This window comes from Argiope bruennichi, chromosome X2 (assembly GCF_947563725.1).
Source record: "Argiope bruennichi chromosome X2, qqArgBrue1.1, whole genome shotgun sequence".
In the NCBI taxonomy this organism is placed as follows: Eukaryota; Metazoa; Arthropoda; class Arachnida; order Araneae; family Araneidae; genus Argiope; species Argiope bruennichi.
Window position 1 is genome coordinate 27809153 of NC_079163.1, and position 124279 is coordinate 27933431.

At 28.9% G+C, this 124279-nt stretch overlaps 1 protein-coding gene across 3 annotated transcripts; it reads right to left on the bottom strand.

The window, feature by feature from the left end:
* Positions 1–46723: 46723 nt before the first annotated feature.
* LOC129960433 (DNA damage-regulated autophagy modulator protein 1-like) lies at positions 46724–111689 on the bottom strand. 3 transcript variants are annotated; one of them, XM_056073858.1, is made up of 7 exons: positions 111521–111689; positions 63545–63710; positions 59136–59203; positions 57970–58148; positions 56042–56213; positions 50451–50548; positions 46724–47411 (listed from the first exon to the last, which is right to left on the bottom strand). In XM_056073858.1, the coding sequence occupies exons 1-7, from the start codon at positions 111579–111581 to the stop codon at positions 47226–47228; spliced, it is 930 nt and encodes a 309-aa protein (XP_055929833.1). In that variant the 5' UTR covers positions 111582–111689; the 3' UTR covers positions 46724–47225. The 3 variants fall into 3 exon arrangements, with proteins under 3 accessions (XP_055929833.1, XP_055929835.1, XP_055929834.1); XM_056073860.1 differs by lacking the exon at positions 111521–111689 and adding an exon at positions 74218–74350; XM_056073859.1 differs by lacking the exon at positions 111521–111689 and adding an exon at positions 85933–86050 and having other exon boundaries at positions 46726–47411.
* Between the last annotated feature and the right edge of the window lie 12590 nt (positions 111690–124279).

Sequence of the window (124279 nt, forward strand, 5' to 3'; positions counted from 1 at the left end):
ATTTGTATCTAAATGAAGACTGTGTCTCAACAAGCATTCATGGGATATGTCGTTTCGTATTTGACGACAATATAAAGGCACGATGAACTAGATGGATAAAATTCTTTGAATACTTCATCAAAAGTATTGTCAGACGAAAGGGCAGATATTCTGTCCTTTAAATATTCAAAGGACAATATTTATGAAAGAACAGACATTCTGTTGACATGTTTATTCGTTAGTATAAGGGACATGATAATTCAAACATACAATATGTTAGATTTTTCGCTATCTTAGCATGAGTAAATTCTTGAATGTTCTCAAAATCTCAGTCATAACTTGAATAAACATTTGATGGAAAAAAACTACAGCGTTCACGAAAAACATTTTGGCTGAAATGGTTGGGCTACGCACCATATTCTCCTTTCATTTTCAAGATATATATTCTATTTTTGTTTATATTTGCCTACTTCGTAAAGTTGCTAGGTGAATTTTGATTATTCTTCTGTGAATGCAATCAAGACGATGTACGGAAGATTGTATATAGTCATCATACTAAAATTGGAGATAAAAAAGCAGAAAATAGCAAGCTGAGGGAAGAGGAATCTAAAATGCTGAAATTAGCAGGCTGAGGGAAGGGGAATCTAAAAAGCAGAAATTAGCAGGCTGAGGGAATGGGAATCTAACAAGCAGAAATTAGCAGGCTGAAGGAAGGGGAATCTCAAAAGCAGAAAAAGCAGAAATTAGTAGGCTGTGGGAAAGAGAAGTAGAAATCAGAACAGATCACTAGAGTACCTCGGGCTTCTGAAGCCTGTCACATCTGAAGAAGATGTGCCCTTGAGGAGCGCAGAAATAGCAATGAAGGTATCAGTTAATACATCTATCTCACCTTATAAAATCAAATACATTTCGGAGATTTTATTATTAAATCGGTACACGCAATTTCTTGGTACCAAAGTCTAAACTAACAGAAAATTACATAGCAGGCCAATTTCCAGACAATTAATATTAATAAGATAAATATCTATCCTTTTTCTACCAAATATCTCCTCAGCTACAAACCTTATATTTTTGTGCACTTCTGCTTCTACCAATCACAGTGAGTCTTACCGGAAGCAAAAACACATGAACATTCGCATTATTCTCCAATTTTAAAGAGCATTTAATCAGCCACAAATCTTCTAAAACGCTACAAATCTTAATCTCTTAAGCTTAAAAAGACAAAATGCTCAATTACCAAATCGAATAGCGAGAATACTACATACTTATTATATTGTATTTTTCAATTTCGTTAACAGACGTTTTTTTTTTTTTTTTGAAGAAAATTATTAATTTTCGCACATCTCGTGTGTTGCTATTTTAAAAAATTTTTCGGAATTGGAAACATCCGAAGGATATGAAAATGCACATAGATTTGAGATTCTCAGTCGTTTCTTGAGTAATTGATGAACTGCAAATCTTCTGAAATGCTAGAAATCTGTATCTAAAAAGCCTGTAAATCCTTACAAGTTCAAATGCCAACTCGAATCACAAAAAGAATACTTACTTATTATTTTCCTCTTTTTCTATTTCTTAGACAGACGGTTCCTTTGATGAAAACTGTATATTTTCAGATACAAAGCATGTGATTGTTCAAGAAACGTTTTAAGAACCAGTCAAATGCCAAGTATCTGAAACTACACATTGGGCTACTTGCTTATTATATTGCTTGGTCTTATTTTTTTAACAGACGGTTTCTTTGAAGAAAACTATGTATGTTCGCACATCTCGGGTGATAATATTTTAAATAATTTTTTTCCGAATTGGCAACTTCAGAAGGATATGAAAATGCACATAGATCTGAGCTTCTCAGTCGTCTCTGGAACAGTTGATGAACAGCAAATTTTCTGAAATGCTAAAAATATGTATCTAAAAAGCCTGTAAATCCGTACAAGTTAAAATGCCAACTTGAATCACAAAAAGAATACTTACTTATTATTTTCCAATTTTTCAATTTCTTAGACAGAGGGTTCCTATGGTGAAAACTGTGCATTTCGAGATGCCATTTGCTCGGCCGTTCAAAAACGTTTTAAGAACCGGACAAACACGAAACATGGGAAACTACACATGGAACTCAATTTTCAAACACAGTCGATAAGCGGAAAATCTTGTGAAATGGGAAAATTCGTAAATACATTTTTATGAATGATTCCAAAGCGGCTCATGGTGAGTATAAACTTGTTTATCGATGTATTTCACAACAGAAATCGAAGATGTAGACTAAATGCATGAGAATGTACATGAATTGCAATTGTATGACAGTATACAAAGCGATTAAAAATTCAGCATATCAAGAATTAGGGAAGGTTAAAATCACAAGCACAAACTATGAGATCATAAGAGTGTGGGAATATGTATGAATGAGGAAATTCAAGAAAGGTATTAAATCAAAATTTCACAGCTACAATACTATTTAAAATGCCATATGTTTAATTTTATTCATGAAGCTAATATTTTTTGTTTCATTTAAATGAAAAGGCGTTTTAAACTTCAGCTTCACAAATGCATCAAGTTGCCAACACGTTTGGTAAGATTTAAAGAGCATTTCATCAGCCACAAATCTTCTAAAGCGGTACAAATATTAATATGTAAGGCTTGAAAATGCAAAATACTCAATTGCCAAATTGACAAGCGAGGATACTACTTACTTATTATATTATTTGGTCCAATTTCTTTAACAGACGGTTTCCCTGAAGAATACTATGTATGTTCGCACATCTCGGGTGATACTGTTTTAAATAATTTTTTTCCGAATTGGAAAATTCAGAAGGATATGAAAAACCACATACGTATATCTGAGATTCTCAGTCGTCTCTGGAGCAGGTGAAGAAGAGCGAATTTTCTGAAATACTGAAAATATGTATCTAAAAAGCCTGTAAATCCGTAAAAGTTAAAATGCCAACTCGAATCACAAAAAGAATACTTACTTATTATTTTAATCTTTTACAATTTCTTAGACAAAGGGATCCTTCGATGAAAGCTGTGCATTTCCAGATGCCTAGCGTTCGGTTGTTCAAGAAACGTTTTAAGAACCGAACCAAACACGAAGCATCTGAAACTACACATGGGACTCAATTTTCAAAAGCAGTCGATGAGAAGAAAATCTTTTAAAATGTGAAAATTCTTACATACATTTCTATGATGGATTCCAAAGCGTCTCATAGTGAGTATAAACTTGTTTATCGATGTATTTCACAAGACATATCGAAGATGTGATCTAAATGCTGAGAACGTATATGAATTACAATTGTATCACAGTACACAAAGTGATAAAAAATTGAGCATATCAAGAATTAGTGAAGGTTAAATTGACAAGCACAATCTATGAGATCATTAGAGAGTGGGAATATGTATTAATTAGGAGATTCAAGAAAGGTATTAAATCAAAATTTCACAGCTACAATACTATTTAAAATGCCATATGTTTAATTTTATTCATGAAGATAATATTTTTGTTTCATTTAAATGAAAAGGCGTTTTAAATTTCAGCTACAAAAATGCATCAAGTTGCCAACATGTTTGGTAGGTTCTAAAGAGCATTTCATCAGCCACAAATCTTCTGAATCGCTACAAATACTAATATGTAAAGCTTGAAAATGCAAAATGCTCAGTTGCCAAATCGAATAGCGAGAATACTACATACTTATTAAATTTTTTTTGTTTGTTTTTCTTTTCAATTTTTTTAACAGACGGTTTTTTTTTAAGAAAACTATTTATGTTCGCACATCTCGGGTGTTACTATTTTAAATACTTTTTTCGGAAATGGCAACATCCGAAGCATATGAAAATGCACATAGATTTGAGATTTTCAGTCCTCTCTGGAGTAGTTGATAAACTGCAAACTTTCTGAAATGCTAGAAATCAGTATCTAAAAATCCTATAATTCCTTACAAGTTACAATGCCAACTCGAATCACAAAAAGAATACTTACTTATTATTTTCCTCTTTTTCTATTTCTGAGACAGACGGTTCCTTTGATGAAAACTGTATATTTTCAGATACAAAGCATGTGAATGTTCAAGAAACGTTTTAAGAACCAGACAAATGCCAAGTATCTGAAACTACACATTGGGCTACTTGCTTATTATATTGCTTGGTCTTATTTTTTTAACAGACGGTTTCTTTGAAGAAAACTATGTATGTTCGCACATCTCATGTGATAATATTTTAAATAATTTTTTTTCCGAATTGGCAACTTCAGAAGGATATGAAAATGCACATATATCTGAGCTTCTGAGTCGTCTCTGGAACAGTTGATTAACAGCAAATTTTCTGAAATGCTAAAAATATGTATCTAAAAAGCCTGTAAATCCGTACAAGTTAAAATGCCAACTCGAATCACAAAAAGAATACTTACTTATTATTTTCCTCTTTTTCAATTTCTTAGACAGAGGGTTCCTTTGATGAAAAATGTATATTGTCAGATACCAAGGATATATCTGTTCAAGAAACGTTTTAAGAACCAGACAAATCCCAAGTATCTGATACTACACATTGCACTCTATTTTCAAAAGCTGTCGCTGACTCGAAAATCTTACGAAATATGAAAATTCGTCAATACATTTTTATGAATAATTTCAAAGAGTCTCATGATGAGAATAAACTAGTTTATCGGTGTAATTCACAAGAAAAATCGAGAGATGCAGACTAAATGCATAATATCGTGTATAAATTACAATTTCATAACAGTATAGAAAGCGATTAAAAATCCAGCATTTAAACAAATAAGTAACGTTAAATTCACTAACACAAACTATAAGATCATAAGAGTGGGGGAATGTGCATGAATAAGGAAATTCAAGAGAGGTATTTATTCAAACTTTGACAGCTACAATACTATTTAAAAATCCATATGTCTAATTTTATTCATGAAGATAATATTTTTTGTTTTATTTAAATGCAAAAGCATTTTAAACTTCAGTTTCACAAATGCATTAAGTTACTAACACGTTTGGTAGGTTTTAAAGAGCATTTAATCAACCACAAATCTTCTAAAACGCTATAAATCTTAATCTTTTAAGCTTGAAAATTCAAAATGCTCATTTACCAACACGAATAACGAGAATACTACATACTTATTATATTGTCTTTATCAATTTCGTTAACAGACGGGTTTTTTTGGAAGAAATCTATTTATTTTCGCATATATCGTCTTTTACTATTTTAAATAATTTTTTCGGAATTAGTAACATCCGAAGGATATGAAAATGCACATAGATTTTAGATTTTCACTCGTAACTGGAGCAGTTGATAAAATGCAAATCTTCTGAAAGGCTAGAAATATGTATCTAAAAATCCTGTTAATCCATACAATTTAAAATGCCAACTCGAATCACAAAAAGAATACTTACTTATTATGTTCCTATTTTTGAATTTCTTAGACAGAGGAATCTTCTGATGAAAACTGTACATTTTCAGATGTGAAACATATAAATGATCAATAAACGTTTTAAGAACCAGTTATATGCAACACATCTGAAACTGCACATTGGACTCTATTTTCAAAAGCTGTCGATGACTGGTAAATCTTACGAAATATGAAAATTCAATAATACATTTTTATGAATGATTTCAAAGAGTCTCATGTGAGAATAAACTAGTTTATCGGTTTAATTCACAAGAAAAATCGAGAAATGCAGACCAAATACGTAATAACGTGTATAAACTACAATTTCATAACAGTATACAAAGGGATTAAAAATCCAGCATATAAAGAAATAAGGAACGTTAAATTCACTAACACAAACTATAAGATTATAAGAGTGTGGGAATGTGTATGAATAAAGAAATTGAAGAGAGGTATTTATTCAAACTTGGACAGCTACAATACTATTTAAAAATCAATATGTTTAATTTTATTCATGAAATTAATATTTTTTGTTTTATTTAAATGCAAAAGAATTTTAAACTTCAGCTTCACAAATGCATTAAGTTACTAACACGTTTGGTAGGTTTTAAAGAGCATTTAATCAACCACAAATCTTATAAAACACTATAAATCTTAATCTTTTAAGTTTGAAAATTCAAAATTCTAATTTACCAAAAAGAATAACGAGAATACTACACACTTATTATATTGTCTTTATCAATTTCTTTAACAAACGGTTTTTTCGAAGAAATCTATTTATTTACGCACATTTCGGCTTTTACTATTTTAAGTAATTTTTTTCGGAATTGGTAACATCCGAAGGATATGAAAATGCACATAGATTTGAGATTTTCACTCGTCTCTGGAGCAGTTGATAAACTGATATCTTCTGAAATGCTAGAAATCAAATCTGTATCTAAAAATCCTGTAAATCCTTACAAGTTAAAATGCCAACTCGATTCACAAAAAGAATACTTACTCATTCTTATCTTCTTTTTCAATTTCTTAGACAGAGGGTTAATTTGATGAAAACTGTGCATTTCCAGATACCTATTGCTCGGCCGTTCAAGAAACGTTTTAAGAACCGGACAAACACAAGCATCTGAAATTACATATTGGGCTCTATTTTCAAAAGCAGTCGATGAGCGGAAAATCTTTTGAAATATGAAATTTCGTAAATACATTTTTATGAATCATTCCAATGCGGCTCATGGTGAGTATAAACTTGTTTATCAGTGTACTTCACAAGAGAAATCGAGGATGTAAATTATATGCATGAGAAAGTATATAAATTACAATTGTATGAGAGTATACAAAGCGATTAAAAATTCAGCATATAAAGAAATAGGGAAGATTAAAATCTCTAACACAGACTATAAGATCATAATAGTGTGGGAGTGTGTATGAATAAGAAAATTCAAAATGTATTAATTCAAAATTTGACAGCTACAATACTATTTAAAAATCCATAAGTTTTAATTTATTCATGAAGCTAATATTTTTTGTTTCATTTAAATGCAAAAGCGTTTTAAACTTCGAATACAGAAATGTATCAAGTTGCCAACATGTTTGGTAAGTTTTAAAGAGCATTTAATCAGCGGCAAACCTTCTAAAGCGCTACAAATCTTAATCTTTTAAGCTTGAAAATTCAAAATACTCATTTACCAAATCGAATAGCGAGAATACTACATACTTATTATAATGTGTGTTTTTTTTTTCAATTTCGTTAACAGACGGGGGTTTTTTTTGTAGAAAATAATTAATTTTTGCACGTTTCTCTACTATTTTAAATAATTTTTTCGGAATTGGCAACATCCGAAGGATATGAAAATGCACATAGTTTTGAGATTCTCTGTCGTTTCTGGAGTAGTTGATGAACTGCAAATCTTCTGAAATGCTAGAAATCTGTATCTAAAAATCCTGTAAATCCTTACAAGTTAAAATGCCAACTCGAATCACAAAAAGAATACTTACTTATTATTTTCCTCTTTTTCAATTTCTTAGACAGAAGGTTCCTTTGATGAAAAATGTATATTGTCAGATACCAAGGATATATCTGTTCAAAAAACGTTTTAAGAACCAGACAAATCCCAAGTATCTGATACTACACATTGCACTCTATTTTCAAAAGCTGTCGCTGACTAGAAAATCTTACGAAATATGAAAATTCGTCAATACATTTTTATGAATAATTTCAAAGAGTCTCATGATGAGAATAAACTAGTTTATCGGTGTAATTCACAAGAAAAATCGAGAGATGCAGACTAAATGCATAATATCGTGTATAAATTACAATTTCATAACAGTATAGAAAGCGATTAAAAATCCAGCATTTAAACAAATAAGTAACGTTAAATTCACTAACACAAACTATAAGATCATAAGAGTGGGGGAATGTGCATGAATAAGGAAATTCAAGAGAGGTATTTATTCAACCTTTGACAGCTACAATACTATTTAAAAATCCATATGTCTAATTTTATTCATGAAATTAATATTTTTTGTTTTATTTAAATGCAAAAGCATTTTAAACTTCAGTTTCACAAATGCATTAAGTTACTAACACGTTTGGTAGGTTTTAACGAGCATTTAATCAACCACAAATCTTCTAAAACGCTATAAATCTTAATATTTTAAGCTTGAAAATTCAAAATGCTCATTTACCAACACGAATAACGAGAATACTACATACTTATTATATTGTCTTTATCAATTTCGTTAACAGACGGGTTTTTTTGGAAGAAATCTATTTATTTTCGCATATATCGTCTTTTACTATTTTAAATAATTTTTTCGGAATTAGTAACATCCGAAGGATATGAAAATGCACATAGATTTTAGATTTTCACTCGTAACTGGAGCAGTTGATAAAATGCAAATCTTCTGAAAGGCTAGAAATATGTATCTAAAAATCCTGTTAATCCATACAATTTAAAATGCCAACTCGAATCACAAAAAGAATACTTACTTATTATGTTCCTATTTTTGAATTTCTTAGACAGAGGAATCTTCTGATGAAAACTGTACATTTTCAGATGTGAAACATATAAATGTTCAATAAACGTTTTAAGAACCAGTTATATGCAACACATCTGAAACTGCACATTGGACTCTATTTTCAAAAGCTGTCGATGACTGGTAAATCTTACGAAATATGAAAATTCGATAATACATTTTTATGAATGATTTCAAAGAGTCTCATGTGAGAATAAACTAGTTTATCGGTTTAATTCACAAGAAAAATCGAGAGATGCAGACCAAATACGTAATAACGTGTATAAACTACAATTTCATAACAGTATACAAAGGGATTAAAAATCCAGCATATAAAGAAATAAGGAACGTTAAATTCACTAACACAAACTATAAGATTATAAGAGTGTGGGAATGTGTATGAATAAAGAAATTGAAGAGAGGTATTTATTCAAACTTTGACAGCTACAATACTATTTAAAAATCAATATGTTTAATTTTATTCATGAAGATAATATTTTTTGTTTTATTTAAATGCAAAAGAATTTTAAACTTCAGCTTCACAAATGCATTAAGTTACTAACACGTTTGGTAGGTTTTAAAGAGCATTTAATCAACCACAAATCTTATAAAACACTATAAATCTTAATCTTTTAAGCTTGAAAATTCAAAATGCTAATTTACCAAAAGGAATAACGAGAATACTACACACTTATTATATTGTCTTTATCAATTTCTTTAACAAACGGTTTTTTCGAAGAAATCTATTTATTTACGCACATTTCGGCTTTTACTATTTTAAGTAATTTTTTTCGGAATTGGTAACATCCGAAGGATATGAAAATGCACATAGATTTGAGATTTTCACTCGTCTCTGGAGCAGTTGATAAACTGCAAATCTTCTGAAATGCTAGAAATCAAATCTGTATCTAAAAATCCTGTAAATCCTTACAAGTTAAAATGCCAACTCGATTCACAAAAAGAATACTTACTCATTCTTATCTTCTTTTTCAATTTCTTAGACAGAGGGTTAATTTGATGAAAACTGTGCATTTCCAGATACCTATTGCTCGGCCGTTCAAGAAACGTTTTAAGAACCGGACAAACACAAGCATCTGAAATTACATATTGGGCTCTATTTTCAAAAGCAGTCGATGAGCGGAAAATCTTTTGAAATATGAAATTTCGTAAATACATTTTTATGAATCATTCCAATGCGGCTCATGGTGAGTATAAACTTGTTTATCAGTGTACTTCACAAGAGAAATCGAGGATGTAAATTATATGCATGAGAAAGTATATAAATTACAATTGTATGAGAGTATACAAAGCGATTAAAAATTCAGCATATAAAGAAATAGGGAAGGTTAAAATCTCTAACACAGACTATAAGATCATAATAGTGTGGGAGTGTTTATGAATAAGAAAATTCAAAATGTATTAATTCAAAATTTGACAGCTACAATACTATTTAAAAATCCATAAGTTTTAATTTATTCATGAAGCTAATATTTTTTGTTTCATTTAAATGCAAAAGCGTTTTAAACTTCAAATTCAGAAATGTATCAAGTTGCCAACATGTTTGGTAAGTTTTAAAGAGCATTTAATCAGCGGCAAACCTTCTAAAGCGCTACAACTCTTAATCTTTTAAGCTTGAAAATTCAAAATACTCATTTACCAAATCGAATAGCGAGAATACTACATACTTATTATAATGTGTTTTTTTTTTCAATTTCGTTAACAGACGGGGGTTTTTTTTTGTAGAAAATAATTAATTTTTGCACGTTTCTCTACTATTTTAAATAATTTTTTCGGAATTGGCAACATCCGAAGGATATGAAAATGCACATAGTTTTGAGATTCTCTGTCGTTTCTGGAGTAGTTGATGAACTGCAAATCTTCTGAAATGCTAGAAATCTGTATCTAAAAATTCTGTAAATCCTTGCAAGTTGAAATGCCAACTCGAATCACAAAAAGAATACTTACTTATTATTTTCCTCTTTTTCAATTTCTTAGACAGAGGGTTCCTCTGATGAAAAATGTATATTGTCAGATACCAAGGATATATCTGTTCAAGAAACGTTTTAAGAACCAGACAAATCCCAAGTATCTGATACTACACATTGCACTCTATTTTCAAAAGCTGTCGCTGACTAGAAAATCTTACGAAATATGAAAATTCGTCAATACATTTTTATGAATCATTCCAAAGTGTCTTATTGTGAGAATAAACAAATTTATCAGTGTATTTCACAAAAGAATTCGAGGATGTGGATTATATGCATGAGAAAGTATATGAATTACAATTTTATGACAGTATACAAACCGATTAAGAATTCAGCATATAAAGAAATAGGGAAGGTTAAAATCACTAACACAGACTATAAGATCATAAGAGTGTGGGAGTGTGTAGGAATAAGGAAATTCAAGAAAGGTATTAATTCAAACTTTGACAGCTTCAATACTATTTAAAAATCCATATGTTTAATTTTATTCATGAAATTAATATTTTTTGTTTTATTTAAATGCAAAAGTATTTTAAACTTCAGCTTCAGAAATGCATCAAGTTACTAACACGTTTGGAAGGTTTTAAAGAGCATTTAATCAGCCACAAATCTTCTAAAACGCTATAAATCTTAATCTTTTAAGCTTGAAAATTCAAAATGCTCATTTACCAACACGAATAACGAGAATACTACATACTTATTATATTGTCTTTATCAATTTCGTTAACAGACGGGTTTTTTTGAAGAAATCTATTTATTTTCGCACATCTCGTCTTTTACTATTTTAAATAATTTTTTCGGAATTGGTAACATCCGAAGGATATGAAAATGCACATAGATTTGAGATTTTCACTCGTCACTGGAGCAGTTGATAAACTGCAAATCTTCTGAAAGGCTAGAAATATATATCTAAAAATCCTGTAAATCCATACAATTTAAAATGCCAACTCGAATCACAAAAAGAATACTTACTTATTATTTTCCTATTTTTGAATTTCTTAGACAGAGGAATCTTCTGATGAAAACTGTACATTTTCAGACGTAAAACATATAAATGTTCAATAAATGTTTTAAGAACCAGTTATATGCAACACATCTGAAACTGCACATTGGACTCTATTTTCAAAAGCTGTCGATGACTGGTAAATCTTACGAAATATGAAAATTCGATAATACATTTTTATGAATGATTTCAGAGTCTCATGTGAGAATAAACTAGTTTATCGGTTTAATTCACAAGAAAAATTGAGAGATGCAGACTAAATACGTAATAACGTGTATAAACTACAATTTCATAACTGTATAGAAAGCGATTAAAAATCCTGCATATAAAGAAATAAGGAACGTTAAATTCACTAACACAAACTATAAGATCATAAGAGTGTGGGAATGTGTATGAATAAAGAAATTGAAGAGAGGTATTTATTCAAACTTTGACAGCTACAATACTATTTAAAAATCAATATGTTTAATTTTATTCATGGAGATAATATTTTTTGTTTTATTTAAATGTAAAAGAATTTTAAACTTCAGCTTCACAAATGCATTAAGTTACTAACACGTTTGGTAGGTTTTAAAGAGCATTTAATCAACCACAAATCTTCTAAAACACTATAAATCTTAATCTTTTAAGCTTAAAAATTCAAAATGCTCATTTACCAAAAGGAATAACGAGAATACTACACACTTATTATATTGTCTTTATCAATTTCTTTAACAAACGGTTTTTTCGAAGAAATGTATTTATTTACGCACATTTCGGCTTTTACTATTTTAAGTAATTTTTTTCGGAATTGGTAACATCCGAAGGATATGAAAATGCACATAGATTTGAGATTTTCACTCGTCTCTGGAGCAGTTGATAAACTGCAAATCTTCTGAAATGCTAGAAATCAAATCTGTATCTAAAAATCCTGTAAATCCTTACAAGTTAAAATGCCAACTCGATTCACAAAAAGAATACTTACTCATTCTTATCTTCTTTTTCAATTTCTTAGACAGAGGGTTAATTTGATGAAAACTGTGCATTTCCAGATACCTATTGCTCGGCCGTTCAAGAAACGTTTTAAGAACCGGACAAACACAAGCATCTGAAATTACATATTGGGCTCTATTTTCAAAAGCAGTCGATGAGCGGAAAATCTTTTGAAATATGAAATTTCGTAAATACATTTTTATGAATCATTCCAATGCGGCTCATGGTGAGTATAAACTTGTTTATCAGTGTACTTCACAAGAGAAATCGAGGATGTAAATTATATGCATGAGAAAGTATATAAATTACAATTGTATGAGAGTATACAAAGCGATTAAAAATTCAGCATATAAAGAAATAGGGAAGGTTAAAATCTCTAACACAGACTATAAGATCATAATAGTGTGGGAGTGTTTATGAATAAGAAAATTCAAAATGTATTAATTCAAAATTTGACAGCTACAATACTATTTAAAAATCCATAAGTTTTAATTTATTCATGAAGCTAATATTTTTTGTTTCATTTAAATGCAAAAGCGTTTTAAACTTCAAATTCAGAAATGTATCAAGTTGCCAACATGTTTGGTAAGTTTTAAAGAGCATTTAATCAGCGGCAAACCTTCTAAAGCGCTACAACTCTTAATCTTTTAAGCTTGAAAATTCAAAATACTCATTTACCAAATCGAATAGCGAGAATACTACATACTTATTATAATGTGTTTTTTTTTTCAATTTCGTTAACAGACGGGGGTTTTTTTTTGTAGAAAATAATTAATTTTTGCACGTTTCTCTACTATTTTAAATAATTTTTTCGGAATTGGCAACATCCGAAGGATATGAAAATGCACATAGTTTTGAGATTCTCTGTCGTTTCTGGAGTAGTTGATGAACTGCAAATCTTCTGAAATGCTAGAAATCTGTATCTAAAAATTCTGTAAATCCTTGCAAGTTGAAATGCCAACTCGAATCACAAAAAGAATACTTACTTATTATTTTCCTCTTTTTCAATTTCTTAGACAGAGGGTTCCTCTGATGAAAAATGTATATTGTCAGATACCAAGGATATATCTGTTCAAGAAACGTTTTAAGAACCAGACAAATCCCAAGTATCTGATACTACACATTGCACTCTATTTTCAAAAGCTGTCGCTGACTAGAAAATCTTACGAAATATGAAAATTCGTCAATACATTTTTATGAATCATTCCAAAGTGTCTTATTGTGAGAATAAACAAATTTATCAGTGTATTTCACAAAAGAATTCGAGGATGTGGATTATATGCATGAGAAAGTATATGAATTACAATTTTATGACAGTATACAAACCGATTAAGAATTCAGCATATAAAGAAATAGGGAAGGTTAAAATCACTAACACAGACTATAAGATCATAAGAGTGTGGGAGTGTGTAGGAATAAGGAAATTCAAGAAAGGTATTAATTCAAACTTTGACAGCTTCAATACTATTTAAAAATCCATATGTTTAATTTTATTCATGAAATTAATATTTTTTGTTTTATTTAAATGCAAAAGTATTTTAAACTTCAGCTTCAGAAATGCATCAAGTTACTAACACGTTTGGAAGGTTTTAAAGAGCATTTAATCAGCCACAAATCTTCTAAAACGCTATAAATCTTAATCTTTTAAGCTTGAAAATTCAAAATGCTCATTTACCAACACGAATAACGAGAATACTACATACTTATTATATTGTCTTTATCAATTTCGTTAACAGACGGGTTTTTTTGAAGAAATCTATTTATTTTCGCACATCTCGTCTTTTACTATTTTAAATAATTTTTTCGGAATTGGTAACATCCGAAGGATATGAAAATGCACATAGATTTGAGATTTTCACTCGTCACTGGAGCAGTTGATAAACTGCAAATCTTCTGAAAGGCTAGAAATATATATCTAAAAATCCTGTAAATCCATACAATTTAAAATGCCAACTCGAATCACAAAAAGAATACTTACTTATTATTTTCCTATTTTTGAATTTCTTAGACAGAGGAATCTTCTGATGAAAACTGTACATTTTCAGACGTAAAACATATAAATGTTCAATAAATGTTTTAAGAACCAGTTATATGCAACACATCTGAAACTGCACATTGGACTCTATTTTCAAAAGCTGTCGATGACTGGTAAATCTTACGAAATATGAAAATTCGATAATACATTTTTATGAATGATTTCAGAGTCTCATGTGAGAATAAACTAGTTTATCGGTTTAATTCACAAGAAAAATTGAGAGATGCAGACTAAATACGTAATAACGTGTATAAACTACAATTTCATAACTGTATAGAAAGCGATTAAAAATCCTGCATATAAAGAAATAAGGAACGTTAAATTCACTAACACAAACTATAAGATCATAAGAGTGTGGGAATGTGTATGAATAAAGAAATTGAAGAGAGGTATTTATTCAAACTTTGACAGCTACAATACTATTTAAAAATCAATATGTTTAATTTTATTCATGGAGATAATATTTTTTGTTTTATTTAAATGTAAAAGAATTTTAAACTTCAGCTTCACAAATGCATTAAGTTACTAACACGTTTGGTAGGTTTTAAAGAGCATTTAATCAACCACAAATCTTCTAAAACACTATAAATCTTAATCTTTTAAGCTTAAAAAATCAAAATGCTCATTTACCAAAAGGAATAACGAGAATACTACACACTTATTATATTGTCTTTATCAATTTCTTTAACAAACGGTTTTTTCGAAGAAATGTATTTATTTACGCACATTTCGGCTTTTACTATTTTAAGTAATTTTTTTTGGAATTGGTAACATCCGAAGGATATGAAAATGCACATAGATTTGAGATTTTCAGTCGTCTTTCATTCAGTCGTCAGGAGCAGTTGATAAACTGCAAATCTTCTGAAATGCTAGAAATCAAATCTGTATCTAAAAATCCTGTAAATCCTTACAAGTTAAAATGCCAACTCGATTCACAAAAAGAATACTTACTGATTCTTATCTTCTTTTTCAATTTCTTAGACAGAGGGTTCCTTTGATGAAAACTGTGCATTTCCAGATACCTATTGCTCGGCCGTTCAAGAAACGTTTTAAGAACCGGACAAATACAAGCATCTGAAATTACATATTGGGCTCTATTTTCAAAAGCAGTCGATGAGCGGAAAATCTTTTGAAATATGAAATTTCGTAAATACATTTTTATGAATCATTCCAAAGCGTCTCATGGTGAGAATAAACTAGTTTATCCGTGTACTTCACAAGAGGAATCGAGGATGTAAATTATATGCATGATAAAGTATATAAATTACAATTGTATGAGAGTATACAAAGCGATTAAAAATTCAGCATATAAAGAAATAGGGAAGGTTAAAATCTATAACACAGACTATAAGATCATAATAGTGTGGGAGTGTGTATGAATAAGAAAATTCAAAATGTATTAATTCAAAATTTGACAGCTACAATACTATTTAAAAATCCATAAGTTTTAATTTATTCATGAAGGTAATATTTTTTGTTTCATTTAAATGCAAAAGCGTTTTAAACTTCAGCTTCAGAAATGTATCAAGATGCCAACATGTTTGGTAAGTTTTAAAGAGCATTTAATCAGCCACAAATCTTAATCTTTTAAGCTTGAAAATTCAAAATACTCATTTACCAAATCGAATAGCGAGAATACTACATACTTATTATATTGAATTTTTCAATTTCGTGAACAGATGTTTTTTTTTTATTTGAAGAAACTATTAATTTTCGTACATCTCGTGTGTTACTATTTTAAGTAATTTTTTTCGGAATTGGTAACATCCGAAGGATATGAAAATGCACATAGATTTGAGATTTTCAGTTGTCTCTTTAGCAGTTGATAAACTGCAAATCTTCTGAAATGCTAGAAATCAAATCTGTATCTAAAAATCCTGTAAATCCTTACAAGTTAAAATGCCAACTCGAATCACAAAAAGAATACTTACTTATTATTTTCCTATTTTTGAATTTCTTAGACAGAGGAATCTTCTGATGAAAACTGTACATTTTCAGACGTAAAACATATAAATGTTCAATAAACGTTTTAAGAACCAGTTATATGCAACACATCTGAAACTGCACATTGGACTCTATTTTCAAAAGCTGTCGATGACTGGTAAATCTTACGAAATATGAAAATTCGATAATACATTTTTATGAATGATTTCAGAGTCTCATGTGAGAATAAACTAGTTTATCGGTTTAATTCACAAGAAAAATTGAGAGATGCAGACTAAATACGTAATAACGTGTATAAACTACAATTTCATAACAGTATACAAAGCGATTAAAAATCCAGCATATAAAGAAATAAGGAACGTTAAATTCACTAACACAAACTATAAGATCATAAGAGTGTGGGAATGTGTATGAATAAAGAAATTGAAGAGAGGTATTTATTCAAACTTTGACAGCTACAATACTATTTAAAAATCAATATGTTTAATTTTATTCATGGAGATAATATTTTTTGTTTTATTTAAATGTAAAAGAATTTTAAACTTCAGCTTCACAAATGCATTAAGTTACTAACACGTTTGGTAGGTTTTAAAGAGCATTTAATCAACCACAAATCTTCTAAAACACTATAAATCTTAATCTTTTAAGCTTGAAAATTCAAAATGCTCATTTACCAAAAGGAATAACGAGAATACTACACACTTATTATATTGTCTTTATCAATTTCTTTAACAAACGGTTTTTTCGAAGAAATGTATTTATTTACGCACATTTCGGCTTTTACTATTTTAAGTAATTTTTTTCGGAATTGGTAACATCCGAAGGATATGAAAATGCACATAGATTTGAGATTTTCAGTCGTCTTTCATTCAGTCGTCAGGAGCAGTTGATAAACTGCAAATCTTCTGAAATGCTAGAAATCAAATCTGTATCTAAAATTCCTGTAAATCCTTACAAGTTAAAATGCCAACTCGATTCACAAAAAGAATACTTACTGATTCTTATCTTCTTTTTCAATTTCTTAGACAGAGGGTTCCTTTGATGAAAACTGTGCATTTCCAGATACCTATTGCTCGGCCGTTCAAGAAACGTTTTAAGAACCGGACAAATACAAGCATCTGAAATTACATATTGGGCTCTATTTTCAAAAGCAGTCGATGAGCGGAAAATCTTTTGAAATATGAAATTTCGTAAATACATTTTTATGAATCATTCCAAAGCGTCTCATGGTGAGAATAAACTAGTTTATCCGTTTACTTCACAAGAGGAATCGAGGATGTAAATTATATGCATGATAAAGTATATAAATTACAATTGTATGAGAGTATACAAAGCGATTAAAAATTCACCATATAAAGAAATAGGGAAGGTTAAAATCTATAACACAGACTATAAGATCATAATAGTGTGGGAGTGTGTATGAATAAGAAAATTCAAAATGTATTAATTCAAAATTTGACAGCTACAATACTATTTAAAAATCCATAAGTTTAAATTTATTCATGAAGGTAATATTTTTTGTTTCATTTAAATGCAAAAGCGTTTTAAACTTCAGCTTCAGAAATGTATCAAGATGCCAACATGTTTGGTAAGTTTTAAAGAGCATTTAATCAGCCACAAATCTTAATCTTTTAAGTTTGAAAATTCAAAATACTCATTTACCAAATCGAATAGCGAGAATACTACATACTTATTATATTGAATTTTTCAATTTCGTGAACAGATGTTTTTTTTTTTTATTTGAAGAAACTATTAATTTTCGTACATCTCGTGTGTTACTATTTTAAGTAATTTTTTTCGGAATTGGTAACATCCGAAGGATATGAAAATGCACATAGATTTGAGATTTTCAGTCGTCTCTTTAGCAGTTGATAAACTGCAAATCTTCTGAAATGCTAGAAATCAAATCTGTATCTAAAAATCCTGTAAATCCTTACAAGTTAAAATGCCAACTCGAATCACAAAAAGAATACTTACTTATTATTTTCCTCTTTTTCAATTTCTTAGACAGAAGGTTCCTTTGATGAAAACTGTATATTTTCAGATGCAAACTTATGTCTGTTCAAGAAACGTTTTAAGAACCAGACAAAAGCAAGTATCTGAAAATACACATTGGACTCAATTTTCAAAAGCAGTCGATGAGCGGAAAATCTTATGAAATATTAAAATTCGCCAATACATTTTTATGAACCGATTAAAAATCCAGCATATAAATAAATAAGAATGGTTAAAAGAAATACAGGGTATAAGATCATAAGAATGTGTTACTGGGTATGAACAAGGAAACACGAGAAAAGTTTTGTTTCAAAATTTGACAGCTACATTTTCATTTATAAGTCCATATAATAGTTTCATTCATGTAAATATTATTTTTTGTTTCATTTAATTTCACACTCTCATTAAGCATCAGCTTCCCAAATGCATCATTGCTGACATATTTGGTAGACATGATAGTAGAAACTGCGGCGGAAATCTTTTATAATGTGTATTCATAGCACTCGTCAAATCTTGATTTTCTGGACCTTTTATCCAATTTCGGGATTGGAATGATTTATATTAAATTATCAGAATATATAGGAATACTCAATCTGTTTCGTATAAAAATCTGCTTCAGGTTAAAAAAAAACCTAAAAAAGAAACCAGAGGAATATAGGAATAATTATCCGGGAATACTACATGTATCAATGAGCTTAATGAATATATATCAAACGAATGATGAAGGGTCGCGGTAATAATTCTGCAATAGCTGTACTTTTTCTTTCAATGGCGCATGATTACATTATTTATCTCCATAATTGTTCAAACATTTTACTATTCATAATTTTGTATTCTTACGACAATATCAGCTTTTTCGCAATCTTAGCTTGAGTAAATTGTTGCAATATCTCAGTCATAACTTGAACAATTATTTGATGAAAGAAACTATAAGGCTGCCTAAAAACATTTGGCTGAAATGGTTGGAACTCCTGACTATATTTTCCTTTCATTTTCAAGCTATCTTTTTGCTTTTATTTGCCTACTCCGTAAGGCTTCTCGGTGAATTTTGATTATTCTTTTATGGATGCAGTGAAGACGATGTATGAAAGATTGTATATAGTATTGTATATTGTATACCATAACTGGAAATTTGCACCAAATATTTACACCAATATATATATATAAGCGAAGACTATTTGTTTCTTTCTTCAGTTTCATGTGGTTTTTCACTTCATATTTGGCAATAGGAGACAAATGCAACACGATAGTCGAAATTTTCATGCAGTTTTATCACCAGTAATATGAAATATTGAATTAAAACCATAAAAGAGTTGACCCTCTATCACTTTATGAATTTGAGTACGTGATTGCGATAATTGAAATGGAACAAGATAGCTAATTGTAATATAGGATATGATCTTGACAACCAAATTCTAAATCTGTATCAAATTTTCGTAGTATCTTCAGAAGACTTTTATGAAAACTGTGCAGTTTCAAATATCCACTAGTGTTATCCGGCCCTCCCCCCTCCAAATTTTTTAACACATTATCACATTAGAAGGATATAAAAATGAACCAGAATCTCTGATTCTCTGTAGAAGAGATGAAAACACTTTTTCTGAGTTGATTACATTATGAATCTCTAACGCCAGAAAACCCAAAATACTAAAAAGCTAACTCGAATGAAGAAAATATTATTTACTTGTCATATTCCATTTCTTTCAATTTTTTTAAAAGAAATGACTCCTTTGATGGAAATTGTGTATTTTCACACACCCCGAGTTATTCCATTTCAAATAATATTTTCAGAACAGATCACATCTAAAGGATATGAAAACACAAAAGAATCTTTCATTATCAGCAGAAGTTAATAAACAACAATGTTTTTTGATGTACCAAAAATCTGAATCTGAAAAGTCTGAAACTACGAAATGCTAAAAGAACAATGGAATCAAGGAAAAGCTACTTACTTGCTATATCCCTTCTATTACCAGTTTCTCTGACAGACGGCTCCTTTGATGAATTCAGTGCATTTCCACGTCCTCCAAATTTTGCCAGCTCAAATAATTTCCTCAGAACAGGCAGCATTTGAAGGATATGCAAATGCACAATAAATCTGTGATTTTCATCAAAGCGAATCCGACGCTCTATCAACCAGGCTATCCCGGCCATAAATATGAAAGTGCACAGAAATATGTAAATATGTTAAACCATGTATGTATCAATTTATAAATAGTTTTTGTCCCTCATAATGAGTGCCAAATTTATATATCGAAATATCTTCCTCCGGAGAATTTTTCTGAACCGAAATTGAGTATTAATTGCAAAGTATGAAAGTGCACAGATCGATTCAAAGTTCATCGTATTATGTGTTATCGCAGGTAAAGGGACAAAGGAAAGCCGGAATATCTTAGGAATGTATGACCGCGTATGACTAGGGAAACCCTAGGACGAACTTGATCCAAGCTTTGACAGTGACAAATCTAGTAATTAAATATTACGTAGTTTCTTTCATGTATCTCGTAGTTTTTTTTTTTTTTTTTTTTGAGTTATTCTCATATGCAACTTTGATGAAAAGTATAAGTCTCATATTGGAAGGATTTCATTCATTATTTTATAATATTTGAATACTTTCATATAAAGTTTGGATATCAAATTTCGTGTGACTAGCTTGTTCCGCTATTTAGCTCTTTTGTTTACAGATAAACAAAAATATAATTCTGATAAAGAGGTGTTTTTTTTAAGTATTATTATTATTTCGGATTAAAAAGAAGTAGACTAAAAAAAAGACTAAAAATTGACTTTTTTGCCATTAATATAATTTCTCATTACATATACTTCAGATATAGGGAAACAAAAGCAGTCTGAAGTGGTTTAACGATTTTTAATATTTCAGGGCGTGATGTTGGAGGGATGATACTATATTGCATTATAGCATCTAATTAGCTGTTTATTTATTTGTACGAATTACATATAAAAATTCAGTCTTATTTTGAAAGGAGTTTGAAAACAGGCTTGGAAGATAATGTACGAATAAGAGGATAGACGATGGCAATGTTGTTGACAGCTAATAGAGATGACTGCAATGGTATTTCTTGAAGTCAGACAATTCGAGACACAAAAAGAATACTTGTTTGTTTGTTTCTTATGGCACTTGCCACTGACAAGCCCGCTGTTACGAAGACAGCGATTTAAGCCTGAGGGGGAGGTCTCTTATTTTTTATAGCAGCGCCAACTAGGGCCAAGAGTACGACTTTGCCACTCACGCATCATTCATTCGCTTGCACAACCCCTTTTTACAGGAGGGCACATTCACACATCTTACAGATAGAACAACAGAAGAACAACCATGCCCAAACCGGGACTCGAACCCGGGACGCCCAGATCACGGGGAAGACGCGCTACCCCTATGCCAGGCCGCCGGCAGAAAGAATACTAACTGATTGTTTTTCTGTTTGTCTTTATGCTTGATATACTTTTTTACCAAAAAGAATTGTGTCCTCGTTTCTTATGGATTTAATCAATCTTTTGAGAATCAGTAACAAATGAATATAGGAACAGGCACAAGGATCAAGAAGAACTTGAAATATGGAAGAGTGGTCGAAGACTAGAAAGTCTTTAATTGATATTTAAAATCTCAGATGGATTGATTTATGAATTTTTTAAAGTTTACAAAGAATTTAAGCAATGTATTGATTTTTAAATAGACAACTTTATCTGTAATGAAAATGTCTACCAGATACAAAAGTATTACAATTTTTATTACGATTAAGAAATTACAAGCTACTAACGGGAATTTTTATTTTCATTTGACGATAATTTATATTTGAAGGGTGCGTCCAAACTTCCAATTTCTTAAAAAAATGTTCACATTTTCCACAGTTTACTATCATATCAGCAAAAGAGCAAAATATTTCAGTTTATGGAAACAGGCAATAAATAAATTAAGATTTTTTATTCTATGTAAAATATTTAAAACTCTGTAATGAAAAGCGTGTTGAAAAATATAAATTCGACTAACGTACTTCAGGCGTATCAAATTTTTTTGGTATTTCAAGAAGAACTGGCTTTCATATGTTTTCGCAAGTACAGATTTTTTCAAAGTTGTACATTTGGATCAAAGAGGTGAAATCAATTTTTTAAAACTTTTCTCATTATATGTTGAACAGAATCAATAAAATGTATAACTGACAATTTAGTTTATCATGTCTGACCCTCATCTTCACAAATCCATCAATTTGTTGAAAGATCTGGGAGAATCAGCAACAAGAATCAAGGAGAAAATCCGTTTTCTAACAGGTAGGTATTAAAAGAACAAAAAATGAGTATTAAAAGTGTATAATGAGTATAAAAGTGTAAAATGAGTATAAAAGTGTAAAATGAGTATAAAAGTGTAAATGAGCATCTCTTTTCTCTTTTCAGGAGCTTAGATCTCTCCGAATATGGTATGGAAATGAATGCAAGTAAAAAAGTCTGAAGTGATATTTATAACGTCTCTAATATGATGTATCAAATAGATTTGTATTGTAATCACCGAAAAGTTCGAATCTAGATATTGATGAGTTTCCATGCTTTCGACCTTTTAGTGCTCCAGAATAGTTTTTCGAATATTGTCTGCAGCTCTGAGAATCCAATCTACAGCATGTATGATTTTTTCTTGAATACATTACAGAAAAACTGGGGAAGGGGGGGGGGAAGCTTCTAAAACAATAAGACATTTCTATCTGACCGAAGACTGCTTTTATTGCAGAAGGCATGCAGGTGATATACAAAAAACAGAAAAGTCTAAAAACCTGCATGCATAAATATAATTTGCCAACGTGAATCAAGAAAAGCTTACTTACCTAATATTTCTCTGATTTTTTCTATTTCTTTGTCATACTTCGCCTGTGATGAAAAGTGTGCATTTTCATAAATGCGTGCAAGCACTGATTCAATTGATCTTTTAAGAATCGGGGCATGTACGCACATATGAACATGCAATCTTATCTGCTGTTTTATAGAGCATTGGAAAAACTGAAAAAAATCTACAATATAATACATTAATATAAAGCATAAACATAACTATCACTTTATCTAAATATGGTTCGGAGAACAACAGGACAAGAGCTATAGAAAATCAAACTTCAACAGTCACTTGAATGACAGAAAATCAAAGCATAAAACAAAATGCACGAGAAAGCAAATACCTCGAAAGCTAAAATCTTGTCTTTGCTGGCTAACAGGATGGAGGCAATCTCAGATCAAAAATGATTATTAAAAATGAAAATTAGAAGTTTTAATTATCCGCAAACAAGTTACATATTTTTTAAATTTAAATTTGTGATAATTTTTTTCAAAAATTTGGCATATATTCTAAAAACTACTAGTTGAAGTTAAAAAGTATTTTGAAAAACTTCTTGCTAGGCATTTTAAGACCCGAAGTAGCGTTGCCAACCTCTCGATTTTAACATTATTTAAGAGTGTTTCATGTAGTGTGCTTCATAGTATATGGAAATAAGGCGATTATACAGTTTCGCGTTTTTCCTTTCACTGGTTATGATAGAATTTTTGGAACGGATATAGAACTTATGTGATAAAATTTTCGATATCTCTATCGAATGGATATCTCGAACTGTTAAATGAATTTAACAGTTTATGTTAAGAAAGTACGAGTCACAGTGATGAAGAATGCATGGTCGTACAACACTAAAGGAATGCTTATTTACTATCATTTGCTTTTATTGTTGGTTTGATAAGTGCCTCTTTTGAAGAATGTGCATTTTAAACACCTCATTTACTGCTCATTATCTCATTCTTCTCAGAATCAGTCATAAATCGAGTATACATTCATGAGTAAGAATCAGAAGCCATTTACAAACGGAGATTATTCAATTAAGGATATTTAATCTTCAAGTTCATATATGTACAAACTGCGAACAATTGTCTATCATTCTCACTCGCTGTCACGGTCAAAACTGATTTCGACTCACAAGTTTTTAATGTATTCATTTATTTACGCTAAATTGTACACTTCGAGATGTTAAAAAAATGTGTTAAAATTTTCCGAATAGATGTAAGAGATTATCAGCCAAATTTATGGATGATGATTTTGTTTCACCTATCTGAACATTCAACTTCTCAAATACATCAATTTGTGGAAACATCAGGGGGAAATGGTTCAGCCTATCTGAACACTCAGTTTCACAAAAACATCACTTGGGTGAAACGATGATAGGAATGTCAAAAAAATCTGTTTTTCAGTAAGTAAGTATTAAAACAACAAAAAAACTAGGATAAAAACTAAGCAGAATCTATTATATCCTTTCTGGAGCTTGTATCTCTTCAAGAATGGGACGGAAATGAGAAGAAGTGGAAAAGTCTAAGATGATATTTTTAGTCTCTTATGTGAAATATCAAAAGAATTTGTCATGTAATCACCGAAAATTTCTAATCTCGACATGAGGAGTTTCCTTTCATTAGACCTTTTAGTGTTTGACAATGTAGTTTTCGCATATTGCCTGCATTTCTATAAACACAATAAGATGTGAGAATTTTTGTTTGCATTTAATGCATAAAAACTGGAGACACCGAACAGAAAATAAGCTATTCCTACCTGACCACATACTGTTTTTGTCTCAGTAGCTCTGAGTTCTGCAATTTTGCAGATGCGTGCTCCAGCTGATTCAGTTAATCTTATCAGAAAAAGGGCAATTGCGCATGCAGTATTACCTTATATTTCTTGGAGCATTTCAAAAGCAGAAAAAATTCTAAAATATAAATATATGAATATGCAACAAAAAACATAATTATCACTCAATTAAATTAGAGAATTACATTAAATGTGTTAGGGGAAACCATAATTCAGCATTCATTGGGAAATCTGAATAGATGCAAAAAATACGTATAATTTGCTGACAATTATCAGAAAAAGCGAACTTATTATCTCCCTGATTTTCCTGTTTCTTTGATCTACACCTATTCTGATGAAAACTGTGCATTATTATACATGAGTGCTCTGGCTGATTCAATTTAAGAATATGATCGATTGCGCACCTTCAATAAGGCAATGTTACGTGGTGTTTCAAGGGGCATTGAAAAGCAGATAAAAAATCTAAAATTTAAATATATGAATATACAACTAGAAACACAATTATCACTTAATTTAAATGTGGTTTGCAGAATAACATTAAATCGGTTGGGGGAAATCATTCTTCAACACTTATTGGGAATTCTGAATAGAGGCAAAGAATACGTATAATTTGCTGACAATTATCAGATTGCGTATTATCTTAATAAGTACTTACTTATTACTATTAATAATAAGTATTTACTTATTACTATTAATAATAATTACTTACTTATTACTATTAATAATAACTACTTACTTATTATCTTCATGATTTTATTATTTCTGTGAGCTACATTGTCTTCAATGAAAACTCTTCATTTTTGCATGTGCGTACTTGCTCCTTATTCAATTAATCTTTTCCGAATCAAGTCAATTGCGCACAAACAATCATGCAGTATTATCTGATATTTTTTGGAACAGAGGTTTTTTGACATTTTGGTTTCGAGAATAACATGCAGCAGATTAGGGAAAATAAAATTTCAACATTTATTGGGAAGTCTGAATATATGTAAAGCATGCCTATAATTTTCCAATAAATATCAAAATAAGCGTACTTATTATCTTTCAGATTTTCTTGTTCGTTTAAGCTGCACCGGCTCTGATGAAAACTATGCATATTTATATGTGTGGATTTGAAGTGATACTGTTAATCTTTTCAGAATCACGTCAATACCGCTCATATAACCATGCAATATTATCGGTATGACTTGGGGCTCTGAAATTGCAGAAATGTGAATTTTGAAATGTTAGTATATGAATTCAAAATACAAACAATCATTACTCTGCTTAAATACTGTCTGGAGAATCACATCCAGAGGATTAGTGAAAATCATATTTGAACACTCATTGGGAAGTCAGAATATTTACAATGCATGCGTATAATTTGCTGACAGTTATCTGACAAAGTTTACTTATTTATTGTCTTCCTGAAAGTCCTGTTTCTTTTAGATACGTCTTCTCTGCTGAAAACTGTATGTTTTGATATGTGCTTGCTTGAGCTGATTTAATTATTCTTTGCAGAATTAGGTCAACAGCTCACATGCAGCCAAGCAATGTTAAGTCTAAATTATATATATAAACAAAAAAAACAAACATTATCATCAATCAATCTAAACACTGTTTGTAGAGTAACATGCAAAGGGTTAAGAAAAATTAAATTTGAACACTCATTCGGAAGTCAGAATATATGCAATACATACCTATAATTTGCAAGCAATTATCGGAAAACGTGTACGTACTATTTTCTCTCAGGTTTTCACATTCGGCTCATATGATGAAAACTTTGCATTTTTATATGTGCGCGCATGACCTGAATCAATTTATCTTTTCAGATACAGGTGAATAACGCACATACAACCATGCAATGTTACCTGATGGAGCTTTGGAAAAGCAGAAAACCGTCTGAAATGTAAATACATGAATATACAATATAAAAATATAATTATACCTCTATTTAATTAAGGTTTGGAGAATAACATTAAATATGTTAGAGTAAATCATACTTCAACACTCATTGATAAGTATGAATGTATGCAATGAATACGTATAATTTGGAGACAATCATCCGAAAATTCTTACTTACTTATCATATTCTTGATTTTCTGTTTCTTTGAGCTACGTCGATTCTAATGAAAACTTTGCATTTTTATATGTGCATGTTTGAGATGATTTAATTACTCTTTTCAGAATCAGGTGAATTGTGCGCCTACAATCATGTAGTATTGCCTGATATTTCTTAGAGCATTGGAAAAACAAATAATAAAAAAAGACTAAAATATCAACATATGAATATAAAAATACAAGTATAATCATCACCCTATTTAAATACTGTTTGGAGAATAACATGTAACAGGGGAGGAAAAAATCAAATTTCAGCATTCATTGGGAATTCTAAATATATGCAATGCATACCTATAATTTTCCAACAATTATCAAGAAAAGTGTATTTACTCATTATCTTCCAGATTTTCCTATTTCTTTGAGCTACGTACCCCAGATAAAAATTGTGCATTTTTATGTATGCATGCTTAATCTGATTCATTTAATCTTTTCAGAATCAGGTCAATTACGCACATGTAATAATGCAATTTTACCTGAAATTTCATGGAGCACTGTGAAAGCAGAAAAAGTCTGAATTATAACTATGACCCTAATTATCATATATCTATTTACATATGGTGTGGATAAAAACATTAAATGGGTTAAGGAAAACTAATCTTCAACAATCGTTTCAAAGAAAGAAAATCAAAGCATAAAGGAAAAATAAAAGAGAAAGCGAATAGCTGCTTACTACAAAACTCTTGTCTGCGCAGGCTATAAAGGTTCAAACAATCTACGTTCAAAAATGGCAAACATTTGAAACTTTAATTATCATTTCGCAGGTTATACATTTTTGTACGTAAATTAAATTGTGATATTTTTAAGAAAACTCTGAGGTATGATAAAAAAAAAAACTAACATTAAATTTAGAAAGTATTTTGTACACTTCTGATTTGACGTAGTAAGAACCGAGCATTGTCAGTCTCTCGATTTTGTCTTATACTTATCGAAAATTTCACGATCTGATCTTCATAATGTATTGAAATATGATGATCCCATAGTTTAGCATTTTCCATTTCACTGGTTGTGATTCGAATTGGGAACAGATAAGGAACTAAAGTGACAAAATTCCGATTGATATCTGCAATTGTTAAATGATCTTTAACAGTTTATGTTAAGACAAGACGAGTCACAGCATTCGAGTGAATGTGCTTGAATTCTGTGTTATCACCGGACTATAGAAGTACTTGTTCATTATTATTAACAATTTTTCTCTGTTTTGACAGACATCTCTGTTGAAGAAAGTGCATTTTCAAACACCTCATTTCATGATGACTATATCAGTATTTTCAAAATCCGTCGCAAGTGAAGTAGGTGATCATGCGGATGAATCAGAATCCATTAACAATGAGATTCATTTGACGATACTTAAATGGAATATCAAGATGGGCAGTAACTGTCTCTCATTCTCACTCCCGATCACTCTCGCAATTTTCTCCCAATTCTCACTCCCGATCACTCTCACAATTTTCTCCCAATTCTCACTCTTACATATGTGGTTATGCTTTACAGTCACAGCGCATGTATTGATGAGCAGTTGAAATGCTTGGTAATTCGTTTAAACAATTTCGGTGGATATAGAATTTACAAGTTATTAATATATCGTATTACTTTATTTGATATATTTAGCACTTTAATAACGGTTGCGTACATCTAGTTTTACTAAAAGGCTCATATTCTTGATGTACTTTCGCAACCACGGAAAAATTTAAATTCGGGGAACAAATAATAGATAAATTAAATTTCTGTGTTTTATATACAACTTCTGTAGTTTATTTAAATGAAAACAGGGTTGAAAATTATAAATTGGCGTAATTCTTGTAGTAGGATAAGAATTTTATTGTTTTTCTGGAAGGACATTGTTTTCCTTATTTATTTTTGCTAGAACATATTTTTTTCTAAATTATACACTTGGATCAAGAACTTGAAAAATATTTCTTCTTCCTTTTCTGATCGATTGAATCTACAGCTGGTCTCACCTTTTCGAATATAAGTCTATAATGCCGAGGCAGAAACAGGCTTGATGGTAAAATTCTCTATAATTACTGCTTAGTTTAAAGAGCAAAAGCTTCCATCAATGTTTATTGTCTTTTTTTTTTTTTTTTTCGCAATGTTTGTGACATTCGGTGCCTAAATTTTTTCTGTAGATTTAATAAAAGTAATTCCTTCCTAAATTTTAATGATGGATGTACCTCAAATTTCTCGGCTAAAACATACTCCTATTAAAATCTTCCAATACAATTCCAAAGTAAAATGAATTCAAAATAAATTATTTCTTTAATTTTTATATCACAAACAGCTTAATAGAATTTAATGAAAACTCTGTCTTTTGAAATGTATATATATTTAAATATGTTCTTGAAATGGATTTTTATAGTCTCCATTTCCATGTATTGATCAAATCAAGGAGTGATCTTTTCTAACTTGTTTAAAAATTGCTAACTTTTGACTTATTGCAAAGTTCCCTTGTTAACGTTTTGGCATGAAACTAAAGGTTTTCTATTTTTAAAATGTATCTAAAACTGCACAATAATATCAGGAATTTTCTTTTAGGAATGCTCCTTGATTTTAATTTGCAAATCATATATAAAAATATTATTTGTTATTTCTCTTTTGCATGGTTCCTTAATCTAAGTCATTAAAAAAATTAAGGCAAATTAGGTAAACAAAACGGCATAAATGCGTTCATGATTGTAAATGAAACCCATAATTGATAGTAAACGAATTTAAATAGTGACAACTTGCATCATTTAATTATTTGTCATTGATAATAGTGCGCGAGAAAATTTTTCATGTTGTGTTTTGGCCACAAGTAGAAAATCAATCCTTATAAAAATTTAGAAAATCGAAATATTTTTCTCATTTTTTTTAAGCAATTTGTTTAATCTATAAGAATCCAACTTAGATTAAGAATATAATAATTTTTTTAAAAGAAATGTTTCAAATTTATAAAGTGATATTCATAAATGTTAGATTCTGTTCTTTTTCTTTCCTTTCTTTTTCTGTATTTAGATTCTAATAATAATTAAAAAATTTTAATAATTACAATAATTTCTAAGCTATTAATTAACAAAAGAATTGTTATGCTTTATTTCTACTTATGACTACCAAAAATGAAGGGATAGAAATTAAAAGAATAAGCTAAACCTAAAGAATAGATTCAAAAGAATGCCATTCACAAGTTTTCAAATACTACACAAATATGAATTGTAAAATTCGAGAAGAAAATATATTTGAGGGAAGAAGCAGAAAATGATAAAAATGTACCAGGAACGAATGTCATAACTTCAGTAGAAGAATCAAATCAATTCCCATAATAATTTGCAGACAGCTATTAAATTAATTAACTAATTAAAATCAAACACGTACAGAATTAACAAGTGGAATTTTTACTAATAAAAAATAGTTACCTAATAATCAGGGATATGAAGTTATCTTATTTCAAAACAATAAAGCAAGTAAACCAAAATTTACATCTGTGACGCTTTCTGAGGGCCCTCTACATATTTGAACAAACTGGTAATATTTGGCGAATTTATTTGCTTTTTTTCACTGCTATATGAAATTATTTAGCAGTCTCAAATTTATGTATTATTTATTAATTTATAATTAATTTATTTAGCATGACTAACTTAAATTCAATATCATAATTTCTACGAAAATTTAAGTTCATATCAATATAATTATACATTTTAAATTGCAGTAAAAGTTTTAGCTTTTGTTAAATTATTCAAGGAAAACTTTTAATAAATGAAAAAATAAGAAATGCTAAATATAAATATTTCAAATAGCTGATATTTCATGTGTTTCATATATATGTTTTTTTCACAATCAATAAAATACCAATGATAGAAGTAAATTTAAAAGTAAATAGATTTATCCAATTTCAATTAAATTCTTTTAGTAAATTTATCGGACGGTTTCGCTGATTTTGAAAACTGAATAAGATATTTTCTGCTATGCGCATTTTTGATAAATTTTATAAATTCAAAATGCATTTAATTTTCTTGCTAAAGATCAGATAGTGTACAGCCTCAGAATTTTAGAGGAAAAAAATATATAATCTTTGATCGAATGTGATTAGTTTCCTGTTACAAATTATTGCATTGAAAAAATATATTTAATGCTTCATTCATAGTTTTATGTAATAAACCAGCAAAAAAAAAAGCTAATAAGGATTTTTTTAAAATTATATATAAAATGAATTATGGCAATTTTTACTATTCATAATGGATGATAAAAAAAATCATACCTGAAATATATAAAAATCTCAAAAATATTATTATATATTTCGATGTGAGAAAAGAATTAAAATAATATGGTACAATAATAGGTAGAAAGTTAAATAATCAAATCTTATTTATAGATCTAAAATCCTTGAAAAATTTTTAGAAAAATAATTCCGAAAAAATTTTTCTTAGGTTTTTGTTTTATATAGCATTCGTTTATAACCAATTTTAGTTTTTTCTTTTTTTTTTCTTTGTATTTTGTATTAATTTCATATATATATCATGATATAAACATGGAGTTTTTTCAAAAATTATAAAAGTAATTGTTATTTCTTTTTAGAATTTTAAAATAATCTAAATTATTCTTTCATTAGAGAAATATGCAGTTTTTAAACTCTAGACAAAATTACATTAAATTTAAATGTATCAAATTATGAAAATGATAATTATTCAAAAAATTTATTAAACTATGGCATTTATAATACGAAATAAATATTAATATATATGGAAATGAGAGTTTAGAAAATATGCAAGATTATGAGTATCGTTTCAAAATGTAATTAATGACTGAAATCTGGAAATGTAAACACACACCTGATACATATTTTTAGAAATTTGCACAGTCTTCAAAAGCATAAATCTAAAATACTGAGTATATTTTCTTCAAATTCTGCTCATAAGTAAGTCAAAAAAAATTTCAAATATTAATCACAGTTTCGTGATAATTAATTAAATATTCAATAATTTTTATTAATTGAAAACAATATATTCATATATTGAAAAGTTTACTTTATCTTTAATTATAACAAGCTCACAGAATAAAAACACTGCACTTATTGCCACCTTTTATCTCCCTAGAAAGCTATCAATATTATAACAGACGTAAATAATGAAATATTTATTGTCACTCATCTTCAAGTAACCACAGTAACTTCAAGTAACCATAAAAATATATAAAATTAAAATTTCACATTAATTTTAAAAAAGTACTAAAGTAATTTCAAAACGTTTCTAAGATTTCCAAAAATATCCTTTAATCATAATTTCGGATAGTTTTTAACTTAAAAACATCATATTTTTCTAAATTATAAAATATCGCACGATTCTGAAGAATACAATTTCTCTCTTTAATTTAACTTAGAAATGAATTATACAATCAACTTGAATAAACAGATAACTACATAGCTTGATACTGAAATAAAACTAAGCTTAATAATTTTTAATTAAATAAAAAATCACATTCCTAGATTCAGCGCTACAATCTAGTTATTTGTAATAATCTAGTGATAAAAAAGAAATCTGGTCGCGAAAATTTTCAAAACATATGTATCAAATGAGTGAGTGCAATTTGTTCAACTTATAAAAAAAGATTTTTAAAAATTTATGACACCTCTTCAAATTAGAAAAAACAATTATTATAATCGAATTAAATAATCAAATGAATTATTTAGAATGTCTTTAAAAATACCCAGCGAAATGTTATTACTCCCGAGAAAAGAGCAACAGGTTCGACCGTCGATCGACATTGAATATATGTTTCGTATCCTATCATAATAGAATAGTCATATGAAATTCTAATTCCTTTTTTCACAGATAAGAGCACTTCTGTTAGTAACTTTTTAAGCACCCAAGAGTATAAATCCTACTTTTTTTTAAAATTCTGAATAAAGGATTTGTGAAGAATCCAGTGACGGCAGCAGAAATTTCCAGAACGTAAGGCCAAACGTCTCAATGAAAGTAAATTTTCTCTAATATAGAGCCAAAATTCCACAATAATACATTTTATATTTAATTCAGTGCAATCAAATATTAATTATTTGATTAAGTTGTAAGAAATAATTATTTTGAATAAAGAACTATTTTTACGATATCGGAGCAGAAAGAATTGCCTGGTGAAACTACGTGTACTAATAAAAAATAAAAATATAATTTTCAAAGTAAATAAAATGTACCATAATGTTAAAAATACTCTTGAATCATTATTTCAGACAGTTTTGAATCCAAAAATTGGCATTTTTAAAATTATAAAATATCGCATAACTTACAAGAGTACAATTTCTCTCTTTAACTTAGTAATTAATTTTACAGTCAATCTGTGGTGAGCAAATAACTGCATGGCAAGATGCTGAAATAAAACTGAGTTAATTTTTTTAATATAAAAAAATTCATATGCTGAGATTCAGCGCTATAATCATAGTATTATATAATTATCTAGCGGAAAAGAGAAAGCTAGAGAGGAAAATTTTCAAAAAATATGTATCAAATGATTTAGAGCAATCTTTTTCTACTTATAATGGAAAATAAAAAATAAAAAAATGACTCCTCTTCAACTTTGAGAAAGCGAGTATTATAATCGAAAGATATTATTTAGAGTTTTCTTAAAAATATTCAACGAAACATTACGACTTCCAAGAAAAGAGCAACAGGTCCGGCAGTGGATCGATATTGAATATTTTGTTGCGTATCCTATCATAATAAAATAGTTATATCAAATTTTAATTCCCTTTTTCACAAACAAGAGTACTTCTGTTAGTATTTTTTTTTAAACACACAGAAATGTAAAACCTTCTGTAAGTGTTTTTTTTTTTTTTTTTAATTTTGAATACAGGATTTGTAAAGAATTCAGTGGCGGCATCAGACATTTCTCGAATGTCGGGTCAGATATCTAAATGAAACCAAAGTTTCTCTAATTAACACAATATACACTAAATAACACAATAATACATTTTATATTCAATTAAATGTAATTAACTATTAATTATTTGATTCAGTTATAATATATGAATATCGAACTGTTTGTTCCAAAGTCGTTTCAGAAAGAATTGCCTAACGAAACAATGTGTACTTATGAAAAATAAAAAAATGGCACAATATATCTGAAAGTAAATAAAATGTACCATATCGACGGTGGAAACAAATTAGTACATTAATTAATATTTAAACCTTATTAAAAAAAAAAAAAGATAACAGACGAAGCCATTTTTTTGTTTAAATTTCAGCAAGAACTTTTTCTCTGTTTTTTCTTTCTTTGTATGTTTATTTGAGTTGGATTCTATTGGACTTTTTGTCCAATCATTAAACTTTTTAAAGCGAATCTTCGAAGGAAATCTTTGATAACAAACAAAAGAAACTAATTCGTTTCTTTTTTGTAGAATAATCAGCTTATAGTAATGTAGATACTCTCGTGAATACCAATAATAGTGGCTTGAGTCGTCTACGAACTCAATTCCACCCCCTCACTACATTATTTAAATACATCACTATGATTTCCTTTCACTGGTTCTCCAGAGCTGCCGGCTGGGATACCATAGCCCTTTGTCTTCTCCTCCGAACACCCCTGCTGTACTATTTTCTGAAAGCGGAACATGAGGTTTATCTATACATTACAATAATTTATTTAAATTTTTACTCCTAAAGGAAGCGTAGAAAAAAAATTAAGAAGCCATCAGTCTCTAAAAAAAATTCAGAAAGAAAAATAAGTTATACTCACTATTTCTTTGTTTCTCTCTGCTCCATCTTTCATCAAAATATGTCCGTTCTCATCCGAAATCATCTTCTAGCATCATCTTCTAGCGGAGTTACCAACGTAATGGTTTCCATGGTTTCGGAATACCTCCCGGCATGACATCTATTGTTTGATAATAAAACTAAGGTGGTGCTACAATTCCTTCCCATCATGTGCTGCCATCTATGAGATACAACTGATAAAACCAAATAAATAATAATGATTTGGATATTTTTCAGGCGCAATAAAAATAAATAAGGAAAGAAATTTTTGATTTTATTAAAGCAATGGCGGTATGGTTCTGGAGATTTGACTTCCGTTCTTACTAATTTCTTAATACAGAATATGTTACAACATTGGAAACATTTCCAAAATTTATTGAGTTATTGATTGATTGAATTTAGTAGAAGTTAGTATGTATTTAAGGAATACAACTGAGAAGCGGCGGTTTTCAAGAAAATATATGAAATGAATTTTTAAAAAGCATATAATTTTATTCGTGTTTAAAAATGACAACGTTTCCTGAGTTATTTTGTATCTCTTTCAGAGAGTAAATAATTCGTATAACCATAATAGCAATAGATTATTGTAATATATTTTGGGCAATAATTATAAACTCTAAGAATACCAAATGTCGTTTAAACAGTATTATTAATATTGTCAATATTAAACAGTAATATTAACAATATTAAAAAAGCACAGAGCTTAAAATTATTGTAACTGTAAAATATTGGCACAAAATAATAGTTTTAGTTTAAGAATTCATTTTGCTTCAGATTTCATTTCAAACTTTCACTGAGACTATGTTTTAGTAAAAAGCTAACTACTGCGTAACGTTATTCAGCATTGTGTAAATATTATAATAAATTCTACGTTATAAGTAAGTATATAATAAATTATATCCGTTCTCACACTACAGATGACCATGACTTTATTTCTCTACCTTAAACCATCTAAACTGGTGTTTGGACCTCAGATTTTCCATGGGTTGGTTTAAGGACTTTCATAGTCACTGTTTTGTTGATTTTTTCCCGCACTTTATTTTCTATCCAAAATTAGTTACAAAATTTAACTGAGTTTGCTGTGTATGAAATCGTTTGACCTGTTCCGTTTCAAGCACCAATAAAACCTATTTATATGAAATGATCTGTAGTATTTTCCTAGACAAAAATAAAAATAAAAAAAATATTTAAAATTTGTATTTCAAATCTTTTTTTTTTTTAATGTTTCCAATTTGGGGAATGTTAAAATGTTGATACTGAATATTGTAAATTTTCAATTCAAAAGGTCATAATTGTATTGACCTTCATAAATTTCCATTTCAAAATGGTGTTGAAGGATCTCCATTAATAGTTATCGATTGCAAACATAAATGTACCCAAATTGTCTATTAACTAATTCTTAAATCTCATTGTTTAAAAACTAGTTGTATGTTTACATTTTTTTTTCTGATCTTTAATACGCTAGAAAATATCATCCATTTACAAATTTGTTTTAATTTGAGTCTTAAATTTAGTTAATTTCAACTAAGAATTATTTTAAATGATTTAGGCTTTGAATCGGAAACATTTTAAACTGCTAAATCTTTATGTATTCTTTTATTCAAAAAAATTTGGGGGCACATCTGATTGGCTTAGCTAGCAAGTCAATCGGGCCTCTTCCTGTGAATTTTTAAAAACTTGTTGATCGTCATGCCTGATTACCATGGTGAGAAGAAACGCGACTAGCTCTCATAGTTAGTAAAGATTCAGAAAAAAATTTAGTTGGAAATAAGTTTCTTTTACTAAAATAGAATTTCTTCATTTCTAAAGATATCAATCAGATGAGTGCGATAAATGAAAAACTGCTTCCATTGATTTTATTTTATATTAACCCTTTTGCGGCGGAGCGCTCAGAAATGAATTGCACTCTAGTCAACTAGCGTAAAGGTCCTGCTCATCAAAATCAAAAACTTTTGGGGCCAAATTTTGTGCACTCCAAAGAAATTGTCACGGGTTGGTGTCTGGTAATTCCTTAATGTTTTCAGATTCAGATTCAGATTCCGAGCTACTTGGTAGTATGCGTCTCTTTTTGTATGTATTTTGAATTTTACCTTTGTATCCAATTTCTCCAAACATATCAGACAGGTCAGAATCCGATGACAATTCCATACAGTCACAACTCATATTCATCGTCCATTTGTCCATGTTCGGGGCAAAATTTGTAGATAATTATATATGATTATGTAAAAAAGATCCTTCCATAAGAAACGTGTGCTACTAGGGCGTCGAAAACAAACAACTTAATGGACATTACTGGGCAATTACTGATAGCAAATTGTGGTGTCCCCACAAATTTCTAAAGGTAATTTATCATTGTTTTGGTCCTTTTTTTTTATTTACTTATTTTTTTTTACTTTAATTAAAAAAAACACTAAAACAAATGATAATTATTCCGTGAAAAGAAATCCAGAACAGGTAAATCGACACCGCAACACACTATAACGAAATAAAACCTATAAAAGCATTTTAGAAACCTATTTCAGGGTAGAATATGTCACAAATGAACGGCGCCAAAAAGCGTTGTTCGTTCGGAGAGTACAAGTCTGCTTGAGCGCCTATAGGTGCTGTTCGCTCAGTGAGCATCTATAACTGAGCGCCTAAATGCACTGTTGGCCGCGAAAGGGTTAATAGAACTAAAATGTTTCATATTTTAAAAGGAACAGAAATTTCCAATCTATATTACCTGCAAGAAAAATAAACAGCTTCTTCTAAAAGTGTATTTTTAACCATTTGAAAAAATGAATTTCAAGCAATTCCGCATTATGCCTAATATCTTATAAATACACTGTAAATATAAGCTCTTTATGATTAATATGATTATAAATATTTTATATAACTGTCTACAGCCATCTTTCTGAAATTTCTGCTTTCATTGTTAAATTTTGGTTTCATTCGGTCGAAAAAATGGCATCTAAAATGGCTGGATTCCCTAACTATGCTATTTTAGGAAGCACAGAATGCCGATTACTATAAATTTTATACTATATGCCGATTACTATAAATTACATCTGTCTCAGATTTTCTAGAAATAGGAGTTTCAGAAAGTCTGAAATGGAATGAAAGAGGAAAGTTTCTGAAAGGGGAGTTTCACTACCACTGGCGTAAACTTAATTTTTAACATATTTAAATTCCTTCGATTTGCTTTTATATATTTTGTAAAATATTCACAAAATCGTATTCCAAAAGACTTCATATTTACCAATACATTTCATAAGGTAAAGACTAATGTAATTAAAATAAAATGCATGTCTATACAAAAGTTCATTATAGATAATGCTTTAGATTCAGATAGATGCTTCAGAAATAGATAATGCTTTAGATTCAGATATAATAGTCATTTGAAACCACACTGCTGATTACACACTTAAATGTATAAGTTACCATAGAAGTTCTGTTAAATCAACAGGCGTAACATGAATTTTATAATGAAAGATATCGGTTATTTATATCATTATGCCCCAAAGAATTAAAAAAAGGGATATATCTTTGGTTGAAATAGAACAAGAACCCTGCATTTAACAGGTAAACTTAATTCAAGATAGGGGCGATTTTCCATTATTTATTCTTTGGGGCAAGTTGCCTTATAAACTGTCCCACTTTGCTTAGCTTTTTATGCAATGAAGAATATATTTCAATGCACCTCGATAAATTAAAGTTATTCATTAAGTTGGCAATGCGATGCACCGACGGTAGATACGAAAATAAGTGAAAAAAATGTAAACGAATCAAAACGCATCGGTTAAGATCGACGCATTATGTTATACAGTTATCGTTCATAAAATTATGTGTTGTTTTACTATGAGTGAATAAATTGATTAATAATTAAAAAAAAGTTATTTGATGGTTTATATTAATATTGAAGTTATGAAGGGGTGGGATTGTATGTCTCACTCCTGTAGGAAAGGACTTAATGGAATATTATTATTCTTCACTTATTTTGAGTGATTAGGTAAAATAAGTGAAACGAATGTTTTTTTTTTTTTTTTTTTTTTTTTTTCCTATTTTTTTATTATAAAAAATTCCATGCAACTAGGATTTTTATTTTTTTTTAAAAATCGTGTGCCTCAAAGAGTTAAATATGAAAGTAATTTGATGAAGATAATCTAGTCGGGGAGTTTTGAATACCAAATATCTTATCAATTTCCTTGAAATGTAAGGTTTCTTTATTCCTTTTTTAAATCTACATCAGCTCTGATGATACATAAAATAAATTTTAACCCATTTGTAATATTATTTTTAGATTTAAAATACTTTAAGGGAAGATGCAAAAAAAATCCTTATTATTTGACGTTATATATTCTATTGAAGGTTGATAAACGTTTAATTATTTGTGCATTTTTTTCCCTGTCCATCATACCTTCGAGAAGGTTTAGATTTACTGAATAATGCAGACTTTCAGCGGTAAATCCCAATAACAGAGTGATTTTAATAATAACCTTCCAGATCCATTAATGTAGCAACAGATGTCCATTTCTATGTACTTTTAGTTAACTTACTCTCTGTTTATACAAACGGAATTTTGTAATCTATTTTTCTGTCTCATGATATGCTTTCAAGTTTTATACACTTAAGCAGAATGTCCAAAAAGAATGAGACAAGTGTTTACTTTCTTAACCATTGCAATTAAACATATACTTCTAATTGGAAGCTTTCATCAAATAAAATACAAAAATGCATGGAAACATTTTGGTTTCTGTAGAGATTGAGAATAAAAAGTTACAAGAATTAAATTTTTGCACCTCTCCTATAGCGAAAAAAGTCAATGAGCAAAATGTTTTACTTAAACTCATCTTTAAGCAAACTAAGTTTTATTTTTCTGCCTATAAAATTTGATGAGATTATTGGAAAATTTATTAGAAAATTTGATGAGATTATTGGAAAATTTATTAGAAAATTTAATGAGATTATTGGAAAATTTATTAGAAAATTTGATGAGATTATTGGAAAATTTATTAGAAAATTTAATGAGATTATTGGAAAATTTATTAGAAAATTTGATGAGATTATTGGGAAATTTATTGATATATACCTTTTTAATATATCTCAGATTGGTAATTGAATGAATCTTTCATTGTATTTTCAGGAATAATATATGACGAAAGATTTTTAAAAGGATGGAATGCATAATGGTGCCTTTATCGTCTTTTATTAAATTTTGAAAAATGGTTAAATAAAACATTAAGTGAAATATTTTCGAAACCTTGCTCAAAATGAAAAACTTCGATATCTATGCAAAGTCGCGTTCTTCTTACAATATTTGTGTGCACGCAATTCATCACATGTGACATCAAGACAGCTTCTTAGAGCGTCGGTATAAATGTATTGCTTCTACAGGGTCCATTGAAGAACGCAAGCACCCTCAAAAATAAAAGTCAAAAATGAAATCAGGTGATATAGAAGAAGATTCAACTAGTGCTTCAAAGCCAATAGAACTATCTACGAATTGAGAATCCAGCTTACAAATTGTCTTACAGATGACAAACAGATCTAGTTGCGATTACATTTGTAAAAGTATTGTCGGATGCCAAAGAGTTCAGACATAACGTCATTCAAACTAATTATATGTATCAATTACCATTCAGCTTACTGTTGTACAAAATAGGATAAACAATAGAATTTCAAAAATTGCGTATATTTATAGAAAATTGTTATTGATGAGGGGCTTTTAGTAAGAAGAATGGTTTTTTTTTTCTTTTGAAAAATGATCGTTTTGATAATCGATTCTTCCATCTCGATTAAAGCGACGATAATTACAATTCTGATGAAAGAACGATTTAATTCTACATGAAGTGGGAGCCAACTGTAAGACTCAAATGGCCTGATGATAACTGTTTATGGAATCCAAAAATACTATACGGATGACAATAATTACGTTGAAGTACTCTATGCACTGTAATTTTGAAATGATATACACTGTACTGAATGTTTACATTAGCATGAAAGTAACTTGGAAAAATAAATTAGCCAAAATATCAATTCCTATATTGTATATTTTCATGTCCTCCAAAGGGAAGTAAGAATCCTGCAATTTGCAATCGCTATACCGTTTTGTAAATATATTTTCTAGAAGGATGCTGGAAACTTGGAAAACGACATTACTATTGCATTATAATATGAATCATGAACATTTTAAAAATATTCCTCGTTACTGAAATTTGACATTCTTTTGAAACATTAATAGCACATAAAACATTAATATCACACATATACTGGCATGCAAAATATTTTCTTTTTAAGTATTCCTCTACTTTTCTGAAATATCTTAACCAGTTAACTGTTTTTGACGAGTATAATCGTCATGGAAAAAATACATTTTGCGATATGACGAGTTTATTCAATGGCAATTGTTATATTTATATAATAAAGGTTTGATTATTATATTTATAATAAATTTTTTATTCTATTTATGTAATAATATATGGATGTTTTTGACAATTTAGATACACTTTTTCCGAAGAGGTCAAAACAGTTATTGGGTTAAATTTTTAATTTTTCAAATTTCGATATAGTGAATGTTTGTATGAAAAAATTGAATATGATAAATGTTTTCATCGAAATATGTACTTCAGCTAACAATATTAGGTATATATTTAGGTACCATCTAAATATATGCCTAATAGTATATGTATTTTTAAGCCTTGTAGGATTTAAAAACAAAATTTCTTTTTGCAGTATATAGTGGCAATATTTTTTATTTGATGATGTTATTCCTCTTGGAGTCCAAATAATTTTATGAATATCTCTGTTTATAGAAAATAATTCAGAAACGTGAGTATTTTTTCCTCAGACTCTTTGTTTTAACTGTGAATTAACCGAAAATAGTTTGAACTACAACCAGTATTTTATTAATATGTTGATAGAAAATTCCATGAATCATAGAAAAATTTGAATTATCTATGAATTTCAATTAGTTAAGTTTGTTAATTTTTTTTTCATTCTTTTAATTACAAACATACGGCAGATATTAGAATTCTCTGTAAGAATTGTTTTAAACGAAATATTCCATTTTTTTGTAGAGTGTATTCTAAATATTTGTTATTCGAAAATTCTTTCAAGCTATGTCACTCAAACCGAGATTTTAGTACATTTGTTAAAATCAGAAAAAAAAAAGAAAGAAAAAGAAAAAAAATGAAAAGCTCGAATTTAGTTTAAGTGAAGAATTGAAGTTTGAAAACAGCAAACGACGCAAATATCAAACGAATTCAAATATCTTCGTACACGTTAAAGTATCAAACGAACGATGTTTTATAAAATAGTAAAGTGTTCGAGAATGATCTAAGTAGTTCAAAAAGAAGATGTCAAGAAATCGATATTTTGAACTTTTAATCGATTTTCTAGCATTCGAGAACATAAAGAAATATAAAGCGAACTCGAGTGAACCCCTCTCCCTGTTTAAAACAACGAGGGGGGAGGGGGAGGAGTCAGCTGCAATGCGACGAAACAGGTGGTATATCGGCATCTACTTTTTTAAGCACACAGGGGAGGGTTTGGATTCGAGAGCATTTAATCAGTTGGATGGTAGGGAGGATAATTTGAATTGGATACATCGAAAGACATCAAGATCGTATGCGCCGGAGAGATTGCTAAGTAATGAGTAGTACTACGGGTAAGAAGCAAATTCTAGGAGGATAGAATTTCAACGAAACTGTAGCCGGAGTAGAATTTTCTGGGCTGAAAGCTTAGGATACTGTTGCAGTCAGAGATAGATGTAGACGTAGTTTCAAAGGATAACACCAATAAAAATTCACCTTCATCCAAGTCAAGGTAATTTCATCGAAAATAAGTTTTGGATTATATTTTAATTTCCATAATCAAGGATAAAGAATAGCTTATGGTAAATTATTGGGAACCCTCACTCACAGTAAGATTTATGAAAATAACCTATTATAAAATTACTACAGGCACAACTTTCACTAATTTTAGTCTTCACTTGTTTCCCCTGTATCGTAATTTAACCGAAACTATCGATACCAGTTTTGCATAAAATAAAATTTTCTCTTAGTGTAAAACAATTAAATTCATTAGACAATTTTGCCTTTCTGAATTTTGATACAGAAATTTTTTTACAAAATATATTTTTAAGCGATTTTTTCTATTTTACTAAATAAATGTGTTCTTTATAAAGCTACAATTTCGCTCACCAGTAAATAGAATTAAGTAATATCTGGAAATTCTGCGATAAGGAGACTGACGAAAGCATACAAGTTTCACTGTAACTTTGTTTATAAATATACCCGAGTTTTTACACATTATGTACCACTCATTTCCTTTGATTAGTGCTTCTGATTTGCTCCTATCTAATTAGATGACACCTTCTCTCATAAAGAGGAGATAGTAAAGAAAAGATCTTACAAAAACGTATGAGACGTAGGTTTGAGTTATTGTAGATCCAAATTCTAGACAGAATGTATTGGAAAAAAGTGTGGTTTTCATACATATAATTACAAAATGGCACATAATAAAAGTTTTCCGCAAACTGGAGCTACTTCGAAGACTTCTTAAAATGGAAGACACTGACTTGACGACTAAGACTTTTCTCAAGTAAATTTTTTTACCATTAGGCTAATACATTTTTTATATCTTGCCTTCTATAACTAGAGAATATACCTCAATGGAGCCTTCAAAATTCGTAATTTTTTTCAAGTGAGCCAAAAACTACGAAACTTGTAATTATTCGCATTTCAGCTGGATCTGCATCTGAGAGCTCTGGGAAGCAAGCACCTCTATAATCTCATCGACATTCAGCTGTTTGTATGAGAGTCTAACAGGGTGCGCATACACACACGAAAGAATAATGAGACTACATTAATCAATAAATAAATTTGACAAAATATTCTAAATTTGGAAAAAGATTCAATTTTCTGAAATATAAACGAAACTTGATTTTAATTTTGAATCGGTTTTGATTAGACATTCTTTCTAAATCAAAAGTGCAAAATTAGTTAACCTTTAAAATATTGCAAGTATATGTTTGTATATCGAGGGTTCGTCTTCCTCCTCCCCTAATAAAAACCCCATATTTTGCTTATTCGACTGCATTCTTGCATTGACGGCCTTACTATCATTATCTGTTTGTCTGGAAACATTGATAACTTCACCCATTACCCCAAAGACGTCGTGTTGCTTGGTGAATTTTTTTTTTCTGTTCCTGTGAGTAATATTGCAATATCGAGAAATATTTGAAGCGATAAAAAATCTTGTGACTTCGCTTTTTAAAATAGGTGCATAAAGGTAAAAAAAAAAATTCATTTAGTTTCCTTTAAAAAAATTCAATTCAAAAGGTCACAAAATTAGTGATAAATTTTTTCAACCGAAAGAATTTTATTGCTAGAAGGTATTTTTATTAGGGAATATATTTTCAATGTGATTAAGTAAGATTATCATCAAATTCATACAAGCAAAACACCTTATCTTATGGTTACTTCCATAATAAATATAGAAGATCGATTTCTACGACTCCATAGAATAAGGAAAATATATGTTACCCTAGACAAAAAGTATTAAGAAGTCTTCATTAAGAAATGGTAATGAAAAGGAAGTTGAATCAGAAAGCACAAACCGAATATTAAACATTTCGTGCAAAGTAATTGAAAATTAATTCCATTTAATACAATAGACAGAATAAAGCTATTCATCCTTTTCCTGCTCCCGAAAATTTCTACAAGGTAATTACTGAGAAGGCACGAGGATTAAAAAATTATAAGACTTGGCATTCGGATTCGAATCCAGAAGAAGCATATGCCAACGGACTAAAAGATCCTGAACTTGTTCAATAAACATAGGAACTATCGGAGGAAAGTTGGGAAAAAGAGGAACAAATAATTGGCCATTCTTTCGGAATCCATACTGGAATGGTAGTAAAGTGTCGATCTTAGTACTACAGAGAGTCCAAGCCCTAAAACCGTTTCATTCTTCTCTATATTTACTCAGTTGAAGCTTCAAGTATAGTATAGACAGACAGATTAATACATAGCCAATAATTGGATTTGATGCAAAATATTATACAGATATACAATTATGTTGATAAAGTCATATGTTAAAATTAATGTTTCAAACTCTTTTCGTTTTTGAGTTCCATGTCAACTCGCACAAGAATGATAGAAAGATTTCATTCAAAATTTGATTGAAATCGGTGGTTTGGATGCTATGACCACACATCTTTCTTTCACCTTTTTCTTTTGAGTTAAGATATTAATCCGACATAAATCCAAACTGTGTGTGGTTTGGTGCTCTACAGGACAGAGCCTTAGGCTTAGATCTGCCACATTTGGCATATATATTTTGAAATTTGTAATTGTTCATCTTGGAGCGAATTTTTCGAAATTTTTATTGGAATTTACATTAACTAAATATTATGCGAATTTCTTCTATTTTTCCACCATAATATTCAAAAATATCACAACACAAAATTCAGTTTTACGCCATCTTTAAATTCAAAACATTATCTTTTGAATGATGTCAGACAAAAAAAAATTGTAAGGCAAGTAAACTAATTATTTTAAAGTTTATTTTGCAAAAACATTAAATTGTTGTAATGAAACGGAAATATTTCATCCTGGGCTTTTCTTTCTTACTAGAGGACATAGTTATGAAGATGCACCCTACTTTTTTAAAAAATTAGTTTCTTTATAAAGATGTCAATAATAAAATGTAAGATTTTTAAAAAAATGTATTTACGATTAAGATTTAAGCTTACAATTAAGCAAAGATGAAAAACTTTTAAACGTCGTTGATTTTCAAACACGCTGCTTTTTCCTGTGATACAACTGGATGTAAATAAATATTATCCTACTTTTATACTAAAAATTGCTTCGTATTTTAATACATTGATTTTTCTTTTGGTGGAATCAGAAAAACTTTTATTGAATAATGAGATGTTGCATCAATTATAATATTATAACATACAAGACTTTATTGTCGAACAATTCTATTTTCTATCCTTATGTTTTTAATTAATAAGTTCGATTTCGAAAAGACAATTTTTGGATTATATGAAATCAGAACAATTCTATCTCCCATTAAAGTGCAGATTTTATCTGAGATGACAGAAAATTTGGAATATGCATAGAACAAACAGTAGATACAAAAGCAAAAGTATTTTTAAAATAGCGCAAGTCACATTCCTATCAAAATTTGTAGATCAAAAATACTTTGTTGGCGCAAAGATTTCGACTAGGCTACAAAAAATATTAAACTTAAATTTTTTTCAACCGTTAGTCGTCTATGACAAACCAACTGGTTGCCAAAGGTGGCTAGTATTTCCATTGAAAATGTCTTTCAGTGCGCATGGCCTGTCTAACGAATTCTAGTTACACGATTGAAATGAACCGAGAACAGACAGAATGCGAGGCCCATTAAATATAAGATCCAACAGAGAGCAATCGGCCCAATCGGCTCAAGACCGGTGCCACTTCCAACATGTTAAAAGGGAGTCAAAGACAAACAAAAGAATAATTTTAAAAAAAGATTTTTTTTTATTATTTTTACATAAAAAATACATCAAAACATTGCATCATCAGATAAAGGATTGTGAAAATTTTCATACCGAGGTATGATATGAATGAATGATAATGAAATAAGCACATCATTAAAATGAGAAAATATCATATACATCAGTTTATTTTTTCAAAAGTATAACCTGTGTTTGCAACAATAATATGAAAATGATTTGCCTACATATATCTAGTTTGATTTCAAAAAAACACATTGAAATCTTAACTTTGCTACAATTTCATTCAAATTTTTAACAAAGAAAAGAAAAGTCTGATCATTCCAAAAATATACAAAATATCTGTTACTAACTACATACATCTAAGCAAACAATAATAAAATACGCTTGATTCCGAAAAAAAAACCAATGTTAAAAATTACGGGAAGTAGTTTTTTTCAAGTTGTTTTAATTTTTGTTTTCACTACAGATGATAAAAATAAATTTCAAACTTAAAGCTAAATACCGATAACATTTATAAATTTATATACTTTTAAGTGAAAGCTTGAAAAACTTATAAAAAATTGTGTATTTTTTCTAGGAATTCAGAATAATATTCATTGTTGAAACAAATTCGTATAATTTCTGCAAGTGATACATTTGAGGAGAAAATCTTTTATTTGAAACGATAACTTCAATTAATATCTGGTAACGCAATTCTATATTGAAAAACAAAACAGAGTACAGATTAATATTTACCAGGAATGTTTCTTGCAAACAGAATAATATTTTTTTCTATAATTTAATATTCTTTTACTTTTCCTTGAACCAGAACAAGGCAATAAAAATGAAATCTTATTGACTACAGTCTTAGTAAATATGGAAGATATCACACGATATCACAAATCGTTATGGAGTAACTTTTTCTGCATCATAAACCTTTGTAAAGACTATTTGAGATATGCTGCTGCAGGTTTGTGCTTTTGCATGACTGAAATTATATACAATAGCTTTCTTCAAGAGATAGTTTTGAGTTTGATGCTGGGTGCAGGCTCCTCAGCTTCTGTCGTACAAGATTTGTGCCGGAGAACAACTCGGAGAGAAACTTTCTGTAGATCTTTGTACAACAGCGCTATATTGATGAGAGACAAAATGCAAACAGCATATTCACAGATGGAGCAAATCATATGGCTTACAGAGTACTGAAAAACAAAAATAAAATTGTTAGAAAAACAGATTCAAAAATTAAAATTAATATATTCTAACTAAAAAATGAATATTGAAGATGGAAATCTTTAACAATGATATTTTAGAATAGTAAATTATTGTTGAACAATAAATAGGATGTTTTAAAACACCATGCGCAAAATTATTTGTTGGTTCTTTGCACAAGAAATTGTGTCTGAAAAAGTTGGCATTTGCATTGTTCACTAGTTTGTGGATTTGTGTAAGTCAAAATCTTTTCTGGCGAATATGTTGCAAGCTTTACAAAAGAAGACAATACCGAATTTCGAGATAAGTATGACATGTATGAAGCATGAATTAAAATGAACGAGTAAGCAAGTATTGAGAAGTTTATTCAAAGATACACTTTATCTTCTTTAGAAGATGCTTGAAGTCCATGGTATACAAATCAATTGTGGTTTCAACGTTGATCTCATCTCCATGATCAATTAAACAATACATGTGTTGGTGATCCAATTTAAAGGCATCCCAGAATCCATACGTTGAATTTGCGAAGCGTACGTTCAGTAGTATGAAAAATGGATTTAAACATTTGGTTAAACAATCCAGTAAATAAACAGTTTAACGATATAAATTGATTTTCATCAATATTTTTGTTGGTAGCAAGACGAAATTTACAATGCTAAAGCATTTATATCCCTTTAATTATCACGTAACACTGGTCGAAGAGCATCGCGCTTTAGTTGAGAAACGTTTTTAAACACAGCGATTTCGCTATTGTAATAAATCCGGTGTCAAGTTTTCGATAATATTTTGAGGTTTGAAGAAATAGAAAGGTTCCGACATGCCAAAAAGTGTTCAATCGAATTACAGATTTCAAGTTTAGTGAAATCATTATAAACTAGAAACCTCTTGATCACCATCAAGTTATAGGAACGTCGGGAAATATACGCAGAGTAAGTAGTAAAAGCTTTAACATAATCAGGAGTTTTCCTGGGAAATATTATTTTACAAAAAGTGATTTGAAAACGAAATGCCATTTTCTTTGCAATTCTTTGCCTTTTTATCATTTAGTTTTCAATTAAAGCTTTTGCTTTCAATTAGAAGCAGTTAGATTACTTATCTAATTGTTTTAGTAATTTCCATCTTGTATACAAGTGATTTCTAATGTTCATCGTCATTTGGTCCGTTACATTTTTAAACACCGCTTACTGCTTTCTTTCTCTTAACTTACATTGGTGTAACACTGTCCGGATATGATTTTCTATGCTTTGATGGAACAACAAGTTTACGCAACCTATTGCATACACAAATTAACTGTCAAAGAATTCAGCTGAAAGCAATTTATAGAAATAAATTTACCTTACATTAATTTTATACTGGATATTAAATATTTTACAGTATTGTGTCGTGGATTAAAATTATCATCATACGACTGAAATAGTAATGAGTAAAAATTGGAAAGTATATCACACATAAATTGTTTAAACTTCAGCTACTAAAATAGATAGGTACTTTTTGTAAATTTTTTTACAAATTAAATGAATTTTTAAATTACTAGCAAACCGAATGTGAAATCTGTCTAAGAATTAAATAGTTTCTTATTTTTCTATGGTAGCTCAAATGAGTAAGATTAAGTTTCTAGAATCATTGAATGGAATAAAGACTAAAAATTTTTCTTTATAAAGAAAAAGAATATTTAAATCATCAACAGTCGGGAATTTGAGACTATTAATGAATTTTTGTAACATCATTCCTCCTCATTTAAATTTTTACTAATGTGACTGAACAAGTGACACTAATTATCAATATTTTCTAAATTTCCCATTTTAACATAATTTTACATTATTTTAAAACTTTTTGTTACGTTACTTTTTAAAAAACGTAATTCTGATTCGGAGAAAATTAGCATTTCCTAATCTCGTATATTCTATGTGTGGATGGATTTGCATTTAAATGGAATTTATTACAAAAATATACATAATTATGCGTATGCTATGGAAGACACTAGCTAATCAACAATATCTTACGTGTAGCATACTGATGTAACTAAATTTACATCAAAAACTCTGGAAAGTAAATATTACTTCATGTTCTCTGAAAATTCTATGAAAGGTTACGTATGAGATTTTTTACTTTTATATAATAAAAAAGTCATGCTATTATCTATCATGACTTAATAACGATATCATAATATTTTTTCACTAAACAATATTTAAAAAAAATTATTCTTTACCCATAAACATCCGACATTCTGCTAATATTTATTATTCACTTTTTTACAAGTAATGATCTTTTTTCTGTAAGTTTAAACACTTAAGAAATTTCATTTCTTCTTTTACAAGGGAAAATTCTTGTAATTCACAGTTTATTCAGTTTCAATAGGTACCATTTTGGCAATAATAATAATAATAATAATATGTGACAATTATTTTTCCGAATATATTGAAAAAAATTTAGGCGTGAAAGCAAGTTTTTCCTTGATTTTATTTAACTTTTCTTTATTTTTATGAAATTTATTTAACTTCTTTGATTTGTATGAGTGAGTGACAAATCGAATTTGTAATTGATTTGTTCTTGATTTCCTGATGTACTAGAGTTGTAAAATTCTATTCAGTTCTCCATTCACTTTGACAGCATAATATTTTCAACATTTTCAAAATTTAATTATTAATTAATTTCAATTTTAGTTTCATAGACAAATATCATATTGGATAAACCGTAAAGAAATTTATTACAGTAGTTTCATAATAATCATTGTAATAGAGTATATTCCTATAAAAAATCTACAAAAAATTATAATTACTTTTAACATTTAAATAATGATACCGCCTTTAATAGTTCCTTTTTTTAACAAAAAGAGGTTAAAATTAGGTGTTTTATGTCAGTTAATAATATTTTTTAAATACTTGCATTCGCCTTTAAATTTTCTATAAAAATTTATTTTTAAATATTCTAAAAAAATATGCTTTCAAAAACTTTTGTATTTTTAAAATTTAATAAACATTCGATATTTTTCAATACAAATAATTTAAAAATATGTCAATTTTACTTACTACACGTGGTAAATCATATGAAACCTTTTTCATTCGAGCGAAGTCAAAAGGGTGAGGTCCGAGTTCTTCTAGAACCATGGCGGGTAAAGGATAGACAGCTATTTAACGTTAAGAAAAAAATTGATAAAAAAAAGAATATAGACTCATATAGAATTCTAAAGAATATAGACTGAAATAAAATAATGAATATTATCAGAATAATCACAAGTAAACATATAAGAACATATGTATAATCTATATGTGTATAAAAATTTATTAAATATATAAAAAGAAACGATAAGTAACAATATTATTTTGTAATTTGGTCTAATAAGGTAACAGATACTAAATTTTCAAAGGTTAGTAAAAATCATTTAAGAATTCAGAATTGTCATTGAATTCTTTGTTCTCATGTTACATTGAGAGGCTTCTGTATCATTATTACTTACATCTATAAAATTGAATTATATCCTACTTTAATAAAATCTTAAATTTAACTCGAATATTCTAATAAAACAAAAGAAAGCCAAAAAAGGCAAGAAAAAACTTCGTCTGGCCATTTCAAGTGCGCAATGGATAAGGAGATAAATGACCATTTTTGTAGTTGCAATTTAAGACAGTTATTATCATTGCTGACTTTACTGAAAGTTGTATTTTTTAAACGGTTGTTGAAGAAATAAGGCATAGGAAACGAGGAAAAAATATCCACAAAAATCTTTTCTCAAAGCATTTAACCCTTTCTAGGGCCATGGGAAGTATGCTTCCCACCAAATTTATCAATCTTTGTATGAAATTATGTAGGTTGTCATAAGTTCTGACAATTTTTTTTAGTAAGTCAGAAACTTAGATGCTTCAGTTCTTTATCTCAGACAAAATGATGTGTCTTGATTTGTTACTTAATTATTAATTAACCAAATTAATTAATTTATCAAATTAAATTTATCTATTAAGCTAAATGAATCCCTTTTCTTATTCTAATTTCAAGCCTAAAATTATTTTAACATAATATGACTAGAAAAAAATGTCCCTTTAAAGGGTTAAAGCACGCGGTTGCAAGATGAGAAATAGATGTTATAGCAAATAATAACATCAATAACAGTAAATATATCAATAACAGTAAATGTTATTTTAGTTGTTTTGTAGTTTTATTTTTAAACAAAAATAACAGTCTCCTCATAAATCGAATAGAAAAGAGATAAAACTTTAAATAAATATTTCAATGCTATTTCAATAATATTAAGGTACCCTCTTGAAGCATTGAGGTAATAAAGGTTTTTTTAAAAAAAGCTTATATTCTTTAACCGCTGACAAATTATGGGCATGATACCTGCAATATCAATCCCCCTCCCGCTTTCCAAATTTTGATTCCACAGAATTCGGAAAAAGTTTGACCCTAGTTATTATACACTTCGATCCATAATTTACCTTCTTTACTTTCCAAACATATATTGTCAGCCAAACAGCATCTTTCCAATCACTTGCTTCATTTATTTTCCAATAATTAAATATTATTGATTGAGATTTCTGAACAATTTTCTATCTTGGTGAATTTCTCCCTTAAAGTTCAAACTCTTTTATTGTCTATTTTTGAGTTCAGCATTGACAGTGACCCGAGTATGAATTTAATTATGATCTTCCATATTAGCATGTTGTTTCTAAAGATGTATACGTGAAATTAAAAAAAAAGGATCAATGCAGCAACATTCCTGTCTTCGATTATATGTGGATTTCTAAATATTTTCCGAACAGGAATTTATTATATTTAAAACTATAACTCTACATTAAAAACTCGGATTGTTGAATCATTTTATAAAATATTCTCCTCTGTATAAATTATAAAAAGATAGAGGTATTCATTGTTATTGTAATTGATAAAATTTCAAAAGTAAGAACTCCAAATATGAAATTCATCGGCTGCTTTTTAAAAAATTTCGAGGCTATTTATGTAAACCATTTAAATTATTAATATTATCCACATAAAAATGGAATATGGTTTTCTTGATGCAAACAAATTATATGAAAAAAATGCGTCACAGGAATTCCTTTGCAACATCAAGAAAATAGATTTTAAAATGACGTATCTTCTGAAGCACCTACCTTGAGCATCTACTTATACCATTATAATAGGGCTGTTAAATAGGCTATTTTTCTTCGTAAAAATAAATTTCCTCGTTATTATAGTTTTACGAGAAATTTTCCTTTCTATGTTTATAGAACATTATGCAAGCATAGGTGATCTCAAAACAAACAACGAAATAGGCTTATCATTATAAGCAAACGTTCAAATAGAATATAATTTAAATGAAGGTTTGCAAAAATAAAGTGCTGGTTAAATTCTTATTTTTAAGACAAAAATGAGATATTTATGGTAATATTTGATATTTGGGGTAATATTCAGATTTATATCTGTTTTGAAATTTTTAGAGGGATAAAACTAATAGATGTCATATTGAGAGCATTCAAGGTGTAATAAAAACTCATGGGAACTTAACAGATTAACTTCTAAGTTAGCCACTAGATGTAGGGTCATGCTTAATGAGTAAATTTCTGGAAAAAAAACATCAAAAATACTGATTACCAAAACGTCTTTGATATCGACTGAAAATACTCAATTGTATAAAAAATTAATAATACTTAAAAGGAAGTGGCATCTGAAATTTCTACATATATATTAAATGCATACATGTCATGAATGTTATCTTATGTTATATATGTTTATGCTAATGAAGTTTATCGGAGATAATTTTCTGAAATTAATATTTCAAAAATGAGGTTCAAAGCTATAACCTGTATAAATATATTTGATTCACTAAATGGAATTCTCTTTACAAAATGTTTTTTTTTGTTTGTTTTATTTAGCACAATCAAAAAAAAATCTTTGGAAGTTTTTATACAAATTTATAACTTCTGTTGTCTTATCCAATTCATCATCGGGTGCATAATGCGAGTTTTTGATAAAACGAAGTGGAAAACATGTTGTGGAAATACAGTTTATGTACAGTGCAAAAGCTGAAGCGACATGCACAATTGTACAAACAAACAAAAACAAAAAAGAGTGAGAGAGAAAGAGAGCTGTCCTTCAACTGAAGCGTTTCTTCAGCGGAATTCTGGTTTAACAAAGACTGCCCGAGGAAAGAGGGAAAACGAACTTTCCTCTTTTTGTAACAGCAATTAGTGGAACGGGAATCTTTGGTTCTCAGTGGCAACTACCAATCCAGGAAGAAAAGCCAAACAAAAGATAAAAGCTTAATCAAGCATTGACCTCTGAAATATAGACACGAAAATAGGAAACAAAGTTATTCTTCATTCCCTCATCAGAGAATGAAAGCAATTTTAAACATAATGCATATTTTTTTATTTAAGATATAGTGTTTACGTTTACTTATTTTAGGTGCCTTCAGCCACAAGAAAATGTAGATAATTTCACAAAACTTTCATCGAAGTAACTATAATTTTATAATAAAATTTATAAATGAAAATTTTTAAAATTAACTTCTGTAAGGATACTAAAGCAAAAAATTTACGTTTAATTTTTCTTCGAATTAAAATTATTTTGAATGAAAAAATGTATCTCTGCTGATTCAAAATTCGGATAAATTAATTTTTCTTTCTGCGCCACTAAGCTGTTCCCGATGCAGTATAAAAACAAATCAAATAAAATTGTTTCAACTGCTGCCATAGGTATATGAGGTTTCAGTATTAAGGCCCTTGAAAAATACTAATTCATAATTAAAATACTAAATTAATGAATTATTGCAGGCCGCGGTGGCCTGGTGGTAAAGTCTCGGTTTATGAGCCGTAGGATTTCAGGTTCGAGGCCCGATTCCACGAAAGAACCGTCGTGTAAGAAGGTCTGTTGCACGTTAAATCCGTCAGACCAAACATCCTCCAACTGATGTGGTGCGGTGTGGAGAGGGGGGTGCCAGCTCAGGTGTCGTTCTCGACATCTGACCGCGGTATAAAATTACGAGGTCCGTCCCAAAATAGCACTAGTGTTGCTTTACAACGGAACATTAATATAACTAAACTAAAGAATCATTGCCACTATCAAAAAGTTCAAACCGTAATAAAGGTACCCATTTCCAACACAGAGACAGTTTTTAAAGCTTTATCTGCATCATCGAATGAAAGGCATTTGGAAAAATTAGACGAAGAGCTTCTAAATTTATTTTCAAGAAAATAGCTTCATAAAACGCTTTGAAGCATTTTTTTAGGATTAAGCTGACGGTTATTAAAATATTTTATACCTCTTATTAAAATAATACTTCACGATTGCTGTTATTAGTTTGTATTATTTTTAAGAACTTTCGAATTTCTTGTCTCAAAATTTATTTTAAGGCATAAATGGTAGAAGCTACTTTTTTAAATAAAATTTTCAAAAGAAATCAATAATGATTTTTTTTTTGCTTATTTTTAAAAATAGCGCCACTGCACGTTCTGTTTCGCACGTTCCCAAAAATATATATATTTCAATTGTTAACACCCTCCCCCCTTTTTTTCAAATTCAGTTCATCTCTTGTGTTTTTCCAGAGAATGAAGAAATCCACCACTTAGAGAAAAAAGTTTTAAATCAATAATTTAAAATTCGGGATTCGATTGTAGCAATGGAATGAAGCAGACTAGAATAACGTAAAATAAGAATTCACTTGATCCTAAAAAAAAAAAAATTAAACCATCTTCTAATATTGATTGAAGCGGCAGGTTTAAAGCAATACCCTACCTCCATTTACCCATGAGAAACTGTAAGAAAGTTTTTTTTTTTTTTTTCCATAAAGTCCAAGTAATTTAAAATGGTTAAACTGAGAAATTTTAATTCAGTTCGGCCCAGCGTGTTGTTTGGAGTGGAATAAAAAAATTCACTGTTTAACTACATTTTACCCAGCTTTAAACCACATTGTAATCACACTGAAGTTCAGAATTCAGCTTCCATCTACAAATCAATATATATATATATATATTGCATAACTGTTAGATATATTGCATAACTGTTAGAGAATTCTTAGTTTTTATTCTTCTCGGATGAATAATTGATATCTTTAATGTCCCTTTATTTTTCTATTTTTTTCCCCTTCGGCTAACTTCAATTCTAGTTTATGAGGATTACTAATTATTATAACTGCTTACTGGGCTATTCTAATTCAGGCAAAGTTTGTGAATCAATCTGAGAAAAATTTCTAATCATTAAATATATATATATATATATATATAATTTCTCTATCCTTACCCTTCATTATTTTAATAACCCCGTTCAAACACACACTTTCAAACTATCTTTCGCATAAACCAATTTTTTTTTTCTAAAAAAAATTCAAGATTTATGTAGGAACTGAATGAAAATTTGTATTATGCATTCACATTTACGAAAGATAATTCTACATTTATTTTAGTATGAACTTTTATTCATGCTAAAATAAAAGATTAGACGAGAATATTATGCATAATTGTCGATTAGATTATATATAATAAACTAGTCTAGAACATTATTACATAAATTCCGATTATCTATTAAGAATTGAAATATTACAAATTTTAATGGCAATAAGTAACAAGCTTGCATTAAGGCTTACAAGCTTGGGGGAAACCATGTAGTTAAAAATAAAGTCAAAGGATACTGAGAAGGAAGAGAATGATATAGACGCCCATGAAGCCTAACTTAATGTATCTGTCTGTTTTACTTGCATCTGGAAGATACCACCAAAGAGCACCTACAAAAAACTGATAAAGGCCAACGCCTATGAAGATCATTGAAGCGCCAACTCCATGTTCACCCAACACTGTCATCACCTGAAAAATAGGTATACAAAAGTTTTTAATAAATTGTTAAGTTTAAAGAATTGAAACCCAATTCCATTAAAAATGAATGATATGATATATGATTGATTTTATTCTGAAAGTTTTACTTTGGACAGATTCGACTACTTTTGGTACTTCGTGAAATGAAAATTTTCATTTGAAGATATTGCAAAGAAATCCTGATCTAAATGTTTTGCGTAATTCTTAACTGATTAAATGAAATTGTATTGAAAATAAAGCTTATAATAGCATCGAAATATAAAAACTCTTAAGGCAAAATGATAGATAGACTGATGATGCTTCAAAATAATGCTGCCAAAAATATTTGAGCTTCAACAGTGATTTACCAAAAAAATATAATCTAAGGCCATTGAAGGACACTTACAATCAATTTACAATCAATACTGTAGTTCAGGCTTGATATAATCATTATTAATCAATCTTCAATAAAAAGTTATATAATTTTAAAGAAACTCTTGTCGACTCACTCAATGAAAAAAATTCCTGCATTGAACTAATCATGCACAAATTTCTAACAATGGCATATTTGAAGCAATATAGCAATAGGACATTTGGCACGCATAGATAATGATAAATTCTTGCTCACAACGGATGCTAGATATTTATATCAAATAGTTTAGAACCAGCAACTTTAATTTCCCAAAACTTAAAAGCTTCGTTTCGTTTCAGAATAAAAAAAATTAGGATCAGCGAGTTTAAACTGGAGTTTCATTCGAGAAGTAAAACTATTCATTTATATCAACGAAGGTGATATCAGGAAGTAAAAAAGTTTTAAGGGTGGAAGAAACTCGAATCAAACGATAACTATTTTAAAAACTCATATTACAGCTTGAAATATATGAATTGATACAATCGTCGTTAGGGACTCATATTTTCGCCCACCTGGAATATTCGTTCAGCTTCAGTAATGAATTAATTTATATTAAGTATATTTACATATGCAATTAACATTATATCTTTTCCTATACTGTAGCAAATAATGGAGAAAATTTAATAAAGAGTGATATCTTAATAATAAATTAATCTTTAATTTTTGTTTTCTCTGATAAAGAGAAGTGGGTAATCACTCATTGGCGATTCTAATATATAATATTCCTTTTTCTCCTAAAAAGAGGGGAATGTGACAGCGAGTAGAAAATTCTGTTTATATAAATTTCTGCTTGAAACTTATTGTTTATTACATTTGATAATTTGACAGCGTTACAATAAGAAGGTGGGCTCACGTGACATAACACAAAACGCATGCCAATACATAAAGTGCAAATGATAGCACTGGGAAAGATACCATCTAATATTGAAAACCCTCACCTTTAATTCTTCTCTAAATTGCAAAATTCAATTTCCATGTTTAACTCCTTAGCTTCTATCACTGCGACCTATCCCCGTACACCACACCTTAAACCATTATGTTAAAAAAATCTAGAATTTTTCTCACTACCACATTTTCTACTATTCATCTTTCTTATAAGACTTCTTAGGGCTCAAACATAAAGAACAGTTATTCCAAAATGTCTGAAATCAGAACTCAAGCAGAACATTAGGATAAGAGATAAGCCCTATAATGGGTTGGCGGTCCTACAACCATGTTTCTTCTTACTGGAGATCGGCTTGAACACCAAAACTGAAATGAATACATTAATCCATCTTTGCGTTACGAAGTTCTGCATAGTCACTGAGAATATATAACAAGAGAAAAAGTATTACATATTTAACAAATATGACTTACCCACTCAAATTTATTTGGAACATCTGTGAAACCTACAGGATTACATGCTGTAATGATTAAACCAAAGAAGCTGATAGTTATCACAATAAGCGCACCTTTATTGGCCAATTTTATAAATTTCCAATCATGTATATTGCGATGTTTTATGGATTCATACAAGATGGGAAATAGAATCATTGCTAAAAGGACAAAGAATAAAATTAGTGAACTGAATAGCATTTTTCAAATTCAATACCATCTTTTTATATAAAGTTTAATCACAACAAATGATATACTAAGTAAAATAGAAGAATCTATTTATTCCTTATTTTAAAAGGAATTTATTATATTATTTTAAAAGTAGAGTTTTATTTAGTATAAAAAATAAAACTTTTCGAACAACTCAATGCAAAGTAAGTAGTCAGGCAGGTATATTATTTTAGTTAACTTCTTAAAGAAAAATTAAAACATTTTAAACCGACATAACCATAAATCGACACCAGCAATAAAAAAAAATGTAACACAAAATAAAACCAAAATGATATATTTTTATTCAGTAAAGTCTACAGTATTTATGAGTTAAAAAACTTCCTCATTACAGTGTATTATATTGTCAAATGAGAAGAAATATTGCACACTATAAATAAATGAAATAAAAGGAATTTCAAAATTAATTTCAGCAGTTCTTCTGAGGTATACGCCACGTGTGCATAAAATGACTTCTTTATAATTTCATTGGTAGCGAACGATGACAAAATGTTAAAAAATGGCATATTTCTACGGTTCTTTCTCTAGACATAAATGAGAAATGCAATGGTATAAATAATTAACTATCTTTAGTAACTAGTAAAATGAACCTTATCATAATTCCTCAAAACAAGGAACTATTGTCTCAAATAACAAATCGTTGCCGAATTTAAGGAAATTCGATTCTGAATTTTTGTATTTCTATGATGACATTAGAAATTGTTTTCAGCATATTTTTTTCTCATTATATTAGACAAGTGATTTAAATCTAGATTACAGTAATATATATAATTATGTTTCAAAATCGCAATTTAATTTGAAAACTGGATATTACAGAAATTTAAGATATCTCAAGTTATAACTCAACCAACCGTGGATATTTAACAACATATATAGTCTTTTTTAATTTAAAATTATAGACAATTCATAAATTTCCTTACAGAAAAAAGCTGCAAAAATGAGGCAGATGGCAAATATACCACTACATGGAGGATAGCCGCCAGCATCACTAAGAAAAAGAAATATATATATATATAGATATACTTTCACAATTTGAATGTATTTAAGTTGTTTGTTGAATTATGGTTGGCAATTAATCGAAATAGATTGATATGATAGAAATAATGGCATAAAAAATATTTAATTATTTACAAAATTGGATTTTTACTAGACCACGCATAATACTAAAATTGGATTTTTATTAGACCACGCACTATACTATTTTACTATTTACATGTTACCAATACTATTTTACATATTTGCATTTTATGCTGTAGAATCTTAGTTATCCTACATAAACGAGGATGGCCAATAACATATAACTTTTAAAAAGAAGGGGAGAAATCCATTTTTTCAAATGTGCTAAATTTTGTAAAACTTATTATCCTAGCCTAATTTAAGAAAAATAAAATGGTATTAAAAAGAATCAATTAAAACTTAAAAGTCAGCTTTTTTTTTAATTATTTTTAATAGTAAATTACTTCCCCGAAGAACGATATCTTCAAAATTGTTATAAAACACCATCTCATGAAAGCACCACATGCTTCTTTAATAACATTTAGTCCGTTATTATAGATCATTTTAAACTGACTGATCTCCTTTGGACGTTCTTCTAATTTGCCACTGCCGTTATTTACAAGATGGACTTTTTTTCCTTCATCATTTCATTTTATTCCGCACCGCTTATACATTTATGAATATCTTCCACTGAAATTCCTCAAAACCAGGAACATGCTATAGCAGCGCATAAATCAGATTTAAAATTAAAGAAAAATTAAGAGTTCGAATACATAATGTGGTTTAAACCAACTCTTCTTCACCGAATCTTCACATGAGCCAATGCTCTTAACGGGATAATTCATTCTGGCCCTGAAACAATTCCAGCCATTTAGTCAACAAGGAGGCCGAATCGTACCTTCAACTCCAAATGGAATCCTTTCTATTTTCCCGCTATTTTTTCCTATATGTATGCCTATTTCTTGCTTTCTCTCTTATCATGTAAGATTTTAAGCATAAGACAAATGTTATTTCTGGATTAAAGATCATTAAATTTTTATGTAAACTTATAGCTCACGTTTTTTTTTTTTGTAACTAATAACTTCTAACAAAACACCCATCCTCATTAATCAATAGGTCAACTGCTATAAATGGAAGGAAAGACTGAGTGATAATGTTAGAAACTGAAATCTACACCATCGCCTGTCAATGCAGATTCACAAACTGTCCGTGTGAATTCGAGGGACTCTTTTACAGTCATTAATCGAGTACGTCGAAATCGCCTCGTCGGTTCGTTGCTTTACAAGGACATTCAAGATCATAGTTGATCAGTTGGACTCATTAACAGCACTTACAATATGGCTGCCGAGATGTCATTTGTACGCAGTACATCTGACCTTGACGCCTGAAATTAGCAATAAAAAGACACACATCAAAAAGGCAGTCTATCAAATGCTAATTGAAATGACAGAGTACGTTCTTGGATTCATGAATTTTAATTAATTCACAACCTGTATCTTGTAGCGAGAGTCTGCTGCATTTATTAAAAACACTTTTCGTATATAACTAAAAATAACAGTACCGATATTAAAAATAACTGATCATGCTCATACCTGATAAAACTGAGTAAATTATATGGTAATGCGATAAGTATATGTTGCGAGCTTCATTACTTAGGTATTATATGAAGTCATATTTAATTTATATCCTACTTTTATCTAAAAATTCCACTTTCAACTTAAGCTGTTGCAGATGTATTTCCGCGAGTGTCAAAAATATTCACCATATAACTGCATATAGTTAAAGCCTGAACTATCAGTTTTTAAAGGGATTCAAAATGAAGTATGATGGATTTTAAATATATTATTAGACTTGTTCGAAATAAATAAATTATTAAAAATTCATTTTTTATAATAATAATTTTTAATAATAAATTATTAATTTTTTTAAAAAAATTTTAATTATAAGATATTAGGATAATATTAATATCTTTCCAAGTATTATTGTACAGGTCCCTCTCTGTTTCATTAAGTCCACTAAATTATTACATTTATAAGCCCCAGATATCTGCTTAAATAATATTGTGAACAAATACAGATGTGGCTCAGCCATGAGTCGTAATAAATATATATGTGCATTTTTGCAAAGTAAAATAAATTTTATTATCCAGTTAGCCTCAGCAATGGATGATAAAATCTACGAATGACTAGTAATTATAGAGGATATAAGATCGCAAATAGAATCTCTCTACTTTTTCATATTAATCCTTGTTTCAATGGAGGATAAATAAGTAACTCTATTATGAACATTTGCTAACAAAACTTCATTCGAAATTTAAATTCTTGAAAATGTATAGTTTTGAAACGAACAAATTTAATAAAATCAGTTTAAAAAACAAATAAAAAAACTTTTATTAAGGAACTAAAAGTAATTCTTTTTCATTTACATTATTCTCAATTTTTAAATTTATAATTCGTTATAATTATAATACTGGGTGTCCCATAAATTTGTAAATACTTTAAAAATTCATAAAAATTGAAGGAATAGGTATGTTTGAATGCGGTTTGCGAAACTATTATTCTCAAGAAGGGGGATTTTTTTTTTTTTTTTTGATACAGAAAAAAAAATAATTCGAAAATTTGTCAACAGAGACCGCTGCACACAAGCAAATCAGTGGAAATATGCAAATTAAAGTCTTATGAAAGGCAGAGTGAGCGATTGACACACCATTTCTAAAGGTTTGCATAAGGTTTGTATTAAGATGTTGACACTGGTGGATAAAGCACTATTGGTAAAGTTGTTTTATGTCAGCAACGAATCGGCGGCTGAAGCGTTACGAAAGTTTAGGACCCAGAAAAGATTGAAGAAAGGTTCAGGTCCGATCACTCCTGCTGGAATTGTTTCCCTAGTACGCCGTTTCGAAGAAACTGGAAGTTTGTGTCATCGGCCACGCAGTGGTGCACTTCGTTTAACAACATTCGATACCCACGATGTCTCTTCGCAAATGGACACGCTAAGGGAACAGTCTACAAGTGCAGTCAGTAGCGCACGAGAAGTGGCACGAATAACTGGTATACCAAAGACTTCGGTGTACTGTATACTTCATGATGTATTGCAAGTGTACCCATACAAATTGCAATCGCTACATCAGTTCTTACCAAATGATACAGCTAAGAGATTGGAATTCTCAAATTGAGCTTTGGCGAAAATTGAAGATGATCCACGATGGCTGCTGAAAATATTGTGGACAGATGAGGCTCATTTTGCTTTGCATGGAGCAGTTAATACCCATAACTGTAGAGTATGGGCACATGAGAATCCACATGCTTACACTGACAAGCCCCTGCATTCAACACGGGTTACTGTTTGGTGTGGTTTCACTGCATCCATTATTGTAGGCCCTTTTTTCTTTGAAAAAAAGCAGGATGGAAGACATGTTCAGTTAATGGAACAAGTTACTTGGAAATGTTACAGAAGGAAGTGATACCGTCCTTATTGGAACACGATGTCCTTGACACAGTGACATTCATGCAAGACGGGGCACCTCCTCACATCGACACCGAAGTGAAGGCATTTGTGAGAACTTTTACTGAAGAACGGATAATCAGCCGTCACTTTACACATGAATGGCCCCCACGCTCACCAGATTTAACACCCCTTGATTTTTGGCTATGGGGTTACCTTAAGTCTCGGGTGTACCGCCATAGGCCAACTTCGTTACTGCAGCTAAAGGAAGCCATTCGCCACGAAATCTCATGCATTCATCCGGATATACTGTATGATGCAGTTACCAGTGTTGTCTCCCGCTTCCAAACTGTTATTTGTGGTGATGGCGGACACATAGAACAAGTACTGTAGTACTGGTGTGATACGCATGTAAACAATTGCTTGCATGCAAATAAAAGTAATTTTCCCGTAGAATTGTATGTTTTGCTTGTGTTTAGCGCCCTCTATCGACAAATTTTTAAACTATTTCTTTTTCTTTTTTTTTTTCTTTGTATGAAAAAAAAATCCCCCTTCATGAGAAAAACAGTTTCGCAAACCGCATTAAAATATACTCATTCCTTCAATTTTTATGAATTTTTAAAGTATTTACAAATTTATGGGACACCCGGTATATTCCCTAACAGGTGTTACCATCTGTATGTAATAAGAATTTAATGAAATTATTCGATTAAGGGATGGTTAGGTTCTGAAAATATTAAAATAGTGCGTCGTTATGTACAATACATAAGTTACTAAATTTTACATCCATAGCAATAATATATAGTGAACGAAAACTCGATCACAAAATTACATCGCTTCAAACAGAAAGCAAAATAAGTCAAATATAAGTGTACAAAGAAAAACATACCTGACGAGGGGAAGGAAGGCTGGTAAGAGTTTTTTAGCGATCATGGTTATGTATGGCAAAAGAAGGGCTAGAGAGAGGAAGCTCACTAGAAGAGCAACGAAAATACCACATTTTTGCCATTTCAGTGCGATATGATCATTCCAACAGGCACAAAACACTAATCCCACTAAAAAAAGAAGAAAAACATTAACAATTTTTCTTTTACTATGATTATTTATTCGAATAGATTATTTGAATGAAATTCAGATCCTAATGCCATTAAATTTCATTGACGTTTATGATTTTGAATCAAAAAATGCAAGTACGGTTCCAATGGGGCTCTGGATTTTTTCTAGAAACCAGATCATTATTTAATCATCAACTTCATAACCCTAAAAAACACACCCACGTTGTCTAAGCACTTCAGTTTCTGAATAACCTGATCGCGGTGATTACAAATCGGGCTCAGGTCAGTCATAAAATGGTCATAGATGGCCCATCCATCAAGTTCTTCTATAGGAAGTAAGCTCCTCCAATTGAAATAAAGCCAATACAACCGCATTACCATTAATGTAACCTTCAGGGTAGTAAGAGCCCTCTTATTTATCTGGCTACCTCTCATCTCTACATTTTAGGTATCTCCATCTTCCAAAGGGATCATTAACTTAATAAAATTAAAATAAATCAAAACATTATAATGATAACATGGATATCTAAAAAGTAGGAGATATCTAAAAAGCACAAAATAAAAATAAGTCATACTTCTGACTCTCCGACCCGCCACGAAGGCACACGGATTTTAACTATAAAACTGAATGACCGGACACCCGCAACAGCAATACTGGCGGGAACTGTGGTTGAGTCCTATGGGCCATCACCGGCCACGGTACAACCCTCTCCGAAGAAAGTACGTCCTGTCATCAGTGGGAGGAGTCAGATCTCCCACCTACTTCTGTACCCTCCAGGGTGGCGAGATCCAAACACCATGCCGGAAGCATCTCATCCTCATTTCGAGGTGTCCCCCCGGGGTTATAAAATAAAAATAAAGAAAATGTTACTTTTCACTACACTGTGCAAATGTGTTTTAAGAATTGTTTTATAAAATTTATTTTTTCAATGTTTCCCTTCATTTCAATTATGTATATTTCTCTTTTATGAAGAATCAGAGATGAAATAAACGGAGGCAATATGCCTTATCATTAATAGCTATTGATTCGACGCAGTCAGATATGGAAGTAAATACTTCATTCTATGGTTTGAAGAATTGTAATTTTCATTCTAAAATGAAAGATAAATTTGAAATTTCGTAATATAAATTAATATACTGATTTGAGATAAGATAACTTAATGAAATTATTATGAGTCGAATGTCAGCTTTAATCTATTAAAACTTACACATTTTCATGTCATTTAATCTTGTTAAATTGGTTCTAATATCTTCATTTTTTTCAGACATTTTGAATCTTAAAGGGATTTTTCTAAAATGTTTTCCTCTTCCTTCACAATAAAATAGACGTCCCGTGATCAATTCAAGACAAAAACATTAACTGATGTCTCAAAAGATTATGGCAATGGTGTAGCATTACTCATTTATGATGTAAAGTGAGCCGGAAAAATCAAACAGAATAAGAATTTATAAGGTAACTTTAACTTTGAGTTATGCCTTTAGCACAATCCTGAGCAAAGACGAAATGAATTTTAGTAATCAAACCAAAACGAACAATTGCATTTGTAATGAATTTTTTTAATCATTTAATTCGATTAAATTTTGTAAATTACATACAAAATTGCTAGAATCTATTAATTGAATACAAAATACAAAACGACAATTTATGATGATATTTCTTTTTAATTTTTGCATTTGAACTCTAATAATTTTTGAAATTCTTCATAAGAAATTAATAATCTTTTTACTACGTTTTAGAAAATCTCTAAATAAATAATGAATTTTAATGTAACAAAGGGAATTCATATCACGAATAAACTAAAGATTAAGCAAAATATGTGCATAATATTATATAAAAGTGAAACTTCTTCACAACGACTGCCTTCCTCTCCAAGCGAAATAGAACGTTCAGAGGTGTCGGGGTTCTGCAGGATTTTTATCTCTATAAATCAAAATACTTCATAAATTATGAATTCTTTATTTTTTGCCCAATGTAGTTTAAGACTTCTTTAAAAATAAAAGTACTGAAGAGGAAGAATTTGTGTTGAAGATTCTTAAACTTTTTAAAAGCAACTATGCAATTTGCGTTTATTTGGATCTTTCAGTGCTTTGGAGGTAAACTCTTTAATTTAAAAAAAAATTCAATCCCTTACAGATTGTTCGGTAAGTGCATAGCATGGAGCAATAATATGAAAAGCAGTTTTTAAAGGTCGTCGAGTTAATGATTAAAGTTGTTTTTTTATTTGCTTTCATCCATAACAGAAAGATTCGGCTAGAGTTCTTGCCCATCTCCCGTTATGTTGAACAACGTTTCTAAATACTAGTCCAAATTAAAAAACGTGGAATCAAACGCTTCGGAGAACAAAAAGATTTCTTGGGGAGAAAATGACTACTTTCTGTGAGTTAAGTAAAGATTCTCGCTTAAATTTCACCTAACTGAAAGCAAACTGTACTTTTTTCTCCACATTGAGAAAATGATTAGTTCCGATTTGATTTCTAGTGATCTTTTTGTTCACTTTTCTTCCTACTTCTTTCTCTTTATAAAAGGCTCAAGTTTGGGAAGACGAAATGGATTGATTATATTGAAACTGAAAGGATGATCATTCCTGGCAGTTGATAGTGTTAAACTGCCTTTTTCTAAAATTTATTTTAACTCTATGTCTATTGGCCAAAAACTTATGTCGAAATTAAAACGGGCGTTGAATGACACAATCACTACGCTGTGGTAAAATCGCTTAGTAAAATTTCATCGCATAAAAAAAAAATTAGGTGTTTTTTCTTTCCGAAATTTTTATTCAAATCATAAAATGTTGCAAAATAAATTTTTAGAAAAGCTTAAAAAAATGTAGCCAAATAAGGAAACATTCAAACATGAATTAAAGTTCAATTTTGGAAAATGTTTTTTTTTTAAATAAAATCTCTACACTGCATTTGTATAAACTTCCAAGAAAACCCTAAAATCTAAAAAAAACTCTTACACAAGAATTTTTAAAAAGCGTTTTTGATTTTAAAAATTCTGATTTTTAACCAGAACCGTTATAGTTGATTAATAGATATTTGCATATCACAATTTATTTTAATATTTCAGATTTATTTATTTTTCTAATATTCTGAGAAACTGTGCATTTTTTAACTTACAACCGTTTCTTTTTAATGAAAAAACATTTTTTTACAGATAAGTAATTACAATTGTTCATATATCCAAAATGTTAAAAGTATTTCTTCTACGCCTCGCACGATAGTAATAATTTGCAAAACAAATTCTTCTTAGAAAATTACAAAAGATTTGTATAAAGATTTGTACAACAATATTTTACATTTATAAATTTCTTTTGTTGTTGAGTATGTCACCTAAGACGTTGGTTTACATGTTTCTTTTCAATATTTGCTCATTCAGTTACTAATTTATTGAACTTTTCTATGATAGATTATGCTTTTTAACTGAAAAATACCCTTTATCCCGAAGGGTCTACCTTATCTTCATGTTTTGTCGAAGGTTAAATTGTGAAATTGAAAACTGGCAGATAAAAATCGAATAACAAAAGAAATATATATTTTTAAGGAATTTAAATTCAAGGCAAAAGCATATTATCCCTCAAATTATACTTGATGAGTTTAAAGTCAACGGACTTCCTGAATTTTCCTAGATGTATTTTCTTTTAAATGTGCTTTATTTTTGTTTTTAAAATTATCGTTTGAATTTCTATTATTTAAATCTAAAAATATTTTTAAATTTCCTATTTAAGAAATAAATGCAACTGATTGCAAACCTTTAAAACGGAATTTTTAAAACAGAAAAGAGCAAAAAAAAAAAAGGATAACTCATCAAAACTAAAGTATATAATATTTTTAATATAAATAAGGGAAAGTAATAATTAACAAAAATGTAAGTATCGAAGAAAAAATTCTGGGGACACTAGAAAACAGATTGGAGTTGAATAATTAAAAAAAAATTCCGACAGAATATAACATTTGAAAGTATCTAGACGACCTTAATATGAAATGGCATAAGAAATCTACAAATACACAAAGTCTCTTTTCCTGCTTATTGGCTTTCCGAAGCAACCTGGTGGTAAGATCTCGGACTGAAGGGTTCCAAGTTTAAGCCCAAATTCCACCGAAGAACCATCGTGTAATCAGACCTGGATCACATTCAATCATCCAGGTATAAATGTCCTCATACTGGTTTGGTGCTGATGTTTTGAGAAAAAATTCTTGTTCAAATGTTCCCTGCACCTGACATCAATTTAAAATTATAAGCATCATCCTAAAGTAGCCCTAATGTTGCTTTAAAATGGGACATTGTTATGTAATAAGCAATCAGCTCCAGAATACACATTAAGAGACATAGCTGTTATCGTTAACACATTAGAAAAAAAATTATGTTGCTTAATTTTTTGAACATTACTTATCACGTTATTAACTGCTTTTTGAGCAAAAAAAAATTGTGTCAATTTTGCATTGCAAACCACACATACTTAAATATAATTTATAATTGTGAATTCAAAATCTATAAAATAATAATCGGTTCTTAAATGCATTAATAAGCCCAGGTATAAAAATTTTACATCATAGATATAAATTTCGCATATTATATATATATATATATATATCAAGTAATAAAAAATGCATATACTGAAATAAAAGACACTCAGTATGGAAATAAAGGGTAATACTCTTTTGTTAATTAATATTAGGATTCCCTAGACCAGGTACAAAATTTTCGGTAGGCAGACACCAACTATTGCCCCTTTTTTATATACTTATTTTACCGAATTTGTCTCTTCATGCCTTTCATAGTCAATATATGATTTTTTTTTCAACATTCTGTTCATTAATTTTGTCTTCATTTGCAGATGCCTTCAAATAAAGAAAAGTATTTTTTGGCCATTTGATATATTGACTATGAATTTGTTTGACGAAATTTCTATATTTTATTTCATTTGTGGAGCATAAAAATGACTGCACTTTTGAAACCCACTGATTTCGCGTTTAAATATCCATTGGTCTACATTAACGTTTTTAGATTTGCCTGATCATCACTTTGTTATTTTCAGTTCATCGTCCACTATGAAATCGATCAAATTAATGCGATAAAATATATAAAAAGAAAAATTTTGATTTTTAAAATTTTAAAAAAATATTTACAAATAAGAAAAACGCTTTTTCTAGGAAATAATGACGATCTGGTCGAATTCTTCAATTTCAGGCCGAGAAATAATCATTTAATATGTCTTCATCCAAATCTTTTTGGTCCTTGTTATTGAATAACATAAATAAAAGCCTAAATTACATGCTTTGAAATGAGCTAATTGTATGAAAATTTCATTCAAATTTTTAAGTTCTGATAAGTATTCGTTTAAAATTTTATAAATTTTTAAAAGTATTATATTAAAAAATATGAATTTAGCAGATATGAAAAACTTTTCCTAAAAATCATTATAGCATTTCAATTATAATAATATCAAATGACAAAAACATTTTTTGAAGTTGTTTTCATTTCTTGTATTTTTAGATTAATGTTTTTGCTACGGTTCATTTAAGTTAAAATAAAAATTAGTTTACAAAAGTGTCTGTGTTATGCGAAACATCCGAAAAAAAAGTTGATGGATAAAACAAAAATTTTTTCTATTGATTTTTAGGAACTAACAGATTTATTTTTTGGTAAAATAAACAATACAGTACATATTAAAAAATCGGAAAGAACAGTCAAGGTGAAATCATAATAAAGAAATAAAGTGTAAATAAAAATACTAGGAGCAAACATGTTCAGAATATGGAATATATTTCAAGTAAGATTTAAAATACCATACAACATCACTTTTGTATGCAAAGTATGATATTTGTAACATATTAAAGAAAACAAAATGAATTCTTAGGATACTCGACGTATTTTTTACAAATTACAATGCCTCAGGTACAGTAAAGAAAGAAAAGCTAATTTTTTAATTAGATTATGCGAAACTTAAATCAGGTTATATGAGACCAATATTTCTACATTAGGGTTTGACAATCACCTTGCAAAACCATGTAGCTGACAAATAAAAAAAGGCAATGAAATAGCTTTAAGACTTCCTCCTTTTTTAAGTGAATTAGTAAAACAGCGCAAAATAAATTGTTTTCCTGCAGGGAATATATCTTTAGAACTTCCTTCTTATACACGTGTTGGAATCCATAAATAGGTTCATTTTTGTTCCTTAAAAAGACTGATTTAAAACAGTGGAGTCTAAATAAGGCAAAGTATAAGGGAATAATTAGAAGCTAAAAGTTTCACAATAGTGCAATTGTTTAAAAACTTTGCTCTTAAAAAAACTGTAATCGTCGAGTTTTATTTTTTTTTTCCGGACGCTGCAAGGCAGGTTCAATATTTCCATTTCATAGGATTTCCTATATTTTTAGAAAGTTCAATAAAAGCTACAGAATACAAGATAAAAAAGAAAAGACATTTCTTTAAATAATCGCAACTTTGCATTTATTCAGAAAAAAAAAATTGAAGAGCTATGTTTTTTGAAAAGATGCAAAAGGCAATATATAGAATAAAATGTGCATACAAGGGATCTAGATCTGTCATAAAGGAAAACATGCAAAGTTTCCATAAAATAAGCTTGGGAGCATCTGTAGCAGTTAATGTAAAGTTAAGGTAAAATTAATGTAAAAAAATGATACAAAATTTTATACACAAACTTTGGAATGCATAGAGAAATCAGATCAGAAAAAAAAAATGCCGATGCAATATCTTATACACAAAAGTAAGACCAGCAATGCTCTCTTAAAGTTGATTAAAAAAGGAACTTTTCTGGAAATTTCATACTGCATGTCATTTTTTTCTGTATGTTTATTATTCATCACACGATCATTAAAGAAATTTTGAATAATTCGCTTTCTGTGCGTTCATTGCAATGATTCATTTTAATGTTTTCATTGCTGAAATTTCTCTTGTTAGCGATTTATTATTATATTTTCGGATGTGACTTGTTTTCCTTCTTTTTTTTTCTTTTTCTTTTTTTCTTTTCTTACTGAATTCTTTTCCCCTTGCCTTCGTCATTTATATTGAAATTGGCTTCATTCTGCTCATTATTTGTCGATGCAGATGCTTCCAAACAGGGAAAGTTATTTTATGTCTACTTTGTATATTATATCAGTTGATATTTCAAGAGCATTAGATTACAAAATCATTAAAAGAAATTACGGGATATATTCATTGAAAAATTCATCCCTATTATATTCCATGCTAATAATTTGTTTTTAAACACTTTGAGTCGATTTGTTTCGTGTTCCGAAAGATGGAATTTGTAAACATTTTTTTCTCTTTCATTCTAAAGAGGTTAGAGTTTTGAAATTTTGTGTACTTGTGAGTTTTCAATGATAATACCTTATTTTAATATTTTTAAAACTTAATTATCAATAAATATTTTATTAAATTAAATTTTGATTCCATATCCGTACCACCGCGTGGTGCTGAATTTTCTAAAAATTGTTTTGAAGATTATAAAGTAGAAAATAATTAAAAGTGTTCCAACTGATTAGCACAATAATAAATGTGTCTTAAAAATTATTTTAATTAATCTATTTCTTGACTTTAAATGAAAGCTTTTAATCAGTTTCAGCATTTCACATTATTATTTAGTATAGGTTTTCGCTCCATTATTGAATCGAAAAATAATTTATATCAATTAAAAATTAATTTATGTATTCAATTCATAATATGATAACATAACAAATAAGAACAGGTAATAATATTTTGATAGCATAATATGTTTATAAGCTGAAAAGAGTAACATCGAAATGCATTCACAACGTAAACTAACGTCTTGGGTCCCTTCGAGAAAATCGAGGTAACTTTTCAAAATCGTGAATCATTTCTCAATATAAGTATAATTTTTTAAAGTTCAATTTCTTAAAATAATAAACATCGCAAAAAATTAAATTCATTGAAAAGCAAAGCTATTAGCTGCTTCTTTGTTTTTATACATTAACGTCTGACTTTGAAGACGTTGAGCATACGAGCAAAAGTCAAATGATAAGTCATCGTTCAAATCTGCAGCTCACTCTCCAAACTTCTATACAACATCATAATAGAGGCCTTTCAGCTCCCAGAAATTGAGGTGGGTTTTTTTTTTTTTTCATATGAAACATTTTTAGTAAAAATCGAGACTAAAGTTCGCGACTTTCCGTAACTTCGAGTATTTAGTTTCCTCGGCGGCATCTTAGACAGCTGCTCACTCTTTAGATTTCTATTCTGCATTATAGTTAGCGCCTTTTACCACTCATAAATTCAGCTCATTCAGTTTCACATAAAAGACACATCTTTAGTAAAAATCGAGACTTTTAATTTCCATAAGTTCGAGAATCCAACTTCTCCTGTAACGCACAAATAGGATGAGTAGAGTGCTGAATTATTAAATAGACAAAATAGGTAATTGCCTAGGGGCCCCACAACTTTAGTGGGCTCCAAACTCTCGAGATGTTTTTTGTGGTATTTTGAAAGTATTTAATTTTGTGATTTTATTTAATTTTAAAGGTCATACAATCGAAACTATTCAAATTAAAATCAAGAACTTTTAAATTAATTTGGAAACATTATTTTAGCGATATTTCTTATTATTACCGTTTGCAAGATTCATGTTATGTCATTTTATATTTGTAAAAAATGTGGTACTTTATAATTACAAAAGATGCCCGTTTCGATTATTAAATATTGTTCAGATTGTAGATAAGAGGATTTTGTCATTTTTTAAAAATACTTCATTTAAAATTGCTTTTAAATTTCTCTTGTGTATTTTTTATATTCTATGTACCAAAACCAACTTTTTCGGAAGTGATCTGTAACCAAACGCTTTGGTAATTCAGTTTGTCAAACTCATAATTACTTACATAAAGATTAAACTAAAATCGCTAAAAAAATGTGATCTTGAAAGTTTGAAGGAGAAAAGGCGCCCCAAGATTTACATAGCTTAACGGCCCCTAGACGGCTTAATCTGGCCTTAAAAGAATAGCTGCTTCATGGTACATTTTAATGTATGACTAAGCCATTTGATAGAGAAAGAAAGGCATTTTACTGTTTTCCAGAAAAAAATCAAACTGTCTATTCATTAATTTTATATTACTATGCATTAATTTTGTAGTTTATATTACTTTGCGTAGAGATTGAACTTGACTATTTTTAAAAAGGTTACAGGAAAAAAATTGCTGCAATTACAATGGATTATTGATATTTTTCTGAAAGAGAGATTAAAAAATACACAAATAACATGAACTAAAATAAGAAATTAACTTCTGAAATGGTGAAACTTTGAAGATTAAGAAGTCATGTGATCAACTTTAAAATAGAATGATAGCATTATTATGAGCAAGAAATAGATTAGAAACTCATGCATACAAATTTAAGGTTATTATTAAAAATATTATTATGAAGGAATTTGCTTTCGAAATTAGATTGTGAAAAACGTTATTTAACAAGTTTTGTCGGTTTTGATCAAAAACTCACAAATGACATGTAGTCAGTAATTTTAACTAAAAATTAAATATCAGTTTTTCAGAGAACACAAGTTTAAAATATCCCTTCATTAAGATGCCTTAATGAGAACTCTTAAAAATGCTCTCATGCCTTAAAGCTAAAATTTTTCTAAACAAACAAAAAAAAATCAATTATCTAGGAAATGATCACTTTTTTCTTACTTAAAAATTCTCGAAATAGTTCTATAGGGAATATGTTAAAAAAATTAGCTAAAAGTTTTCGCCGATATCCTTTTTCAAAAATATAACCTGAAAATATATTTTAAGTATAAAGTGATCGGTGAGTTTTTAAAGTGATCGAGTTTTTTTCCAATCTCTCAGATATTGTTTTATCGCCTGATTATAAAATTCTTATATTTCTGATATAAAAGCATACACAACATTAAGAAATAATTTTAGTTTTGATAGAAATAATTTGTTTCTCAATAAACATTGCTTGTCATTAGTTTTACATAATTATCAAAACGCAAAGAGATTTCGGTTCCATGTTATAAACAAAAAGGCATACTTTGAGAATAAGTATAAAACTATCATAACTTAACTGTTATAGATTATTACCAATATCATATTTACCTATAAAAGATTAAATTTTTTTTAAAAAAATAGCGATTTAGTCCAAATTTTTACGTTATAAATTTACATTGTATCTGCATATTCCTGAATCTAATTTTTATTCTATCACTTAATCTGCTGATATGGATTATTTTAATTCTTATTTTTTCACTCAGAAGTAATTGTGTACTAACGATTATTCCCCACTCTATGTCCTTGAGAAGGAGGCTGCCCGTTTACTAACTTCGGAAACTTTGTAATTAATAGAACATGCTACGCATGAAAATGATGTTGCTATTACATGTTAATGGATTCATTTTTGAAGGTCGTATTTGCTTGCATACCTCTATTAATATGCAAGACAGATATTTTTTTACTCTTAAAATATGTAAGCAAGTGCTGTTTTTAAATAAAATGCAATGCAGTAATGGAGAAATTTCCATTATTAAGCGATGCTTACCATTGCTGAGTGAGTTCATGAAATGGAGAAAGGTGCACCAAGTTGCCGAGAGTCAGGTTCGCAGACCAGATGCAAAGTGAATAACCCGATTTGTTCTGGTTCCTTTCCCTTTTCGACGTCGCCATTTGGCATCATTTTGATTAATCTCCGCATATTTTTCCTACTCAAGTAATCCAAATTGTTACCAATAAATGCACTAAAGGATACATTTTTGGGCACTTTTAATTTTAATAATTTTTTGCAAAATAATTTCTTAATAAATTCATGGCCAGAATTTTCACCGCCACAAATGCTGGCGCTGCAAGCGTTTTGCCCTTAAGCTAAAATTAAAGATACGAAGTTCTTTCAGAAACTTTAAGCTTGAAAGAAACTATTTTTAAATTGTTTTATATAAGCTTTTACAGGCCAAATTCAGACCCAGGTTGAATTTTCAGGGTATTTCACCTTCTAATGCTTATTTTAAATGCTTAATATCAATTATTGAAATATGAAGTAAAATTTTTATACACAGTTTTTATGATATTCCCTACTGATTTGCTATTTGTGAGAGTCTTTATTATGCTAAGCATAAAATTGAATATAGCTGCGATGAAACAGAACAGTAAGCAAAGTAATGAAACTTTTATGAAAAACTAAGCACAGATATGAATTCATTTGGAATTTATTAATTTAAATTAATGAAAAAAATTTGCACAAAAGATGCTGAAAGTTGTATTTTTGTAACTATATTCCATGGTACTCTGGAAACTCATTAGAATACAACTATTTTTTTTTCCTTTGCAATAATCTTTTTTACTCTACATTGTGACCATCTATCTTGAATTGTCACTTTAGGTTCTTTTTCTTTTGCAATACTCTGCCGTTAACTTTCGATCATGACTGACATCTTTTCTTCACTAGCTACCTTGGGCGACCAATTGGTTGCTAACAATTTCAATTAAATATTTTGTCTAACTTAGCCTTAATGATTTACTCGACAAATATTTTTGAACTTCAAGTTTTGATAGAAAAATAGCTCATTTTATTTCAAATGCCTTGCATCGTTCTGTACTCTGTGCTATTAACTCTCTGATTTTCTGTTAATATTTTTATACTTCCAATTATTACACAAGAAAGAGAGGCAATGTTTAAAACAGGACATATCCTAGAAATACCTTAACGTTGCTTGTTTCTGATTTTATATATATCTTAATTATGAAAACAATGAAATTTTTTAAAAAATTAAAGAATTCCGTATTTAGAAGTCAATTGAACATGGGAAAACAAGCCGAATTTTCATATCTTAATCATCAACAATGGAAAAAAAACCAGAAAGAAAATGTTTAGAACTTCACTTCAACAATGAAATACAGTGTTATAAAATATGCTTTAAATATTTAAAAACTAATTAAAAATAGAAAAAAGAATTATACAAAAAAATTGAATAGTTAAAATTATTATCCTTTTCTAAAATTTAAAAAGATGCAAAAGTAATTATTATGGTGTAATGTTTACAGAAATTATGCTGAAAATACATCAGATGTTGCTTAATTTTTAATCACTTAACATTTTAAATAAAATTTCAAAAAAAAAATAATAATAATCGGTCCCAAGTGAACATTATTACCCTTCAAAGTATATATGTGCCAAGTTTGGCTGCTCTAGATCAAATGGTCTGGCCTATAAGGCACCAGCGCACACACAGTCTTCTTTATTATTAGTAGATATTGGCTTAATTCGTAAAAGGACAAATATAATTTCTCAAAGAAACTTCAAAAGAATGAGTTGGTTACAATTCTGTGTGTTGTTAAGACTAATAACATCAGACAATAATAACTATATTGAGTGCATTTGCTATTAAATTCTATTATCATTTCCTGAAGCTGTGGTGGTAGGTGCTAATAGTATTCATTCTTTTCGATAACTATATTTGAAGAAACGAAACTGATAATCATATAACGGTTATTACAGAATTATCATTCCAGTAGTACCAAATAGCTAATCCTTTACCTCTGTAATCAGTTCTTTTGATTGCTAATAAAAATTAAAATATTTTAATTTTTATTAGCAATTTTTCAATAAAATCAATGGATTTCCTTTTCTACAACAGAAGGAGATTTCTCATCCTGTAATGCAACAGATTCTCCTTTACTTTTCAGTTTCAATGAAAGCTCATTATAGAAGAAATGTTTTCTCCTAAATAAGAATTGGTGAAGCTTAATGAATTATAAAAAATGAATTTCTTATTTATATTATTATATCTTACGTATTATTAGTAAAATAATTGGTGAAGCTTAATGAATTATAAAAAAAATGAATTTCTTATTTATATTATTATATCTTATGTATTATTAGTAAAATAATTGGTGAAGCTTAATGAATTATAAAAAAAATGAATTTCTTATTTATATTATTATATCTTACGTATTATTAGTAAAATAATTGGTAAAGCTTAATGAATTATAAAAAAAATGAATTTCTTATTTATATTATTATATCTTACGTATTATTAGTAAAATAATTGGTGAAGCTTAATGAATTATAAAAAAAATGAATTTCTTATTTATATTATTATATCTTACGTATTATTAGTAAAATAATTGGTGAAGCTTAATGAATTATAAAAAAAATGAATTTCTTATTTATATTATTATATCTTACGTATTATTAGTAAAATAATTGGTGAAGCTTAATGAATTATAAAAAAAATGAATTTCTTATTTATATTATTATATCTTACGTATTATTAGTAAAATTGATGTTCTTAAAATTGCCAACAAGATTTGAAGAAATTTTGGATATTTTCCCAATTTTACATGAATTTCTATGCTTTTCACTGTTTAAAATATAAAAAAGGCACTTTTTAAAAATGTATGTAAAGCAACTATTTTATATCTGAACTATGATTTCTATATAAAAAGATCAAACTGTCTTTCAGTTATAAGTAAATGTGTTTTCAAGTGGAGATGAAGTTTTATTTTTAAATGAATTTCCCAATCCCCAAATGGAAACATTTAAATTATTCCAATTCCTATATGAGCGTATTGAACTGTAAATGGCTAACTTGACTTATTTCATGTTCATAAAGATGAAATTTCGCAATCAAATTTACTTTCACTTTCTGATAAGCTTTAAAATTGCAGTTTTGTACACTTTTGTCATTTCAGTGGCATTACCCTAATTTAAAATTTGCAGAATTAATTTATCTGTTAATTAAATTATTTAATTAAATTTTCACTCTATATCAATCTGTTTTATCTGTTTCATTTTGCATGGCGCCTTCTGATAGTGGGATTGAGAAATAATAGATTGCCAGATTAAAAAGTAGATAACAATTAAAATTTTGTACCGAATAACAATTTCACATGAATTTCTATGTTATGCACTCTATAAAATATAAAAAAAAGGCAATTTTTAAAAATTTCTGTAAAGTAACCATCTGAACTATGATTTCTATATAAAAAGATCAAGCTATCTTTCAATTATAAATAACTGTGTTTAAAAGTGGATATTAAATTTTATTTTTAAAGGAATTTTCCAATCCCCAAATGGAAACATTTAAATTATTCCAATTCCTATTTGAGAGTATTAAATTTTAAACGGGTAACTAAATTTATTTCATATTCATAAATATGAAATTTCGTAATTGAATTTACTCTCATTTTCTGATAAGCTTGAGGATTGCAATTTTAAACACTTTTGTTATATTAGTAGCAACCCCCTAATTTAAAATTTACAGAATTAATTTATCTGTTAATTAAATTATTTAATTAAATTTTCATTCTGTATCAATATATTTCAATTTGCATGGCTTCTTCTGATAGTGAGATTGAGAAATAATATATACACAAATTAAAAATTAGATAACAATTAAAATTCAAAATAAATTCCGCCATTTAGTATATAAATAAAAAGGGGCTTTTAAAAACTGCTTAGTTAAATGCATTCCGAGGTTTGACTTTTTTCTTGAAAAAAAAAATATTTTGAAATTAGAATTAGTTTTACTTATTTATGAAAAATAGAGAAAATATTAGAAACTATCAAGAACATCAAGATCAAAATATTTAATATTAAATATACCACTCATCAATTACAATGATTAAAAATAGGTTTATATTTTCCTTCGAAAATCGCGCGAACGGAAAGGAAGAAATTTTCCTTCGCATTTTTGAGGGGGCGGAAGGGAGGCGAGCAGAGATGGCCGCCGACAGCTATCCTATCAGAAATGGCGTTGTGCGACATCAAAATTTGAAAATAAATTTCAAAAAATAAAATACTAGTTTCTGATTTTCAAAAAGAAAATGAAATGAAAACAGTGAATTAGCATGAATTAAATGCAATGCTTTGCAATAAGAGAAAATGAATTTCTCAATTAATTTATTTAATAAATATTTCAAAATCTGAAAATTGGAAGCGACATAACAGATTTCACCGTCCTCTTTAGGACACTTCCATCTTGCGTAGTAAAGCCCTAATGCAATACATGCGCAAGAATCGATTTTTCTAAACATAGAAAAATCGATTGTCTCCTTAGGTTATCTAGGATTGACGTTCCAAGAATTTCGAATTCGAAATTCAATCAGCGCAAAAATTTAGTCGCATTTCTTCATCTCAATTCTGTGTCTTATATATGAACAATAGTAGAGGATGCGAAAATGAATCTAATTACAGTATTATGATACAAGATTTTTGATCAAGCTTGATCATTGATACAAGACTATGATCAAAAGGTTTTTATTTAAAAATATTGTAAACGAATAAATTGAGGTTGTCTTAAATATATTTTAGAGTCGATAAACAATTAATGGCGGTTGCTTTGGGGTAATTCGTTAATTTTAATATCAGAATTCATTCACGAAACTTCTTTGATTTAAAATGATTTATTAAAAAATTTTGGACAAATATAGTTAATTAGAATTCCTTTTACTTTTCATTAATTAATACTTCATCTCTATATTTTATTTTCTTATATTAATGTTCACTAAGAAACGAAGATATTTTTTTGATTGTACAGAACATGGTACAGGGACGCGAAGTATTTTTACAATGATAACGGATTACTTATGGGAACATATTATAGATTGTATTTCTACAGGATTTATAAAAACAACTTCTGATAATACCAAAAATTCTTTTTAAATTGTGGTTCCTAATATGGCTGGAAATGCTAAAAGCTTCAGACAAGAAGCTACCGGATTAAAGAATCCGAAGGTGAAATTTATTTATTCTCATATGTAATGTATTTGAAATATGCCTCGCCAATTATATTTTGGAATCAGTAGTAGATCTTGCAGGAAACAAAAAGAGGTAATCTCATAACTTATATTCAAACATTGTGCAGAAAATATTAAATGATATGTGCAACTATTTTTAACTGGTGATTAAAATGTCATTTGAACTGAGTCTTTTATCTAGGCTGCAATATTACAATTTATATTTATTTATAATTGAACATTAGTTACTTAGAATGTATTACAAATAAATTTACAGAAGAAACCAATTAATTTAAACTATGTACAACTAAATCCTTTCATTTAAAAAAAAATTAAAGAATAATATAAAATATTAAACTACCTAAAGAGATGGATTAGAATGAGCGAAAATAAAATTAATCACTCTCACATACGTATACACAAAAGAAATTCCATCAAGAATTGAAGGCCGATATTTTAACTTTGGAATCATTATTTTACAAAAAACATGTTATAATGGAAAAATAAAGCCACGTAAAGAAAACGAATAATAAATTAATTAAATGGGACAAAATTTAATAAAAGGAAAAGGTGGAATCTATAGACATAAAATTATAAATAATAAATATATAAAATGAATTTAACCATCAAGGGAGGCAGAAGAAACAAAAATAATAATATAACTAAACAAAACAGTTCTACATTAATTGCAAAATTATACAAATCTATTTTATAGAATTAACATCAACAAATTCCTAGTGAGGCTAAATTATAGACTTTCTTTGCTTATGCTTCGAATCAGTTAATACTTCTTAATAAATGAGTATTGACATAAAAAAAAATGCTGCGTGAATGATATTATTCATAAGCATGAAACAAAATCTAGAGCTTCAGTATTCAGCCATGCATAATAAAAAATAAAAAAATAAAAAAAATGCCAACTGAATGCCAATCAGAATTTTCTTATTCAAGTGTCAGAATCATTTTTCATTCATATGTGAGAATGAATATGTTACGCAAAGTTGTGATTAAGTGCTATTCATGATTTAACATTTTTTGACATTTAAAATGGCCCTAAAAGAGCCATTGAAAACTTATAAGAATTATGTGGCCGAAAGTGAGCTCTTCATATAAAATAAAAATGTAGCATTGGGTCGCAGTTTCAACAGTCCTTGAAATGCTACATAAAGTCCGTGAACTCGTCCAACCTTCAACAATATGAACATCAAAGACTAGCAATAAACAATAAAATGCCTGAAACTGTACTCGCGTGACAAAAAAAAATCGTCTCATAGTAAAAGGTAGCACCGAACAAATAAAATTATTTTCACGAAAAGAAAATCTCGAAATTTCTAACGGATCGTCGATAGTAGCTTTAATTGCGTTAATCATGTCTAACATTATTTTGGAAAATAATGTAACAGGGATGACTTTTTTTAACTGCCGTGTCGTTTTACTGAGATCGCTTTCTGTTTATTTTTATATGGCGTTTTATTTAAGTCATCTGAGTCATGTTAACTATGTGCTATGTTTCATCAAAACATTGAATAGAAATGGAACAAATTCCCATGTTAAAAATCAAGAAAGTCATTATAATAACCTCAAAATATTTATTATCAAAGAAGAGGGTACAAATATATAAAATGAGTTTAGAAATCATTTTTCTTTTATTTTTCCCTGGACTGCGCATGTATATTATTAAGATAAATTTTATTTGCACCTCATATAAATTATTCAAAAATATTTTATTTTCTATTTTACAAACAAAAACCAAACAATCAACTAGAATTTCATCACAAAAAAGATAACAGCCCTATCCGTACTGTTAAAATATTTTCGACTTATTTTGTAATTTCATTTAATTCTGAATATTTTAGATAATTTTAAATCTCGAATTCATCTTGCATATCAATGACTTACATTGATGGATATAGGATACCTTTGATCAAATTAAGCAAGTTATAGCAATTGTAGCTGAACCATTGCAGTGATTTACCGCAACCATAGAAAAAGAGCAGATACAAATATTTCTATATATACTGCAAATTTCCTGTTTATTTAAATTCTTGTACGCAAGATGATCATTGATAAAGCACCTGACAAATATATTTAATCATTTTTGTTATTTTCAGTAGAACAAGCAATTCTGATACTTAAAAAATACGAAATTTTGACAACAAAATTACCTAAAATCTCATCATCATCATTATAGAAAAAAAAGTAATTGCCCAACTATCTTTATCGTGGTTTCTGCATTGTCTCCATTTTTTTTTTTTTTTTTTTTTTTTGTAATATTTCCTTATAAATCCTAATTATGAGTGCTCAGTTTGGAGGAAGTAACTGAGTTTTATTTTATGCTATTAAGAATTTTTATTAGTTTTATTTTTAGATTAGCGTCTAGATTGAAACCTTCACGAAGTTTGCTGAAGATAGACCTCTACTTTTGAACCATGATAAATGAGGACAACACCGTAGAGATTCCGCTCTCTATGCTTCCACGTTACTCTGAAGTTAGATATCCTTTCCTTATATTATGTGCATCAGTTTGATATTTGAAGCCGGTCGATCAAGGGTTCGAAAGCGGAACTTAGTTTTCTCAATAGTTTTAGTTATATTAATGTGAACGAAACCTTAAAATGATTATTATTTTTTATTTATTTAATGACTATTGAGGGATATTGATGATTATTTTGGAACGAACCTACAAATTTTAAACCACGATTAAAAGACACTTGAGCTGGCAAATCCTTTTTTTTACCCACGAAACACTAACGTGAGAGATTTCACCACTTTTTATGACATTAGCATATGGCATTTTACCACTTTTTAAACATAAAATAAAACGATATTCCAGAATATGAAAAGTTCGATTTTAAGGGAAAAAACTTTGTAAATTTTGTCATCTATACTCAAATTATGGTGCATTCTAATGCCGAGAAAGATGTTTTCAAATACCAAAAATAACATTTAATTAGCAATTAAAATTAAACAAAATTTATCTACAGTTGCAATCTGCTGTTTATTGTAGAACTGCAATAAACAGCCACCAGGATAAGTAGTCCAATTAAGAAGATATAAGCGATGTTCTCAAGTGTCATTTGGATATAAAAAGTTAATGGCTGCTTGCTGCCATTAAATTATGTTCATAAACGAGTGGCGTGTAGAAGTAATGTAAAGTGAAACACATAACTACTCGATTCAGCTCTCGAGAATTGGTCATCAAGTCATTGCAACCAATCATTTCTTCAAAAAAAATAATAATAAATTATGGTTTAAAATTAGCTTTAGCAAAATCTCTAGCAATATCTTTGTGAAATTAATAAGAATGCAAATTTACGTCGATTCGATTCTCGATGCGTTTTTCGGTAAGAATATAACAATTTTAATTAATCGTTTTTCTTAATAACAAAGGTTTACAAAAATCGCTTAAATTTTTCCTCTTGGAATACAATAATCATAACTTAAAGAAAATTGAAAATATAATTTAAAACATTTATTTATTTTCCTTTTATCAGAAAATGAATAATTATTTAGCGTGAAATAAATAATTTTGTTATGTAGAATATTAATTAGAGGAAAAGGCTATCTGAAGTCTGCAATGCTCGCAATTGAGATAATCATATTGTGAATTGCAAATTAACCCCTTAACCGGCTTTCCCGCACCCCATGTTTGCTTCGATTTATCTCATTTTTATACTTACAAACAAGAGCTAAGCCATTCATAAATGTTATAATGATACACAAAAATTACATAGAATAGATAAATATCTCGAGTTTTCTATATGGATACTCATTTGAATCAAAATGACAAAAGATTTCTAAAACAAACGATTTCATCTAATTAGATAGAGGAGAAAATAAACCAGGTAAGGGATTAAATAAACAAAATAATTGATGATAATTTTGAATTCTAAAATACTTGATAAGCATATTCCTTTTAAATTTTTAATATTAAAATACTAATCTGAGAATTCGCACAGTTTTTTTTTTTTTTTTTTTTTGAAAATAATAAGAAAACTAATTATGTTTCAGCAGTAGGGAAATATTTGAAATCTTAATAATAATTAAAATAAATTTTGATTAGGACTGGGGGATTAGTGCTTACTAGAATATCAATTGATTAAATTCAATTCAATTAGGAAGACCATTAATTAAATTACATTAAGTTATTGTATGATTTGTAGAAATGACTTACGTAGTTTTTTAAATTTGGTATTTATGGAATTTAATTTATTCTAATGCACTTAATGAAGATTCCCCTATGGAGATTATAGACTTATTATCCACTCGCTCCCAATAAATATCCCATCAATGGCATTTATCTTCTAAATTTGTAGGTGGTTTTTGAATGCCGTTTGTTCCATCCATCTTCGAATTCTATGGTTTTTGAATACCGTTTATTCCATCCATCTTCTAATTCTATGGTTTTTGAATGCCGTTTGTTCCATCCATCTTCTAATTCTATGGTTTTTGAATGCCGTTTTTTCCATCCCTCTTCTAATTCTACCCCTATGTATCAATGATTTCGCAATAAATATTAAGGGCTTCAAAATTTTAATTCTTTAACAATCAAAACAAAGGGAAGTGGTCTCCCCAAAACTTTCTTGCTTACTCTTCAATAAAGGCCGTATCTCCTACCCACCGAAAAAAAATGGGGACCTTACAGAAGATCGTTAATTCCTTGCATGACATTGGGGAACGATATTTACGAACTATAGAACTTTGGCTTGAATCTAGTATTTTTACTGAAACTCTAGTGCGAATAGGCATTTTAAATAATTTTTCCCGGCTGATTGAAACCAAAATGCATGCATTTGTGAATGTATGTATGTATGTATGAATGTATTTGTGATTTATTTCGTATATATATATGAGAAAATACGGAACAACAGACGATCTACCCTTTGACAGTTTGGCTCAAAATTTGGTAAGAATCTACATTTTAGATGCTAAATCTGTGTACCAAATTTTATTTATCTATGTTGTGTAGTTATCGAAATCATTTGCACTCGAACAGACAGCTGCACAGACTTCTTCTGAATGCATTTCATTCAAAATTCAATAGAAATTTACAAATTGGGTACAAAGAACATCTACCAACTTTCTTCCGTTTAGCTCAAAGCGTTTTTGAATTTTAATTGCTCACAGACAGACAGATATAATTCCAAAAAATGTATGTTTGAGATTTAGGGAAATCTGAAATGTAGAGATTCGTCGGAATCTCGAGGTCGAATTTTTTGAAGATTACAATACTTTGTATACTTCATATACGAGAAAATAAAAACAAAGAAATTAGCCTTATTTTAAGAGAATAGGTGACATTTTTCAGAAGCTAATTTCTAAGTGGAAAATTTACTAAAGGGAATCAAATTTGCTGTAAAAGAACTATTAAAAATATTTCTTAATTTGTTAATACCATAAAATCTATCCAATTTCTTCCTAATCAGCTAAAATTTTCGTTCTCATTAACTGACTACATTACTTAACTTCTTAGTGTTACATGGACAGTTTAGACATTTAGTGAATTTATTAAAAAAATTTGGAAAGTTTAATTATCCTAAACCATTTGATATAACAAATTTCAAGTAAGAAGTAACACTTTTTGTTATAAAATGAATCATTTCGAAGAATATGGAAAGCGATACAGTGAATATACCAGATCCTAAAAACCTTTACTTACTTTTTTAGTTTTTACTTTCTAACATATGTTTAAAATGTGCTGAATATTTGTCAAGATTGGATTCGATGGCACAAAAATGTTAAATCTTGGTATGTTGCCTAATTGATATTGAAGCCAAAATTCTTTAAAAAAAACTGCTGCCCTAAATTCTTTTAAAAAATATTCTTTATTAAGATATATAAATCTGAATTCACTGTTTAAAAATTGCGATATTGAGGTTTCATTTCCCACATACATTTAAAGTAAATCTTTCTTAATAAAGTGATGCAAATTTAATTCACTGCCTCATTTCGGCATTGCGGTTTCATTCCCCTCATACATTTAAAGTAAATCTTTCTTTATAAAGTAATGCAAATTTGATTCACTACTTAAAAATAATAAATCGCACTATGCTACTTCAAATATTTATGACCATGCTAGCTGATATGAATTTAATATTTCGTATAAAAAATATTTTACTGTAGTTTATTACCTCACGGACTTTTTTTTTTGGGGGGGGGGAACTGTTCTTGTTAAACGATATATATTTAAATGTTTGTTTAAAAAGCCTTCCATGAAATTGTAATATAATGCCTAGAACAATTATGAAGAAAACATTCTTTATCAAGAGAAAACAAAAAAAAATTTTCATCGCCTAAAAATTTCGAAATTAGTTATTTATGAAAGAAAACATTCTTTGTTAAATAGTCTTATTCACAGTCTAAAAATAGGAAATTGTATAGTGTTATAGCGAGACAATACGCATTATTTTTCCCTCTTCAAGCAAGTATTATATTTCCAAACACTTAAGAATTCAGATGCAGAAACAGATGCACATGGCACAAACTTTTTACAACAAAAAGATGACACAACCAGTTAACTTACCCTGAGAATCCCCAGCTTTCATCTCCAACAGTCTGTGTAATTCATAGACGTAGACTGAGGCAGGAGAAAATGGTCAAGTAATTCTCCTTCGATACGAAGGTAATCAGAAACTAGTTCTTCTCCCTTGACCTTAGGAGAAAGAAGAAGTGAGAGGAAATTCTCCCCCCCCCAACTTGTAGCAACGTGCGAACATTGTGACCATAGACCGTAAAATTACAGAATAAAATTATTGCATTTAGCATAATTTACCGAAAGTTGCTGGATCTTCTTCATATTGTTTCAAACAAATTATATATCAAACGAGTTTCATATTCGAAATAGTTGGCCGTATCACTGGCATAATACTTTATATTTATCCGAATAATAATTTCATTGAGAAAATTGATTTTAATAATGCGACGATTCGTCGTAGATTTAAAAATGGGTATTTGAGATTAGTACAAGCATATACGATACCGAGATAATATAAAATTTTATTTTTATCATTAAAATTTATTTATAATATAGACACTGATGTTTTTTTCTATAAAAAATATGCGATGCTAAATTTATTTTAAAAAAGCTAAGTTGTAAAAATAATAAAAGCCAGGAGCTTGCTCTTTTTTACGGCAACTTCTAATCTTCGAGCGCAAAGTGCTTCTTCCCTGGAGAATTGATTATTGTATAAGTCTCCCCCAAAAGATACGACCGTAGTGTAGATGAGGAATTGTTGGAAACAGTAAGCAGGTTCTCGCTTTTTCTATGAGTGAAACCTGATTAATAAGGCTTATCTAGAAAATAGGATGAGCCTGCTTAGGGTGGGATTTTGCTTGGCCGAGTGATGGCTATTTTATGCAGACCAAGGAACTCTTTGAAATTATCTGCTAATAATAAAAAAAAAATTAACAACCTTTCAGCCTTAATAATCAATGGTGTTTTTTTTTTAGAAGTAACGCTCTGCTACGCCTTCGAATTAAATTTTTAACTGAACTCAGAGAAAGATGAAAATATACTCCGTACATGCTGGTGAGTGGTTAAAAAAAATGGAAGCAAACGTTTTTGTTGGAAGTCACCCGCTATTATTCAACGGATCAAACATATGTTATTGAAAATCCAGCGAAAACAAAAATGATTTTTTATTTGCTAAAATTATTTAATTACAGAACTTACAGCAGTGATTCTTAACTACTGTGTCGCCAAATTTTAGAAATGTATATAGTAAAAATTATAGTGTTTTTTTTTATTGCGAGTAAAGTTTGTTTAAATTAAAGAAAAGTACACTGCATGTTGTAATTAATCCCTTAATAAACGTACTGTAGTTTTTGAAGTACATATTATATTATTTTATTTTACATTCAAAATTATTATCATAAACTATTTTACACAGTGTATTTATTATAGGTAAGTAAACAACTTTTAAACTTATATATTTCTTTGTGAGCCACGAAATCGTTAAAAGTGTGCCGCGACAAAAAAAAAAAGTTGAGAATTGTTGGCTTAAAGAGATTATTTTATTCATTTAAAGATAGTACTTTTTTTAATTTATCAGAAATTTCATTAATAAAGTATATAGATTGCATTGATTCAATAAATAAGACAGGAATCAAATAATGCAATTAATATGAAAATTAATATTATTTAGTTTTCTTAAAAATAGTGAAACTGATTGAATAAAAAAAGAATCAATGTAAATAATATTGAACTGACAGCCATTTTAAAATGAAGCAAATATTTAAAAACAAAGTTGTTTAATAAAATAAACCAAAAATAGTTTATAAGTTAATATCATTACTGTTGAATTAGTTGTCGTTGTCAAACCTTTTAATGCTTGTGTATTTTAATTTATGTGTGTATTTAATTTATTTGTGTATTTTAATTTATGGTTCGTCAGTTTAATGATGAAGTTAATTAGTATACACTATGCTATTGGAGATCGTTCTCGACATTTTGAGAGACATTTACTGAAAGACCATTGGCAGTCACAATAATCCCTATTTATACGGCTTAGTTCTGTGGTAACGGGGTGATTGGCTGTTTTTAAAAAAAGATTATTGATAATGAACTTTTATGGCGGTCTGTGTGAAAATATGGTTGCTGCTGCTTAATACAATATTTGCTTAACGTTAATATAACCTTCCTATTTTATTGTTGTTGATGGAATGATGAGAAAGAATAACGACGTCTGAGGCAGCAAACCCTCTCCAAGATTCCGTGACATAAAAAAAAAAAAAAAAAAAAAAAAAAAAAAACGCTTGATCAGTCACAGATTAAACGTATGACAATCTTATTAATCAGTCAGAACTTCACAGACCGTCGAATTAATACCATGGATGGCTGATCACGAGGAGATATTTTACCACCGAACCAATGTAATCGATGTTCATCAGTCCTGTTTGCATGCTGTTTCATAGTCTAATAGAGATATAAAATTGTGATTCCCTCTATCATTGAATCAACCCAATGCTCACAAAAACTTGTGGACTATGAAACAAAAGTAATAATCTGGTAACTTAATTTCGAAATCGAGATCGAAGAATCGGAAATTCAATAACGACATTTAATAGAAATCTACCTATAAGCGGGTCTGTTCTGCTTTAAATCCTTTGAAGTGGTTAAGCGTCCTCAAGATAATGTACTGATGAAGTTTTTGGTATGAGACATGATTCAAGACTGACCACGGTTCAGAACTTCGAAGCCAGTCCCTAAGAGGTCTCGCACCCTCTAAAACTAGTCGTTAACAAGTCCACAGAGACTTTTGCAATATTTATATTCAGTCCAACGTCCCACTAAAATTAAGCAGCAATGGCATAACAAATTCCATTCCTTCAGTTCCTTTCAATATAAAATAGTTGATCCAGAACAAACACTCGAAAATACCGCTTTAGAAAATTCCATTATTATGTGTTTATTGACACTCGAATCAAATGCAGCATTTTGACTAAAAAAGTAAAATTTTGAAGCTACTGGAAAATTTAGAATGAAAGCCTTTTTCTATAACGTTCCAATGTGATCTTGTTCACATTGCTAAAGGGGAAACTGTCTGCCTTCTAGTAATCCCTTTTAATACGTATCAACGACTCTCGAGGTCAGAATCCAGATTAAAGTTAGATTTGTATGGTTTCAACTCTTGCCAGCTCAATAAACGCAACTTTATAAATTAATACATTTTCGTTTTTCCTTGTATTTAGCGTTTTTCATTAATTGATAAATTAATTACTGCCTAGTCATCAAATGCACGCAAGTATAGTTTTCTTTTCAATATTTTAAATTGGTAGTGTCCTTTACTAATAGGTGAACTTACTTTCTGTTAGTCACATTTTTTTTAGTTGCAGTTGCTAAGATGGTAATGAAAGTGGTATCACATGATGAAGATAATCATATATTGAATACTGGATAACCATTAAGGTATAAATAATAACAAAAATAATCCTAACATTTTGCATTGAAATACCACATTGCTTTTTACTATTAGACTAAAATCACACAGCTAACTCTGATGGATAGAAGGAATGCCATCATTGTTTGCAATATTATTGGGATAGCAATAATGATTGTGTAAGAAGCAAAACAGTTGGCAACTAACATTGACTCCAACGTTACATCGCTACTTTATTAGTGAAAACCGTTGTCTACAGGAAACTATGCTAGACTACAATCAGTTATGGTATTTGTATTGCATATAATCAAGTAATGGAGCTCAAAGCAGTATAAAATTAATATTAAAAATATTAGTACAGATTTCGTTTGTATAGGACCACGCATTTAAAACAGCTAATGCATTAAATTGTCTCTAGCCTTATTTTCAAAGGGGAGCAAAACATTAATTTCAGATTCAGGATGAATCCTATTTCAAGCCATGGAAATTTCATAATTTTAATCTCAAATATCTCATCTCCATCAATTTTACAGGTAACTGGATGAAACTTTTTTCTATGTTTTTATTACGGTATAGCACACTATTTTTTAATAGATTTTTTGGGCAATCTCGTTTTTTTTAGTTACTTTTTGTAATTTCCTTATTTCATCGCTAGGGTCGCTGTAATCTGTCTCCATAACTATACTATAGGTAGGTACTGTAGGTCACTATAGGTCACTTTACTATAGGTAGATGTTACTTCCTTGGCTATACGAGACGCCGTTTGCAATTTAAAGAGTTTAATAGGACTTTACCGACCACTCTGCTTGTGATAGGTAAAGGATGGAACATAAAATATTTTTTTCTGTTCGGAGATATCTGCAATTAAAACCAATGAGCGGAATGGATCCAAATCCCCTATGCAAACTATAGAAGGCATGGGGAGATAAATTCAGCAAAAAACAAATAGAAATAAAATAAGTAAGTAAAAACAAATATCCCAAAAAACGCCATTGCACTATTTTGTACTCAGGGAAGGATAACACACTTAAAATATTGTACGTATGCCTGGGACTCTAATGATGATTAATAAAAGACTATTTTTTGCAAGTTGCATGCAATACAAAATTCATTTTGGTGGTACAATTTTATTGTGCATTTTATTTGGGTGTATTTTTATTGTACATTATTGGGGTACATTTTTATTATTGGGGCATCAGTGTAACTTGCATAATCCATTTTTCATGCATTCATTATAATTATCGACACATGCGACCAGAATGCGCCAAAATCTCAGCTGTCACTAAATTTTTTATGAAATTTATCTCTCCATATCCTTCACAGTCTGTATGTGAAAATTGGTTTTATTCCATTAATTTTTTAAAAAATCTACAGATACTTTAAAACTGGGAAAAATATTTAATAGCCAACTGTTCCTTTTTAAAATGATTTTTCAGTATACAAATATGACGCTGAAAGAATTAAATATGTTTTTGTTTTTTTGAAATTTGCAAAAAGTGAAATCCATTTATAAGTAACAAATTTTATACCGTCATTATATTCTTATAATTGCTTAGTAATTTTGTATGTTTGTGTGTGTGTGTGTGTGTTTCAGCATTTAGCTTTAGTTCAAATTTATTTTATTTCAATATAAATTTTCCAATGATTTTCCATTATGTTTTATTCATATCGAATTGGAATAAATACAGATTTGAAAAAAAAAACAATATATTTATCAGTTGTTGAAATAAATTTTATACTCATATTATATTCTTATAATTGCTTAGTAATTTTGTATGTGTGTGTGTGTGTATTTGTATGTGTGTGTGTGTGTGTGTGTGTGTGTGTGTGTGTGTGTGTGTGTGTGTGTGTGTGTGTGTGTGTGTGTGTGTGTGTGTGTGTGTGTGTGTGTTTCACCATTCAGTTGAAGTTCAAATTTATTTTATTTCTATATAAATTTTCCAATGATTTTCCATTATGTTTTATTCATATCAACTTGGCATGAATACAGATTTGAAACAAAAATGTTTATTTATCAATTGTTGAAATAGATTTTATATTGTCATTATATACTTATAATTGTTTAGTAATTTTGTATGTGTGTGTGTGTGTATGTTAGTGTGTGTCTGTGTCTGCTGTGTCTGTCTGTGTGTGTGCGTGTGTGTGTGTGTGTGTGTGTGTGTGTGTGTGTGTGTGTGTGTGTGTGTGTGTGTGTGTGTGTGTGTGTGTGTGTGTGTGTGTGTGTGTGTGTTTCACCTTTCAGCTGGAGTTCAAATATATTTTATTTCAATATAAATTTTCCAATGATTTTCCATTATGTTTTATTCATATCGAATTGGAATAAATACAGATTTGAAAAAAAACAATTTATTTATCAGTTGTTGAAATAAATTTTATGCTGTCATTATATTATTATAATTGCTTAGTAATTATGTATGTTTGTGTGTGTGTGTGAGTGTGTGTTTGTGTGTGTGTATGTCTCTGTATGTGTGTATGAGTGTGTGTGTGTGTTTCACCATTCAGCTGGAGTTCAAATTTATTTCATTTGAATATAAATTTTCCAATGATTGTCCATTATAATTTATTTATATGAACTTGGAATGAATACAGATTTGAAACAAAAATTTTTATTCATCAGTTGTTGAAGTAAATTTTATACTGTCATTATATTCTTATAATTGTTTAGTAATTGTGTGTGTGTGTGTGTGTGTGTGTGTGTGTGTGTGTGTGTGTGTGTGTGTGTGTGTGTGTGTGTGTGTGTGTGTGTGTGTGTGTGTGTGTGTGTGTGTGTGTGTGTTTCACCATTGAGCTGCTTGACATTGATACTCAAAAGTAAGCTTGATATTTTTTAAATATTTTATTTCATACCACAGAGATCAAACACTTCACTTGAATTTTAAATTCATTTTCCATGCAGCATCTTTCATTCACTGTTTATTTGGTGTCCAATTGTGTGTGTGTGTGTGTTTCACCCTTCAGCTGGTGTCCAAATTTATTTCATTTCAATATAGATTTTTCAATGATTGTCCATTATGCTTTATTCATATCAACTTGGCATGAATATATATTTGAAACAAAAATTTTTATTTATCAATTGTTACAATAAATTTTATACTGTCATTATATACTTATAATTGTTTAGTAATTTTGTATGTGTAAGTGTGTGTGTATGTGTGTGTGTGTGTTTCACCATTCAGCTGGATTTCAAATTTATTTCATTTCAATATAAATTTTCCAATGATTAACCATTATGTTTTATACATATCAATTTGGAATGAATACAGATTTGAAACAAAAATTCTTGTATATCAGTTATTGAAATATATTTTATACTGTCATTATATTTTTATAGCTGTTTAGTAATTTTGAGAATATGGAAGAAAATATTTCCAAGTGATTATTACTTCAGTTTGTTTAAAGCAAGAAGAGTATCATTTTTTTTAGTAGGGAGGGGGGGAATTTTTCTAATGAGTTGTCTTTTTTCTTTTTAATTTTGTATTGCTGATTTCTATAAGCATTTCTTCTCTTTTTAATAAAGGGCGTATGTATTGGTAAAATTTATGGGCCTGCCAGACATCAGAAATGATTTCCCTGAATATTATATTTGTCTTCATGGCATTCATCCTGAAACTTAAGCTGGATTCTCCTTTTTACATGTTTCTTGAAACCACAAACTTGAAATACTTTACATGAATTTTAAATCACACATGCTCAATGAATCTTTTCTTTCATTAAATATTTGTTTCCCTGTCTTATTAAGTTTTTATTTCAACTAAAGTTCAGATATATTTCATTGCAATTTAAAGTTTTCTCTCTGTGTAGATTATATTATATTCATATCCTACTTGGAATGAAAACACATTTCCAACACAAATTATTATTTTCCAGTTATTACAGTAAAATGTGTACTGTCACATTTTAAGAGTGTGTGTGTGTGTGTTTCACCATTCAGCTGGAGTTCAAAGTCATTTTATTTCAATATAAATTTTCCAATGTTTGTCTATTATGTTTTATTCATATCAACATGGAATGAATACTGATTTGAAAAAAAAAATTATTTATCAGTTGTTGAAATAAATTTTATACTGTCATTATATTCTTATAATTGTTTAGTAATTTTGTGTGTGTGTTTGTTTCACCCTTTAGCTGGAGTTCAAATATATTTTATTTCAATATAAATTTTGCAATGATTTTCCATTATGTTTTATTCATATCAAATTGGAATGGATACAGATTTGAAAAAAACCATTTATTTCTTAGTTGTTGAAATAAATTTTATACTGTCATTATATACTTATAATTGTTTAGTAATTTTGTGTGTGTGTGTGTGTGTGTGTGTGTGTGTGTGTGTGTGTGTGTGTGTGTGTGTGTGTGTGTGTGTGTGTGTGTGTGTGTGTGTGTGTGTGTGTGTGTGTGTGTGTGTGTGTGTGTGTGTGTGTGTGTTTCGCCATTCAGCTGGAGTTCAAATTCATTTTATTTCAATATAAATTTTCCAATGATTTTCCATTATGTTTTATTCATGCATTCCTACAAATTTCGCTTTCAAATGGCAGATATCGATTTTGCATTAATAAATATCATTTGAAACCATACTAACGAAAAATTTAAAAAGCTTTCCACAAAACTTTCTAATCTGTACATATATAAAATTTCTGAAATCAACTTATAAAAAAAAAAAAAAACTTAAATAACCAAAAATACAAAGGAAAAACCGTGTCAACAAGTTAGAAGAGATGCCGTTTCTCAAAGCGTTTCCCCTCGGGCTGAGTAAGACTTGTCCTTGTACTGAAACCAGCCATTAAACAACTTTTACTTTTTCAGGGATGAAAAGCAGATTTCTTTCAAAGCCCTTAATTACTCTCCTTTAAAAAAATATTATATATAAGTTCGCGATGTTTCCAAAGCAACAGAATAAAGAAATGGTCGCAAGCTGTGTAAAGGTCATCTAAAAGCTGTTTTCTGAAACAGTGAGTTCCCTGGCTGTTATGAAAGGGTAAAATTTTCAGACCAATATCCACGCCAGGAGATAATCAAGATAAAGAATACAAGAAAAGAACAAAATGATCAAAACTTAAAATACACTTTATGAAAATTGTTTCTCTCTTTATGCAAACTATAGCAATAAAAAAATGTAAGAAAAAGTGAATTACTATAAAGTCCATACCATGTTTATTATATAATATTACTGAGTTTGTTTCAATATCATTTTAGGCATGTAAAAACATTGTTGTTGTTCAAGCAAAGATTTTCTTTTAGCAGGTGCCTCATAAAATGCAGATTAACTAGGGATTGTGCGAAATGAAACAATCTTTCGCACTTTAACTGTTCGACATAATTCATTAGCAAGTGACTCAAAATCTGCACATTACCTGAGTTTTGTCCATTTGTGGCAATATCTAAGAATTATTATGAGAAATTTTTAAGAGTTTTGTAACTTTGGAGGAAAGGATTTCATTCAAATTATATAGAAAATCAGTCTTGAATCTAGTTATATCGTATTATATGCGAGACTTTGCGTCTACCAATAAACCATGGATTTCTCTAACGAATAATTCAACTAATTTTTGTTAGCAAGATTTTAAAAATCAGGCAAAAGCAGTAGAAAGTTTCCAAATTATTTCCATTTGAGAAAAAACTTCTTAAAACTTCTCTTAAACTTCTTAATTCCATTTTAGAATTCCTTGACGCGAAAGAAAAGTTCGTGGCCTTAGTTTTAGAAACTGGAAATATAAAGCAGCAACTGAAGAACTAACTAATGTCACAATAGAAATTGTCTGCAGGCCAGGAGATTTGCTCCAAGTATAAGTCTGTTATAAATATTTCTGTTGAATCATCCTTTATGCAGTTAAGTCAAATCCCCGTTTTAAAGCTACGCAAAGGGTATTTGGCAACGGATTTCTTAATTTCGAAACTTGATCAGATGTCAAATATGAATCTGAGTAGGCACCTTTTCTCTTTTTTGGCTCTTGGCTCATAAAATTCCAACATCCAATCGATTACTCTCTAAACTATCACACCCTTTCGCTGGAGGACTTCAATACTTCCTCTTTAATACGAACCAGACCAGCGTATAAAGTAATACCTTAGGAGGAAGCAGTCTCAAAATCTCTACCCTATATTAAAACCGAAACTCTGCAATCTTCTGTTTAAATATGATTTATTTAATATTCAAAGTTGGGAAGAATTCAGTTTATACTACTGTTAGTGACAATTCTACGAACTAAATAAAACTTCCTCGACTTTATAGCTCCCTTGACATGCAATAGAATATTAACTTACATAAAAGAAGATTTTAAAACGCCACTTCCATTAATGAGATAAAAAATGGGATTTTTTATGTATATTTTTTGCATTTTAATTAGTAATAATGTACGATTAATTATTATAAATTTTATGGAAACCGGTTATCAATTGTTGCTGAAATTCCCTTCTAGTTGACGTCATTCGAACGCAATCATTTTTTATCAAATCACTTTATTATAGTGATATTAAATTCTGAATGTATTAAAATAGTATATTGTCGTGAACAATAAAGAAATGTACAAAACGATTGAAAAAAAAACACATCAGGAAACGATTGAAAAATCCAATTTTTACAAAAATGAAATAAAGCATGTTAAAAAAAGTATTTTAAAATGAGCAAAAATTCCACTTTTAGAAATAATGTTTAAAATATATGCCTGTAATACTTGTGACGATAAGTTTTCTCATTAACAGCCCATGTAATGCAAATATTTGTTAAGTCTCAATAAAATATCTTAATCACTATTCATTTCACTTATCAATATTGAAATATCTCTGAACAGTTGCTTTTGAAGCTTGTGTTACCTCCAAGTTCTTTTGCGCAATTTCATTGAAGAATAGAACCCATGATTTAAGACTATCTAATTGAAAATGCTTTTGACGGAAAGTGTAATTTTCCTGAAAAGATAATGGGGAATGTCAGCTGATGACTGAATGACCAGCTGACGTTCGCATTATCTTTCCGAGCATTGGTGGATAAGCTGATGAAAGTTTCAGTATCTTCCCTCATGTTATTGTTTGAAGAAAATAATATGGCACATTAGGAAGTTATCGAAATACTTGGACACTCACCAGATTCTGAATACAGATATTTGAAATTTTGGCAATGCTTCCAGTTTTATCCCTAGCTCGATCAAAAATCACTGACTTAAATTCCCCATTGAATTGATATCTTCCCTTATACTATTGTTAATAGAAAATAATGTAGCATTTTGAGAATTCGAGGCTTGTACGGTAATATATGTTTCGGATTCTGCATTCAGGCAATAAAATTTTTTAACGTTTCGAGGTTTGTTTCTGCCAAACATAAAAATATTTAGTTTCAAAAGCGGAGCACTAAAGACTTACAAAAGTAAATAAAAGAGAGAGAAGTGCTTCAAACGTTAATTGTTGCTCATTTTCTACTTGTACCCTCTCGTACAATGTCTTTTCGTTATATAGTTATATCTTCTGTTTTATAGAAAATACGTTCTGGAAGCTTAAATCTCATAAATAATATGTTCAACTTGAAAATATTACCATCATCCAAGATATGGTTCTTGTTTTACATTTTTATGCAAGTTTAGGGAAATGTTATAAATTTCCATATACTTACATAATGCTGAGATAAGTGTCAATTGCTTTTATGCCAATATGATTACATCTTGATATAGATCAAATTTTTAAGAATTGGGGCAATAATTTTAAATCAGTTAGCAATGAACTAGAGTTTCGGAACCAAACTACATTATGCGGAGGATTAGATACAATGAAAATACTAATTTTAAGTAAGTTTGCTTTTTCGTTCTTCAATGAAATAAACATAGAAGTAATTAACCTTTTGCCCTCTATAAGGTAATGTAAGGTCGCATTTTAATAATTTAAAGCATAAAAATATATTTATATAGATTGGTTTTCTTTTTAAAAAAATCCATATACGGCTTTTTATAAACCTATAATAATTTTTGTTAGTCACAGAAATCGAGATATGTCAAAAAACACAGCGTTTGAAATAGTATCTAAAAAAATTTACAGAATGAAAAAGAATAAAAAAAAACATCTTAATTTAAGACATTTAACAATATTTCAATTAATCATTTTTATTAATCGATATTTATTATTCCATTTGTGATTTTATAACTGTAGAAATGTTTAGATGTAGTAATGTGAAATTGTAATTATCGACTTAAAAATGTATGGGCATATTTACGGAAATAAGGTGTAACTATAGAAGGAATAAAATAGATTTTGTTCACAGGGAATATCTATAATAAGCTTTCAATGTACCAAAATTAGATTTTAGATAAATAAAAATGCAAAAGGTTTTCTTAATGTACGATTAAAAATCAACAAATTATCAAGCACATTTTATAAATTACACAATTCTAGAAATTGTGTAATTTAACTAAAAGAAATTTCTAGATATATCTAGTATAATTTCTCTAATATAATTTCTTAAAGTAATGACAGATACTATTTAAATAATGAAAGGAAACTATTTAAAAAAAGCAACCATGGATGCATATCATTTCCTAGAAAGGCTCAATTCATTTGCTCAAGAACATCACAAACTGAAAACGATAATTCCTTGAATAAACAATGAAATTTTCATGATGACTTTCTAAAACAACGTTGATTTGATCTAAAAGAGGCATCATAAAGAAGAAAACTTTTTAATGGCCAAGTGTTTAAAAAAGACAACGAGAAATGAAAGGAGAAAAAGCAGAATCAGTCTTCTAAGACAATGAATGTGTGGTCCAAAATAACTCGCTTTGAAAAGTATTATAGATCGTCATTGAATCAAGAGGAAAAAGTAAGCTTCTTTCTTCTAAAAAAAAAGTAATAAAATGGCAGTCGATTATTTTGCTGACACCAATTTAGAGAAACAAGTTTGAAAAATGTGCCGGCGTCCTGGCATAGGGGTAGCGCGTCTTCCCCGTGATTTGGGCGTCCCAGGGTCGAGTCCCGTTTCGGGCATGGTTGTTCTTCCGTTGTTCTATCTGTGAGATGTGTGAATGTGCCCTCCTGTAAAAAGGGGTTGTGCAGCGAATGAATGATGCGTGAGTAGCTAAGATGTACTCTTGGCTCTAGTTGGCGTTACTATAGAAACAAGAGACGCTCCCCCTCAGGCTTAAATCGGCTGTCTCCGAACAGCGGGCTTGTCCGTGGCAAGCACCATAAGAAACAACAACAGTTTGAAAAATGCACATCTTAAATAAATTAGAGGATTTCTTTACAGAAAATGAACAAGTTTACGACATGGACAAAATAAATGCGTATTTTTTATGTCAAAATTCCAATAGCAGGAAATATAGAACTATACTTTTCTGCTAAAATCCTATTTGATTTTAAAAATTGTGAACAAAGTAAGCTTGTCTCCCTTGACGAGAAGAAACTGCATGCTCCTTTTTCTTTTTATCTGCAAAGTTATCTGATTTTTTTTTAAATAAACAGAATAGTTTAGGCTTTATTGAAGAAGAATCCAAAAGTTTCTACCATTTCTTATGATTTAACTCTTTTGCTAGCTTCACTCTTGAATATGAGAAATGTGCTCCCACGAAGAGAAGGAATGACATACTCTTTATTCTCAATTTATTGTGCAAAACAATGGTTGTCATTTATTGGTGAGATAAGTGGTGTTGTTTAGGAAGAACATAATAAAAATTTAAAAGTTATATAAACTTCCTATAGTTCCTATTTCACGGAATTTAAAGTGAAATTCTTTAGCAAATGAAGAGATGCTCGTGTATTTTAGAAATAGAATATTTTCATTAAACTTCGGAAGAGGAATGAGTTGGTAGGGCTAAATATAAAACTACTGAATTTCTGTAAAATTCATTTCGTTAACAATGGATCTGTTACATATCAGTTAACAAAGATATCATTAAATTCCTTGTATTGAAGTTCTAAATCCATTATAAGCGATATCTATGATAATGAATTTATTGATATTTTTTAATATTTGTTACGAAATTTCGTAGGCATACTATGCTTTTATATCTAAAAACACTAATTTTGTCTTAAACTGCCAATGTTTTTTAAAATTATATTTGTTCTCCGTTTTTGGATGCTTCTTTTATTATGTACTAGCCGCCTTTGGCGATCAGCCGGTTCGCCAATCTTAATGTTCGTTAAAATTTTAATAATTAAATATTCTTTGCAATTCCTACTTTAATAGCTTCTTCATCAAAATATTTTAAAGCTTCAAATTTTGATAGTCATATAATTCACTCATAATATTATAAACGCCTTCAGTCATAACGTAATATGTATCTCTCTAATTTTCTGTTAGCTCCTACAGAGTTTATACTTTAAATTAAAGTGGAAAGGATTAATCTGCAATTAATATAATAATATTTTTTACTGAAACAAAGTATTTTTTGTAATATGATTACTGAAAGCAGTCACTGAGCGTTTAAACTTTATGGGCTCTAAAGGATATCTTTCTTAATTTATGTAATATTTCAAGAATTTGTCAACAAAATTTTCTCAGATTCATCATGACCATATCGATTAATTAACAATGTTTAATTTTAAATGCATCAAACACTAAGAAAATAAAACGAATCGCTTAAAATAATCGGTTGAAAACAGGTTTAAAAAAAACTACTTAAAAAACGATGTACTTAAAACTATAAGCATATACAAAAAATATATAACTAACATAAATACAATTTAATTACAAAAGCATGCAACTAACCTAAAAATAATTTAAATCAAGTCCGCATCCGTTGATAATGGTTGTCATGTCAACAATCAGAACACAATGCACATGCGTGAATTTCCAACGCCAGTTATGGTAACACAAATGCTTGAATTGTTCTACGCCAGTTGGGGTAACGCTATGCAGATTAGAAATTTTTAATTTCCTTTATTCTGTTTTATTTTAATTCAGAATGAATCTGAAAGATCGATTAATTAACAATGTTTAATTTTAAATGCATCAAACATTAAGAAAATAAACAGAATCGTTTGAAATAATCATCTGAAAAATCTTAAGCCTAACCGTGTTAGCGTGGGAAAAAAAACAAAAAAAGAAACTGAAGCCTTACTTATTTGGCGGTGGGGAAAATGAAAAGATTTTTTTGGCGGGAAAGTTAGTTTTTAATTAATAAACAAAATTCTAATTAAAAATTCAAAAAAGGGACCCCAGGTGCACATTCCCGACCTCCAAGGTATACATGTACCAAATTTGGTAGCTGTAGATCAAACGATCTGGCCTGTAGAGCGCCAACACACACACATTGAGCTTTATATAAGTATAGATGTCACACGATTGTATATGCTTTTGGTGTTTGGTGTTTCGGTGTTCTGGAAGAAGGGATCAACGTTTGGAAATAATTAAAATTAATCACTCCTAGAATTTCCAAATCGAGAAAAGAATTTTTTTAAATATCTTTGATCTTTATGGGTCCTGAGTACTTACTCTTTTCTTATCTCGTTGCTTGCTCTACGGAAGGTCAAAGCAGCCTGGTGCTGGTAGTAAATATATTACCTCGGAATCGGAAACTGTTGGATTCGAATCCTGATTCAGCAGAAGACGCTCATGTATTTGCTTCAGGTGCGTGTAAAATTCACCATCTTAGAACAAATATTCTCACTTTAGTGGGGCGCAAAAGTTAGGAGATTGAAATGCAGGAAATCTGACTCACCGTGTCACTTCACACCCGGGTGCATGCCTATCTAAAAGCCTGTACCAAAATTGTAATTAAATCAATGAATAATTTTGCAACTCCAATATTTTGAATCCATTAAGTCTTAATTTTTCTCCATTCTTGGTTCTAATTTCTGTCAATCAGTTGCTATCACAATTCTAAGAGTAGAAAAATGTGCTAAGTGAAATGAACGAATTCAGATTTGTTTTTTAAGATTAATTAAACTAATGTAATTTAATTTTTTTTTTTTTGTAAATTTAATTGAAATGTTTTAATTTTTTTTCTTTATCTTGTTGATATTTTAAAATGTGTGCAAGGTACAGCCCTACAGTTTTATCTTTTGATTTGAAATTTGAAAAGCAAATGCTGTCAGTAATTTGATTTCTTCGAAGAATAATTGGATAATGTGTTCCTTTTTTTCGGAATCAAAAAGAAATGGACTTTAAGAATGCCGTACTCCTATTCGTACATATATATATATATATATATATATATATATATATATATATATATATATATATATATATATATATATATATATATATATATATATATATATATATATTAAAGTTTCACAGAAGTTTCTTGAGTTACAAATGCTAAATATAATATAAATTTTGAAGACTGTATTTTTTTTCTCATGCATGTATTTTAAGCTAATACCTAAAGCTTATAGTAAATTTTATCGGAATCAACGTAATGATGCAAATTTTTGTTACCTTAACCTTAACTGGTTACTCCGACCTGCCACTAAGGCACACGGATTAATCTGATTGACCGGACCGCCGAGACAGAAACAATGGCGGAAACTATGGTTGAGTCCTAAAGGCCATCACCGGCCACCATGCACCACCTCCCGTCATCGATAGGAGGTAGCCGACTCCCACCATTTCTGTATCCACCCTGGTGGCGAGAACCAACCATTATTCCGGAATCTTCTCATGTTCATTTCTCAGGTGCTTCCTGGTGGGAGCAAATTGTTGTAAAATAGAATAAATAGAATAATTGTTTATGATTTCAACTCTGCTTTCCTAGTCAGCTGTGAAAAACATGATTTAATCAAAAAAAATATCAAATCAAGTAAACAAATAAATTTTGACATTGACAAATTGCATTTTACTATCTGATTTTATTACTAAAAATAAAATAAAGAGATAACAAGATTTAACTGGTTAAAATGCAAACATTGTTTGTTTCGATAACGGAGAAAATTATATACAATTTCTCGCACTTCTAACTGTTTTTTCCGTCATTAATTCAAATGCTTATTATTCTTTAGGGAAGTCGATTAAATTTAGTAAATAAATTCTTTGGAAATTTTATCCATACCTCTCTAAAAAAAGAAAATAGGCACAAATATGAAGCGCATCTGATATCGAAAAACTAACTTTTTTTAAAACTATTCTTAAAAATTGTGAATTTATTAACTTCATACGGGAAAAAAAAAAAAAAAAAACAATAGTTTGCAAAAATGTTCATAGATGGCACCATGTATTTTTTGTTTTATGCTTAATTACTAATATCAACGACTTTAAAAAAATTATTTTTCAATTAGAAATTATGAAAACAATTTTTTAGTAATTTTTTATTTGATTCTGATAGATTCTCAGAGCAATCATTAGATATTTTTTTATATATCCGGCTACTCCTTTTATCGCTTAAATTCTACTTTCTGAAATGACATTTTTTTTTCAACAAGTAGCAATGGCAATTAAATCAAATTTTAAAATAGAAATATTAATAATATTAGAATGTACTTATATTCACATCGAAAATCGCAATTATGAAGCAAGATTTTGTCAAAATGAAATAGAATAATGTGAAGCTTTTAAGTATTCAATTTCCAACTTTTAAAAAACCTGTAGAAGGTATGATTTTTTTAAATTCTTAAAAAATAATAATAATAATAATAATAATAATGATTCTAATTTTTTAACAATATTATTGAATAATTTCCTGAATATAAAGCTTTTTATTAGAATTTGCTATTTCTTAATACATATGCAATGCAATGATTTATCTAAATGAACTCTAACGTTGCCTTCTAGAGAAGATTAAATGTATTGTGTGTCTATATGGAACTTTCTGTTTATCTTAATTGTCATAGAAAAAGAATTCGTTTTCACTAAGCATACTTTTAATTTGTGAATAGTTCTTAATAAAAATTCAAATATAATCCTAAATAATAAAATTATTCTTTCCTAAATTAAATAATTATTTTCCCTTTTGCAGAGAATATTACACTAATCAAATAAAGAGGCACAAAGAAATAAAAATAAATCAAATTAATTAATTTTACTAGCAGAATCGAAAAAGGATCAAAATAAGATTCTTTTCATATTTCAAATAATGATTTTTTTTAATTGTCACGTTAAAAACTAACTGAAATTGATTTTATTTCTTAATTTATTTGCTAACTTCGATCGATGGGCTTAGAATGGCAAAGTATTATCATTAATAAGTAATTCATTTTGTATACATTAAAAAAATCGAGTTGAAATCATATGATGCAGAATTTTCAAAGACCTAACACAGAATCGCTTGACAATCCCCGGAGTTTTGTTTCCAATTCAAATGATTTTCTTCAACTAAAAATTGTAAAACAGTCGAAACTGGCCGGTTGTTTTTTTTTTTTTTTAAATTTTTGAACAGTCTATACAATCTTTTTATCGTGCTTTATTGAACGTTTTATTGTTTAACTGAAATTAATAAATGTCTTAACACAATCAAGTACGGCAGTCTCAAAAGTCTCATGCATTTCTTTATTTAAGGACGCTCGATTTGATAGAAAGCCAGGCTAAAAGTTAATTTCTGACATAGTGCAGCTAATAATTTGATTTTTTTTTTTAATTATCTGCTATACAATTACTTACACTATGAAGTCGACAACTGCTAATTTATTCGTCGTTTTTTTACGAACGTCCTTCACCGGATTTCACTTTCTGGAACCGCTGACATAGAATTAGCGTATCATTATCGCGAACATCATAATCACTGTCATGGTGATAGTCATGACTATTTCCATCATCATCCGCATCATCATTAAATAAATGGTAAAGACAAGGCATTCCTCGTTCATATGCGAAGCTTTCGTTAAAAACTTCATTCAGATGAACGCTTAAAATTATCTATTTTTGATTATTTTGAAAACTGGTTGCAAATTAGCTAAATTTTTAAACAATTGTTTCAATTAGATGAATTTAAATACCACATTTTAGTGATGAGAATCACTTGATAGAGTATTGACTCAGATTTCTGACAAGACTTATAGAAAATGCATACTTTATGAGCATAACTGCTGAAAAGTTTAATATCGGACTTCATTTTCTAAGAAGGAACTGTAACGTATTTCTAAAACTGAACATGTTTTGAAGCGTTATTTAACCATATATTTTGCATTAAATATTTCATTCTATAAATTCGGTGAGTTTTTTCTGTCTATATAAGAAGCCATTTCAAAATTTTTCTAAAGAATTAAACATACAACTGCACTTATTTATATTATCATCTTTCTTCTGAGTATAATTTGTAACTACACTTTATGCAAATCATATTTTAGTTTAATCTCAGATGACAAAATTATAATTGAAATAATTGAAATAAAATGCTTTTTTTTTTTTTGAAAATCTAATTTTGCTTTACTTGATCATAAGAAAGTTGACTTTACAAATTGTTTCATCAGGCAGGTAAAATGAATGTAGACTTGCTGCAAATAAATTTCTTTCCTACTTTTTTACGCTGAATTACTTTTTGAAATACTTGGCTAATTTCGTCTTCAAGAATATTTAAAAATTGATGCTGTTTCAAACAGCCAATTTGAATGCATAAGTACCAAAAGTCCCTTTAAAAGTAAAGCTTTTTTTCCGATGTAATATTATTTATCTGAAGAAGAAACATTTTCTAAATTTGTCAGCATGTAAATAATTAAATCTAGTCAGCTAAATTTCTGAAACAAATGCAGAAGACAAACCCCATTCTTAAAAGTTATTTAGATAAATATAATCAAACCTTAATTCACTTTTACTTAGTTTTATCTAACTTATGTTTTTCCTAATTTAAAATTAACGGAAATTTATATGTAACAAAATCTACTGATATTTGAAAATTTTCAATAATTCTTAAAAGAAACTGAATGGATAATTAGTCCAGTCACACTGTCATGAAAAACACCGAAAGATGGAAAAAAATGTATAACAGTAACTTTATTGGCTGAAACTGTTGAACAAATTATTCAAAACTGGTCTCTAAGTTTGTACTCGAAAATCTTGGTGAATGAAAGGGTAGAGGGGGTGGAAATTTTAAAAACGATTTTTCGCATTTAAATAAAAATTAAATTCATAACCATAGAGGAAAATTGTAAAATAAAAAGCTGTAGATACTATAAAAACCTATAAAATAAACTCAAAGACATAATGATAACTTAAATTGATCAGATAAATATATAAAAAAAGTAAAAATTTGAATTTCCCTCCTTTTTTTAATTAGATGGACATAGATTTTAGTCTATATGAGTACGTGTTATATAGAGAGGAATAAAAATGAGTCGTCGAAAAAGGCCAATAAATTCTTTCTAAACATTTTTTATTAATAGAATCGCGAGGACAAAAAAAAAATTATATTCTTATATATTATGTTAAGAAAAAATTATATAGCTGTAACAATTAAATTTGAAAAAGAAAAGATCTTTCTTTATGGCGATTTATCTTCGAAAAATGTTAAAAGTAACAGTCATCTGAAAAATTATTTCTATTTGAGAAATTAAGTTAAATTCAAATTTAATTTTCACCACTTTCTTCTTTTTGAAAACCAACCCTTATGACACCATTTGAAATTGTTGAACGACGATTCTAGAACAGAGTCTTTTTTTCTTACTTCGGATTCCGTCTGATCAAAGATTATTATTATTAGATCAAGTATTTTTCGACAATCCTATTTCTTTCGACAAAGCCAAATTTTTCAAAAAATAATTTAAATATCTATCTGAAATCTTTAATGGTTATTCCCTTCTTTAAAACAAATATTTTAGTGGAGTTTCAGAAATTAATGGATAGAAAAGAAACAGAATGCAGAGATATGAGACAAGTTCCATTATTTCTCATGAAGAAATTAAAAATAAGAAACAAACCAAAAATGTTAAAACAAAATGTGAAAATTTCTCAAGAAAAATTCAGCTTTTCTCCTGAATATTTTTATGTCTAAATATATTTATGCCAAGCTATCAAAAATTCACTAAGATCCTATTTATGATATTAGAATTCATAAGTGATCTAAAAAAGGAATGAAATATATAAATAATGATTTTGTAATCTTCTGTTTTGTTGCGGTTGCTACTTGTGATAAGATTTCGATGTTGTGGTTGTTTTTCTTTGAAAATTCACGTGAAATTATTTGATAAAGTTTCAGTTTCATGTGACTGGTCAGAGTAAAGTGGAAAAAAAAAATTGAATGATTCGCACTTTTCTAATCAGAAAGTTGTTTGCGGTTATGAAATAGAATACTCTGTTTTATTTAATAAAAACCCTTCTTGTAATACAGAAACCAAATGTAAGCGAAGCGAAATAATCAAAAATTAAAATACTAGCTCAAGTATATTAAGCTGCTGCGTTTTTTAGTTTAATGAAGAATTTTTCCTTTCACTAGAAAATGCAGAAATTTGACTTCTTTTGAGTTCGGGAAAATAGCATATCAGTTTTTAACGTCAAATGTTTGATCTTTGTTTTCCCTGGACTAAATTTGGATATTGTATAAGATTCTTTAATGTATTATGTCTTCTTCGAGCATCTATCTGATATATTAAAGCCTAATCTGAAAGTTATAACTGTTATTTATTGATTAGTTATATATCTTAATACAAGGAAAACTATCAATTTTAATCGAAAAATGAATCATATTTCAAATTACTATGATTATTCCAAATTTTAAATAAAAAATGCATTAATATAGGAAAGAAATCATTATGATTTCATTAGCATATTATTTTCAAGTTATCATTCAATAAATTTTTAAAAAATCTCTCGAATCTCTTTATTTTTTATAGAGGATGATAGCATCTTGAAGGATTCTTAATTCGTGATAATCTCTTAGAAACAATATAATGATTGTTTTTCTTCTGACATTAAAGTCAGGGCAAAACAATTTTTTTACCATTCTAGTAAACAATTATTTGGCCTCTTTTGCATATAAATACGAAATCAAAATTCCACAGACTATTATAAAGCTTTGTTGAATCTAATATAAATACCTAGAAATAAAAAAATGATGACTTCTAAAAACACACTTATTCATCATTTAAATTTTATTCGCATAGAATTTGACGAAAAAATCGAAATTCCCTAAAGCTTTTCATTGGTGAAATTTTTCTTGAAATTGTAAGAAAACTTGTATGCTTTCAAATAGCTTAATTTTGAAATTCCAATCATATAATATACGAAATTTAGCATCCTTGCTTATATATATTAATTTTTTTCCTTATATATAAATTAAATTTTCTATATTGTAGTCTATATGCAACTGTTCATATCGGAGCGCATTACTAAATATACAAATATGCATACTAAATATTCAAATATTACATATGAAAGAATGGAAAATATGCATCTTACATTTTTTAAATCTATTTTAAAGATTAAAATAATATGTGAAATAATGCATGAAAATAAACGAAAATGTAGACTAAATTACTTCATTAAAAAAAGTGTTCACCTTCTCAAAGGCGGCTTCTTTTTACAGCAGACGAGAAAAAATTCAAAAGCCAATAATAGCCCCATTTACATTTATTTCCTGATCTTTTTCAAGTAACAAAATCAAATCTTGGTTGTGTATTACCTGATACATTCCTTGTACTTTAACATTTTATTCGTATTTAAGTTTTGCAACCTATAAGAACTAGGGTAAAAATAAGCTAATAAGAAATTTTTTTTTCATTCATTTTTATTTAATTTCACTTGTTTCATGTTTATAAAAATGGAAATTTGTAATAGATTTTATATCTACTTCTTGATAAGCTATATTTTTGTTAGATAAGCTAGATTCTGACATATGTGTTTGTTTTGTCGGAAATGCATTGCTTTAATACTTTTATGGAATAATTTTCTTAATTTTTAATTTATTTATTTAATCAAATTTAGATTACATAAGGTGACAACATCTAGTAATGAATTTCAGATAAAATTATTGTAAGATTTCGTAACATTTATATTAATAATCATGAATTAAAGGCTAAAAACTGTAAAATAATTTTTAAAAAATTCTGATATTCAGTACGGGAATAAAAATATTTTTCAAAAACTGTTTTTATTAAATTTGTACTATCCATTACTTGATCGAAATTTTGGAAAACATTAGATGAAGAAATATCTTTAAATATTATATTAAGAGATTCCTCGAACTTATTTAGGAAACCGATAGTATAGAATGGAATCTCTAATTCAGTGGTCTTCCACGTTAACTGACTGCGTTTCGAAATGACTACTGACTAATTTTTAACTGACTACGCTTCAAACACATTTTCAATATCCTGTGTATATATGAGGGCTTTGATAAAGTATATCAAACATATTTATCGATTACTATTCAGGAATCTTTCATTCTTTTCTTAAATAACCTGTAAGGAAGGTTTTATCCTCCAAGAGTCAACAACAAAGTCATGAAATCAGTCAATGAATTTATTACATTAATAGTGATGAAATGTTGACAGCATTTAAGTTAAACTGTTCAGCAGATTCTTGTTTAATATAGTTGAATTTTCAGACTTAACCAGATTGACGCGGTTATTAAAAACTGACGAATTTTCAAGCTTAATTATGTGACATTGTCATCATTCTGCATCATCATATCATTTAGAAATTAGAAAAAGAAAAAAAAACCTTTGGACAATACCTGCATTCTTTTTCACAATATATTTTTATGTCTAAATATATTTATGCCAAGCTATCAAAAATTCACTAAGATCCTATTTATGATACTAGAATTCATAAGTGATCTAAAAAAGGAATGAAATATATAAATAATGATTTTGTAATCTTCTGTTTTGTTGCGGTTTCTACTTGTGATAAGATTTCGATGTTATGGTTGTTTTTCTTTGAAAATTCACGTGAAATTATTTGATAAAGTTTCAGTTTCATGTGACTGGTCAGAGTAAAGTGGGAAAAAAATTGAATGATTCGCACTTTTCTAATCAGAAAGTTGTTTGCGGTTATGAAACAGAATACGCTGTTTTATTTAATAAAAACCCTTCTTGTAATACAGAAACCAAATGTAAGCGAAGCGAAATAATCAAAAATTAAAATACTAGCTCAAGTATATTAAGCTGCTGCGTTTTTTAGTTTAATGAAGAATTTTTCCTTTCACTAGAAAATGCAGAAATTTGACTTCTTTTGAGTTCGGGAGAATAGCATATTAGTTTTTAAGGTCAAATGTTCTTTAATCTTTGTTTTCCCTGGACTAAATTTGGATATTGTATAAGATTCTTTAATGTATTATGTCTTCTTCGAGCATCTATCTGATATATTAAAGCCTAATCTGAAAGTAATGACTATTATTTATTGATTATTATATAATTTAATACAAGGGAAACAATCAATTTTAATCGAAAAATGAGTCATATTTCAAATTACTATGATTATTCCAAATTTTAAATAAAAAATGCATTAATATAGGAAAGAAATCATTATGATTTCATTAGCATATTATTTTCAAGTTATCATTCAATAAATTTTTAAAAAATCTCTCGAATCTCTTTATTTTTTATAGAGGATGATAGCATCTTGAAGGATTCTTAATTCGTGATAATCTCTTAGAAACAATATAATGATTGTTTTTCTTCTGACATTAAAGTCAGGGCAAAACAATTTTTTTACCATTCTAGTAAACAATTATTTGGCCTCTTTTGCATATAAATACGAAATCAAAATTCCACAGACTATTATAAAGCTTTGTTGAATCTAATATAAATACCTAGAAATAAAAAAATAATGACTTCTAAAAACACACTTATTCATCATGTAAATTTTATTCGCATAGAATTTGACGGGAAAAATCAAAATTCCCTAAAGCTTTTCATTGGTGAAATTTTTCTTGAAATTATAAGAAAACTTGTATGCTTTCAAATAGCTTAATTTTGAAATTCCAATCATATAATATAAGAAATTTAGCATCCTTGAATATATATATATTAATTTTTTTCCTTATATATAAATTAAATTTTCTATATTGTAGTCTATATGCAACTGTTCATATCGGAGCGCACTACTAAATATACAAATATGCATACTAAATATTCAAATATTACATATGAAAGAATGGAAAATATGCATCTTACATTTTTTAAATCTATTTTAAAGATTAAAATAATATGTGAAATAATGCATGAAAATAAACGAAAATGTAGACTAAATTACTTCATTAAAAAAGTGTTCACCTTCTCAAAGGCGGCTTCTTTTTACAGCAGACGAGAAAAAATTCAAAAGCCAATAATAGCCCCATTTACATTTATTTCCTGATCTTTTTCAAGTAACAAAATCAAATCTTGGTTGTGTGTTACCTGATACATTCCTTGTACTTTAACATTTTATTCGTATTTAAGTTTTGCAACCTATAAGAACTAGGGGAAAAATAAGCTAATAAGAAATTATTTTTTTCATTCATTTTTATTTAATTTCACTTGTTTCATGTTTATAAAAATGGAAATTTGTAATAGATTTTATATCTACTTCTTGATAAGCTATATTTTTGTTAGATAAGCTGGATTCTGACATATGTGTTTGTTTTGTCGGACAAGGCATTGCTTTAATACTTTTATGGAATAATTTTCTTAATTTTTAATTTATTTATTTAATCAAATTTAGATTACATAAGGTGACAACATCTAGTAATGAATTTCAGATAAAATTATTGTAAGATTTCCTAACATTTATATTAATAATTATGAATTAAAGGCTAAAAACTGGAAAATGATTTTTAAAAAATTCTGATATTCAGTACGGGAATAAAAATATTTTTCAAAAACTGTTTTTATTAAATTGGTACTATCCATTACTTGATCGAAATTTTGGAAAACATTAGATGAAGAAATATCTTTAAATATTATATTAAGAGATTCCTCGAACTTATTTAGGAAACCGATAGTATAGAATGGAATCTCTAATTCAGTGGTCTTCCACGTTAACTGACTGCGTTTCGAAATGACTACTGACTAATTTTTAACTGACTACGCTTCAAACACATTTTCAATATCCTGTGTATATATGAGGGCTTTGATAAAGTATATCAAACATATTTATCGATTACTATTCAGGAATCTTTCATTCTTTTCTTAAATAACCTGTGAGGAAGGTTTTATCCTCCAAGAGTCAACAACAAAGTCATGAAATCAGTCAATGAATTTATTACATTAATAGTGATGAAATGTTGACAGCATTTAAGTTAAACTGTTCAGCAGATTCTTGTTTAATATAGTTGAATTTTCAGACTTAACCAGATTGACGCGGTTATTAAAAACTGACGAATTTTCAAGCTTAATTATGTGACATTGTCATCATTCTGCATCATCATATCATTTAGAAATTAGAAAAAGAAAAAAAAAACATTTGGACAATACCTGCATTCTTTTTCACAATATAAGGAATAGATACTTCTATTAGAGGTATAGCTTCTTGCATGTCGATAGTACCATTGAAACCAGTCAAATGAATCGTCGACTACCAATTACATACATTTTCATCGTATTTACCCTAAGGATACCACAAAAATGAAATCGTTTGTTTTTATTTTTGCATTTTGCGTTCTTTGACGTCAAATTAGTGCTAATGTTTTTACACAGAAACGAGCAAGTTTCACTTTTTCCTCATTACCCGTTTCCCGACAAACTTAATAGTTTTCGACCACAGAAAAACGGAGCGTATCTAACCTTTGCATTTTCATTAGAATTGAACGGAAACAAACCTTGGCAGAAAGGAAAAACTGTCTTGATTCTTTTCATTTCGTGATGGAATAGTGTATGTTTAATTTTCCTCAAGTGTAAAGGCTTTAAACTCTGTTTAGCATGTCTACAATAGAAAGGAATTTTAATCTTTTTACTGAGAGAACTATCTTGATAAAGCAAATTAGTTAATCCTCTGTAAAAGTTGTAAAAAACGTAAACAAAGCAGTTTTCTGGAATGTACGTGATGAAAATCATATATGAGCGCGTAAAAAGATTGAAAGCTAGTTTTTTATACGATTTTATCGTTTGATGTTTCAGTATTTCTAAGTGTAAGTACATTATCTGAGCTTTAAACCGAAATTCATCAGACCAGCGCATAATTTCCGACGCTGACTAGAATAAAGGAAGAGGCAAGTAGGGTCCACAAATGCAGATTTTTCCTCCATTATGTCATGACGAAATCTGATTTATTTGGTTTCCGGCAAAAAAGGAAAATTAAAAACTTTTCCAACATTAAATTTTTTATCAAATGAAAAGAAAAATCAGGAACTGAATTAAAAAAAAGTGCAAAAAAAAATATTTTATTGTTTGTCTGTGTTCAATACTATTTCGCCGTCGTTTCAAAAATCAAATTCGGAAATTCATAATATTACGTCAGAATAATACAAAATACATTCTTAAACAAGAAACAAAATTACGCCAGCTTTCATGGAAGAATTAAATATTTTATTTAAATTCACTTATTTTTTAATTAAATGTTATACTGTAAAAGTCAACTTTGCAGTTAACAAACTACTAAATATTTCAATATTGAATAAATAGTAAAAATCTATTGCATTAGTCACTGCATCGTAAATTTTAAAAAAATTATTAAAATCGAAGAAAAATATTGTGCGAAAATAATATTTATATTATTGAATAGTTATTTTTTTATAAATTTAAATGAGATACAGAAACGATTCTTGGGTTATAATATGCTCCGAAATCATTATGTTAAATTTCGGTTAATTTAAAATTAATTAAAGATCTAATTAAAATTTTGAAAAATACAACCAAATTTTGAATTTTTTTATGAGTACATGTTACAGTAGAAGAAACTACGTGTCAATTTTAATAGTTCTTGGATGAATGGTTGAATGGATGAATTCCTGTAGAAAACTTTGAATGATTGTTGCATTAGGCATTTCGCATAGTAGAGAAAATATTTCAGCCTTAAAACATTATTTTTTAAAAAAATTAGAAGAAATTAGACAGAAAATTAAAATTAGAAGAAATTAGAAGACGTTTGGAAGAAAGAAGATATTTGATAAATATTCAAAATAACAAGACAAGGCGAAATAATTTACATGAAGCACCAATCATTCTCACTAATTATATATCGAAAAGTTTGCAATATTTTTCTGAATAGTGCTATTTATAAAATAGGACAAGCCTGGTTTTTATATAACTAAACAGAGATATGCCTCTATTTTGATATACCTGCAGATAATCGTTTTTCTAGAAACGGTACTAGATATTATTATTCGTTTACTGGAAAAAGATTAGAGTTATTGGAAAGATTAACCGAAATTTGTAATAGTAATGGCTTAACTGAAAAGGAAAGATTAACCGAATATTTGTAATAGTAATGGCTTAACTGAAAAGGAAAGATTGGCCGAATATTTGTAATAGTAACGGCTTAATTAATTATTATGTAGAAAAGAGACACACACATGCGGGATTAATTTTAATTTTCCGATCAACCTAGAAATGAAATTAGGACATGATTCTATTATAGTGCTCCATTCAGTGCCGTCTTAACAAACATGGGAGCCCTCCCTGGTTGACATACTAATTGAACTAAAAAAACTAAAAATTTGAACGCTTATAACCAAACGAAAATACCTACTTAAAATAAAATAATAAAACTAATAAATGAAAAAAAAAGTTTATTATTTTCTGGTTAAAGCATTAGAAGTTTACAAATGAGCATCTTATCATAACTGGATTTGGTAAACTACCTTCCACCATCTATGACCGCATATAAAGTCAAATTTACCGGTTGAATTATTAAAAAATATATATATTATATCCTATATATTTATTTGATGTAAAATGTAATTATGTTTTAGACTTAAATTATTTAATTAAAATTTACATAAACAGAATTTTATTTAACATTTCTAAAACTATTAATTTAATTGGTATAAAAATATACATTTTAATTTACAAAATAAAAAGAATATTATTCAAATAAACCCATTTCATATATTTAGATAGTTTTAAATATAAATTTATGTAACAACACATTATATAATTATTTATTTTGTTGATGCCAATATGTTTATCTAAATATTTTACATTTATCTTTGACAAATTCACCATTTATTTTCGTTTGATCATTATTTTCGAAATCATTACCTTCTTTCTCTGAAACACTTAAATCATTCAACTCAGATTGTCATAACGACGATATTAAATAACTAGGGGGATCCGCCCCCTGCTCGCTTATGCTCGCCAACTCCCAGGAACTGCTGATGCAGTTCCTCTCGGATAGCTTCGCTCGTTCGCCATCTACTAAACCACTTTAGTCTAGCAACAGATATATTCAGATTCAATTTATTCCAGAATATAATAAAACAATGAAAGACATAAAAAAAAATGAAAAGCAAAAAGTACACTCAAAAATTGAACCTTAGAAAAGTTCTTTGTAAACACAAATAACTTCTCATTTAGGAACTATATCCACCTCAGAAACTAATTCAAAAAGATTGTGCTTTGCTTACAATTTTTCAAAGTTGGGAAATAGAATAAAAAATTGATATTTATAAAAATACAAATTGTCTGAAAGCAGCTATATAGAAATTCCGTTCATTACAAAACAAGATAAAACAATGAAAGAAATAAAAAATATAAGGCAAAAGGTACACTCGAAAATTGAACCTTAGGAAAGTTCTTTGTAAACACAAATAACTTCTCATTTAGGAACTATACACATCCACCACAGAAACAAATTCAAAAAAATTGTGCTTTGTTCACATTATTTCAAATTTGGGGACTATACCTAAGAAGCAGAATTTAAAAAATCACTATTTACAAAAAATTTAGTGGAAGAGTGGCTTAAACGTGAACAATGAATGGCAGAAAGCAGAAAAAAGACATGTTAGGAAAGAGAATATGTCCTGAAAAATGTTCACAATTAGAAATTGAAACCTGGAATCGGGATATATTTCTGACGTTTTAAAATTGATAACCTTGTGTAAAATATTCAAAACTTTTTTGCCAACAAAATATTACATTTAGTCTCTTTTAAATGAAATGTTGCCCATAGAATTTAGAAATTAAAATTTTTACACCCGTCAGAAATCATTTGTTTAAAACTTCTTGGTATACACAATTTACAATTTCCCTATTTGGTGCTACAACAGTCACAGAGTCAAAGTATTTAACACGTGAGAAGCACATATATAACTATCCATGACTAAAAACAGGATTCTTAAGCTTCAAGCAAATTTTTTCAAAGGTTTGTCCTTGTGCTTTATTAATTGTCATACTATAAGCCAAACGAACTGTAAACTGCTTTCGTTTAAATTTAAATGGCATATTTCTGTCTGAAGGTATAAGGGGATTCGTGGTATAAAATACGTTTCATCATTTTCAGAACTAATGCATTTTGCCTCTATAATATTACGTTGCAATTTGGTACCAATTAAGCGAGTTCCATTGCACAAACCTTTGGTTGGAGCTAAATTTCGTAATAACATAATAATACATAATGGCTTTGAATACAATTTATATGGTGACATTCCTGTAGGTGTTAAAGAATTAAGAAATTCTACAGGAAATATTAGTCTGTCATTAGGATCATTACTAACTATGTTATTAACAGCTTCATAAATAACTGTTTCCTCAGGCAAACATGTCAATACCTGATTATTTATTTCAATGAAAGCATCATTACTTACAGTTAGAATTGCTCTACCTTTTAGTTCTTGGGACATAACAGGGCTGAAATTTAAATCTCCATATAGTTGTTTTACAGGAATTTGCTCTGAAGGATAACAAACATCTGGAAGCATAACAGTAACTCCACTCTTTCCTTCACCGACTTCCAATAACCAATTTGAAAATTCTCTTTCAGTCTTTAGGGCTCTCATGTTTTTAACTAAATTTAGTTTAATAAATTTAGACCACAGATTATGCCTTTTCAAACAACTGGCTACAGTTAAAGATCTTGAACCTTTCAAAACAAATTGTTAAAACTTGCCTGAAGTCACCACCAAGCAAAATAAATTTACCACCAAATGGCAGAGAACAATTAGTAAGATCTTGCAGAAGTCTGTCAACAGAAATAAAAGCATGAACCTGCGTCATGGGTGCTTCATCCCAAATTATTAATTTTGTTTCCCAAATAAACTTAGATTCTTGTGTGTTGGGCTTAAGATTGCAAGTTGAAGTGGCATTTAACAGGATAGGTATTTTAAAAACTGAATGTGCAGTCCTTCCACCACTAAACAAAGTAGCAGCTATATCCGTTGTAGCAGTTACCCTCGAATTACCTGATGCCCTTTTCCCCTTATTGTGTGCAACAACGTATTATAAAGAAAGGTTTATAATATAAGTTAAAAATATAATGAAATCAATTTTTTATTCCAAAATTTAAAAAAAAAATCATTGTAGTATATTTTTAGGATCAGCGTCTTCCTTCAGATCAAAGGCACGACTTGATTACAACCTAATTTTTATTTAGATAAAAATGGCCTTAGTTGCAATGGTATTTTGTCAAGTTAGCTTGTTCAAAAATAATGTGTTTACTTCACATTTTTAGAAACAACCAACCCTTCAACTGGAATCTGATATTTCTCCGGTGGTGGTGGTGGTGGGGAGTTCAGTTGCTGCCCCCTGTTTTCAAAAGGGATAAGAGCACTCCCCGGAATTAATAGATATAGGGATGAGCTACAGAATTCCTCCCCCTGTCTATCCCCTTTTCCAAAGATATGGACTTACAAACATGGACATATAATACCCGAAAGATCTATTTGCCAAGAGTTGCAGATGAAAGCCCCTACCGGAAGCCACATGCTGCAATAACCCCGCCCTACTAAAATGGTATAGAATTCTATTTTGATTTCGCGACCTGTAGAGTGTCCTCTTGCAGTTGCCAAGACCACAGATTAAGTTCACTTGAAACTTTTAGACAAAAATCTTTTCTTTTTTTTTCCTTCGTTCCACCTTCCGAAACCAATTTTTTTATTGGTTTTAATTTTAATCTCTATATAAGTAGTTTGAAGCAGTAAATTTTTGATAGACTGAAATAACAAAGCATTTAATTTTGGTTCTCTTTTAAGAATTTTTTTTTTCAATATTTCACCTTTTAAAAATTTGAGAAAAGTAATTTTAAACAAAACAGTAAAAAATAAAAAAATAAAAGATTTTTAGATACAATCTAAATAATATTTAATTATAGAATGGGAAGTTTTTAATTTATTGAGTGACATATTTTGTTAGAATAATGTAATACTTTAATTATTCTTTTACAAAAAAATATAATTAACTGAGGAACAACAGTGTAATTTTCTACCAACAATGTAATAGAAAACTTGCAAAAGATAATTAAATAAGAAATCTTTTAGAATAACGTTTCAAAATTTCAACGATGCTTGATTTTATTTGAAAAAGTTCGAATGTATGATCCTTATAAATTAATTTTCTAATTAAGACATTGCAAAAATAAATAAATTAATTAATTAATTAAAACATTGCAAATAAATAAATAAATAAAAATAAAATTGGCTCCTCCAAGAGCTGGAAGACTCCTACACAGTTGCTTACTCTGTGCATTAAACCTTGATTATCCCTATAAATCAAATTTGTTTGTTCTGCAAGTAACTTTTATATTGTGCATGAGAAGGTGTTTTTAATTAATTGGATTTGAAAAAATTAAAACTGCAAATAGAAAGAAACAGCCATGATGAAATTATAATTTCAGAGATACATAAATGCTAATTCGTCATATTTGAAATCATATATTCTGGATTAATGATAAAAATCAATTCTTAAATTCTTCTGGATTCCCCCCCACACACACATACACACTTTTCTGAAGTACAAGGGATTCTCTTTTTCATTTCACCTTGAGTGAAAATTCAAGCAAAAAGAAATTTTTGCTTTCATTTAAAAGTGACTAGTGAATCCCCCCATAGAATTTAAAGAATAATAGGAAAGACACTTTTTATTTATATTATTACTAGCGTATATGCCCGACATTGTTCAGGACTAAAATACTTTCATGCTTTATAGTTTCATTGTAAAAAATAACTTTTCTACAAAGTGTTACAATATCGAAAATCGTTTTATAATTAAAATGCGAATATCGTTTGAACCAGACAACTTTTAAAGACCATTGATTATCAATTTTTGCCGTATCAAATAATCAAATCATTAGTTATTCCTGATCCAAGTAGTTAGCTGTCTGCTTATAAACCTTTCTTTCAGCGCTCTTCTTGTATGTGGAGCAACAGTTCTTCATTTATGTTCTTATTCTTCAGCAATTACAAATACTATTACAAATTGTCTTTTAGCCATATTAATATTGATCATATTGCCTTTTAGGACCAATTAAAAACCTTGCAGTAAATATTTAAAAAGTAAAACAGAAATATCAAAAGATAAAAAGTTCAAAGTCACATCGTTACCTTGGAAAAGAGTATCGAAAAATTTCCTTATTTCACAATCCTCTGCATCTATTGAATTATTTATTAAATATTGAAAAATTAGTAAAACGTGAAGGGAAAAATTACATGAAAATAAATTGATATCATTAAGATGCAAAATATTAGTTTAAAAAAGGCAAAATTCTGATAAGTTCCTGATTAATTGAATATTTAATTATTTTGCGTTATGAAAAGTTAGTAATATTCTTTTTCTTAAATAATAAGTGTGCAAAGTTTGGTTGAATTTGGCCAAGTTATTTAGCAGGATATCTGGAATATGCATATATAACCGTATAGGCATTTATAAATATTAAATATCTTTCGTGCTATTAGTATCTCGAATATTTTTGAAATAATATTTATAATTTTTTGGAAATATTAGCTTTTTAAAAAAAAATTTGAAATATTTCACTTTGGCTACAATTTGAACTGTAATAAAGGCAATTTTTCTGAATTCCTTTACAACGCCTTTTTTATGTCAGAAATATAATTAATGAATTGAAAAATAAAACTGCTTACTAATTATAAAACCCTTTTTTTCAAATTAATTGGAAGAAAATTTGATTTTTAAATGAATTTTCAATTCTTTATTCTTAGTTGGATACATTTACCTGTGAACAGTTAAGTCAGAGGCGATTTTTGTTCATCTTCGCTAGATGGCGTTATTGAACATTCATTTGAATTGTTACCTGGTTTCTATGACCTTGGATAAATATTCACTTCTACTTATGATATCTTTTTAAGGTTTACGCATTTCTTAATTTTTTTTTTTTTTTTTTTTTTTTTTTTTTGTAAATTTTGATGAAAACATCTGTATCTAATATCTATAGATCCATTTTATTTCAGGGTTTCTCTGAAGTTTGCTTTAAATATAATTATTTAACAAAAATGAAAGATAGGAATTTTATATGCATTACGTCGTATTTGTAAAATTAATTTCTTATATCATAATACAATCTCACGGACTTACTTGGCACTGAAATAAACCACTATATATATAGCAGTAATTCTTGTGAATAAGCACATTCTTTCTCAATGGTTTTGATGAAACTTATTTCCTGTAAGACAAAAAAATTATTCTTTTCATTAAAGAAAAAATAATAAGATAATAATGTTGTTATATTATATTGTTATATAAGATAATAATAATGATGCATTTTTTAAATGTATGTTTCATTTTTTTTGTAATAATAAATACTCTAAGATATCTCAATGTCATGAATAATATGAAATAAATGAATTTTTGCATAAAATCTAAAAATTGTGCTCCAAATGCAAAAAAAAATGTGTACCCAAAGGGTTAAAAGATTTGTGTATGTTGATTAATTATTGCAGCTTAATTTAAAAATCAATTTCTTGAATATTTAATATTAAATTTTTATTGGCAGATCTATCTCGGCTGTTAAATAAAAAATGGAAATAAATATAGGATACAATATTTCTTGCTACGGAAACAATAACAAATGTTTCCTTCATTAAAACGATGCATTTCACTCTTTATTTAACATTTTTTTTTTCAATTCATCTTTTTCATATATATTCTTTGTTCAAAGAGTTTGAAAATAAATACTCCTGGAAAGGAACAATGCGTGGGCTGTTTTGAGAACGGTCTCATTATTTTGAAGTATTAATTCGATCAATAGGGGTTTTGGACTTCATTCCTCGGTTCTACCAGAGGAGCATTATTGCAAAAGCCCCCGTTAATCCTCCAGGAGGTCTCTCTCTCTCCCCAACTCCATTAAAAGCTTATAAATGGGATTGTTTTCGGAACAGCCTTTATCTCTATAACAAAGGATGGGATCAAGTTCGTCGTTTTTTCGGTTTATTTTTCGTTAAAAGGCTTACAAGGGATGTTTCTTCATATTTACGTTAAGCCTAAAAGCATTTTATAAGTTTAGAATCTAATGCGGAAGAACAATTGGTTATTTCTTTTCAAACGTTTGATTTGTCTGCTCTATTTTTCCAATATCATATTATTTAAAACCCATTCCTATAAAAATTATAGCTTAAACTTTTTAAAATCTACTGATATGTATTTTTGTTTATATAAGTACTTTGCTAACCTGGGAAAAAAGGAGTAAAATAAGAACTTTCGACTGGTGGCGGGACTGCAAAGTAACTCAGTAAAGCTGTCCGAAAAAAAAATTCTTTAAATGCTTTGACATGAAAAAAATATTTTTTTCGTGTCATTATTTAGCAGAACAGCTTCCAGTTTGTGAGAAATATAATAACGAAAAAACTAATAAAATTGATATCATCTGCTCAGCATGAGGCTTAAAAGTCATAAAAAATGGCGAAATTCAATTGTTTTTTATTAATTTTTAAATTTATAAAAATTTATCTTTGTCTACGTTTTATGGAATTAAATATTAAATATTCAAATTCGTAAGAGTGATAAAATTTATTTTATCAAAAATGCTCACATATTTCTTTCAAAATAAGCGAAAGATACATAAAACTACTTTATTTGGCAAATATTTCGTTCCTGGTCACCACTATAATCAGCACGAATTAACTTGTCGATGAATTATAATAGCTTGATTTATGTACATACAAAAAGTTATTTAGGTCTAAGAAAATATCATCTTCATTCGGTCTCTTCATTTATAGTAACACATTTACTGAAAAAAGTTAAAATCTAAAACTAAAGTACAGAGTAATTTGTTAGCAAAAACGAATCGCAACAATACAGAAAGCAACAAAAATTAAGAAACCTCAAGAAAAGACTTCACAAATTAAAATTGTCTTATTCATAGCACTTTTCTTTTTATTCCCTCCAGATACTACTTGATAGTTTGATTTATAGAAGAATTGGACATCCTGTGTGATAAAAAAAAATCAATAAGTATCAAATATATCTTCTCAATATTATAATTGCCATACAATCTGTAAAGTTTATTGAAGAATTCACTTCAGGCAAAATGTCACACTTTAGATGATAAATAATAGCAAACGAAGTACTTAGGGGATACTAAAATAAAAATTAAAAAAAAAAACGTCTTGAAATCTTTCACCATATAATTTTAAAATTAGAAACTACTTCACACAACCCTAGGAACGTATTTAAAGCGACTAAAACAACTCAATATTTTTCTGAAGACTTACTATTAAACTGTGAACGAATAAAGAGTATTTTCATTGCTCATTCTGAAAATATGGTATTGAACATGACACTGGACAAATCATATTAAGTAAGTTGTCATAAACGATAGACTTATAAATGTTCTCTGTATATTTAAAAACTCAAAATAACTCTGATCTGAGTACGCATGACGCCCACGACCTAACTGAAAGTATGCAATTTTTATGCTAGGGGTGGCACTTTTATTAGGAAATATGGGTGAAAGTATCGCGAAAACTACACCTGTTTGATTTTTAAGCATAAAATTAAAACCGAAAGTGTAGGTGGCGAATTTCCCACTTGACAGATAAAGTAGCTGCTTACGGAAATTAGGCTGAGATGACTGCAAGCATGTCGATTTAAAAACTTGTTTTCCTACTTGCAAATAAATAAATTTCTAAAAAGTACAAATTCTGTTAATAGTAAAATATTAGCATAATATCAAAACGTAACAAGTATCATTGGTTCGGTTCCTATATGTTTCAGCTCATTACTTTGTTATTTGAATTTTTATAAACACCGGACCTCTGCTTCAATAATATTGTGATTAAAAGTAGATACCGGGTAGTTTAAAACCTTAGTCAATCTTTTCAAAAAGCTAACTATATTTTTTTTTAAATAACCGAAAGTAAATCATCAACGCATTAAAAATGTACGGAAATATGGAACTAAATTAATCCTCTTATTGAAAGAAGGGCCTCATACTGTGTAATACTTAAATCCGCTATTGGATAGCATCATGGTGATTTCGTTCCCCATTAAATTCAGGTGAAGTTAGAAGGCATTATTACCTCATCCCCCATCTCATCATCCATTAAGCCATGGGGGCGGGGGCTTAACAAAGAACTCCGGAAATGTACTCTTGTGTGCCACATTGTGTTAGAAACTCTTTAGGGTACATCTCATTTAGGGTATATTTAAAAAAAGAAAGGGTGCATTTCTTTAGGGTACTTTTCATTGTTCCATGAAAAGAGGGTACGATAGGAGGGGGAGAGATACATCATTAAATAAAAAGGGACAACACACTCTTCCCTCGCTGTAGTATTGAAGTTTGGAGGGTTGCGGTTCAGGGATCGTCTTTAATATCTGGCTATTGCTGTAAATAATGAGGTCTGTTCAAAGAAATTTTTATGGAATTTCAAAATGGCATATTAACTGACTTTGAATAGATATGATTAAAGAATGTTTTTTGCTATCGAAAAAAAGGTGTCACAAGTGGAAAATGCTAAGCTTCAATGGTCTAGAATTAATCGAAAAAATTTTCTGTATAATTAATCCTTTGCTCTCCAAAAAATAATGAGGAGCAATATTATACATATGTGAGTATAAGGATTCTTTTTACTGCTCAGAAATCTCAGAAATAGAGGTTTGTTATAACTCCTAAAAACTAATGTGAAGTTTTTAGGAGTTAAACGGCTTTTATAATAGTCGTTATACAGCAAGAACGAAGAAACAATACCTCCTGCACAACAATGGCAGTCAGGGAATAGACGGGCAACAAATTTTGAAAATATAAAGCAATGTGTTTTTTGTTTGTTTGTTTCTTCTTCTTTTTGTAAGCTGACACAACAGTGCAAAATTGGGTTCTGAGTATATTTTTGCACCGGAAAAAGGTTCGTAGGTAGAAAACATTTAAAAAACCAAATTCTAAAGCCAGTTAAAAATTTATTATGTATGACTACTAAAAGACTAAAAGAAAAAAGAAAAGGTTTTTTTTTTTTTTTTTTCGCATTCATATGCATCCATAAATATCTTTCTAATAGAGAGTTCCATTGTAACCATTAACCAAATAATTTTTATCTGCATTTTCATCTACAGTGTTTTGATAAGAAGTGCAATAATCACAAAACTCATGTGTTTTTTTGATATATAATAACCTTTTGCATATTATTACTCCAGGTAATTTTTCTATCTCATTTTAAAATAGAAAACGGTAGCAAACGGTTTCAAATTATCATCTTTTTTTAATACATGTTTGTAAATTCTATACATATTTATTTCTACTTAATCTTTTGTAACCATTCTGGTGCTTAATAAAATTCCCGTGACATGCCCACCAAACCGTTCAGTGACCAGAATGGTTACGGATACGGTGTATAAGACGTCGTTCTTTTCTGTATAAAATTTGAAAACATAAAGAAATGTATCTTTTTAGCCTTTTAAATAGTACATGTAAACTAAAGACCTTAAATTTACTTATTTAGATATATTTCCTGGTGCTATCGAATCTCAGTTTTGTGTCGATATAATAAAATCCAGCCATGTAGAGATTGACTCTTTTTTGAAAACTATCTATGTCAATATGGAATCGTCCTCGACACTTGACAAATATACTTATGATTTCTTAAGATTCTAACTGCCAATAACGAAAGCTTGAACTACCAGAAAAATGCTTTTCTGAGGTATTTCTATAGAAAATTTATAAATTTCCGTTTACAAAAAACAAAAAAAAGGGAGGCAATATAGGCTATTTAGCTAATTTAGTGTGGCACTTGTAACTCTAGTTTTTCTCGACTGTACCTTCTTAAAGCTAATTCTGTTTTTAGAAATATAATCCACGGCACATGAACTACAGAGATTCTCAACTTGTTCCATTCTGCTCCATTGTATTCGTTTCCACAC

What these genes read in the sequence shown, in the direction of transcription:
- LOC129960433 (XM_056073858.1), bottom strand. Translation starts at nt 111,581, where the DNA reads ATGCAAGAAGCTATACCTCTAATAGAAGTATCTATTCCTTATATTGTG. An exon ending in CATTTTTGCAGCTTTTTTCT is followed by an intron (nt 58,149 to 59,135) that starts GTAAGGAAATTT and finishes TTGTCCTTTTAG; the next exon opens with CAATGATTCTATTTCCCATC. An exon ending in CATATGATTTACCACGTGTA is followed by an intron (nt 47,412 to 50,450) that starts GTAAGTAAAATT and finishes TTTGTTTTTCAG; the next exon opens with TACTCTGTAAGCCATATGAT.